The sequence below is a fragment of the Cricetulus griseus genome, chromosome 4, assembly GCF_003668045.3.
Source record: "Cricetulus griseus strain 17A/GY chromosome 4, alternate assembly CriGri-PICRH-1.0, whole genome shotgun sequence".
Lineage (NCBI taxonomy): Eukaryota > Metazoa > Chordata > Mammalia > Rodentia > Cricetidae > Cricetulus > Cricetulus griseus.
Window position 1 is genome coordinate 87,217,198 of NC_048597.1, and position 123,762 is coordinate 87,340,959.

Below are 123,762 nucleotides of genomic sequence, written 5' to 3' on the forward strand. Positions count from 1 at the left end.
ATGTCATACCTTAGCCATGGAACATTACAGGGCAATAAAAAAGAAAACAATAGATAAATATGAATGCCCCCCCTCTACACACAAACACACACACACACACACACACACACACACACACACACACACGTTCTGCAATTCTTGGAACCTGTGAGCATTTTGCATTATACAGCTAAAGGTTAAAGATTTTTTTTTCAAATATCAGTAAAAGAAATGGATTGTAAAATGGGGGAGATAATCGTGTATGATCTAGAGGAAACCAGTCTAATCACAATGAGGGCTTAAGAGAGATTGTTTTCTCTTGCTGGAGCTGGGGACAGTTGGGACATGAAAAACCAAAGGTTCCCAAGCATGAAGGGGCTGTCCCTAAGGTTCCTGGAGGTAGGTTACCTTGAGCCTAAGGAGGATGCATGCTGTCTCCCAGTGTGAAGACTGGCTTCCTGCTGACAACTACCAGGAACAGAGGGACTCTGGTCCCACTGCTGCAAGGCACTGAACCTCGCCAAGGGCCTCTGTGAACTTGGAAGCAGTTTCATCAGCAAAGCCCCTGAAAGGTTGGCTTAGGCTCTGAGACAGTCTAGGCAGATAACCCGGTTGAGCCACTCTGTACCCAGGATGCATCTGTTTATTTCATTTGGCAGGAAAATAATGCATGCCACATCTGGGATGGATCCCAAGAGAAGTACGCCAAGGAGGAAGAAAAAGTCTCAAAAGGTTATATACTGAATGAATCCATTTATATAATGTTCTTCAAATGGCAGAAGTATACGGATGGAACACAGATTAATGGTTGCTGGAGGCTGGGGGGAGGGATGGCAACATAATGAATCCTTGTGTTGAGGGAATTATTCTTTTCACTTGACTGCAGTGTGACTAAATAAATTCACATACTCGACAAGTTGCATGCAGGTAAATGTGCACACACACCTTTGTACATACATATGTACACAAGTGCTCACCAGTGACTGGGGGATTCCAGTTTTTTCCCCAATAGTTTCTCAATCTCAAGATCTTTCATTCAAGCACACCTGCTCCATTCCTCTTGTCAGTAAAGGTAACATATTTATGGTTTCTTAAGATGGGGGTGGGAAGCTTGGGTGAGCTATCATTTAGATAAAATGCAGTGGACTGTAGTTTGTAGAATGTGTATAGGTGTGTGAGGATGCCGTTGTCACTCTCTGTTGTGACACCTGCAGGCTATCTTCCTGACACTTCAAGCATCAACTCTAGGTCCATTTCCTAGGCAGACTTCCAAAAAGCCAACAGCTTTAATGCATGTATTAAATATCATCACGGAGTAAGCCTAGTTCTGGGTTTTGTTTGCTGGGCTGTCTAAATTTTGTCTACTTGACACACAGTAAAGTCACTTGGAAAAGAGAATCTCAACTGAAGAATTACCCAAAGCAGATTGGCCTGAGGGCACGTGTGAGGCATTTTTAAAAATTGATAAATGATGTTTGATGGCCCAGCTCATGGAAGTCAATACCAGCCCTATGTGGATGTGACCAACTTTCATAAGAAAGATAGTTGAGTGAGCCAGGGAAGCAAACAGGTCAGCAGTGCTCCTCCGTGGTCTCTGCTTCAGATCCTGCCTCCAGGTTCTTGCCCTGAGTTCCTGCCTTGGCTTCCCTCCATGGCAGACTGCTACCTGTAACATGAAATAACCCCTTTCCTCCCCAGGTTGCTTTTAGGCCAATGTTTTATCACAACAACAGAATGTAAACTAGGACTTTGGCCTACACATAGTTATATGGAAATTCTAATTGTCTTTTTTTTTTTTTCATGTTTCAGTTGCTTGCTTTCCCAAACCCTTGAGGTGGGTCCCAGTTGGAAGAGACTGTGTTAGACAACCAGCATGTCATGATTTCTTCCATCTAGACAGCAGTGCACAGTTTCCAGATTGCTTTTCAGAGTGTCCGTTTTGACTGCTACAGGAAAAAAAATGCCTTGGATTAAATCACTTGAACATACTGTCTAACAGTTTGGGGGGATTTTGTTTCTTTTTCCCTTTGGTTTTTCAAGACAAGACAGGTTTTCTCTGTGAAACCATCCTGGCTATCCTGAAACACACTCTGTAGATCAGGCTGGCCTTGAATTCACAGCAATCTGCCGGCCTCTGCCTCCCTAGTGCTGGGATTAAAGGCGTGCGCCACCACTGCCTGGCTACTTTCTAACAGTTTTAGATCAGGGAAGTTCAAAGTCAAGATGCCACTCACTGATTCAGAGATGCCATCTTCTTGCTTTAGATAGAAAAAGGGCTAGAGATCCCTCTCATATGGGCACTAGCTGAGCATAGTGATGCATACCTTTATTCTGGGTACTCGGGAGGCAGACATAGGATTTCTGTGAGTTCAAGGCCAGCCTGGTCTTCATAGCAAGTTCTAAACCAGACCGGTTCAAAACACTAGTTTCACACTGGCCACAGAGACATCAAGATGCCCTCATACTGAGAGCTTACAAGACCAAGATAAAGCCCAATATCCAAAATTAGCCAGAAGTCAAGATATATAATGAAGAGCAACTTGTATTAGGGGCTGGAGAGATGGCTCAGTAGAGTGTTGTACCCTCTTCAATACCCAACCGTCACTGGCATAACTGGGAAGAGGGAAAGTCAACTGAAGAATTGCCTCCATAACATGGCTCTGTAGGTAGTCTGTGAGGCATTTTCTTGGTTGTTTGTTGATATAAGAGGGCCCACACTGCCACTGCAGGACAGGTGGCCCTGGGATGTATAAGAAAGCAGGCTGAACAAGCCTTGGATGGAGAACAAGCCAGTGAGCAGCATTCCTCTGTTACCTCTACTTCAATTCCTGCCTCTGGGGTCCTGCTTGAGCTCCTGCCCTGGCTTCCCTGGGTGATGGACTCTAAGTCAGAAGATGAAATAAACCCATTCCTCTCCAAGTTGTGTTTGGTCAGAGTGGATTCTCACAGCAACAGAGAGCAAACTAAAGCATGGGCTTGTTTTAATATTTACCTAAATACTAACTTTGGTTACTGCATTATTTCATGTGTCCAATCCATTATTTGAAAGCATTAAGCATTGCTCTTTACCTTACTGAAGAATAAATCAATTAGGCCTTCAAATAATGACATTGGCTTGCAATGCGTGTATACATTTCAGGTTGTATTTGCAAGAACTATATATGTGAACCAAGTCTCCCAATCAATTTACTTAGACTATAGCATTGAGGTCACATTACATTAGCAAGGGGAAATGGAAAGCAGATTTAATTAACTTGATAATGTAAACTAGAGTAAACAAACGCTGCTTCAATTATCTGATTCCTTGAGATGAGACTTTGGGGGCATGAATGACCTGAATTACATTACATACTGTTACCGAATTCTCCATTGCTAATGTAGACAAACTCTGATTAGGAAGCCAAATTGCCACATTAAGTGATTTTCTCTATCTATCATCTGTCTTTCTATCTACCTACCTATCATCTTTCAATCTATTTGTCTATCTTGAGGTCTGTTTGAGCACAATATTGCTGTAGAGTCCACACTGAACTGAATATTTTTACTATTCTTGGAAAGGTTTTGTTGTTGTTTGCTTGTTTATGACAGTAATGGCCTCCAGACTTCCCAATTTGATGGTTTGGGAAATTCCAGAAAGTGTTTGGCTGTAAATACACAGAACCAACTGTTTGTTTAGAGGATTGACCATATAATCGTCCTCCAGTATCCTGAGGGATTGCTTCCAGGGCTGTGCAGCTGTGAAATTATATAGACATTCAAGTCACTTGTATAAGTGTATTTGCATAGATTCTTTTTTTTGTAATAGTGTTTCCCACTTTTTAAATTTTATTTTTCTTATTAGATTTTTATACTATATCCAACCCCCCCATTACCTTGTCCTCCCATCCACCCATGTTCCCCCCAACCCCCTCAACCCATCGCCCACCTCCTCCTCAGGGATAGTGAGGTCCTCTACCAGGGACCTTCAAAGTCTGTTATATCACTTGGAAGAGTGCCTAGGCTCTCCTTGTATTTGCATAGATTCTATACACACCTTGCTGAACACTTTAAATCACCTCTGGACTGCTTGTGTGTATGTGCAAGCACATGTATGTTGCATGCCCGTGTGTGCACATGTGTGTGAGTGTGTAGAGGTGGGTGTGATTGCCTGTCATGTGTGTGGAGATCAGGGGACAGCATTGGATGCCTTCCTGTATCACTCCTACATTATTTTTGTTTTGAGACAGGGTCTCTCAGCAAATCTGCTCTTTGTCATTTTGGCTAGTCTAATAGGTAAGCTGGTTAGTACATATCTGGAAGCCCATCTCTGCTCTCCCAGCACGGCAGTTACAGACTGTACCACTACGTGGGTGTTGGGGATCTGAACTCAGGTCTTCTTGCTTGCACAGCCAGCATGCTTGCCCTCAGCATGCCCTAGTTCCCACAGAATAAAATATAAATGCAATATATTGTTTTGTTGAGTAAGGATGAGGGGCTAGTCTGGACCTGCTCAGTACAGATGTACAGTTTGTCTTTCAAGTCTTTTCAACATGCTGTTGGCTGCATCTCCAGATATGGAACCCTTGGGTGCAGAAAGACGACTCACAACCCAGAAGAAATTCTTTTGCATCTGGGATAACGCCTTTTTATTTCCCAAGGGCTTTTGTGTTGGACATTCTACAGCTGCTGGATTTTAATGGTATAATATTAGGCCTGGGTGGGGCTGCCTGCTTATGAATGTATAACTCATTTCCATAACTGAATTTTTTGAGCACACTTATGAGTGAGGTGCTGGAATGTGTATTTTGTTGTTGTTTGTTTGTTTTTCAAGACAGGATTTCTCTGTGTAGCTTTGGAGTCTGCCGTGGAACTTGCTTGTAGATCAGGCTGGCTTCAAACTCACAGAGATCCACTTGCCTCTGCCTCCCCAGTGCTGGGATTAAAGATGTGCTTCACCACCAGCGGGCTGAGATGTGTATTTTTTTCTAGACAGGGTTTCTCTGTGGCTTTGGAGGCTGTCCTGGAACTAGCTCTTATAGACCAGGCTGGTCTCGAACTCCCAGAGATCAGCCTGCCTCTGCCACCCGAGTGCTGAGACTAAAGGCGTGCGCCACCACTGCCCGGCTTGGGATGTGTATTTTTAAGGCAGCCTGGCTTCTTGCCTTCCGGTTGTGGAATCCAGGCTTTGTACCCAGCAGGGAGATGCAAAGGAGACTCCAGCTCCTGGCTTTGACTTCTGTGCTTGGCCTTGGCACTAGACCGGCTGTTGCAATTCTCTCCTGTTCTCTGCACTCTGAGCAACTGGAGGAGCACCTGTGTCCCCAGCGACCCCCCAGACACTTCAGTTCACTCTCCTCCCTGCAGAAGGTTCAAACTCAGAGAAAAGATTCGCTGACAACTTGAAGACCGAATCCCGTTTGCAGACAGGGAAATGGTCTCACTAGCGCTTACTTCTAGCACATTCTTATGTCCCTATTCTTTAAAACGGTTTTCCCAGAAGAGGCAAGCTTTTCCTCCTTCCTTCCGCTAAGCGTTTCCTCTCTGGCAGAATAAACACAGACATATTCAAACCCTTTGGCCTAGGCTTAATACTTTCATATGAAACCTACAGATGACCTAGGCGGCCAGTTTGGAGGTTAGTTTAGCTCAATGCAACAGCGCCACCTTGTGGTATATGTCGGAGACAATGTACCACCAAGAACATCATTAATTAAACAAGCTAGGTTTCAGTGATAATTTAGAATGTCAAGATTAAGATAACAAATTAGTGATTCTCTGTCTTAGCAATCATCTGGTAAATTGAATCTGAGTTACTGGTAAATTGAATCTAGGTTACTGATAAGCTTATAGCGATAAAAAGTAGCAAACTATTTGACTTTTAGTTGGGAGTGGTCCTGTGGAGTATTAAGCCTAGAAAGCCCTAGTTTAGCAGTGTGATATGAAGTATCTTAACTTCGGGTTGTACTAAGAGGGTTTTATTCCATTTTTCAGTATTCATGCGGACAGACCTTATAGCACATGCCCACAGTGCTAGGATAATAACTTTGAATTAAGACTATAAAAATGAAGAGAAGTCATCCTGAATTGCTCATAGGCTTTCCGGAGAAATGACCACTTCAGCAGTATGCTTTGGCTGGGCTCATTTTTAGAAGACATTTTTGCAATCCAGTTAAATTGTTACATGACTCATAAAAACACCGAATTGACGTTATGAAGTACACTACACCGAATTGACATTATGAAGTACACTACACCTTCAGAGGCTTAAGAAACGTTCAAGTGCCCATCATGAACTTGCTGGGGCATCCGGAAACGTCCGATGACAAATGTGCCATTTCATATCAGTGTGAAGAAAATGCTATTCTTTCCTCCAAAGAAAGGCAATATCAAAGGCTCCCAGGGGCTCTTCAGCTGTCTGAGAATCTCTCAAGTTCATTTCCTGATCATTGTTAGTTGCCTGGCCCTGAGTCATCTGCACAAGGATGGACAGCCCCTCTAGACCCCCAACCCTGCACCTAGAATGACCCTCATCAGACAACACCAGCAGGTGACACGGTGACTTGTAACCCTCTTCTGCTTTCTGTTAGACACTCCCCTGGATTGTTACCTCACTAAATATGTCTTCTTCTCTTAGCAGAGAACCCTTTTATACCACTCATCAAAACCAATCAGCCCTAGCCCTCAGGCTTCAGAAGGAACTTCTCCTTTGTCTTGCCAAGTGCCTGCGGAAGCCAGGCTCTGAGCTGATGGGAGATGTGGAATAGTTCAAGTAAAGCATATGAGAAAGGGAACTCTGATTTTAAAGTTTCTACACTACACCCCACAGCTAAAGGAAGTCTTCTCTCACTGCTTCTTACTTGAGTTGCATGTCAATTTTGTCTCTACATGACCATTAACTATTGATTTTTATCCAAACATAATTTGGGCATGGATTTAGTCTGAGTCTTGGCTAGATTGCAAACTGAATATTTAGTTCTCTTAATTCTACAATGGCAGTCTATATGGATTCCACCCACAGAACTTTTTTATTAAGGGGCAAGAGATGACCATTTGTTGACAATGGAATATTTATAAATGTTAATTAATGTGTTAGTGGAATAAGTTTAGAAACTACTAGTTTACTAATTGGGTACATCAATCTTCTTGGGTTTCCATGATGAAATATCACAGACCACATAGGTTAAACAACATTTAGTTTTTTAAAAATAATTTTTATTTATGTGTGTCTGTGTGAGTATATGGCATGTTGGGTGCATACCTGGGAAGAACAGATCCCCTGGGCTGGAGTTGTGAGCCACCTGATGTGGGTGCTGGGAGCTGGACTCTGGTTCAAGTGTGTGCTGTGCTAAATAATTTAACATTAGCTATAAGACATCTGATTCTGATGGAGAACATATCTACTCTCCACCAACATTGTGACTTTACTAGCTGCTCTATGGATATCAAATTCACTCCGGGGTTGGAATTCTGAGAATACATCTATGCAAATCAAAGACATGGTGCTGGTGGTGGTTTTACTAATAGACTAATGAAGACAACATTTTCAACATTTTATGGGATGCCTTGTTTTAAGTCAATGAAGATCACTAGATACATATGAAGCCATAGAGATTTCTGTAGTATGCACAAGACCTGCCTAGGTTCAAATTAGACAAAGCCCCAGCACTGAGAGGGGGAAGTGAATACTATGAGGTCCCACCCTCACCAAGAAGCTGTTTGCAGTTGATACCTGCCAGGAAAGGGAAAATCCATTTTCTTTTATGGAGTGTCACTGGGGATACCATCCACACTCCAGGACAGGCCCTTTGCCTTGGAGTAGTTGGTCAACACAAAATGGACTCTGTGTGTGTGTGTGTGTGTGTGTGTGTGTGTGTTTTATTTTGTCTTGTATTGGTACTTTTTGTCTTAGTTTTTTTTTTTTTGGTTTGTCTATTTTGATTTTAACTTTTTTGCTTCTTTTCCCATTTTTAATTGTTTATATATTTATTTTGCTTGTTTGTGTTTAGAAAGTGAGAAAGAGCATGGAGTTTGGTGGTTAGGAAGGTGGGGGACTCTGGGAGAAATTGGAGGAGAGGAAAGAATATGATCAAAATATAAAAATTAGTAAAACTTAAGAGAAAAAGATAAGTCTAGTGAGTGTTCTAGAAAAAAACTCAAAGTCTCTTGCTAAGATATTTAAAAGCCAACTTTAAAAAAAAAGAATGCTCGTGAAAGATCAAAAAATAGTTTAGGGTTATGTGTTTGTGTTTTTTTTTTTTCTTCGTAACCTTTACTAGGTTGTGAAGTTTTGAGCTTCAGCTGGAGGTGGATATGAGTGGGGTTCACACACACACACACACACACACACACACACACACACACACACACACACACACCTCTACAATACACACTCAGACTGTTGGGTTAATGCAGTGAAACCTATGAATCCAGTCCCTGCCCACAGGGATTTTGGAACTATGCAGAGAAACCACACTGAAAATTTGCAAGTGTCTAAGTATGATAAGAGCAATGAAACAGAAACAGTCATAGGCATTTCCACAGAGACCTCACCTTTGTCAAGCACAGCACAAGTCTTTCTTCTTCTCATGGGTTGTAATTAATAGTCCGCTCCTTGGGGACGCTTAGGCATCGGTACCACAAGATCCACCAAAAGGACAGTTGGGAGAAAATAGTGACAGACCATCCTTACTCTCAATGTAAATTTTAGTGAAAAATGAACTCCTCATATAGAGTTCTACAACATAAAGTGCATATTTCAAATCAGCCATGGACCGTGGCAAGTCTCCACGGACCACACACTGAAAGTCTTTATGTGGAAGAACAGGCTTCTTGTTCTCACAAGGAAGGTGGGGGAAAGTGCTGGACACACCCATCCATGGTATCAATAATTTCCAAAAGGCTTTCCCAGAAAAATGGTGCCGCCTTGGTGGGACACAGACAGTGTGCGTGAGACAGACTCCACCCTTGATGTCAGCCCTTGGCCCCAAGCATGCATCATGTAACCAGTTTTCTCCCTGGTTTCCCTTCCTCTAGCCCACACTCTAATGCGAGCCTTGTCCTTTCAACCTGGGCTGGGCGGGTCCAGCTCACCACTACCCCAAGAGAAAGCTGGATCTAATATAGAAACAACTTGCTTGTCTGATTCAGATGAAGGCACGGTGCCAGGCTGAGGTGATCTCGTAATCAACCAGCCTTGATTGGAAGGGGATGACTCTGTTGCCAGGCATGTTTGAAGTGCCCTTCTGGATGGAAGTCAAGCACCATCAGTTGGCCTGTAAGGAGACACTTCCAATCATGCTGAAGACTGTGCTGCCATACTGTGAGAAGCAGGAAATGAAAACAAATAACGAGCCATCTGTAAATGGCGGTGCTCTCCATCGCTATGAATCCAGGCACCTGCTCCTGCTTACAAATGGACTTGGCGTTGGGGACCTTGGCGCCATTTGAGATGTTGGAGCCCATGTTGCTGATGAGGTACAATTTGACTTCAAGGGCATTTGAGTGGAAATGTGCTTTTGAAAGTCAGGGCTGTGGAGAGCAGGGCCTCTGGGCATCAGTGCATCAGTCTCATGCCCAGGAAGACATTTCTAACATGGAAAGTTGTAGGATGCGTAGCCTGTCCTAGACAGTCATCTGCCCAACACACTGGCCAGTCCTTCTGGCCATCCCAGTCTTCTCTCTAGTGTCCTCCCCAGGGCCCTTAGGATTTGGTGGGTCCTTCTGGCTTTGCTGAACACACTAGTATTATTGCCTGCCTGGTAATTATGCACTCACAGTGTAACATTATTTTGATGCATTATTTTGCCTTTTTGGAAATCCCTTTTTTAAAAAATCCCCAAATTAATTTTAGGTGTATTATTTTGACTGCAGTGCTCACAGAGGCCAGAAGAGGGCGTCGGATCCCCGAAACTGTACTTTCAAACAGTTGTGACTATGAGGGTGCTGGGCATGAAACCGGGTCCTCTGGAAGGGCAGCCAGTACTTAGCCATCTCTCCAGCACCCTCATTCTGCTTTTTCAATTAAATCTTTAAAGCAGTCTCCACAATAGCACATTAGTTTTAAACTGTGAATATTACACTGTTTACTCATTGGGTTTTGTTTCAGTGAGAATGGAACTTCGGCTCCCCTTTTTTGCATTTAGGGACTGTGAGATGCTGAACAACTCCAGAACTCCCCCAGGCTTCAATTGTCCTTGTTTGTAAAGTCAAATCACCACAGGGGCACCCTGTACAAGCTAACGACTCAAAGCAATAAACGTGTATCCAAGATGTTCAGTATTAGACAGGAGAGCATGCCATTATCAATGGTGGGCAGCAGGAGCACAGCATTTTACACACTGTTCTGTCTTTCTGCAAAAGGCAGATCTGAGGGCATTTGCCTAATGGACATTAATCCCCCCCACACACACACACATACACATACACAGAAGAGTGAGTCTGTCAATGTAACATGCCTGGGAGCAGGGAACCTCTAATTGAAGAAATGACTGCATCCCATTAGCCTGTAGGCACATCTGTGAGGGCATTTGCTTGGTTGTTAATTGATGTGGGAGGCTCCAGTCCACTATGGGTGGTGTCACTCTTGGGCAGGTGGTCCCGGGAGACATAAGATATAAGAACATGAGTCTGGAAGGAAGCCAGTAGGTAGTGTTTCTGTGGCCTCAGCTTCAGTTTCTGCCTTAGCTTCCCTCAACTACAGACTGTATATGGAAGTAAGTAGAAGTTGAAATAAACCCTCTTTTCTCCCAAGTTGGTTTTGGTCAGTGCAGGAACAGAGAAGCAAACTAATTATATCTATATCTATCTAGATATGTAAACATCTCTATATTATATATATTATATATAGAGGGAGATCAATCTTTTTTTTTAAAGAAAGATCACATCACACACATCTGTTATTGCTGAAATGTAGTGCCACAAATGAGTTAGATTTCAATAAAATTTTTCTATTTAGAATAGTAGAAGCCAAGGCAAGGCTATCAAATATTCTGAAGAGCAAAACATATGATACAAACAGAGTATTCTCACAAAAATCAAAACTTCCTTTTCTATAAAGTGTCAGAGCTAGTGTAAGGCACAAGGAAGAGAATGCATGGCAAAACAGACTGATGTGGAGCCGTGAGAACGTGGGGACTCGAAAAGCCATAGGGTGCAGGTTTATTGGGAGAGGCTTGCCTAATGCATGCACGTGAAGCTGAGTCCAGTGCCCAGCACCGTCAAGAGAAAGAATTAGAAGGAACAAAATAAAAGGAAGTCATGTTTGCTAGACACTCTGTTATCATTTTACACAGACCCTTCACCCTGTATTGAAACCGAGGTCTGACTAGCCCCAGAAATCCAAAGTAAATTAAATAAATGCACCTTAAGTTCAGTAGCCAACAAACAATGAAACTGAAAATAATGTCAGGTGTGTAAACTACAACCCGAAACCTGAGCCCAGATCAATCCTACCTTTAAGTTATTTCTCATTCATATTGTCACAGAGATGAAAAGGAACTAATACAGTAGCCATTTGGCCAGAGAACCCTAGAGTGTGACTGGGAAAAAAATCACAGGAGTTCCACATGTTTCAGGAGGCTGTGCTCTGTTATGGAAAGAGGAGGGTAAAGACAGGCCTCATTTGAAATCTTATGTACTGCAACCCTCTGTTTCCCTTGGATAGAGACAAGTGTCCACCCTTCCTGATGATCTAGATTTGGTTTGTTAGGGAATCAGTGAATATTTGCTGATAAACGAATTTGGATGGAAGGCAACCGTCTTCTGGAAGCTTTCTTATTCTTAATCACGTGTCTAATTAAATAAATAGCCCTGACATCACCCCCCACTAACCATCCATGCAGCATGACAGCTCACATTGTAGAAATAGTCTTAGGAAACCATTTAAATTTGTCAGCAAGCTGAACTCAGTAATTAAACACACACACACACACACACACACACACACACACACACACACACACACACAAATATAGGCATTTCAAAAGAAAATCTGTGAGAATTAACTCATTGTTAATTTTCTGTCAGTGTTGTGAAGTGGCCCTTACCAGGTCACCTCAAAGAGATATGGGCTGTGGCCATATTCTGTTGGCAGCTAGATTGCACCCAAAGACAGCTTTCGATGGGTCTACAAAGATGTGTGAGTCTGGCTATCACTTCTAGTTTTTAATTAACACGTCTTTCAGTTTAAGTGAAAACACAATAGCAGGAAATTCTGAAAAATGGAAGATATTAACTGAAAATGCTGAGAAGTCCAGAGGACAGAACTTGGGGAAAGGAGCGGGGTGAAAAAAGCCATGGCATTCTGATTCATCTTTCACTGTATCATTCAGTGGCTATAATTTGACCACCCATATCGTGAAGCATCCACAAGGGGCTGTTACAGAAGATGGTTGTGGAAACAGTGATGTCATCGGCCCACTCGCCTTTATAATTTAAGATTGTTCCCAAAAGTGTATTATTCAAAGTCCGGTCCAGGAAAATTTCTTGTGACTCAGTCTGAGGAATTATTATGACATTCCCTGGGAAGCTCTTTGAACAATAATAGCCTTTGCTACCAAGAATGTTGCTTTGAAGGTCAGCCAGATTTTCTCATTGTTCATCCTGAATACATGAGTTTGGCTCTATTTTTCTTGACCACCACCAAACAAGTGCTGTCATTCAATTGATGTGGAAAACATTTTGAAGTTAACAAGAGTCTGATGTCTGAATCCCAAAGAAATATTGGTGGGAAAAAAGATCTACATGTGTGGATAGATGAATAGATGATGTTCGTCCTTTACCCTGTCTCTGACCTCTCAATTTGCTTGATAAAGATCTTTGATAGAGACGGGGGAAGGGTATAGGAAGAAAGGACACCTCCGTGTTGACTCACCATTCTTTAGCATTGACTGTAGTGAGATTGTTTTGAGTCACCAGGAAAGTAGTAGCTTGCTGGGGTTGTTGTCAGCAAGTACCATGAACTAGTTGGCTCTAGCAACAGCAGTTGTTATTTCATAGTCATGGATGGCAGAAACCTAAGCATCTAGACCAGTGTGTCAGGCAGGTGGCTGCTTTCTGAAGGCTGGGAGAGTCCTTTGCCATACTCTTCATTGGCTTCCAGTGGTTAGCTGGCCGTCTTGGGGAATTCTTGGGCTGACAGATATATCACTTCTATCTTAGGGTTACTGTCACTGTAAAGAAACATCATGACCAAAAGAACTTGGAGAGAAAAGGGTTTGTTTGGCTTACACTTCCACATTATCTATTATTGAAGGAAGTCAGGGAAGGAACCTGGAGTCAGGAGCTGATGCAGAGGCCATGGAGGGATGCTGCTTACTGGAGTGCACCTCATGGATTGTTCAGCCTGCTTTCTTATAGAACCCAGGACCACCAGCCCAGGGATGGCACCACCCACAATGGATTGTACCCTTCCTATTAATCACTAATTTTAAAAATGCCTTTCTATTTAGACCTAAGCCTCAAGTGTATAACTTGAAGATGACTTGAGGGGAGGAGGCATTACTAACTTCTTGCTCCTCTTCCCAGTTGTGGCCATATAAACCTCTCTCTGCTTTTACTATTATTTTTCCCTATAATTGGCCTATTGAGAACAGGTTGCCAAGCCTTATCTTAGGGCTTCCAAGGCCCAAGTTCTGACCCCAACAACACTGGTGACAACCTTGGCTACTTCATGTTCTAGAAGCAAAATCAAAGTCAAAGTTAGTGATAGCAACATATCTATGCTCTTTCTGTTTCTCCAGTATACTATACTAAACTCTAGTTGCACTCAGTGATACAGTTGCAACAAAATGTTCAAACGTAGGTACAAAGGCACAGCCACACCTGGGGCAGTCCAGGGATGGGATTTAGTGAGTAGGACATGTCTATCAGCTATCATGGTTGTTTCATTTCTTCTTTCTGTCTGGAAGAGTTACTCTATTATTTTTGGCTTATGTGCAGTCAGAGATGTGCTAACTATTTAAGAAAGACAAGTGTATGTTATTATTATAGTAGGTCATTGTGGAAAACACCTTGAGAAACCACAGATTCTTCCAGATTAATATTACAGTTGAGAGAAGGTCCCATTGGTCCTACATGAAATAAGAGAAGGAAACCATGATTGGATGTTCTCACCACCAACAAGAGAAGAAATTAGGAGGAAAACAAACAAAAAATTCTTGTAAATTAAGAAATAATTTAAAAATAGTGTCTGAAGCCCAAGTGTGTGTGTGTGTGTGTGTGTGTGTGTGTGTGTGTGTGTGTGTGTGTGTTCTCTGTGAAGCCCTGACTGTCCTGGAACTCACTCTGTACACCAGGCTGGCCTTGAACTCAGAGATCCACCTGCCTCTGCCTCCCTAGTGCTGGGGTTAAGGGCATGAGCCACCATCACCTGCCCAAGTGCTAATTTTAAGGCATTGTTTTGACTACACAGTAAGTGTGGAATAATGTTATCACTCCTCCCATAATTGGTCTCTTGGACTCTTAAGATCTTGCTATTTCTGCTTCATTAAAAAAAATAGGGTTGGAGAGATGACTCAGATATTAGGAGCATTGACTGCTCTTCCAGAGGTCTTGAGTTCATTTTCCAGTAACCACATGGTGGCTCATACCCTCTAATGAGATCTGGCGCCCTCTTCTGGCATGCAAGTGTATATTCACGTAGAATACTGTATACTAAATAAATAAACAAATCTAATACACACACAGCTCTCAAAAGGGTCTTACTTTAAAATTCTGTTCAAACTCAACTCCTATTCAATCTCCACCCTGGAAACTGTGGTGGCATCAACTGCCTGGGCTTGGGAGGAGATTCAAGTTCACTGTAGGACTTTTGTTGGGGCATACATATAAGATGGCAGCTTGTCAATTTTGTTTAAGTGATTTCAGTGAAGATTCAAGTGTGGTGTCCTTTAGACATCCCTTTGTTCATGTCCCCTCATCCTTGTTCTTCCACATGTTATAATCTCAGCTTGCTTTGTGCGCTCTATGCTCAGTGTTCACATTGCTTTATTCCATCCTCCAATAAATTCTGAAAAGCTACCTTGGTTAACCCCATCATTAAGTTGAGGAAACTGTAGTATCAGAGTGAGTGATTGGAGCTGTGTTTCATCAGCCACTTCTTTATATTTATAACTTACTATAGGCACTTTCTTCACGAACTCACTTTCTTGTGAAGGATAGCAAGACAGGGAAATGAAGGGGATGTGGTAAAATAAAGAAGTCTGCCTCTCTGGAGTTTGGCTGAAGGATCTTGCTAGTTGAGTGTCAAGAATTCCAGCACAATTAACATTTTCTGTGAAGATTGCCTAAATAGAGACGATACTATTTAAAGATGCCTATTTGTTTGGGATATGCTTATGTGCCTGTATGTATGTATGTACCACCTGCCTGTAGGAGCCAGTGAAGGTCAGGAGCAGGTGCTGGATCCTCTGGAACTGGAGTCACAAATGGTTATGAGCTGCAATATGGCTGCTGGGAACTGAACCTTGGTTCTTTGGAAGAGCCACTAGTGCTCTCAACCACTGAGGAAGTCAGGGCACGAACTCAAGTAGGACCCTGGAGGCAAGAACGAAAGCAGTGGCCATAGAGGAACATGAATGACTGGCTTGCTCTACATGGCTTGCTTAGCCTACTTTCTAAAACAACCCAGAACCACCTGCCAAGTATCTTCCACATCCACCATTAACCAAGAAAACCCTCCACAGTCTTCCTTACAAGCCAATATGATGGAGACATTTTCTTAACTAAGATTCCGCTTTCCCAGATATGTCCAGGTTTGTGTCAAGTTGACAAAAACCAATCAGCACATTGGATCTGGTGACAGGAAAATGAGGTAACAACCACAGTCAGAGAGCAATGAATGCCTGTTCTGAGCATGTTTTCTCCTTTTATGCAGTCCTGGACTCTACCTCATTGAATGGTGCAGACACAGGGCATTTGGTGGTGTATTCATCAGGGTTCTCAAAAGTAACAGAACTTACAGAATAAATCTCTCTCTCCCCTCCTCTCTCTCTATACATTACATGTATACATATATGAAGGAAATTTATTAGAATGACTTATAGGCTGTGATCCAGATAATCCAACAATGACTGGCTATGAATAGAAAGTTCAAGAATACAGAATTTGTTCAGTCCATGAGGCTGGATGTCTCATCTGGTCTTTAGTAGACTCTGGAATCCTGAAGAAGTAGGCTCTAATGCCAGTTAAGGGATGAATGTTCTAGCAAGGAAAGGGCAAGCAGGCAAAGAGCAGGCTTCTTTTTCCATGTCCTTATATAGGCTTCCAGCAGAAGATGTGGCCCAGATTAAAGGTGTATCTGCTCACCTCAAGATCTCATTAAAGGCATGTGTCTTCCTGCCTCAAAGTCTGGGTCAAAGGTGTGTGTCTTCTGATCTTAAAGGTCTGGACTAGAAGTGAATTCACCTACTTCAAACCAAGCAAAATATCATAGGCATGTCCTCCATTTCTGGATTGTAGTTCATTCTAGATGTAACCAAGTTGACATCGAAGAATAGCCATCTCAGAAACCTTTCACAGACCAGTTATGCAGACACAAGTATCAGATGCCAGACACTCACAGACATAAAAGATGGATGACTCAGGACCAGTGGCTCTGATTTTGTTCTTATACCCATGAAGGTTCAAGATGTGGGTATGGGAGTATGCAAAGCAGAGATACACTTCATTAAGACTTGTTACAGAAAAGCAAGAACTTGATAATTTTTACAGAAAAATGAGAAAAAGAAAAAAGGCAAGAAAAGTAATAGAGAAATTCTTAAAAGAGGGAGGGGTTTCCAAGAAAGGAATAAGTGTCTCAAATCCATTGTCTAGAGATGTGATAGGGAGTGGTTCTCAACCTTCTTAATGCTGTGACTCTTTAATACAGTTCCTCATGTTGTGGTGATCCCCAACCATAAGTGTAATTTTTCTACTGTTATCAATCATAATTCAAATATCTGACATGCAGGATATTTGATATTCTACCCCAAAGGGGTTGTGACTCACAAGTTGAGAACCACTGTTCTAGGGCATGACAGGAACTGGTCTAAAGCTAGGGTAACCTTGACAAATATTAATTCTTTAGGTGACCCGGTGTTGAGTCAATGGAGGGCTCACATGCTTTGCAAACATTCTCCTAGTCCAGCCAGGGAGATGCCTGTGTAATGCTCCTGTAGTTAGGGGTATTTGAAGCCCTCTTTCCCCATCTCCAACTTGTGTTTTATTGGCTGCTGATCTTTGCTATTTGTTAGTCACTTGGTGGAGTTGCTTCAACCTTGTAGGCATCTCAAGTGCTGTAGTTGTATTAAACTTTCTTTGTTCTTACATTTGCATGACTAGCTTGTCGGTTTACCATGCAGACAGTGAACTCTATCCCAGACACCAAGACATGGACCTTTGCTTCTGATTTCCTTTACATTCTCACTTCAGACCTTGGTTCTTCATTCCAGCTCAACAACAGAGAATGTGGATAGTTTCCTTTTGTAATTTTAGAGTAGCTAAAGAGGTATCCCTAAGTATAGGATAGGGTGATGGGCCCAGTTCTGTGGACACTGAACAAAAGCTATCTAGAAGGCGCATTTGCTCCTCACCATTGTGAATGCAAATATCCCGAGGCAGAAGTTCCAGATTTGTTTCAAAAACTTTCTTGAAATCAGAGTTGAGGGTGTTACTTATTTATTTTTCATTAGTAATATCTTGTCTACCTCTCTTAACATGAGGATTCACAGGAAAGCACAATCAATTCTTATTTAGCACATTGATAGAAATCGATTCCAGTCCTGAAAGAATTTCTAATCATAAGACAGGATTCTGAGTAAGGGCACAAAATAAAAGCACACATTAAATAAGGAATCAAGGGGCAGGAGAGATGGCTCAGTGGTTAAGAGCCCTTGCTGCTATTGCAGACAGTCTACGTTCAGTTCCCAGCACCCATGTCAGGCAACTCAGAACCAGCTATAATTCCAACTCATGGAAGCCCTCTTCTAGTCACCATGGACACACACACACACACACACACACACACACGTATCTCAATTTATAAAAGTAAATATTCAATCAACATGACTAGAAAAGCACATTTTGAAGTGTATCTAAGTGGCACTATGATTGTGTGGGCTTGATATGCAGAATATTTTCCCAAGTGTTTCACACTTTGCCTTTAACTAGATTTTCAAATGCTCTCTGTACAAAATGACGGGTTAACCCCATGACTTCTCTTCTACAGGTCTTCTGTAGTCTTTTCATGCTACTTTGATTTCTTTTTTTTTTTTAACCCATTAAGAATTTTGTGTAATGGAGATAAAAAAAAATAAAAGGAGGTTATAGTCTTTCTTCCCTCCTCTGTTTATTCAATGAACTCTGCTGGGCACCTATCTGTGAGAGGAAGCCAGAGATGCCTTAACTTAAGTGGCAAGAACACAGCTGTAGAGCTGGAGAGATGGCTCAGTCGTGAAGAGCACCCGCTGCTCTTCTGGAGGACCTGGGTTCGGTCCCCAGAATTCACGTGGCAGCTCACATCCATCTGTAACCCTAGTGGCAGGGGATCTGATGTCCCTTATGGCCTCTAAAGGCACCAAGCCACATATAGTTCACAGATGCATGTGGGCAAATGCTCATTAACATTAAAAAACAAGAGAAAAACAACTACAAATGAAGATAACAAATTTCTGTGGCACAAATTTGAATGGATTTATGAATGAATGAAACGGAGGAACCTTCCTTCTCCTAAGCTCTCAGATGGCATGTCCGGATCATCATTGACGTGTCTTTAATTTCATGGGATGTTCTCTAAAATGTCACAGAGGGTGAGAACAAAGAGACAAAGATTGCACCGCCAATCCAGTGACTGGAGCTGGACGGGGGCGGGGGCGGGGGGGTGGTGAAGGGTGAAAGGTAGGGAGGGAAGGTGGAGGAAGTGCTGCGCCCTCCCCAGGTGACATTTCAGGCCCCAGTCAGATACCGTAGTCTCCGGACCGGAAGTCGTCCGGTGCCGGAAGTGGCGCGCGGTTTGGCGCCCGCGGGAAAACTTGTTTTCTGTCTAAGTGCACAGCGGGCGCTCGGGTGGGACTGTAGCAGCCATGAGCCTCTGGGTGGACAAATACCGGCCGTGCTCCCTCGCCCGGCTGGACTATCACAAGGAACAGGCGGCGCAGCTGCGCAACCTGGTGAGCAGACCGGGGAGGGGGGAGGCCGGCAGGGAAGGACGTGAGGTGGCGGGTGCTCCAGTGCCAGCAAGGGAGCCAAAGTGACAAGTTCCCCGGAGTGCGGTTCTGCTGCGGGGTTCCCGTGAGCTTGGGGTGGGGACCTGACGGAGGCCGCAAACCGCTGCTGTAGCCGGGGTTGGGGCAGAGAGGCTGGCCTGCTGCACCTAGCTGGATGGGAAGCTGATGGAGGTGACGGTTCTGGACCCTCTTCTTAGTTACTAACCGCTTCAGAATCATCGGAAAATGAGAAATTATCTTAGCAAGTGCCTCTGTCCTCCGTATGAGAGTTGTTTTTGGAAGAATCTTGAAGGAAGTGGGAGATACGTTTTAGTTGTCTTTTTGTTGTTGTTGATAATGCGTACAGCAATTTAAAAATCGAGCATTACACTTCATGTTGTATGCACACACCCCTTTCTTTACAGTAGCGTTAACGTTAAGTTTCACAGCGGTAGGATGGATACATTTTATTGGATTTCTATGGCTACTTGTACTGACTTGGGACTATACTTTTAGAGCAGGGGTTTAATACATGATTCCTACGCGTTAATAAGTTTGCTTTTCAACAGTCTGCATCTTCTCTTCAGATAAAGCCCCCACGCCCATATAATGCTCGTTAGTTTGACAGCACTCTCTTATTGCTTTTCTGTAGCATCCCTTATGTGAGTTTCCCTGGACCTCCCAAATGAACTTGCAAGGAAATCAGCGTACCCACTTCTCAACAAGAGAACCGTTTTGGGGAACCCAGGCAAAACAAGCATCCGTCTCAGTTACAGAGATCTGTTCTTCATTCCCATCAGCCCTTATTTTCAAAAGTGCCCTTCAGAGAGCTTGCTTAGGGAGCTCCTGCTTTTTTAAGCATTTAGTGTTGTGTCTTGCATGTTCTGTGCTCTGCATGCAAGTTCAGTGATTGCCCAGAGAAAGTAAACATTCCAGAGTTTGGTAAATTTTCTGTTGGAGTTGGGTAGCAAACAAAATAACTTAGTACTTTGAAAGTAGTTTGTTTAATCTGGAGCACCTGGGTTTGACAGGAGCAAAATGCCTTGTTCTTTGTTTCCTAGGTGCAGTGTGGTGACTTTCCTCACCTCCTAGTATATGGACCATCAGGTGCTGGAAAAAAGACAAGAATTATGTGTATCCTACGAGAACTTTATGGTGTCGGGGTGGAAAAGTTGAGGATTGAACATCAGACTATTACAGTAAGCATCTCATGTCAAGGTTCTGCAGATGTTTCTGGCACTCAGTCTTGGTCACGTAGACCCCTCCCCACCAAGGGCTGCCTGGTGTGTGACTTAAGAAATTGTGTGTGTGTGTGAGTGTGTGTGTGTGTGTGTGTGTGTGTGTGTGTGTGTGTGTGTGTGTAGAATGTACACATCAGCTGACATAGCATGCACAGTGTCATCAAAGTGAAAATCCATGCTATGAGTTGATACATGGCCATCACCTGACACCAGTTGTCTGAGAGGGATTGCAAAGACACATTATTAAGAGGGAAAAGCAAAACAGGTATGTATGAGATTTCCTCTTTTTATATTATTTTCCACGAACATGGATCCTATGAATGCATTTTTCTTTTATTTCTGTGTTAACATGGTAGTTGACAGTAGTGATTGGTGGTGCATGAAAAAAAGAAGACAGCCAGTAAGTGAATGTTGAGCAGATTCTTGTTTTGTTCACAGACTCCATCTAAAAAAAAAATTGAAATCAGCACCATTGCCAGTAACTACCACCTTGAAGTTAATCCCAGGTAAACTGCTACTAAATGTTTTTAGAAAAAAGTTAGAAATTAGAATTTTTTAGCAAAAAAAAATAGTTTTCAGTCATTTCAGCTTTGAGTTATTTTTTTGAAATACTGTCGTAGACACATTTGGAAGCTCGGTAGCAGATTAAAGCTGCACACTTGTCACACAGCCTGGTGATGTTCTCCCGTGCTCTCACTGAAGCCCGCTCCCTCTGCACAGTTTACTGTTTTCCAGTTCCTTGCATGAGTTCTATTGACCTATCCTGACTCATTCAGTGCTGCTGAGCATGAACAGAGCTGTCTTAAAAAAAGTTGATCCTGTTTGGAATGAGTATTTCAGACACTGGATGTGGGCCACCATTCTTCTTTGGTGTATTTCCTGTTTCATTGTCTGGATTCGAGGATTATGACAGTCACTGGCTATTGCCTGGATGCCTACTAAGATAGAAGATCCAAGTCCTTCTACAGGGGTTGGGGAACACTGGGGACCCATGATGCAGTATCGGAGTTGGGAACAGTGTTAAGATTCTGTGAGACATTCTTGGAGGTCCTTGGGGCAGTGGCCACCATGGACCATGTCACCAAGTGTCTCTGAAAAGGAAGAGGTAGAATGGAGGGAGTGGAAGGAGGAGCCTTAAGCTCACTTGTGTGGATTTGGTGGCAGGCACTATGTGTGCTCTACAGGAACTGCCTTCTTCAGTCCTCAGAGTAAGTGAGATGGTTGGTTCATCAAGGGAAAGATCAGGAATGGGCCAAGTTCCAAAACTAAGTGTGTTTGCTCCATAGGCTACTTGGGAATAGACTAGCTTCTTGGCTAGGAAAATGATCGGCAGAGTCCAGGTGTTCTGGTCCAGCTGTAGCAAGTAGAGGAAAACTTAATGACTGTGCGGGTAATTGACAAATGAGATGTAATTAGGTCTTTCTGTAGTTAGTAGCAAGTTAGTTGTTAAACTGTTTTCTCCTTGAGTAATAATGTTACTGTGAGAACACACTGAATGTTTTCAGTGGTAATACAGTTGAAATTTGTTAAAGGTTTATGATAGTAATTAGATATTACTAGTTTCAACAAACATTTTAACCACAAAATTTTCAATTGTAGCCAAATTTAAAACCAACACGGGCCACATATCAAAAAACAAAAACAAAACCCTGTCTTAAAAACCAAACAAAGGAAGGCAAACTTCCTGACATTTACATGTACTAACAGATTGAGAGTAAGGGTGTAATGCTTGGTAGTGTTTACATTCCAAGCAACCATCATTCCCCTGTTGTATAGTGATGCCGGAAACAGTGACCGGGTCATAATTCAGGAGATGCTGAAGACAGTGGCACAGTCACAGCAGCTGGAAACCAGTTCACAAAGAGACTTCAAAGGTGAGTGGTGAGGAGGACAGCCAGGAGGTGGGCACAGTGGCATTGGGAGGCAGTGGCTAGTGTGGTCTCCACAGTGAGCTCCAGGACAGCCAGGGCTACATAAAGAGACTGGTCTCAAAAGAAAGGAAGGAAGGAAGGAAAAAAGGAAGGAAAGAAAGAGAAGACAAATGAATGTGATCCCTAGTCTCTGCTCATGGTGTTCACAAGTCCTCTGTCTGGGGTACCTGTGTGACATTTCAGACAAAAGTACTGGGAGCACATGCTATTTAAAATAAGAAATAACTGATTTCAAAGAGACTGGTTTATGACCAAAACTTCCCATTGTCAACTGTGAACAAAGAAAATGAAAACGAGCTGTAATCCCGTCTCCTGGACAACCATTATTGACTGTAACTTTCGTCTGCCAGTGCTTTTTATATGCACTTTGATGTCTTTCATGTATTCTCTCAAATTCTTCATGTAAGGGACAATGTAAATTTGTATTTCTCCAAAACAGTTATCTAATCTGCATGTTGTTACTTTTTATCTTTGTCATTTTGGAGAAAAACATTTTATTTGTTTTTTTTTTCCTTTTGTATATATATTTATTGTTTGAGTTATTTGTAGTTATTTTTAGTTTGTTTCTTTTGGATGTATGTCTGTGGTGTGTGTGGGGCATGATGTAATGTACAGTGTACATGTGTGCAAGTTCACACGGAGGCCACAAGTTGATGACCCCTGTCTTTCTAGCTCACTCTTCATCTTATCTTTAAGGTGGGGTCTCTCCCTGAACTTGGAACTCACTGATGTTGGCTCAGCTGACAGGCCAGTTAGCTCCAGGGCCGCACCTGCCTCTGCTTCTCCAGCTCTGAGTTTTATGGCCAGCTTTTTACATGGTTACTGGAGCTGAGCTCAGGTCCTCATGCTTCGAAAGTTAGATTAACATGTTTTTCCATTAAATTTATGCTTCTGTGAAAAGTAACATTTTCTTCTTAGAACTTTGAATTCAATGTGATTATTTTCTGTTGATCATCTTTCACAAACTATGGAAAAAATAGTAGTTTTTTTTATAGTCTTTGTAAGTAGGACACCAGAGAGGGTTTTTTTCTGGGTTTTGGGCTTAGGTGCTTCCGTGTTTTATTTTCAGAAATGAGTGAAGTGTGTGACCTATCTTTCTTGCCACTCCACATCCTTGTCCTTGTCTCTCTCTCCTACTCTGCTTACCTGCTTCCACTGCTGGGCCACGTGTGCAGCATCATCTTAGCAGGATGCTGCCGTGGTTACTTTTAGAAACAACTCCTTGCTCAGATCTCACTGGTTCAGGGTCCTATGTTCTCAGCCACAGGTTGGGCCCTGTGGGCCTGCTTCTCCTTATAGCTTCTGCTTTCATATTGGCTGGGATTCCCAGTGTGTCTCTGCTTTCACACTCTTAACAGCTCGACAGGTGTCTTGGATTCCTCTTTTCACTCCCACTCAAGCTTGATGGTGTGTCTTTGCCATTGTTCTCTTTTCTGCAAATGTGAATGTAGTTTAATTACATGTTGAGGTTATTTTGTCTATGTACACATTTAAATGGGACCCTGCTGCTACTGCTCCTTTGAAAACTGCTGGTTAATATAATAAAAAAAAATACAAAACTTGCATTTATCCCCTGCCTGTTCACAGTTCATGAACCACTTAGGACTGACCGGTCCTCGATTGCAGCCAGATGCACTCTTCCTATACATCCTTCCAGATTTTGTTTCAACTGTACCCATTGGCTATGACTCTTACATCAGAGATCTCCAGAATATTAACAAATTCCTTAGAATTTACAGCGTAGCTCAGCATATCTGTGTCTTGCAACTTTGTTATGATGAAGGCAGGAATGAAGTGAGAAGTCCTAATTTAGTTCACTTTGACCAGGGTTTCGAAGGCTTGTTTGATTATAACATTTTAAAAATTAAAAATATTCTTACCTTCTCTAAATCTAATTTGTCCTCTTCAAAGTTAAAAGTAGAATATATATAGGATTTTATGCCTATTAATGAGGACAGGGTAAAGGCAGAAGGTAACTTAAGGCTTACGTGGCCCCCAGTTGAAGCTGGCTTTGTTTCTTTTTGACCCAGTGGTATTATTGACAGAGGTGGACAAACTCACAAAGGATGCTCAGCATGCCTTGCGCAGAACCATGGAGAAGTACATGTCCACCTGCAGGCTGATCTTGTGCTGTAATTCCACTTCTAAGGTGATACCCCCGATCCGCAGCCGGTGCCTGGCAGTTCGAGTGCCTGCTCCCAGCATTGAAGATGTAAGTCAGGTTAAATTTTGTTTTCTAAAACATGGTGAAGCATATCAATCATTTAAGGGCACCTGCAGACAGAGCCATAGGCCAGCCATTGGTAGGTTAGAGCGATGTGTTTCCTGTAAATATATTCATCTTTTACTTTTAACAAATGAGTGTTATGAATTCATTACATGAAGTATTTAATGTCTTCTCCCTTAGGCTGATTTCCTTTGTTATAGGGGGAAATGGGAGTATAGAGGAAGTAGATAATGTGAGAATCCCTGGTTCCTTTGTGGGAGTCAGTGCACTATTTTCCCTTTCATCTTAACAGCTGTCAGTAAAGTGTACTGGTTTCTCACAGTAGACAGCTTTCTCACTCACAATAGATCGTGGAAGATTGTATATAGTAGCGTCACATGGCATCCTGTGGGACGCAGAGCAACGTGGTGGAAGAGCTCTACAGCGATGTTAACAGAAGTTAGAAATTGCCTCATGTGCTTTTCCTCTTTGTTCGTTTGTCCTACAGATTTGCAATGTATTATCCACTGTCTGCAAGAAGGAGGGTCTGGCTCTTCCTTCGAAGCTGGCTCACAGGCTGGCAGAGAAGTCCTGCAGAAACCTCAGGAAAGCCTTACTCATGTGTGAAGCTTGCAGAGTGCAGCAGTGAGTGGGGCCAGTACACGGGGAGCATTCTGGGACATAGAGTAGAGTGTGTTGTTAACGTACTCTCTTTTTGTCTCATAGATACCCTTTTACTGAAGACCAAGAAATCCCCGAAACAGACTGGGAGGTGTATCTGAGGGAGACTGCAAATGCTATTGTCAGTCAGCAGACGCCACAGAGGTAAGAGTGTGAAGGGAGGCACAGATGCCATGGCATTTATAGTATAATTCAGTCTTGAGCCTCATCTGAAAGGGAAAAAATTGCATGTAAGGTCTGGAATGTGGTGATCAAAAGTAGTCAGTGTGTATAGTTTTCTTCTAATCTGTTAACATGTAAAATTGAACTTTATTCATCACCCCACCCCCAATATCAGGTGCAGCCATGAGAGCCTGAGTGTCCCTAGTTTAAATGAAAATAATAGTGAGATGTCTGTGTTCCTCATCTCCATAGGTATCTGATGAGTTAGGGGTTTGTAAGAGTCTTCTATCAGTGCAGGTGGTTAGTGTGACCTTGTGGCTTCTGCTGTATTATACTCTTATTTGTGACAAAGAAAGGAGTTTGAATGTTTGCTTATAAAAAATTCTAAGTCACTGTCTTGATTTACCTGGAGTGGAACATCTGCAGTAGCTTATTCAGAGCCCTGGGTAGTTTTTTTTTTTCTTGGTAATGTATTATAGAAAGACAAAGACAGTTGTTTTCCGAGTTTAGGGAATATCGATTGCTATTTATCCTTGTTCTGATATGCAGTGTGTGCATTTCCTTCATACCCTCCTGAAAAAGTCATGAGGGAAGCCTGAGTTTAGGGCTCAGGCTTGAACTTGTATTAGCTTATCCTGGTTGTACTGAACAGGGAGCTCTGCCTGTTGCTTCTGTGAAGGTCAGCTTTGTGTCCTTGCTGTATTGTGTATAGACTATGTGTCATACTTTATGCTGGCATTACCTCATCACTTGTGTGATTGACTGGTGACAGCCCAATCTTTTCACAGCCATTCTGTAGATACTTTAAGCATAAAATTCTGTCTAGAGACGATGCATAAACATAGCATTCAGTATACACAGTAAAGTGAGTGTATTTAGTTCCTGGTGTGAATGGGCTCAAGCCTTACATTTCTAGGTCTTAATTTCTTCTTTTTTCCCCTTAATTTCTATTGCTGTGTGTGTGCATGTGTGTTTGCATGTGTGTGTGTACTTGAGTGTGTGTGCAGGTGCGTGCACAAGTATGTAACCACAAGTATGTCAGTATGTAGAGATCAGAGGATGGCTTTTGGGAGTCAGTTTGTCCCTTCACTCTGGGTTCTTGGGGATGAAACTCAGGTTATTAGGTAGTACAACAAGCAGATTACCACCAAACCATCTCTCAGGTCCCTGAAGTCTTGATTTCTCCCTGGTACTATTGTGAGTGATACAATGAGGAACCCTTATTATATATACCTACTCTTAAAAAGTAAGGAAAAAAAAAACTTTTCAAAAAATGGACTGGTGCATGGTCATAGTGAATTAGCTGAGGCAGGAAGATTGCTACCAATTTATAGCTGTTGTGACCTACATAGTGAGGCTCAGGCCCCTTGGGCTACAGAATGAGACTCTGAAAAAATAATAAAGTGGGGTGTACTGGGGCTCTCTCACATTGGTATAGCACAAGTCAATCAGGCAGCTCCTGTCTGCATCTAGGTGATAAATCAAGTAAGACAGTGGACCTGTGCTGGCCTGTTCATTAAAATTGTTCTTCCTATTTATCACAAAATAGCAATTCTTTTGTTTTCTATAGGCTTCTTGAAGTTCGAGGGAGGCTCTATGAGCTCCTAACTCACTGTATTCCTCCTGAGATAATAATGAAGGTAAGTAGCCCTGTTTCACATCTTGAACATTCAGAACTAAGCTGGACACAAGTCATGTGATCACAGCACAGACAGCATTAAGAGACCACAGAAGGTGGGAGGGAGGACTTCAGTTGTGATGTTATGTTCTTGGGAGTGACACGGGAGACAAGTGGAGAATATTTCATAACATCGTGAGTCTTTAAAGGAAGGACAGTGAAATAATAATAATGGAGCCGAGTTATGCACAGTCATGGATGGCTGCTTGGGGAAAGGTCTTTGCAGCTGATACTCAGCACTAAGAGGATGGAACTATATAAATGGTTGGGGAACAGATGTTCTAGGAAAGACATGGTGACGTAGAGAAATGAGGTTGAAGATGTAGGTACAGTCTAGGCTTTATAGGATTGGTCTGCTGGCTGCTTAGCTAAATTTGCTGACTTTAGATATTAGGGAATTCACAGAGTTCTATTCTATTACAGTTGCGCAGTAATGTGAACAAACACAAATGATACCAAATACACAAAGAACAATGTGGTCTTTATATGCAGGAGTGCAGGAGTTAATGTTTTGAATAGACTTCTTTTCACCCAGTAGCAAGTGCCGTGTGTGTGTGTGTGTGTGTGTGTGTGTGTGTGTGTGTGTGTGTGTGTTAGTGTGTAGTCTGTTCACTGTACTGAGTTTTCATTCAACAGTATAGGATGGATGACCATGTCAGTTTTTTGAAGATGACCTTTATTGGTGCAGCCTTGGATTGCCTGTATTATTGATGTAATGAATGTGGCAGTAACTATCTTGGTGCCTAGATCTTGCACTCTTGTGCAACTATATACAGCTGCTCTCAACTTACGAGTTTTTGTTTTTCCTTTCTTTCTTTCTTTTTTTTTCTGGTAAACCTGTAATAAATTGAACATGTCATACAAATGGCCTAGCCAGATATAGTGGCCTCATGTGTAGCTCCAGCTACTTGAATGAGGTAGAAGGTTCTCTTGAGCATATCAGCCTGGGCAACAGTGAGACCTAGTCTCAAAGAGTAGCAGAGCATTTAGTGCAGCTTACTTACCCATCAAACAGCACAGGTTATAGTGATGATATGCCCGCTGTAGATTATTGACTGTTGCAGTCAGGGTCATGTGGCTGACTGGCATGATTCCCCGCTTGGTCCCACAGTCGCAGGAGAATATTACAGTGCATATCGCTAGCCTGGAAAAAGATCAAAATTCAAAATATAATTTATTTTTAACTATTTCTTTTATTTTTTGAGATTATAATACAATTACCACATTTCTCTTTTCCCTTTTTTCACTCCAAAACTCTCATTATACACTTCTTTTTGTTCTCTTTCAAATTCATTAATTGTTTTTACATACATATATGTATTTGTGTGTGTGTGTGCAGGTAAGCACACATGTGTGCATGTATATTCCTAAATATATAATGTACAGCCTGCTCAGTTTGTATCATGTCACTTGAATCAAGAGACAGTTTCTGCTGCATCTGCCTTTCTTCTATGTCATCAATAAAGCAAAAACACGATCCTTTAGCTCAGGCTGTTGGAAGGGGCTTTCTGTGTTTGGAATTTTTAAGACCATGGGTAAGCACCAGGTTTAATTGCATATATAATGTTTTAAATTTTTGGCTATGTTGAAGACATGGACTCCTATAAAAAAGTAACAGATATATACATATACATACATACACATATGTAAGTATGTATTTTCCCTGCATACACACGTAAGAACTATATTAAAGCTTTACCTTTTGTGAGTGAGAGGTGTAAGCATGTTTGGCTATTTTTCCCCAAGACTGCTTTGTAACTCACCCTTCCTTCCTACAGGGCCTGCTCTCCGAGCTCCTACATAACTGTGATGGGCAGCTGAAAGGGGAGGTGGCACAGATGGCAGCCTATTATGAACATCGACTGCAGCTGGGCAGCAAAGCCATTTATCACTTGGAGGCATTTGTGGCTAAGTTTATGGCACTTTATAAGAAATTCATGGAGGATGGACTGGAAGGCATGATTTTCTGACTCAGTTAGCGGCTCCTCCAAGTACCTCAGAAGTTGTGTTCATGCAGATTTACACTGGGGCTGTGGGTATAATAAACTAGCTTTATTTACTAAATTATTATTGTGGGGTTTTGGTGGTTTTAAATTAATCCTCTCTGAATCATTGTTATTTATTTTTATATGTGTGGGTGTTTTGCCTGTTTGAGTATGTATGCTTGTGTACCATGTGCATAGTTGAGGCCAAAAGAGGGTGTTGGAGTCGCTAGGACTGGAGTTACAGGTGTCTCTGACCTGCTGTGTGGGTGCTGGCCATTGAACATGGCCCTCTGGGAGAACAAGTGCTTTTCACCACGAAGCCATTTCTCCAGCCTCCAAGGCCTCTAGGATCTTGCCCTTTGTGTTGATCCTATGTTTTTTTTTTTGGGGGGGCAGGGAATATAGAGGGTGGTCACTGAAATTTCTACATTCCTGTGACACTTTACAAATAATTACCCAGAGATTATTGTGCAGAGTTCATATAACTCACAGGACCTCTATAGAGAATGTACCCATGGCTTCACAAAGCTCAGGAGGTTATCAGCTGCCAGTCTTTCCTCCTGGAAGCCTTCCTTCTGTTAATCTATGGAATGTCTAGCTTCAAAATAGACTGCAGAAATCACTCATTTCTCCTGGACTGTCTTCTGTTCCTTAAGACTTTCAGAGTTTTAATCATGAGAATAATGTAATACTTTGGAACAAAGATCCATCCTAGGAGTCCTGCACTGGAGAACAGAGAAACTCCACAACCACCATGACTTGGTGCTGTGGTGGACCACTTGCCCTTGGTGCTGTGGTAGACCCGGAGGTAGGTGATCCAGACACGGCAGAACACCAGCATGCTGAATGTCAGGAATTTGATTTCACTGAATCTGTCTGGCAAATATCTAGCCAGGACCATCACAGTGGGAGCTCCCCAGGGCCAAGGCTGCCAGGCATCCTAGCACACAGTAATTGGGCCCTTGTTGAATATGATGGTTGTCAACTCATTTCTAACCTCAAAAAGAATAAGACACAACTTATTCTGGAGCCAAATATGAGAAACGACAGGCATGAAACATAGATTTAAGTTACCCTAAATCCCACATTCTACTGTGGAAGCAGTTCCCTTTAGTATTTATAGTATGAGAAAAGGTGTAAGTCAAGATGCTATTCAGCTAGACATTAGAAAGTGGGTTATGGCAAAGCACGAAAGCTCAGCTGTGGGCCTCAGATGCTATCTGATGAAATTCTTAGCTTTGAGACTGATAAAAGCTTGTGTTCTAATTAGCACTAAAGGTTTTCATCAGTCATAGGACATTAGGGCCAATGAAGACTTGGGCAAGGAATGGCTGCCTATTCAGGGCTAAAGATAGTGTGGTGGTTTGGATAGGAATGGCCCCTGTAGACACTTGGGTTTGAGTGCTTGCCCCATAGAGAGTGGCACTATTAGGAGGTGTGGCCTTGGAGTAGGCCTGAGCTCATTGGAAGAAGTGTGTCACTGTGGAGATGGGCTTTGAGGTCTCCTATGCTCAAGCTATGTCCTGTGTAGCACACAGCCTCCTGCTGCCCATGGAACAAGATGTAGAACTCTCAGCTCCTTCTCTAGTACAAGGTCTAGAGAGCATGCATGGTGTCATGCTTCCTGCCATTATGATAATGTACTAAACCTCTGACCTGTTGGCCAGCCCAAGTGAAAATAAGTTGCTGTAGTTATTGTGTCTCTTCACATCAATAAAACCCCTAACTGCCAGGCATATCTCTGTGAGTTTGAGGCCAGTCTGGTCTACAGAGTAGTAGTTCTAGGACAGCTAATGCTACACAGAGAAACGCTGTCTCAAAAAGCAAAAACACTAAAAACCAAACAAACCTAAAAACAAACAAAAACCTAAGAAGTTGGTACCAGGGACTGGGGTATTGCTGTGATAGGCCTGATCATGCTTTTGTTTGGAGGAATTTGAACTTTGGGAGTTTGGGTTAGGAAAGCAGTAGATTGACTTAAGTGCTGCTTAATGGGCCATACCAGTAGGAGCATGGAAGACAGTGGTGCTAAGAGTGGTTTGAACTGTAGGGGGCTGACTCAAGAGGTTTCTGAGAGGAGAAGAATTTTAGTATGTTGCCCAGAAATTGTTCTTATGATATTTTGGTGAAGACTGGCTGTTTTTGGCTTTGTCCAAAAAATTTGCCTGAATATAAAGTGAAGTGTTTTGGATTAATTCCCTTGGCAGAGGAAATCTCAAAACAGCCTAGTGTAGACTCCATTGTGTGGTTACTAGTGTTAATTCTATTGAAGATATATTGTGAAAAGGAGCAAACTGTGAAGGCGGGGTTGTAATGAGTTCACTAGACCCAAGATAAATGATAAATGGGTGTTTCGTTGGGGAACAACTTACACAGATAATAAAGAACCGCTGCAGCCTTTCTCTGCCCTTCTGATCTGATCCATGACCCAAGAGAGGGAGAGTGAGATAGAGACTGCCCCAAGCTTCCTTCATTCCAATTCCATCCACAGCTGAATCCACGCCCAAAGGTGTGTGGCTACTAACACAAATACACTGGCAAGGCTAGATGCTGCTACAAAACTGAGCAAGGAGATATATTTGAGGAGAAAAGGAACACCAGAAAGTGGAATGGAGTATTGTTTTGTGTTCAAGGAGATAAAGGGAGTGGTAACCTCAGGGCAAGATGCCACCCAACTAAGTTTCCAACTTTTGAAAAGGAATTAAAAGAAAAACTTTCAGCCAGGTGTGTGCATGCCTTTAATCCCAGTACTCTGGAGGCAGAGACATGTGCATCTCTGAATTTGAGGCCAGCCTGGTCTACAGAGCAAATTACAGAACAGCCAAGCTTAGGCAGTGAAGGAAACCATAGAAAACAAAGCTGGTGAAGATGTAATTAGATGAGGGGCCCATGTTCCAGCCCCAGCAGGCAGCAGTTTTGACCACGTGGTTCTGGAGTTAAGGGTAGAAGAAAGGGGCTATGGAATTTAGGGAAAGCCGCTGAGGCCAGGCATATATCAGGGTGTCCCTGAATGGAGGCCTAGTGAGGCCATTGCATGAAGCTCTAAAGGTGAAGACTAGATTTCCTTGGAGCCCCTAAGATGTTAGAGATGCCAGAGCTGTGGGATACCTGCTGAGGAGAGATGCTAACAGGAAGTAGAATGAGTCCAAGAGAATGAAGTGTGCTAGAGTCAACAAAGCTGAATGGAAAAGGAGATCTGAAGAGGGTTTTGACATCAGACATGGAGATGCAGAGTTAGGACTTTGCCCAGCTGGTTTTTGGTCTTGCCTTTGTCCAGAATTTCCTCACTATGTTCCTTTCCCTACGTGTTTGAATGGTAATGTATATCCTGTGCCTATTATATGATGGAAGTGTGTGATCTGCTTTTTGATTTTGATTTTACAGGGGATTGCAGTTAAGAGGTTGCATGAGTCTCAGAAGAGACTTTGAACTATAGACTTGTAAATAGGCCTGGGACTCTGGTAGACTATGGGGACTTTTGAAGTTGGAATGAATGCATTTTTGCACTATGATATGGCTACAAGCCTTAGGGAGCCAGGGAGTGGAATGTGGTGGTTTGAAAGAAAACAGCCCCCAAAGGAAGTGGCGCTTTTAGGAGTTGTAGCCTTGATGGAGTAGATGTGGCCTTGTGGGAGGAAGTGTGTCACTGTGTCATGGACTTTGAGGTTTCATGTATGCTCACACCATACCCAGAATTTCAGTTCACTTCCTGTTGCCTGCAAGATGGAGAATTCTCGGCTATCTCTCTAGCACCATGTCTGCCTTCACATCATCATGATGGTGATAGACTGATAATAGACTGAACCTCTGAAAATGTAAACTGCCACCTCGATTAAATGTTTTCCTTTAGAAGAGTGGCTGTGTGTCTCTTCACAGCGTTAGAAATCCTAAGACACCACTCACACCTAAAAGGCACCTGAATCCTTGTATAACCGAATCCAGTAAAAGAGGATAAACAAGTCTTAGAGGTAAGTTTTTGAGCCCTGGATATAGATAGAGGATCATAATCTCTTTCTCTGCTCTTCTTTGTTTGTGTTTTGTTTTGGATTGTTTTTGAAACAGGGTTTCTCCATGTATCTGGCTTTCTGGGAACTCACTATGTAGTTGGGCCAGGCTGGCCTTTAAACTCATGGACATCCACCTGACTCTCCATACTGAAGCCGGAAAAAAGAAGAGTACCACCATGCCCAGTCTTTCCCTGCTCTTCACTGCTGTCTACCAGGCCTATGGAGGATGGGTGGCCAACGTCTAGGATGTTAGAGGTGCCAGGGACCAGGCTCTGACCCTAACAACCCCCTGGAGTATCCCTATCCCTTCCTGTAAGCCAACCTATGAACAGCTCTGGTTGATGTCTGGGAGATAGGAACAGAATTTTGAGGAGCTGGGGAGTCAGGAGACAAGTTGTGGGTGTGGGTGGTGGAGTACTTGGTCGGGAAGTCACCAACAATACCTCAGAAATGCACATCAGGCTCCTCTGTGTTACCTGAGACCAGGATGGGAGCTAAAGTCTCACACAGATCAGGGAGAGCCTCCTTGTGTTTTCACGGAGAACCACTGTCCTCTATTTGCCAAATGAGGAAGGACAATATCCTTGGGGAAAGGCTCACGTGCATTGAAATGCACACACTCACACACACACACACACACACACACACGCACGCACGCACGCACGCACGCACGCACGCACGTACGTACGTACGTATGTATGTATGTATGTATTTCCTCTACATGGTGCAGGGAGAGAATTCGTGCAGTTTCTCAGGAGCACAGTTTATCAAATCTCAATAAAGCAATAAAAATTAAAATCGTGGGCTCCAGTCAAAGAAATTCAGGTTCTAGAAGTAAGGCTAGAGTATTCCAAATCTGGTGGCAAGAGTATTTCTTCTAGAATCTTCTACTCCCTAAGAACAGGTGGACTGTGTTTCCCGCTAAAGAAGTTATTGGGCTTTCAGCCCTGCCCTGCTGCATGACTGACATCTAAGGCCAGGCTCTGAGAGGCCTTCTGCTGGGTCACCATCACCATGTTGTGGGGAAGCCAGGCCCCAGCCAGCATAGCATGCCTTGGCAGACCTAGTCAGCAAGGCTTCAGACCCTTGAGACCCCAGCTGGTGGGAAGCCTGCCTGCATTCTGGGATACAGCCCCACCTATCCCTGGATCAACTTGTCACCAAAATTACACAGCTGTAGCCAAAATAAGTGTGGACATCAACCAAAGTTGCAATATTGGATGTTCTTTATACAGTAACTTAATTAATAGGATAGAAATGAATGTCACCATCAAGTTGTGTAAAATCACCCAAGCTGGAATCTATTACTGAGTAGCACTTGATGCTGATCATAGTTTCTACAATGAGCTAGTCTGAGACCACAAAAGAACAAAAATGGCTGGAGAGATGTATCCATCGTTAAGAGCGCTGGCTGCTCTTGTAGAGGATCAGGTTCAATTTTGAGCACCCACATGGCAGCTCACAACCATCCATAAGTCCAGATTCAAGGGATTCAGCACCCTTTTCTGGCTTCCATGGGCACTGTACACTGCATAGAAACCCATGTACTAATACATGTCAAATAATAAGATAGCTTTTTAAAGAGGTGAAAGGGTTTTAATTATGTATATGTTCATTGTGCATGCTAAAGTGTAACATGAGGATATTCTCATATGCATACATCTTTACACTGAGCATGGCCCCTCCAATATATCTTTTTCTTCCCATAAGTCCCTTCAAACAAGATTGGTCCTGTTAAAATACCTACCTAGATATTTCATTGTAGGGAGCCGTCCCTGCATTCTCCATTACAATGATGGCGCCTGCAGGCACTGAATGTAAATTATTGCGCAGGTGCTGGGTAATTTTCCATTTCCTTGATCTCTGCCTATTCCGTGGCTCATATGGCCTGAGGAGCTGAAGCCAATCATAGGGTGACACGTCCCAGGCAGCGGCTGCCAGCCTTTATTAGGGGACGGGATTCTTGGCTCGGGGTCTCCGCTCTGGTAAGCTTATGCTCTCCTCTCAAGACGCATTAAAGCTTTCCTACAGAAGGATCCGAATGTCCTGTGTGGTTCTTGCTGGCGAGACTATTGCGCGGGACATTTCATGCCATCTCTACCAATATAAATTTTTATATTTCTATAAAATCTAGGAATCACAAACTTACTTTTTTTTTGCCTTGTGGATTTGCATTGAATTTTACGGTTCTAATTTTTCCTTCAACAAGCCTGAAACTTAAATAAGAATGAATTTTGAACTGGTCATTGTAGAATGAAGATTTGGAAACTTTTACCAATGTCTCTGATTTTTTTTCTTGGTTTTTGCAGACAAGGTTCCTCTGTAGCATTGGAGGCTGCCCTAAAGTTAGTTTGTATTTTCCCTGGGGTAAGGAATGTTGGGAGAAGTGTTGACACCTACAAATCAGAAGGCAGACACTAGTGCCTGGGGATGCAGAAGAAGCACACTGTTGCCTGTGGAAGCCCAAAGGAAATAAACACTAGAATGCATAGAAAAGGAGAGAAGCCCAGCCTTATCCTCTGAGTGAAAGCACGATTAAACATGAGAGCATACAGTTTGCTTCTGTCTCTTACCCCAACACAAACCTCATCCTAAATATCCCTAAGGCCACCTAAGCATGACCCTTTCTTTACTGACATGCTCCTGGGAATCTGTAAGTGGATCCTCTGTGTGCCTTTGTGAGTATGTGGGCACCTATCTCTATTTGTGCCTTCACCTCTGGTGACAGTGGTATGAGGTTTTCCCAGGTATAGGGTATCTGTAATCATCTCCATATGATGACATACTAGGAAATCAATACTAGAATAATCTACAAGGAGCAGGTTGGGGCAGTGGGAAGACCCCCAAGAGAAATTCCTTTTTCCTGGGATGCTTGTTGCATAGAGGGAATAGTTTGGAAAGCACTTCTAGCTGCTCAAAGCTGAGGATCTGGCTGAAGACAGGCTCCCCAGGTCAGTGTGTGGCATGAGCATATAGATGCCATTGTGTCCCATTGTACACATGGAAAGGCAGAGGGAGAGCAGTTGCCAGTCCTGATCAGCCCTAGAAAAGCATATGTAGAAGAGTCTCAGGCTGAGGGTGCCAGGAAGTGACCTCACTTCCTTAATTCTCCAGATGGAACTTGGAATCCTGGTTACTAGGTAACTGGAGGCTGGCAGCAGCCTCAACTGACTCACTTCTCTGGAGGTGCTTGAACATTCAGGATGTTCTGCTGTTTCCAGACTTCTGATGATGGTTCAGGGCACCAAAGAGCCAAGAGTCGTGGTCTTAGCCACCTTTGGAGACGTTGGGTGCGCCCAATTACCCAACATCTATGGCCATTTTTCCACAGGCAAACCAAGGTAACCCAGGCCAGCCTGTAGCAGGAATACTTTTGGGGCCCCTGGATCCACAACAGTCCCTAATGGGGTGTGTGTTCCTGTGAGAATCTGGAGGAACATTCTTTATGTCTGCTTTTCACTTCAGTGTGTAGTAATGTGTTGGTGATATCTCTGAGTTTTTATTTTAAACCCTTCTTCTATTGTTGGTCTTTCCTCAGAATAAAAGGAAGCTTCACAAGCTCCCCAGGTTCAATCCTCATAGCCCAGACTACCTGGAAAAATTCTTATCTTATATACCAACTGCAATTAAGAAGCAGGACTTCATTGACATGTATATATTTTTGGCTGTCTACCCAAAGTTTGCCACCACCTGGGAGGTGCTGGACCTGATAATGGAAATGTGAGTGCTTACATGCAAATTCAGGCTCTCAAACCTCCTGCTCTGGTTTTAGGGAGGCTCTACTCTTCTCTGGGACTGTATGCTCTCATAGGACAAGGATGATTGTACCCTGGCGTCATTGTTATTGGACCTGGCCCTTCAAAGTGGCATGGCCAGAGACGGGTTGGGGGAGGCAACTCTATATTGTGTCATTTCACTCTCCCCAAGAATTGTCAGACACTCTCCTTTCTTATGCCTCATGTAGGGTCTTTCCCCATTTGTATTAAGGTTCTAGACACTATCTAGGTTTGATGGCATGACCGGATCCAGATAGGAGTCCCTGGGGGTACCCCAGAAGCCCTGTGTCAACTGAGAAACCTAGCAGGGAGGATCTTAGGTTCTGCCCATTATATGAAGATTCTTGAAGATCTGTGAGCTCATTCCCAGACCTTCAGCATGGAAGTCAGAACAGTGCATAGAGCCCTCAGCACCCTCATGCTCTTCCAAGCTCCTAGCCTACACCAGATTCCAATAGCTCCCTGTAGATCTCTTGGTGGGTTGGGACACTTGGCCTTAGCAGTGACACCCTCATGGATTGTCACAGGTATGGATCTTTCCGGCCTGACTGTGTGGAGGATCAGGAATCAAAGAGGTGAGTGGGCTTGGGTGAGGAGGGAGGTAAGAACCTGTCTGCACAGTGGGATGTTTGGGGTGGTTAGGGTTCAGGACTAAGCTGTTACCAGTCACCCTGCTCTTGGGATTTCCACTAGAGGGATGTTGCCAGAGACTTCACTTGCATGTGGAGAAAAACAGATTCCCCAATGGTCTTCTTGGTTCTGAGGAACACAGGATGGGGAAGCTAAAGGGCCCTAGGGGAATCCATCGTCAACACAGGCCAGTCCAGTTTGCCCAGTCTGTTCTCCAAGGGACAGAACGTGTCTGGAGCCCCTGTCTATAACCCCACACTCCTGACCTCTATGCCCAGCAACGAGGGGGCTGAACAGCTTATTCCTCATGTGAGGGACCTCTGCTGTGCTGGTGAAGCAAGGCCAGGCTTCTGACTCTACTTCCTGCCAACCTGCTCCTCCCATGCAGAGCCATATTCAGCTTTCTGTCCATGTGGCTCCAAAAACACCCCCAGGATTTCTGTGATTATCCCGATATGGCCACAGTGAAGCGGCTGGTGGACTACATAAGACTCAATGTGCCTTCCTCAGATGTCACTATCCAAACTGAGGAGCTCCTATCAGTGCTGGAGGAGCAGGAATCCATAAAGGATGAGGCAGTCTCTGGTATGTGCCTGTGAAGCTCAGAGGTGATTTTGGTGATGGGTTATACTAGGGAATTCTCTAGATAGATGCCCTGGCTTTGAAGCAGAACTGGATGCCAGTCAGGTGAGATTCTCTGTCATAAACAGACAGAGTTTGTGACCAGCAAGACCACCTCTGTGAAGCTTATCCTATCCTGGAAACTTCTAGGACACCTCCACTAACTCTCCATCTCTTTCTGTCCTAGATTGTGGGCTCTTCATGGAATCAGTTCCAGAAGTTCCAATGCTGGATGTCTCAGGGATGGGAGAGACTCTGTCTCTGAGAGCAGCTTTGGTGGCAGTGCCACAGGGAGATCTGAAAGCAGCTTCTGTGGCAGGGCCACAGGGAGATCTGAAACCACAAGAGGAAACTGAACTCATGGACCTGGAAGATGAGAAACTAGCTGTGCCAGAAGTTGAACCAGTGCAGGTTCTGCCTTCAGACAAGCTTCTGTCTTCAGTGCAGCCTCTGCCCACATCAGCTGATACACAGCCACCTCTAGATGTGGCTGCCTATGTTCCAGCTGTTGAGCAGATGGTTGTACTTGGTGTTGTGCAGTTAGGTGACCAAGAACCCTTTTTCCCTCTGCCTGAAGTTGACATATAGTTGGGTAGTAGAGTTCCCTGCTGAGTTCTGTCTCAAATCAGCTCCACTTCCCCTCTTTAGAGAAAACATCCCCTTTAAGTTCGTTTAATTCTTTTTATTGTTGTTTACACTGTTCATATCACTTTTAATTTTGTTTAATTCTTTTTATTATTGTTTCATTGTTGGGTTGTTATTTATACTTTAATATTAAAAATATTTGTTTACTCATTTTAAATTATATGGTTCAGTGACTCCATGTCTATTCCCCATGTGGTACATTCTACTCATGTCTACCAGTTGATTGCAGGTCTGAGCTGCTAAAAGTTTGCTGGAGAGTTTTAGTGGCCCTGGCTCCTTGACATCTGACACTTTCTTCCCCATCACAGGTTCAGACCAGATGAAATGATCTCCTCAGTGGTGACAGGTGGACAAGATGGAACAAGATGGTAGATCAGTGATGTCTACTGGGAATATTGCTAAAAGATGAGGGAAGAGTTGACTGAATAAAAAGGAATCTCTCTGGGCAGAGTGACCTTTGCCTGTTATCTTCATTAGGTTTCTATTGCTGTGATAAAACACTGACCACAAACATCTTTGGGGAGAAAAGGATTTTTATGACTTCCCTTTCCCCATCACAATCACAATCCATCCTGTGGGATGAGAGGGCATGAACTCAAGGCAAGAAACAAAAGCAACAGCCATGATAGAACACTGCTTACGGCTTTCTCTACATGCTCAGATGTTTTCTTTTCTTTTAAATTTCTATGTTTGTAATTTTAAAAATTTTAATTTCATTTTATTTAGTTTTTATCATTTTACATATCAACCCCAGTTCCCCATCCCTTTCCTTCTTCCCCCTCCCACCTTCACCCTATCTCACCCCTCAACTTGATGCCAAACCAAGCCCCTTCCCCCGAATCAATGTTGGGAAAGTTATCCAGACATAGGTAATGTGCTCCAAAAAGCAAGTTCATGCTCCCAGGATAAGTACTGGTCCCACAGTCAGCAACCCCCACAAACATAAGAAACCACATCCTGCGTAAACCAAGATCACATTCCCCGAGCTGGCACCTCCTACAGTGAGCTGAGCCCTACAATATCAACCATTAATCAAGAAAATAAAATGCAGACTTGCCTAAAGGACAACCTGAGGGAGATGTTTTCTCAGTTGAGGGCCCCTCTTCCCAGATGATCTTGGCTGTATCAAGTTGACAAAACTAACTGGCACAGATGTCATTCAGTGCTGGGGAAGCTGGGGCAGAGAATACCAAGGTTGTTGATGCCAGCCTGTGCTTCATGGCTAGATCTTGTCACCACACCACCAACAAAAATGGAGTCACTAGTGCCAGTCCTTTCATGAACAGCTAAAACAAGGCAGTATAGAGAAATGATCATTGTGCCCGGCATGGCCTCCAATGTTCCTGCTTGCGTTACCTTTATGTTATTTGATTTAGATATCAGACCTTTCACCTCAAAAATCAGTAGTGTAAAGGAAGACAGGGGCAATATAACTGTCCTGGAAACAGTGAAGGTCCTACAAAGAAACACAGTGCTGCCTGATTGGACACAAGGAGATTGGGTCAATGTACCACCACAGAAATAATTGGAATCCCTGTAGGAATTTCATGCAGGCAAAGGGAAAAGACTGGTGCCTGGTGCTGGACTGTGGATAAATTTGGCTGCCTATAGGATTCATAGACTTTTGGTCACTTGTCAGATCACCTTGCAGAAGACAATGGAGCACAGGGACTGAGGTTTGGTGGAAGATATGACCAAACCTTTGTCAGCACTGATGGGGCATGTCCTTCTATATGCTGTGAATATGTTTCTCTTCTTGGTTGATGAATAAATGCTGATGGGCCAGTATCCTGGCAGGGATTATAGGCAGGTCTACTAGACTAGGAATGCTGGGCAGAGAAACACGGAAATAGAGTTGGTAGGGGTAGTTGCCATGTAGCCATCAAATGAATAAAATGCTGGAGCATTACCAATTAGCCACAGCCTCCTGGGAATACATACTTTAATAGAAATGGGTTAATAATTAAGAGAGAGGGGCTGGAGTGATGGTTCAGAATTTAAGCACACCAACTGCTCTTCTAGAGGTCCTGAGTTCAATTCACAGCAACCACATGGTGGCTCATAACCATCCATTATGAGATCTGGTGCCCTCTTCTGGTGTGTAGATATACATGGAAGCAGAATGTGGTATACATAATAAATAAAATCTTTAAAAAATAATTAAGAGAGAGTTAGTCAATAAGACGCCTTATCAATTGGTTAAAGAGTTTACAATTAATAGAAGCCTCTGTGTGTTTATTTGGGACTAAAGAGCTGTGGGACGTGGCAAAACAGAAACTTCTGTTATCAGAACACTGCTTAATTTTGCATATTTCTTGCTTCATATTAAACTACCTCTCAGGTCAGGACCATAAATACAGAGTGGGGAGTCCCTGGACCCCATTATTTGTTACTCTTCCCAGTGTGGCTACTTGAACTAAATCTCTTTCTCTGTTTTTTTTTTTCTTTTTGTTTTTGAAACAGGGTCTCTCCATGTATCTGGCTTTCTGGGAACTCACTATGTAGATAGGCCAGGCTGGTCTTTAAACTCATGGACATCCACCTGACTCCCTCTACGTAATTCTGGAAAAAAAAGGCATGTACCACCATGCCCTATATTTCCATGCTGTTTCCAGTTGTCTACCAGGCCCATGGAAGATGGGTGGCCAAAGTCTAAGTTGTTAGAAGTGTCAGGGCCTAGGCTCTGACCCTAAAAAGCCCCAAGAGCATGCCTGCCTGTAAGCCATACTGTGAGGGCTAAGGAGACAGAAGTAGAAGTTTGAGTAGCTGGGGTGTCAGGAGACAAGTTGTGGATCTGGCTGGTGGAGTCCTGGGCTGAGAAGGACTGAACACTCCCTCTGAGGTACACATCACGCTACCTTTGGTTACATCATACCCACCCCCTTTTGAGTGAACATGGTCTCCATGTGAGTGAGCACAGACCGGGATGGGGATGTCACTCAGGTCCACCCAGAACATATAAGGGGCTTGCTTCTTCTTGAAAATGGGACAGGCCTCAGCACTCCTAGGTAAAGCTAAAGCTATCTAGAAATCTGCCTTTGAAGAACTTCCTTCATTTACTCCACCACCCTCAAGCCCCAGAAATCCAACTGCTAGTCCTGATATGGCTCATGATTCTGCAGGAGGAGGAGACCTTTCACAGAGACATGGGCACCTGCTCGGCAGAGAGTCAAATAAATGGAAAGCTACATCTGATTTCACCTTAACAGCCTATCAAAGACATCCAAGTTAGGAGTGAAGCCCTGTCCAATCCTGTTGTATTAAGTACACCTCAGCAGCTACCCCCACTCCCATCCTATATGAAATGTCACTGAGATGCCAGCAAACAGGTCAGCAAAGCTCTCCTAGTGTTTCCATGGAGAACCACTGTCCTCTTGTCTCCAGATGAGGAAGAACAATATCCTTAAGAAGCACTCAAATGTATGTATGTATGTATGTATGTATGTATGTATGTATGTATGTATATGTATGTACGTAATATACAATATATTTCCTCCTCATGGTGTTTGGAGAGAATTTGTGCAGTTTCTCAGGATCACAGTTTATCAAATCTCAATAAAACAATGAAACCTAAAAACAAGTGTGCTCCAGTCAAAGAAACTCAGGTTCTAGATGTATAGCAAGGCTGGAGTTTTCCAGATCTTGTGTCAAGAGTGTTTCTTGTGGAATCCTCTACTCCCTAAAAACAGGTTGACTGTGTTTCCTTCTAATGAAGCTATTGGGCTTTCAACCATGCTCTGCTGCATGACTGACATCTAAGGCCAGGCTCTGAGAGGCCTTCTGCTGGGTCACCACCAGTGTGCTCTGGGGAAGCCAGGCCCAAGGTGTCCCAGTTGGCAGCCAGTATAGCATCCCTTGGCATACCTGAGTCAGCAAGGCTTCAGACCCTTGAAACTCCAGCCAGTGGTGCATGATGCCTGAGAAACAGTCCCAAATATTCAGACCCAGACATGTCACCCAAATTGCACAGTTGTATCCAAAATAAGTGTTGTCATCAACTAAGTTTGCTGATATTGCATGTTCTTGGTAAATAGTTTAATTAATACTATCGAAACAAATGACACCACTAAGTTGTATAAAATAACCCGGCACTGCAACCTAGTACTGGGTAGCACTGGACACTGATCATAGTTTCTACAATGGACTATTTACTCTGTGACCACAAGGAAAACAAAAATGGCTGGAGAGATGTGTCCATGGTTAAGAGTGCTGGCTGCCCTTTAGGAGGACCTGGTTTGATTCCCTGCACCCAGATGGCACCTCACTACCTTCTATATCCCCAGATCCAAGAGACTCAGCACCTTTTTTCTGTCTCCCATGTGCATTACACACCCGCACTGCATAGGAACAAAGCACTCCTACATGTAAAACCGTAAGATAACTTTTAAAAGAAGTAGAAAAATAGTTATGTAAATGTCCTTTGTAGAGACTGATGTGTAACATGAGGATATTGTAATATAAATACATCTTAACATTTAGCATGTCCCTGCTCATATATCCTTCTTTTCCTTAAATTCCTTTGAACACCATTGTCCCTTTATAACTCTCTATATATTTCATACCATTTATACTGAAATAAATTGTTATGTCTTCATAAAATCTATGAATCACAAACTTGCTATTCTCTGCTTGTGGTTTTGCATTGAATTTTAAGTTTCTCATTTTTCCTTCAACAAACCTGAAACTTAAATATGAATGAATTTTGAACTGGTCATTGTAGAATGAAGATCAGGAAACTTTTATCAAAGTCTCCTATTCTTTTCTTGGTTTGTGAGACAAGGTTCCTCTGTTGCATTGGAGACTGCCCTAAAGTGAGTCATATTTTCCCTGGGTAAGGAATGTTGGGAGAGGTGTGGACAAACCAGAAGGCAGACACTAGTGCTTGGGGATGCAGAAGAGGCTCACTGTTGCCTGTGGAAGCCCTAAGGGAATAAACACTAGATTGCATAGAAAAGGAGAGGATCCCAGCCTGGTCCTCTGAGTGAAAGACACCATTAAACACGAATACATACAGTTTGATTCTGTCTGTTTCCCCAACCCTAACCTCATCCTAAATATCCCTAAGGTCACCTAAGCATGTTCCTTTCTGTATTGACATGATCCAAACGGCATTTGTAAGTGGGTCTCTGTGTGCCCTTTTGAGAGTGTGGGTGTGAGTACATGGGCACCTGTTTCTACTTGAGCCTTTACCTCTGGTGACAGTGGTATGGGGCTTCCCAAGTATAGGGTATCTGTGATCCTATCCACATGATGACATACTAGGAAATCAACACTATAATGATCTGCAAGGAGCAGGTCAGGACAATGGAAGACCCTAAGAGAAATTCCTTTTCCTGGGATGCTTGTGGTATAGTTTGAAAAGCTCTTCTCAAAGCTGAGGGTCTGGATGAAGCCAGGTTCCACAGGTCAGTGTCTGTCATGAGCATATGGATACTGTTGTGTCCCATTGTACACATGGAAAGGCAGAGGGAGAGCAGTTGCCAGCCCTGATCAGCCCTAGAGAAATCATATATAGAAGAGCCCTAGGATATGACCTCACTTCCTTAAAATTCTCCAGATGGAATATGGAATCCTGGTTACTAGGTAACTGGAGGCTGGCAGCAGCCTCAACTGACTCACTTCTCTGGAGGTGCTTGAACATTCAGGATGTTCTGCTGTTTCCAGACTTCTGATGATGGCTCGGGCCACCAAAGGGCCAAGAGTCATGATCTTAGCTACCTTTGGAGACGTTGGGTGTGCCCTATTACCCAACACCTATGGCCATTTTTCCACAGGCAAACCAAGGTAGCACATGCCAGACTGTAGCAGGAAACCTTTCTGGGCCCCCTGATCCACAACAGTCCTGATAGCATTTGTGTTTCTCACAACCTGTGAGAATCCTGAGGAACATTCTTTATACCTGCTTTTCACTTCAGTGTGTGGTAATGAGTTGGTGATGTCCCTGAGTTTTTACTTTAAACTTTCCTTGCTTTCTTGTTTCTTACTCATAATAAAAGGAAGCTGCACAAGCCTCCCCTTCAATCCTAAAAGTACAGACTACCTGGACAAATTCATATCTTGTATTCCAACTGCAATTAAGAACCAGGACATCCTTGAGATATATGTATTTTTGGCTGTCTACCCAAATTTTTTACTACCTGGGAGGTGCTGGACCTGATAATGGAAATGTGAGTGCTTACATGCAAATTCAGGCTCTCAAGCCTCCTGCTCTGGTTTTAGGGAGGCTCTACTCTTCTCTGGGACTGTATGCTCTCATAGGACAAGGATGATTGTACCCTGGCGTCATTGTTATTGGACCTGGCCCTTCAAAGTGGCATGGCCAGAGACGGGTTGGGGGAGGCAACTCTATATTGTGTCATTTCACTCTCCCCAAGAATTGTCAGACACTCTCCTTTCTTATGCCTCATGTAGGGTCTTTCCCCATTTGTATTAAGGTTCTAGACACTATCTAGGTTTGATGGCATGACCGGATCCAGATAGGAGTCCCTGGGGGTACCCCAGAAGCCCTGTGTCAAGATCCTTGAAGATCTGTGAGCTCTTTCCTAGATCTTCAGCATGGAATAAAGAACAGTGCATAGAGCCCTCAGCACCCTCATGCTCTTCCAGGCTCCTAGCCTACACCAGATTCAAGAAGATCTCTTGGTGGGTTGGGGACACTTGGCCTTAGCAGTGACACCCTCATGGATTGTCACAGGTATGGATCTTTCCGGCCTGACTGTGTGGAGGATCAGGAATCAAAGAGGTGAGTGGGCTTGGGTGAGGAGGGAGGTAAGAACCTGTCTGCACAGTGGGATGTTTGGGGTGGTTAGGGTTCAGGACTAAGCTGTTACCAGTCACCCTGCTCTTGGATGTTGCCAGAGACTTCACTTGCATGTGGAGAAAACCAGAGATCTCCAACGGTCTTCTTGGTTCTGAGGAACACAGGGATGGATGAAGCTAAAGGGCCCTAGGGGAATCCATCGTCAACACAGGCCAGTCCAGTTTGCCCAGTCTGTTCTCCAAGGGACAGAACGTGTCTGGAGCCCCTCTCTATAACCCCACACTCCTGACCTCTATGCCCAGCAACGAGGGGGCTGAACAGCTTATTCCTCATGTGAGGGACCTCTGCTGTGCTGGTGAAGCAAGGCCAGGCTTCTGACTCTACTTCCTGCCAACCTGCTCCTCCCATGCAGAGCCATATTCAGCTTTCTGTCCATGTGGCTCCAAAAACACCCCCAGGATTTCTGTGATTATCCCGATATGGCCACAGTGAAGCGGCTGGTGGACTACATAAGACTCAATGTGCCTTCCTCAGATGTCACTATCCAAACTGAGGAGCTCCCATCAGTGCTGGAGGAGCAGGAATCCAAAAAGGATGAGGAGGCCTGGGGTAGGTTTCTGTGAAGCTCGGAGGTGGTTTTGGTGATGGGTTTTACCAGGGAATTCTCCAGACAGATGACCTGGCTTGGAACTAGAGCTGGATGCCAGAGAGGTGAGATGTCCTGTGGTGGGGACAGGGGACTGTATATTCTCTGACATGAACAGACATTGTGTTACCAGCAAGGCCACCTCCATGAAGCTTATCCTACCCTGGAAACTATAGTGGAGAATTACCAATATGGAGCCAAGTAGAAATAAAATGGTATTTAATAGGAAAAAAAACCTTACTTACAGAGCGACCTAGTCAGCTGGCGTGGCAGCAGTCTTTATAGCAAGCTGAAAAGCGAAACTGAAAGCGAAACCCAGCCACCTGAAACTCTCACTCTACATCACCCTGACCACACCCTCGCAGGCATGGTCAGGCACACCCCTAAGCGGGCAGCTTCCCCTACAGGAAACTTCTAGAGTACCTCCACTAACTCTCCATCTTTTTCTGTCTTAGATTGTGGGCTCTTCATGGAAACAGCTCCAGAAGTTCCAATGCTGGATGTCTCAGGGATGGGAGAGACTGTCTCTGAGAGCAGCTTCAGTGGCAGGGCCACAGGGAGATCTGAAACACTGAGCTCATGGACCTGGAAGATGGGGAACCAGATGTGCCAGAAGTTGAACCAGTGCAGCTTCTGCCTGCAGACCAGCCTCTGCCCACATCAGCTGATACACAGCCACCTCTAGATGTGGCTATGTTCCAGCTGTCGCGCGGATAGTTGTACTTGGTGTTGTGCAGTTAGGTGATCCAGAACCCGTTTCTCTTCTGCCTGAATTTGACATATAGTTGGGTAGTAGATTTACCTGTTGAGTTCCGTCTCAAACCAGCTCCACTTCCCCTCTTTAGAGAAAGCATCCCCTTTAAGTTTGTTTAATTCTTTTTATTGTTCTTTATGTTGTTCATATTGCTTTTAATTTTAATTCTTTTTATTATTGTTTTCATTGTTGGGTTGTTATTTATGCTTTAATATTAAAAATATTTATTGTTTACTCATGTTGAATTACATGGTTCAGTGACTTCATATTCATTCCCTATATGGTACAATCTACCTGTGCATGGCAGCTCTGAACCAAACATGTGGATCATGGATGGGGGCCCTTGGAGGCCATCTATGAAGTAGGGAAACACCAGTATCTTGTGTGGCAGGAAATGTGCAAATAGCAACAGTGACAAGGAATATATATGCCTAAGAACTAGCTGTCGTGTGCTCAGTGGTGTCCCTAACACTTGGGAACATAGATTCTGAGCTCAGATATAGCATGGCTCAAGCACACAGGTCCACATCTCCCTAGGCTCTGTTCTGTCCAACTGGACAGCAGGGCCATGCAGAGAAGGACAAATCATCTTAATTGTAATGGTGTCTACTATTCTCACCAACACAGCTGTGCACCTACTCTCACTATATCCTGTGATACTTTGTTGTACCCCAGATGGTTGTCATAAAAATTTGTCAGGGTTTCCCAGAATTCTGGGGGTGGTCAACAAATGACACAGTGAGTGAGTCCATGGAAATTTTTCACATTAGTCTGTGTGGAATGGATTGGATGCAGTCCTCCACAGGACAAAGCCAAGGTTCACCATTAAAAACGGGTCACTGCAGTCCACATCCTGGGCATGTGAGGTGCCATTTACCTTCTAGAGGACACTGAGTAGTGTCAGTGTCTCTTCAGGGTATAAGGCACTCATTTTGGCTCTGTTATGGGAGGACCATCACAGACACATTACGACACTGGACACCTAGGCATTTAGCTTGGAAAAAGGTTGTAAACATGAGACTAATCCATGTCTCATCAAGAAGTGAGCTATGCATGCCATCTAGTCCCAGAGCTGGGGTGTCCAATGGCTTTGGGGACTGGATACCCAGGGCTTCACTAGCCCGGTTGAGGGAAACTCCTTCTAGCCTGCAGGTTGGAGAAAGGCTTTTTGATTGAACAGCACAGAGAACAGAGAGGGACAGTAGCTGAAGTGATGGCAGCAGTGGTCCAGCTGTCATTCCTACAGAAGGGGACAAGAGAGCTAATCCACTATCAATATGTATAGGAAATTGAAATCTTGAAGATCCCACAGAACATTATTAGAGCTCGGAAGTAAATTCACCAGCATCACAAAGGAAGCACCAACACACATCACATGAAATGAACTGGCCATACAGCCACACACCAGCCATGCATAGGGAGGGCTCCAGAGAAGAGCATGGACCTGAAGCCACATCATCGTGGAAATAAGCAGATGTGGCCATTCAAACATCCATTGATTCTGTTACTGCCTTGTTCCCTGATCTCCACAGTGTACCTAATGTTTTCTCCAGAAATATTGAAGGAAATGTAAGCAATGGGTAAGACATACAGCAGAAATTATAAAGTAGTTAAAAAAACAAGTCAACAGAAGCTGAGGCATCAGGTTCATGGGTTAAAGGATTAGACCTTTTAAAACTGGTGGCATGGGAATCAATCTGCATATTCCATGCAATTACTATGGACAGAAGTGGGACCGCTTATGTTCATGCTCCTATACGGGTTTGATGTACGCTGAAATCAAAGTTCAGGGTTATGGGATTTCTGTCAGTATGGTGCATGCTGAGAAGGAGCAGGGACCTGAGCTTGGATCCCCAGCATTTATATTAAAATGGGCATGGTCATGTGCTTCTGAAGCCCTACATGATTGTGTTTGGTCTTTTGTTTTCAACTTGATACAAGGCAGGGTCAGTTGGGAAGAGGGAACCTAAGCTGAGAAAATGCCTCCATCAGATTGGCCTGTAGGCAAGTCTGTAGAACATGTTCATGATTAATCTCTATTTGAGAAGGTCAAGGCCATCTGTTTGGGTAATGCCACCCCTAGACTGGTGGTTTGACGTGGTATAAGAGATCAGGCTAAGCAAGGCATGGAGAGCAAGCAAATAAGCCGTGTCCTCCATGGCATCTGCTTCAGCTCCTGCCTCTAGGTCCCTGTTTGCCTTCCCTTCATGATGGGCACTAGCCTGTAAGATGAGATAAAAAGTCTGTTTTCTGCAGTGGTTTTTCATTAATATTCTAACACATTAATTGAAAATAAAACAAAACTACTACACTGTAGGAGATATCTGGGGCCCCAGAGCTCACTGGTCAGCCAGAGTTGTCAATTTGTGAGCACTGGATTTAGTGAGGGAATGGCAGAAAAAATATGCAGAGCCAATCAAAGCAACAGACAACAGAGTAGGGATTAAGAAAGTCACTTGATGTCAAACTCCTGCTTCTAACCACATGAAAACCAACACACAAGCACACATACTCAAGCACACAGCAACATGTACACATATACTCATGCATACATACACACACACACACACACACACACACACACACACACACACACACCCTCCCACAGACAGCAACTAAAACATTTCCATTGCCAATTTCAAACTACACCTCAAGCAGTTATTACCAGCTATGTGAGACCAATGGTCAAGAAAGAAGTCAGAAGGTCGATGGAGCTGATGCAGGAGCACAGAAACACACAGAGAAAGTGATGCTGGGGTGCGGTGTTCACACAGGGTCTCACTGTTAGCACTGGCTGTTATGGAGTTCATCTTGTATCACAGGGTGGCCTTGGTCTCTATATCTTTCTGTTTCTATCCCCCTAAATCAGCAATTCTCAACCTGTGGGTTGTGACCCAGTGTGGATTGAATGACCCTTCCACAGGGATCAACTAACACCATCAGAGAATACATATATTTAAATTCTGAAACGTAAGGGTAACAAAATTACAGATAGGAAGTAGCAACAAAAATACTGTGAGTTAACCACAACATGAGGAAAGGTATTAAAGGGTCAAGGCATTTACAAGGTTGAAACACCACTGCTCTAAATGGTGAGATTACAGCTGTTCACCACCATACTTAGCAAAAACTGTTTATTCTCTTGGTGGAATGATTTCCAGCATGATGGCTTCTTGGATCACTGGATAACTTACTCCTTGATAAGAGTATGGGCACCAGGGTTAGGAGATTAGACAGAGGCCAGGGGCTCCACACAGCCATCGAGAGCAAAAAGGTTGAGTGTAAGAAAGGGTTCATAAAGGGCTCAAGACCAGGCTCCAAAGAGCAATATGCAGTGAAAATTAAAAAGTCAATTGGGTGGCTGAGACATTTATGAGATTTTTCTCATCTGTCTTCTGAGACATCTTATTAAAACTGAAACAGCTCAAACTAAAGCAAAACATAAGATTCATTCCCTGCACCAAACCCAAAGTTATACAAGTAGTGAACAACTGGTTGGGGAGGTGACCCCAAACTCGACACCTACAAGCAATATTTAGTCTGGGGGCCCAATAAATGCAGGACTGGAAGCCCAGGAAAGTTTTAACACATTTCTGAATGCTTTCTTTGACATTCATCAGCTCTGGTTAAGAGTCCAATGGTAGTATTCACTATTTAAATAGAAAGAAACACAACTGGTGAATGCAAGTAGTCCCTTAAAACCACTGTCTCACAACACAATACGGTGTGTTAACCCCACTAGTTTTACCTGCAAACTTGTCACAGTACAGTCATCTGAGGGGAGAGCCTCAACTGAGGAATTGATCTAGATCAGATGTGCCTGTGGGTATGTTTGTGAGGAACTCTCTTGGTTTTGGTTATCAGTTGATGCAGGAGGGCTCAGCCCACTGTGGGAGGTTCCTTCCCTAGGCAGGTGGAAATGAACTGTGTAAGAATGCTACCTGTGGCTGGGTGGTGGGGGTGCACGCCTTTAATCCCAGCACCCAGGAGGCAGAGGCAGGCAGATCTCTGTGAGTTTGAGCCCAGCATCGTTTACAAACTGAGTTCCAGGACAGCCTCCAAAGTCACAGAGAAACCCTGTCTCAAAACCCCGGCCCCCACCTAAAAATAATACTAATTGTGTGTAAGCCAGCTGGTAAGCCAACTGCAGTGTGTATCTGTAGGAGCCCTGCTGTAATTCTTTGGCTGTGAAATGAGATCCTTTGATGGAAGTAACATTGTTTGGGACAGCAAGTAGATGCACTTTCAGATTCCTGCCTTGACCTCATTTAGTGATGGACTGGAACCTAAGTTACATTTATTTATTTTTGCTATTATTTATTTATCCATTCATCTGAAGATGAATAAACCCTTTCCTCCCTTAAGAAGCTCTTGGCAGAAGTTCTCAGAGTTTTCTTTCTGTTTTTAACCACAGCAAGAGAAGTGCAAGTGAAATATGTTCAAAGCTGATACGAAAGCAGATGAAATTCCCTCTGACACTCTAGTAGACCAGGATTCAGCATCTGCCATTGCAAAGCAAAGGCCACAAAGAGAAGCATCCAGACCCAAGGCAGCTCTGTTTTAGACTCTGGTTCTTGTCACCATAATTACTCTCTCAGTAGATACCCAACAAGTCTTATAGAAGCAAGTGCTCCTCTCCTGTTAGGAGAGACTTAAACAGATAGAAGCCATAGAGATACCAAGATACCAGTGAGTGTTCTCACCAGAGCCACACACAGAATGAACTCAAACAAGGAGACACTGAGGGTCTTCTCCAAATATGATTATTTTATGTGTATCAGCATTTTGTCTACATGTGTGTAAGTGCACAAAAAGGTCAGAAGAAGGTACTGGATCCCCCTAAGACTGGAGCTATGGATAGCTGTGAGCCACGATGTGGATGCTGAGAATGGAATCCAGGTCCTCTGGAAGAGCAGCCAGTGCTCTGAACTGCTGAGCTGTCTCTTAACCTCTCTCCAACATTTTGTTTGTATGTTTTGCTTTGTTTTGTTTTTTAGATAAGGTTTCTTTGTAGACCAGGTTGACATCACACTCAGAGATTTGACTGCCTCTGCCTCTGCCTCCTGAGTGCTAGTATAAAACTCACGAGTCACTAGGCCTGGCTTCATCTCTTCTAAAATTTGACAACTAGCTTCCTTTATCTGATATTTGAAGTCTTCCTGATTCTATTTGGAAATCAAACTCTATGCATTTCTTAGAAAACAAGAAGGGCCCCATCAACAATCTCCTTTAAAATATAAAATATAATTAAGGAGAATCAGTTTTTCTACATTGAAACTATTTAAGATGTTAGAAAATGGGAAAATATCTCATGCTTACATATTGACAGGAAAATAATCTATATTACCAAACTCTATCCGTAGATTCTAGGAAATTCTTTTGAAAATTCCAATGATATCCTCACAGAACAAGAAAAAAAATCTATACTTCATATGGAAACTGAAAAATAACCAAAATAGTCCAGAGAAGGAAAAAGAAATGCAGGAGTGATCAGCATATTTTATCCCAATACTCGGGCAAAGTGACAAATGGCAGCACTAATGATGCTGCCATTAAACAGAAAGGCAAATCCGTATAATAGACAGAGGCCCCAGAAATGAAGCCACACAGACACAGACACCTTGCTCTGCAAAATGATTTTTGCTGTTATTTATGTCTGTGTGGGGTATATGAATGCACGTGTGACTGCCCTTGGAGGCCATGAGAGGACTTTGGATGCCCTGGAGATGGAGCTACAGGTGGTTGTGAGTTGACAGATTAGCTACTGCAGATCAAGCCTGGGTCCTTGCCCAGAGCATCAAGTTCTCTTAAACTACTGAGCCACCTCTCCAGATTCCAACATACCTTTGACAAGGATACCAGAAACATACATCAGAGAAAAATGAACTTTTAAAGTAAATAGATCTGGATATTCACATGTCAAGAATGAAATTAGATTCTCATCTTTCTTCTGGCACAAAGCACATTTTAAACAGGACCAAAGACCATAAAGTGTACTTGACACCACCAGAGAAGAAGCTATGCCAAACACTTCAAGATATGGGCACATTCAAGAACATTCTGAGAAGAAATCCAATAAACAGATTATAACCCAAAGAATCAACAAATAGTACTACATGAAATGAAAACCATGCTCCATCAGCAAGCTATATTATGAGACAGACTGGCAAAGGAGAGAAAATCTCTTCCAACTACACATCAGTTACACAGATTCCATATCTAGGATCTATAATGAGTTCCTAAAGTTAAACATCAAAAAAATCTTCCAATTAATAAATGGATATTGAATTGAACTGAGACTTCTATAAATTATAAAAACCTAATACACATTTGAAAAAAGGTTCAATACCACAGACCACTGGGAAATGTAAATTAAAATCGTGTGTTGATTCCATATCAGACATAGTCAGAATTGTCATATTAAATAACAAGATCCCCCAGGGAGGATGGGGGAGAGAGCTCTGATACAGTGCCGGTTAGAATGTCAACTGCCACAGCTGCCATGGAATCAATATGGATGGCCTCTAGTGACTTTTCTCAATGCTATGACAAAATACTTGACAAGCCAACTCGAGGGAAGATGGTGTCTTTGGGATCCTGTTTCAGGGTTTAGTCCTTCCTTGTGGGGAAGGCATGAGGACAATGGGGACATGTGTCTGAAGTGGTTGGTCGCATTGTCTCTTCAGTCAGAAAGCCAATGAATCCTAATGGTTGGCCTCCACTTCACGTCACTTTTTTGTGTTTTTGAGACAGGGTTTCTCTGTGTAGCTTTGTAGACCAGGATGGCATCAAACTCACAGAGATCTGCCTGCCACTGCCTACTGGGTGCTGGGATTAAAGGCGTGTGCCACCACCTCCTGGCTTCTACTTCACTTTTTAAGCAGTCAGGACCCCCAGTCATGAGATGGTGCTGCCCAGACTCAGGGTGGTCTTCCCTCCCCAGTTAAACCTCTCTGGAAACAGCCTCACAGACACACCCAGAGCTGTGATTCCTAGGTGATTCCAGTGCAGCCAGTCTGAGGGGGAGATCGCTCATCATAGGAAGTGAACAATGACAAAACACTACAGCTGTCATACTGTCAAGCTGAGCCACTCTTGGGGATAAACAAAATGAATCTAAGTCACATAGTTACAATAAATACTTCCACATCCATGTGTGACTGCAGTCACCATAGTACCTCTCATTGTTACTTAAATAACTGATAAAATTATAGAGAACCATACTCTTAATCAGAGCAAAATGTAATAATGGAGTTAAGTGTCAGAGAAGATAAATCTCCATATTCCAGTCACAGAGGTATGATTTCCTTTACATTACACTGCCTAATATACTATGCACAGACATTGAGCCTGTTCAGTGAATGTAGGAAATTCTTAACCATTCATCAAAGACAGTGGATTAGTCTGTCGTCATCTGGGTAATTTACTCAGAAGGTAATTTGCCTTCATTCAAAGGTAAATTTGAGTCTAGGTGTTCTGGAAGACAAACTCCTTAGTAAAAATATTTATTGAGCATCTGATATTTATAGGACACAATGAAAAAAATCACACTGTCCCTATTCATTTTTGCTCTTTATGTATTTAAAATCCAGGCAAAAGGTGAGGCTTAGTGGATATGATGGACCCAAGTGCATACTGTTTTGAAAACTTCATGCAGACAAGACAAAAGGCCCCTCAGCTCATATCTGGCTCCAGATAGTTCATTTGCCTGGAGAGTCAATTATTAAGCACTGAATGGGCATATTCTTTCCATTTTATTAGAGAATACTTAGTCAAGAAAAATGACCTTCCACAGAATGTTATGTGTACAGAGAGCTTTCTCCCTCACCTGTGTTTCCTCACAAAGTTGGAAGGAGAAGTTCTATAGGACCCAGAGGGAAAAGAGTTTCACGAGAGCAAACCTCATGCCAAGCAGTCCTTGGGCCCATTCCCAAAGGGCAGGAATGCATAAGGATCAATGATGCCTGGGTTCTTTTTGTTGAATCTAGAGACACAAGAGAAAAATAAGATCCAGAAGGGTTACAATAGGTAGTTTTGAACATCTTTAGGTGGTTTTATGGGGAGATGTTGGTCTCCTGCTGTGGGTATTTGGCTCTGAGGATTACACACTAAATATCCTGTCCACTCCCCTAATCCCACATGAGTGACCCTGATGTTGGGATCAGAGGAGGTGAATGATGTTGCAGAATGAAGGGGTGTGCTTCCTGGTTTGTGGTCACTTATATTTGGCCCTGTAAAAAACCATCACTCATCCCTGTGGATATAATGGCCAAGTAAAAACATCCTGACTGTGACTTGAAATCCCACCAATCCCCAGAATCAGGCCACCAAGACCTTCAATCCCAAGTCACCCTCAAAATCTTTGCCCCTCCCCATCCCAAGAAAGCCTATATAAGCCATGTTCCTGTTCAGTTTGCTACTGCTTCTCATCCTAGAGGCAGCCACCCTTCTGGAATTTTTCCTCCCAATAAATCTCTTGAGAAAGATTTGCTGTGTAGTGTGACACTTTCACAGGAAGCGAGCAGACACTTTTCTGACCTGAGCAGAGCTGTAATACTTTCTCTGGGGAAACCCTCCCTGGCAGAACCTGAGCAGAACTGTTTGCTTACATTGGGAAAACCTTTCCCTGGAGCAGAGCTGTAAGACATCTGCTGGACCAGAGCTGCAGAGCTGCAGTGCTTACAGTGACTTTGTTGTATTGGCTCTCAGCAGCCTGGATACCTTCTCATCTGAGATGCAAGGCTTACAATTCCCTCCTTTAAAAAGTAAATGGATGTGTTTTTTGGCTTCTTAATTATTGCGATTGTTCTTCATTATGATTTGTTTTGAGGCAGTCTCATGATGCTCAAGGTGGCCTCAAAGTCACTGTATAGTTGGTGATGACCCAGAACTTCTGCTCCTTCCCTTACCTCCTAACTGCTGGGATTACAGGTGTGCTATCTCCTAACTGCTGAGATTGCAAATGTGTGCTACTTTCTAAATGCTGGGATTGCAGGTGTGTGATACTCCTAAGTGCTGGGATTGCAGGATTGTTCTACCTTCTAAAGTCTGGGATTACAGGTGTGTGCTGCCTCCAAAATGTTGGGATTATGGTTGTGTGCTACCACACTGGTTTTCCACAGTAATAGATTAAACTAGGGCTTCATGCCTGCTAATCCACGAACCCAAAATGTTCATTTACTAGCTTATCCAAAGAGTAGAAAAGTATCAACTCTCTTCAGTGTAATAACTGTCAAAAAGCCTGACATTCATGTCAACAAATGGTGGGGATTTTTTTTTTGACAATTATCACACTGAAGAATATTGTTGCTTTGTTGACATCCTTGGGAGGCCTACCACTTTCTGAACTGAGACAGAGGAGACATGGTTGGGAGAGGATGTATAGGGGAGGCAGGGAGAGGAAAAGAGGAGAGGAGGGAAGAAAAACTGCAGGATATAAAATAAATGAAAATTTTAATTACTACTACTACTACTAATAGTAATGGTACTAAAAAGCCTGGCATTGGTTCCAAATTACCAAAAGAGCCTGGTCAAGGACAAGCCCTGGAAGAATTTCTCAGATACTCAGAGCCAGTGACTTAGCTTTGGAGGAGTCCCAGGTCTGATCTTTGATTGTAATCAGTTTAGTATGGAGATGTGGTTGGGAGGGAGATGGCAAGAGGTTGGTGAGTCCACTTGGTCTGGACAAGGTAGACAATCTGCTCCCTTCATCTATCAACTAGCCTAGAGCTGACATTGGCAGTTGGATACACAAGGGCATTTGAGAGCCAATATGGACAGAGCAGTGATGGAGGACCAATAAATGGCCAAATTGGTGAAGGGATAACTGCACCGGTGCCTGTATTTGGCCAGGCCAGAGTGAGAAGAACAGACAATCCTTCCTGCCTCTGGGACAATCAAGAGTTCTGGCGGGATCTTTGAGTACACACCAGGATAGTGAGGAGCCCAGTGAAAAACAGACTATGGCTATGATGCTGAAATAGATTAATAAGGATTTAGTGTTTTGGCCTGTGACTCTCCAGTGCGATATTCTGCAGGTCCAGTTGAAGATTATATGTTTCATTAGCAAAGCACAGTTATGGGACCCAATGACAGCCCATATCAAGGTTGTGTATTCTTTTTGGCAATTCATTTTCCTTCAAACCACCTAAGGTTGCATTTCCAACAAGAATTTATCATGCAAATATTAACAGAAATGTCTTGATATTCTAAGATGGCAGCGATCTCCTGCTTTCAGTATTTCTAAGGTTCTTCTATCCATTTGTTCACTGCTATACCATCCAAACCCAGATGACCCCTACTGCCTGAGGGCATACAGATCTATCAGACAGATAGAGATAAGAACAACAGAATATCTCTGGAATGGACTCATTAAGTATGCCACATGATGCTACCTAAAGTCAGAAGAGTCTGGAGTAAACTTTAAATTACTATTCCTTTTCTGATTTTTCTTATCCAGATGCTCCCCTATCAAATCTCACCTTTTTAAATTTTATTTTATTTTTTACCTCCCTCCATTAATTCACGTGTTCATCTGAAAAGGCTTAAGATCTTCCAACTTTGGATGAAAACTTCGTTTAGAAACCATAAAGTAGTTACAAGAGAACAGTTGCCCAAAGCTCAGAACTAAAAACAAAACTGGAGCATGTGTAAGATGTGGCCAGTGTCTTTACTGTAACTTGGTTATGAGACTAAACCAACCATCACTGCTCTAACATGCCAAGGAAACCATCTGAGGGGGGGTTGTGGATGCTCAGCTGTCACATCAAAGGGAGCAGCATTGTTCTAGCAGCAGCCATTCCTGTTTCAGCTTCCATGGCTGGAGATTTGAGGCTACAGATGTGATAAGTGATGCTCATAAGTGATGTGGCTAGAGAATTGACACTGAGTTATAACATCAGATCAGAAAATGTGATGTATTTTATGCGTGTCAATAAAGGAATGACCTGTTCTTATTCTATAGAGAATGGAAATTAGCAGTCAAATGTCCTTTGTATTCCGAAGTAGGGCCTCAAAACATTTTGTCATTTTCATTTGGATTGTTAGGAGGCTTGAAGCTATTACTTAATTGGTATTCCAATACTGTTTAATATATCACTGAATAAATGATGCCAGTTGCCAATGGATGAGTGACTGGTTAATAGCTCTCCTAGTAATTGATTTATTTTTCTTCAATAAAGTTGCATAAACAAATCAAAAAAGAAAATTCACCAACTACACAGAGTATGATGAAACTTCGAGGATGATAGCCAGAGACAGGACTGAAAGGACCTGTCGTGGCTTCTGTCCTCAGTGAGGATGCTTCAGTCATCAGAGAGGAAGACTTCTGGGCCATGTGCCTGCGTTGCTACTGCCCACTGTTGGAACCAAGAGGCAAAGTCTAATCAAAAGGAAGAATTATTTGGCTTCATTTCCATCTCCCAGTCTATTACTGAGGGAATTCGGGGCAGGCACCTGGAGGCAGGAGCCATGAAGAAAGCTGCTTGCTTACATATGCTCCAGCTCTGGGTTGCTCAGGCTCATGCTCACCTTCCTTCCTCATGTAACTAGGGCCCACTTGCCTAAGGATGGAAGCACCCACAGTGGGAAGGGACTTTTTGCATCAATTATCAATCATGACAGTGACCCACAAACGCATCCACAGTCCTATCTGAGTAGTCAGCTCCTCAGTTGGGGTTCACTCTCTCCAGGTGACTCTGAGTTCCTTATCAAGTTCACAATAAAAACTAGCCAGCACTGGCTATGCCTATAGAACCAAGAAACATAACAGGAGAAGGTACTGAAACCCTGAGCCCGTGTCCACATCAAGGTTTCTTTTCTTTCAAGAGACAAAGTATTGATATGCAGTCCGGAAAATGTGGATGTGATTTTTAATCCTGTACTCTGCCTCCCATGTAACTGAGATTACGAGCATGGCTTACATGAAACTGTATAATTAATAATTCCTAGTTACTAGTGCCAGAAGATCTGTCTATTGTTTGTATGTCTATGTAATATTTGTCTATCTTCTGTCTATTATTTTATCTATCTGTATTATTTGTTGTCCATCCATTGACCCCCCATGAGAACAACACTATATTAAATTGACACTGAACAATTTTATCCAAATGCAGTCCCTTTCCATAGCATTATAAAGAGAGAAGGTTCTTATTGGTGTCACCTGAGCATACAGTTTCAATAGTAATGAATGTCCTGATGGGTACAGGAACACTCACACCAGTCTCTGTTGCTTGATAACCTGCTGATGCTTTCTTCAGGGCTAAAGTTTCTCTATGTCTACCCCACTCACAAACATCATTAAACAATATGGAGATATACTGGTATTTGACTTGAGATGAAAAGAAGAAAAAGGCAAGCCAATCAAAGTGAAAGAGTAAATAGAAATGAGGTTTCTGAGGCTCTGGGATGTCAGGAGTCTTTTTTGGCTGTGTGCCAGGGAGCTGAACTTGAAAATCTTGAGTCAGAAGCAGGGCCATGTTTTTTTTTTTTAAATTTTAATTCTTTAATTACTACTCATATTTACATTTCCCTCCCCCATTCCCTTGCCCTCCCAGCCTCTCATGTTCCTCACCAACCTCCTCCCAACCCATCTCCCACCTCCTCCCCAGGGATAGTGAGGTCCTCCATAGAGGACCTTCAAAGTCTGTCATATCATTTCAGGGAGGGCCTAGGCCCTCCTTGTTGTATCTGGGCTACAATAGTATCCCTCCATAGGGAATTGACTTCCAAAGTCCATTTGTGCTCTACAGATAAACACTGGCTCCACTGTCAGAGGTCCTATAGACTGCCTTGGCATCCTGGCTGGCACCCACATTCAGAGGGCCTCGTTCCGGCCAATGCTGTTTCCCCAGCTTTATGACTATGGTCTCCATGCTATCAGTAGGTCAGTTCAACTGTTTATGCATGTTTTTCTAGCACTGTCTTGGCTCCTTTGCTCATCCTTCCTTCCTCTCCACAACTGGAATCCAGGAGTATGGTTCAATGCTTAGCGGTGGGTGCTCATTTCTGCTTTGAACAACTACTGGATGAAGGCTCTAGGAATAGTAACCAAGGTAGACATCAATTTCATTATAGGGGAAGGGCATCAATGGCATCCTCTCCGCCTCTGCCTGGATTCTTAGATGGGTCATCCCTGTGGATCCCATAACATTTCCCCTGTGTCAGACCTCTCTCCAAACCTATACTGTCTCCCTCTATCAAGGCATCTCCTTTCTTGCCCTCCTCTATTCCCCATCTCAGTCCTCTTGTTCTCCTCCCCCTCCCCTTCTTCTGTTTCCACCTCCATCCTCTCCACCCATTGTGGGGAAGCTGTAGCCATGCCTGCTTAGGGGCTGGCTACAGGTGTGTCTGACCATGCCTGTGAGAGCATGGTCAGGGTGAGGTAGAGTGAGAGTTTCAGGTGGCTGGGCACTTTTGGTTTTGCTTTCGACTTGCTGTACAGACTGCTGCTGCGCTGGCTGGCTAGTTCGCTCTGTAAGTAAGGCTTTTCTCTATTAAATACCCTTGTATGTCTACCTGGCTACCTATTGGTATTTTCCCACATTATCTGGTTGTCAGGAGTGGGATATTGGAAACCTAGCCTCCATTTGGGACAGCATGTGGGTCCCACTGGGACTGCGGGCCTAGGCTGGGAAAGCTCCCTCTCTCCACAGGTGCTCCCGGCTCACAGCTGAGCTGCTGTGCCACACAAGCAAATTCCCGCTGCTGTTGAGCCTCTCAGAACCATCTGCCCAGCTGGGAGACAGTTTCTAGCTTCGTGCACGGGACTGGCTCGGACTGCGGCCTACCCTTGCCTGGAGGCCTCCTGCCTAGAGCTGAGTAGGCCTCGGCTTTCAGCAGCAGCTTTCCCTGGCTGCTGCATTGGTAAAGCCACATCTCTTTTAGTGGTTGCAGCCACAAGGCCGTATACTCTCTAAATAAGCGCAGACGCTTTTGTGACCTCTCTCCACTGCTGTCACCATCTTGCCTGACTGACCACAGCCAAAGCGGGCTGTGCCGAGTAGCTGAACGCCTGTGCCACCTGCTGGTCAAAGATAGTTACTGCATCTGGAGTAGAAATCAGGTAAAATTATGGCAGAATATTTATCATTTGCTAAAATTGATAATATTTTTGCTTATTATGTGAATTCAATGTTTAAGCATTCGCTAATCTGCCAATTACCGGCCTATATCCTGTAATAGCAGTTAGCATGCTGGTACAAATAATATTACTAGCCAGAGGACCCAGGAACAGGGATAAGTATAACCTCACCACCTACTTAGAGGAAATCACAGCTTTACACAATGAGGTTTTGGAGAACAGATTAGGTCAGGCCACAATTTTGCAGCAAGTTGAACAGAAATTAGATGATAAGCTTGGCTCTGTGTCCAATACACTAAAGACAGAGCTGTCTGTTACCCAAGATGAGATACAGTGTACTTATGATAAGATAAACACAGAGAGATCCTCCATGTCTGAGGCATTAGAGGTTAGGCTGTCAGAGAACTGTGACGAACTAAAGAATATCTGTAGCCACCTAGAAACTCAGATAGGTGCTGTTACCCAGAAACTAAATGCAAAGGTGCAAAATACCCAGGATAGGGTTGAAGAATTGGACAATTCCATTCAATCAATTATTGAAGCATCTAAAGTAGCAGATCACAAATTTGAGTCTATATTTGAATGTTTGGAAGATAATTTACAGTACAGGGCTGACAGATTACATAGGTCCATACGGTCAATCGCTGAGGACTCAAAATCAGCAAATCATGACCTTGAATCTAGACTCCAATACCTAGAAGGCAGTTTCCATGCCATCCAGATCCTGCCTAAGGATGATCAAATTAAAGACCTAGAAAAACGTGTACCGGAGCAATTAGAGCAATTTACAGATTCACTAACATGCTTGGAATCTTTTATGTTAAAGGAGATTGAAACTTTTCATAAGTATATCATTACTAGGCTTAAAGATCGTTGGGATGCCTCAGAGGCAGAATAACTTCAATCTGAGGCACCTACTCCACCCAGGTATCATGACTATTCTTCTGAGGTTGTTACTCGTATACCATTAGTGTAGCCAGCTACCATGGTAGAAAAGCCAACTTCTAAGAAACACCCTCAGGGACAGCTGGCTTATGTATGGCAACCTATACAGCTGAACTGAAGGATCTTAAGAATATTAAAGAATCAGTTGTTTCATATGGTCTCCATAGCCCATATGTAAAACAGCAATTACATTCATGGGCAACCTTTAACAGGGTGACACCCACAGATTGGGAATGATTGGTAGCAGCTGTACTTGAGAATTCATGCCAAATCCAGTGGAGGGCATTGTTCAGGGAAGAAGTGAAGATCCTTGAGCATCAAGGCGTAAAGGAAGATTTTGAAGCCCACCTAGATAAGATTCTTGGTCAGGGTATTTATGCTAACCCACAGGTTCAGGCTGAATATGATGACCATATATTGTCTCTATGCAGGGAAGCAGCATTAAATGCCTGGGATAAGGTTCATGAGCCAGGACAATGCCTAGAATTTTATACCAGAATAGAACAGGGACCTACAGAACAGTTCCAGGACTTTTTACAAAGGTTAACTAGGGCAGTAGAATTCCAGGTTAACAGATCCAGAAACAAGACAATCAATTATATATAAAATAGCTTATGAAAATGCAAACTCAATATGCAAAAGAATACTTTTTCCTTTAAAGATCAGATCAGCTCCACTAGAAGAATGGGTTTTGCATGCAGCCAACATTGACTATAATGTGCAAGATACTGGAGCTTGGGCAGTAGAAGCCATCTCAAAAGGTTTAAAATGGCAACAGCAGATTAAAAGTTCTAGAGGTGAGGATGCAAGGGCTTGGGAAGGAGAAGCACCTTACAGAGGTCAACATAGGTACCAAGAGGCTAGAGGTTACTACTACTATGAACCAGAACCTTAGGTAGGAAGGTCTCCTTCCCCAGGAGACCATGAAGGCGCCAGGAACCTAGATATTTCAACTGTGGTAGAATGGGACATACTAAGAGTAATTGTAGACAAACGAATTCTAACAATGCCTCATATGGAAGGCCACTGCCTTCTGGATTGTATAGAAGATGTGGTAAGGGCAGACACTGGACCAATGAATGTAGATCAACCAGGGACATGCAAGGAAACCTGTTAAGGCCGGGAAACCCCGAGGGACCCTCAAGAAGGTCCCCACATCGAGAAAGGTCCAGTCATGCCCAGTAGCAGTGGGAGACAATCTCTCACAGGACAGATAGTTCTTTGCCTATTGTGAAAAATGATACTGCTCTAGATGGTAGTTTGAATAGTGATGAAGAATCAAATGTGATTGGACAAGATAAGAAACGCATATTTTAGCAAACTTCTATTAATGATAAAAGGCCTCAGTTGAAAGTGAAAATTAATAATAAAGTTATTTCTGGCTTAGTAGACACTGGGGTGGATGTAACTATTATTACCCAAAAGTCTTGGCCTCAGAAATGGCCTCTTAAAGAGGCAAATGTACAATTTTTAGGAATTGGAACTCTATCTAGAGTTTGACAGAGTGTTAACTCAGTGGTCTGCATTGGACTGGAAGGACAGACAGGGAGACTGAAACCATATGTGGTAGATATAACTATAAATCTCTGGGGTCGTGAACCAGCAATGGAATACTCAGATTAATATTCCTCCAATGTTGGATACAAATTATGTACAATCTTTAGATAGTAGAAAACATCTGGTAAGATGCTATGGAAAACAGTTACCAACCATCCATGCTGTACAGAATCTAGGTACAATTGGTGGACCTTCAGAGGAGCCAAAGGCCCTGCCATTGAAGAGGCTTACAGATGAACCAGTTTGGGTAGGACAATGGCCTATGACCTCTGAGAAACTAGAGGCTTTAGAAAAGTTAGTACAGGAACAGCTAGATGCTGGACATGTAGAGGAATCTAACAGTCCTTGGAATTTTCCTGTATTTGTTACCAAAAAGAAGTCAGGTGAGTGGAGAATGCTGCCAGACCTGAGAGCCATAAATAAGGTAATTCAACCAATGGGCTCTCTTCAACCTGGAATGCCATTGCCTTCCTTGATACCTAAAGGATGGCCTATCATAGTCATTGAGCTAAAAGACTGTTTTTTTTCTCACAATACCATTACAGGAAAATGATAGAGAAATTTTGCCTTTACTGTACCAACTCTTAATAATTCACAGCCAGTTAGGAGATATTAATGGAGGGTTTTGCCACAAGGAATGCTAAATGGTCCTACTTTGTGTCAACACTTTGTACAGCAACCTTTGGAAATAATTCATAAGAAATGTTCACAATCTCTTGTTTATCATTATATGGTGACATTCTTATATCAGATCCTAATAAGGAAAATTTGTAATGTATGTTTGAAATGGTGAAGGAAGTTCTGCCTTGTTGGGGGTTATAGATTGCCCCAGAAAAGACACAAAGAGGAGACTCTATTAACTATTTAGGTTACAAGATAGACTTAACAAAGGATCAGTGTAGGGAGTAACCCTAGCCCCGCCCAATGGACCTGGGGCAGGTACCAGGTGGACCTGGGGACTCGCCCATAAGGGCGGGGTGAAGGAAAGCCGGGATGACGTAAAAGGGACTTCTTAAAAGGCTGCACGTGGGGACCGCGCGCTCTTTTTGTTCTGGCTGCGCTGGCTGGGTTCTTAACCTAGCTCTGGCCTGTGTTTCATCCGGCTGTGCTTGGAAATAAAGAGACTTTAAACCAATATCTGGCGCCCAACGATAAACGAACCTGAAGAGCCAACGAGCACCCGGAAAATCCAGTGAGTTTCCCCCGTGCGTGAGGGGCTTACCACCCCCCACCACCCACCCCCGCCTTTCCCCGGCTCCTGACTCCTGCCGCGGGGTCCTTGGATTCGCCCCCTTCCAGCGGGTGCTGCAGGCCGCGGCTCAGACGCGAACAGCGGCGCCCGCGCATAACCGCTGCCGCTGGGACTTCTGACTCCCGCAGCGGTGATTCCAGCGCCCCATCCACCTGCCGACTCCTCTTCTTCCGGCGGAGCGCCGGTGCATGCCGTGGCTCAATCACGCTACTGGGACTTCTGACCCGCCACGTGAGAGCTGCCCGCCCGCAGGAGACCCGGCCTGGCTTTGTCTGGCCATCCGGCTACCTGGGAGAATTCTCCGGGGCACTCATCTTAGTTAGCTTCCTGTGTGCGCTTAGGGCCTGAACGCAGAGCTCCTGCGCGCAAAGAGGAGGGTTTTCAGCTTTCATTTACAGGGAAAGCACCCCTGTTCCCACTTGCCTGTCTACACCTGCTGCCTCCGTCTGCGACCAGACCCTGGCAGGGTAAGTCTTTCAACTCTAGCCGTGGGCACAGCCACCCGCCTGACGCAAATACCCACAGGTAAGTTCTAAAAAGTTTCTTAGCAGCAAAAGCAGAATTCTGTGAGTCAGATCCTACTCTAGATAGACGCGCTGCGCCACCTGCTGGCCAGCACGTGGTTACTACAACGGGAAATGGATTTACCAATAACTATGGCTACATTTCCCCTAAAGCTAGACAAGTATAATATCTCTTATGCTTACATGCATTCACTGCTGGAGGAGCAGGCTGACTTACAAAATATGGGCTTACATGTTTTGTTAGCTGTGACTTTCTTGATTCACGTGTCGTTGTTCCTCAAGAATAGAAGGAAGGTTGATATCTCTACCCACTTGCAGGACATACAAGCCTTACGTAGCCAAGCTCTAAATGAATCAAAACTTACCTATTCATCGATTCTTGAGCTGTTAGAACAAAAACTGGACGATGGGCTCCATTCAATGTTCTATAAGATACAGACAGATCTATCTACTACTCAAGCTGAAATGCAGCATATTTATAACAACATAAAAATGGACAGATGCTCCATCGAGTCTTTAAAGGCCGATCGGGCAAAGGACCGTGATGAGATTCAGGATGTTATTCAGCACATTTATAACAACATAAAAATAGACAGATGCTCCATCTTAGAGTCTTTACAAGCCGATCGGGCAAAGGATCGTGATGAGACTCAGGAACTTATTCAGACCTTACAAGCTAAACAGACTAAAGACCATGAGGAACTGAAATCTAGTTTAAGTATTCTGCAAACAAAACAAACTACAGACCATGATGCCTTAATGGCTAAGCAGGCAGCAGACTATGAATCGCTAGAGATGGCATGCAGCCGCTTAGAAACTCAGCTAGGCTCTCTCTCCTATTCCTTTGTCACTAAGGTACAAGAGACCCAGAATAGGCTTCAACAATCAGATAATGCCACTAAGTCAATAGCTGGGAAATATGAGAGGGACTATAATGAACTTAGAACTGAGCTTCAAAGATTACAGGAGGAGTTACAGACCAGGGTGGTCAAACTGGAAATGTCTACCGAGTTAATGGCAGAGATTAATCGCAACCTTGATTCTAAATTTCAATCTTTGGATGGCTATTTCCAGGCCACCCAAATGCTAGCTAGGGATGAACGTATTACTCGTCTAGAAAATCTTACAGGAGAATTGTCGAAGCAAATCGAGGATTCCGCATCACGCCTTGAATCCTTAATGGTGGATGAGATTAAAGCCTCGCGTGACGAAATTCTGACCCGGCTGACATACCTTGAACAAGAAGACACTGACTCACTTCGATCCGAGATGCACAATTCGAGAAGGTATTTCAATCACCCTAAAGCGGTTACACACACACCTTTAGTATACCCGGCCATGGTGGTGGACAAGCAATCATCTAAAAAACACTCCCAGGGGCAGACAGCATATACGTGGCAACCAACCCAATTAAAGGATCTTAGGCATATTAAGGAATCGGTTGTCTCGTATGGTCTTCATAGCCCATACGTAAAACAGCTGTTGCATTCTTGGGCCACTTTTAACAGGGTGACGCCCGCAGATTGGGTGGGCTTGGCATCGGCTGTCCTCGATAATTCCTGCTTAATTGAATGGAGAGCATTATTCAGGGAAGAAGCTGGAATCTTAGAACGACAAGCCGCCAGGGACGGAGTTGATGCACCTCTCCAAAAAATCCTAGGAGAAGGCATTTATTCTGACCCACAGATTCAGGCTGAATATGACGACCATACACTGTCCCTATGCAGAACAGCAGCATTAAATGCATGGGACAAGGTTCGTGAATCAGGAGAACAGCTAGAAGCTTTTACAAAAATAGAACAGGGACAAACAGAACCATTTAAAGACTTCTTAGACAGATTGACCAGAGCAGTAGACAAACAGGTAACAGATCTAACAATAAGACATCCAATTGTGTATAGTTTAGCTTATCACAATGCAAACCCAATGTGCAAAAGAATACTTTTGCCTCTAAAGATCAGATCAGCTCCACTAGAAGAATGGGTTTTGCATACTGCCCATATTGACTGTAACATACAAGATACTGGAATCTGGGCAGGAGAAGCTGTCCCAAGAGGCTTCAACAAACAACAGGAGATTAGAAGAGATAGTAACAGAAGGACTTGGGAAGGAAGAGCACCTTACAGGGGCTCACACAGGTACCGTGAGGCCAGTGCTCATCGCCACCTTGACCCAGAGCCTCGCATAGGAAGAGCACGCTCTGGAAGTCCATGGAGGCGTCAGGAGAATAGATGTTTCAGCTGTGGTAAGATAGGACATACAAGGAAAAATTGTAGACAGAGAAATTCACGCGACAGGTCGTTGCCCTCTGGATTATGTAGGAGATGTGGTAAGGGCAAACACTGGACTAATGAATGCAGATCAACTAGGGATTTTCAGGGAAAATTATTGGCGCCGGGAAACTCGGAAAGGGGCCTCGAGCAGGCCCCTGCCCCGAGAACAGTTCGATCATTCCCAGTAACAGTGGAAGACAATCTCTCACAGGACAAATAGATAATTCCTTGCCTATGGTGGAAAATGATATTGCTCTAGAGGGTAGTTTAAATAGTGATGAAGAATCACATGTGACTAATGAAAATGACAAACGCGTATTTTGGCAAGCTTCTATTAATGATAAAAGGCCTCAGTTACAAATTAAAATTCACAATAAAGTTATGTCTGGTTTGGTGGACACTGGAGCTGATGTGACTATTATCACTCAGAAATGTTGGCCTAAGAATTGGCCACTTAAAGAGGCCAATGTACAATTTTTAGGAATTGGAACTCTATCTAGGGTCCGACGGAGTGTTAACTCGATGGTTTGTATTGGACCGGAAGGACAAAAAGGAATATTGAAACCTTACGTAGCAGATATTGCTATAAATTTATGGGGTCGTGATTTATTACAACAGTGGAATACTCAAATTAACATCCCTCCAGTGTCGGATACGAATTCTAGACAACCGCGGGATAGTAGAAAAGATCGGGTAAGATGCCATGGAAAATGGTTACCAACTATCCGGGCTGTACAGACATTAAATACAAATGACAGGCCTTTAGAGGAACCAAAGGCCCTGCCATTAAAATGGCTTACAGACGAACCGGTCTGGATAGGGCAATGGCCTTTGACCTCTGAAAAGCTAGAGGCTCTAGAAAAGTTAGTACAGGAACAGCTAGAGGCTGGTCACATAGAACAATCTACCAGCCCTTGGAATTCTCCTGTATTTGTCATCAAGAAGAAGTCAGGTAACTGGAGAATGCTGACAGACCTGAGAGCCATAAATAAGGTAATTCAGCCTATGGGCGCTCTACAGCCTGGAATGCCATTGCCTTCCTTAATACCTAAAGGATGGCCGATCATAGTAATTGACCTTAAAGACTGCTTTTTCACTATACCATTACAAGAAAGTGATAGAGAAAAGTTTGCATTTACGGTGCCAACTCTTAATAACTCACAACCAGTTCGGAGATACCAATGGAAAGTTTTACCTCAGGGGATGCTAAACAGCCCTACCTTGTGTCAACAATTTGTACAACAACCTTTGGAAATAATTCGTAAACAATTTCCACAATCTCTTGTTTATCATTATATGGATGATATTCTTTTAGCAGATTCTAATGAGGAAACTTTAGAACGTATGTTTACTATGGTGAAGGAGGTTCTGCCTAGATGGGGTTTACAAATTGCCCCAGAAAAGATACAAAGAGGAGATTCTATTAACTATTTAGGATATAAGATAGACTTACAAAGAATCAGACCTCAAAAGGTACAAATTAGAAGGGACCGTTATCAAACTCTTAACAGTCTTCAGAAGCTACTAGGAGAAATATCTCAATTACAGACAATCATTGGTGTGGAGGGACATGACTTAAAGCATTTAAAAATGGCACTAAAAGGTGATAAGGACTTAAACAGTCCACGAATATTATCGGCTGAAGCAGAAAAAGAGCTACAATGGGTAGAAAACAGAATATTGGATGCGCATGTAGATCGGATAAACCTTGATCTAGATTGCATTCTGGTCATCTTGCCATCCAGAGAATACCCTTCTGGGATTCTGATGCAGAGGGAAGACACTATATTGGAATGGATATTCTTGCCACATAAGCAGAACAAAAAGTTAAAGACGTATATAGAAAAGATTTCTGATTTGATTTTAAAGGGCAAATTAAGACTTCGTCAGTTGACTGGGAAAGACCCAGCAGAGATTATAGTACCCTTAACTAATGATGAGATTTCCTCCCTATGGAAGGATAATGAATATTGGCAAATAGCTCTCACTGACTTTTTGGGAACAATTAGTAACAACTATCCCAAAACCGACAGAATTAAATTCATAAAAAAGACGGTTTGGATTCTTCCACGCATTGTAAGACAAACTCCCATTTCTGGAGTTCTTACCTTCTACACTGATGCTAACAAAACAGGTAAGGCTGGTTATAAAGCAGGTGAGGTAAGTAAAGTAGTTCAAAGTCCATATACATCTGTACAGAAAGCAGAATTATATGCAATTCTTATGGTGCTCATGGATTTTACAGAACCTCTTAATATAGTTACTGATTCCCAATATGCAGAAAGAGTCGTCTTGCACATAGAGACTGCAGAATTTGTCCCTGATAACACTGAACTAACCTCGTTGTTCTTGCAGTTACAGGAAACAATCAGAAACAGGAGTAACCCACTGTACATTACGCATATCAGATCCCATACGGGTCTGCCAGGCCCACTGGCACAAGGCAATGATGAGATCGATCGTTTATTGATTGGCACTGTGCTAGAAGCCTCGGAATTTCATAAAAAGCATCATGTAAATAGCAGGGGTTTAAAGAAGGACTTCTCCATCACTTGGCAACAAGCCAAGGAGATAGTGAGAAACTGTCCTACTTGTTCCTTTTATAACCAAACTCCACTGCCAGCGGGATGTAATCCTAAAGGCCTTCGGAGGAATGAGATCTGGCAAATGGATGTTTTTCACTTTACAGAATTTGGAAATTTGAAATATGTGCATCATACCATTGACACATTCTCAGGTTTCCAATGGGCTACTGCTCTCAACTCTGAAAAGGCTGATTCCGTTATTACACACCTACTGGAGGTGATGGCAGTTATGGGCATACCGGCGCAGATAAAAACTGACAATGCTCCGGCATATGTCTCCACAAAAATGGAACAGTTTTTCAAATATTATAACATTAAGCATGTCACAGGTATACCACACAACCCTACAGGACAAGCAGTCGTCGAAAGGTCTAACAGGACACTTAAGGAGATGCTCCATAGGCAAGCTGGTAAGTCAAAACCCCCCAAACATAGGTTACATAATGCCTTATTAACGCTAAACTTTCTTAATGCCAATGACAGTGGGCAGACAGCTGCGGAAAGACACTGGACTACGGAAAAAACAGCTGAACTGAACCAACCAGTGTATTACAAAGATGTGCTGACCTCGGTATGGAAACCTGGACATGTATTACGTTGGGGTAGGGGTTTTGCATTTGTCTCCACAGGAGAAGAAAATCTTTGGATACCATCAAAATTGATCAAGATTCGAGTTGAGGAGACAACCCCCTCGACAAGGATGACTGACAGGTATTTTCTGAGGAACTGCCCTCTATAAGTCAAAGGACATTACATGTATGGATACTCAAGGAAAGAACGTAGCTATAACCATCGAACAAAAGGAACGTGATATACGGTAAAAATTTACAGCTGTCTCTCGAATAACTCTATGTCTATTCATTTCCTGGTCCCTATTCAACTAAATCGAGACTGGATTTAGAGTTGGGTTTGGCTTTCCTACTCTAAAATCCAAGTATGTTATTTAACAACATTTAAAAGTTTCTGTGTTATATCAAGAAGCCAATTGCTATAATACAGAATAAATAAAGAATAAGAGGACTATCTTTGTTTTTCTTGGCTTTTCTTTTACACCCTCTCAGAATCGTTGTTAGTCAAGGTTCATCAAGGTACCTTTTCCAGTACACATACATAAACAAGCGAACATTTCTCTGATGACACTTATGTTTGAGTCCCATACAGCCATCAAGACCCATCCTGACAGCAATCCCTACATGCTCCGGAAAAGGAATTGGACTACACCTTCCTGACTACACTGGATTCAACTCACTCCGTTTCGACTGACACTCCAACCAGAACCTCGAGTGACGACTTCAATCAAGTTGAGGATTTCAACGTAGATCTTCAATCAAACAAATCATCTAACATGGACTAGATATAACTCACTAGAGACTTTCCCTGTACTGGCATTTTTTTTTCCACAGGGCCCCCACATGACCATCTTCGTCCCGTTTCAGCAGGAAGTAACCTAGAAGATGCTACGCCCCCGTTCCCCATTATTGTGTATTAGGGTAGTGTAAGCCTAGTTAAGAATGACCTTCTTATTGTTTAGAGTTGGGATTGGAAGAAGGTGTTCAAGTTAGACACTTTTTCCACATGACTTTAAGACTTAGCTAGAATAGACATAGGATGTATCATAGCAGATTATTGTATATTCTTGTATTCCACCCTTATGATTGTTAGTTTTGGATATTTTACACTATTAAGTTTTAATCCTCTCTTAGACTAAAAGGGGAATTGTAGGGAGTAACCCTAGCCCCGCCCAATGGACCTGGGGCAGGTACCAGGTGGACCTGGGGACTCGCCCATAAGGGCGGGGTGAAGGAAAGCCGGGATGACGTAAAAGGGACTTCTTAAAAGGCTGCACATGGGGACCGCGCGCTCTTTTTGTTCTGGCTGCGCTGGCTGGGTTCTTAACCTAGCTCTGGCCTGTGTTTCATCCGGCTGTGCTTGGAAATAAAGAGACTTTAAACCAATAGATCAGACCTCAAAAGGTACAAATTAGAAGGGATTGTTATCAAACTCTTAATTCTCTTCAGAAATTATTAGGGGAAATTTCTCAATTACAGATGATTATTGGTATAGAAGGACATGACTTAAAGCATTTAAAAATGGCCCTTGAAGTTGATAAACTGTCCAAGAATATTATCTGCTAAGGCAGAAAAAGAGTTAAAATGGGTAGAAAACAGAATATTGGATGCACATGTAGATCAGATAAACCTTAATTTAGACTGTATTCTGGTTATCTTACCATCCAGAGAATACCCTGCTGGGATTCTGATGCAGAGGGAAGATACCATATTGGAGTGGATATTTCTGCCACATAAACAGAATAAAAAGTTAAAGACATATATAGAAAAGATTTCTGATTTGATTTTAAAGGGCAAATTAAGACTTTGTCAACTGACTGGAAAAGATCCAGCAGAAATTATAGTACCTTTAACTAATGAAGAAATTTTCTCCTTGTGGAAGGTTAATGAATATTGGCAAATAGATCTTACTGATTTTTGGGAACGATTAGCAACAATTATCCCAAAACTGACAGAATTAAATTAATAAAAAAGACAGTCTGGATTCTTCCACGTATTGTAAGACAAACTCCCATATCTGGAGTTCTTACCTTCTACACTGATGCCAACAAATCAGGTCAGGCTGTTTATAAAGCATGTGAGGTAAGTAAAGTAGTTCAAAGTCCATATGCATTTGTACAGAAGGCAGAATTATATGCAATTCTCATGGTACTTATGGATTTTACAGAACTTCTTAATATAGTTACTGATTCTCAATATGCAGAGGGAGTCATGTTACACATTGAGACTGCAGAGTTCATTCCTGATAATACAGAATTAACCTCATTGTTTTTACAATTACAGGAAACAATCATAAACAGAAGTAATCCTATATACATTACACATAGCAGATCCCATATGGGTCTGCCAGGCCCACTAGCACAAGGCAATGATGAGATTGATCGTTTATTAATTGGAAGTGTGCTAGAAGACTCAGAATTTCATAAGAAACATCATGTAAATAGCAAAGGTTTGAAAAAGGACTTCTCCATCACTTGGCAACAAGCCAAGGAGATAGTGAGAAACTGTCCTACTTGTTCCTTTTATAACCAAACTCCATTGCCAGCAGGTTGTAATCCTAAGGGCATTCGGAGAAAGGAGGTTTGGCAGATGGATGTCTTTCACTTTGCAGAGTTTGGAAATTTGAAATATGTGCATCATATTATAGAAACATTCTCAGGGTTCCAATGGGCTACTGCTCTTAACTCTGAAAAAGCTGATTCTGTTATTACACACCTACTTGAGGTGATGGCAGTTATGGGTATACCTGAACAAATAAAAACTGATAATGCTCCAGCATATGTCTCCACTAAATTGGAACAGTTTTTCAAATATTATAACATAAAGCATGTTACAGGTATACCACACAATCCTACAGGACAAGCAGTGGTTGAGAGATCTAATAGAACACTTATGGAGATGCTCAACAAACAAGCTTGGAAGACTAAACCCCCAAACACAGGTTGCATAATGCTTTATTAACACTAAACTTTCTTAATGCCAATGAAAAAGGACAAACAGCTGCAGAAAGGCACTGGACTATGGAAAAAACTGCTGAACTCAATCAGCCAGTATACTTCAAAGATGTACTAACCTCTGTATGGAAACCAGGACATGTGTTACGTTGGGGTAGGGCCTTTGCATTGGTTTCCACAGGAGAAGAAAAACTTTGGATACCATTAAAGTTGATCAAGATTCGAAAGGAAATACCTCTCAACGAGGAGAAATGACAGGTATTCTACTAAGGTATATCTTATAAACTAAATAGAAACCTCCCAAAGGAAAGGGAAGTGTTTTGCTTTTATCTTCACAGGAAAACTCATCTCTAGAAGGCAAAGGACACTGCATGGGTAGATGCTTAAGAAGAAAAGGTAGCTATAACCTTCAGACAAAAGGAACGTGCCATATGGTAAACTTTACAGCCGTCTCTATTTCCCTTTATTTCCTAGTCCCTATTCAATTAAACCAATGCTGGCTTTAGAGGTGGATTTGGCTTTCCCCCTCTAAAATTCAAGAACATTGTTTAACCAAACTTTAGAGTTTCTGTATTGTATCAAGAAGCTAATTAATATAATACAGAATAAGAGAAGAATTTGGGTACTGTCTTTGTCTTTTTTGGCTCTTTCCATCAAGGTATACACCCTCTCGTAATCGTTATTCTCCATGGTTGCCTTCCCCAGTATGTGTACATACACAAGCGAACATTTCTCTTCTAACTGTTTATGTTTGAGTCCCACACAACCAATGAAGACCTGCCTGACAGCAATCCCTGGACACCTCGGAAAGGAAATGGGCCACACCTCCTTGACTGCACTTGATCCAACTTGCTCCATTTCAACTGACACTCTAGCCAAAGCTTCACAGATAATGACTTCAATCAAGTTGAGGATTTCAAGTGAGATCTTCAATCAAGTGAATCCCATCTAACATGGACTGGATACAATTCATTCAAGACTTTCATTATACTAACATTTTCTTCCTACAGGAACCCACAAGGCTATTGTGGTCCCATTTCAGCAGGCAGTAACTTGGAGGATGCTTTGCTCCCTTTCCCCATTGTTGTCAGTTAGGATAGTGTATATACCTAGTTAGGGATAGCTTCCTATTGTTTATGGTTGGGATTGGAAGGAGGTGTTCAGGCTTGGACACCTCTTTCAGATGACTTTAGGGTTTAGTTAAAATAGATAGTTAGGATGTGACATAAGCAGATTATTGTGTCTTCTTATATTTCACCTTTATGATTGTTAATTTTGGATACTTTACACTGTTAAGGCTTTTTTTTTAAAAAAAATTATTTATTAGTTCCAGTTAGGGAACAAGCTTGTTTCACATGTAAGTCCCTTCTCCCTCTCCCTCTACTCACCCCATCCCTCCTCCCCCACACCAGCCCACCCCACACTCCATTCACCCACCACTCCCCAGGCAGTGTAGGGCCCTCAACGGGGGCTCTGCTAAGTCCACCAAGTCTTCCTATGCTGTCCTGGGACCTTCCCCATGAGTCCAGGGCCAGAGTGTAACCCTTCACGTGGGATGGGCTCTCAAAGTCCCTTCTTGCACCAGGGAAAAATACTAATCCACCACCAGAGGCTCCCTGGAGTTCAGAGGCCTCCTTATTGACATCCATGTTCAGGGATATGGATCAGTCTTGTACTGGCCTCCCTGACAGCATCTGGGGTCGATGTGCTCTCCCTTGTTCAGGTCAACTGTTCCTGTGGGTTTCTCAAACCTGGTACAGACACCTTTGCTCTTCATTCCTCCCTCTCTTCAACTAAATTCCCGACTGCGGCTCAGTGTATGCCTGTGGATGTCTGTCTCTGCTTCCATCAGCCACTGGGTGAGGGCTCCAGGATGGCATAAAGAGAAGTCATCAATCTCATTTTAGGCGAAGGGCTTTTAGGTTATCCTCTCCACCATTGCCTGGATTGTCAGCTCGTGTCACCCTTGTAGGTCTCTGGAGATCTCCCTGGTTCCAGATCTCTTCTTGGACCTATAGTGGCTCCCTCTGATATGGTATCTCTCATCCTGCTCTCTCTACTCTATTCTTCCCCCAACTCAATATTTCTGCCCCTCCATTTCCTCTCTTCTACTCCTCTTTTCTTGCTCTTATTGTAGCAGCTCCCTCCCCCCTACCCTCATGCTCCCAATTAGTTTAGGCGTTCATGCCACTTCCATTCCTGGGGACCATTTATCCCTCAGAGTCCTTCATGTTTCCTAGTTTCTTTGGTGAAGAAGATTATAAGCTGGTAATCCTTTGCTCTATGTCTAAAATTCATATATCAGTGAGTACATACTATGTTTGTCTTTTTGTGACTGGGTTATCTCACTCAGGATGGTTTCTTCTAGTTCCATCCATTTGCCTGCGAATTTCAAGATTCCATTGCTTTTTCAGCTGAGTAGTACTCCATTGTATAGATGTACCACATTTTCTCAATCCATTCTTCAGTTGAGGGGCATCTAGGTTGCTTCCAGGTTCTGGCTATTACAAACAATGCTGCTATGAACATGGTTGAACATATGTCCTTGTTGTATGAACATGCACTATTTGGGTGTATACCCAAGAGAGGAATGGCTGGATCTTGAGGTAGACTGATTCCCATTTTTCTGAGCAAACACCATACTGATTTCCAGAGTGGTCTTACAAGTTTGCACTCCCACCAGCAATGGAGGAGTGTTCCTTTTCCTCCACATCCTCTCCAGCATAGATTGTCATTGGTATTCTTGATTTTAGCCATTCTGAGAGGTGTGAGGTGGTATCTCAGAGTTGTTTTGAGTTGTATTTCTCTGATGGCCAATGATTTTGAGCACTTTCTAAAGTGCTTTTCAGCCATTTCAGATTCCTCGGTTGAGATTTCTCTATTTAGTTCTGCACCCCACTTTTTAATTTCATTGTTTGGTGTTTTGGTGGCTAGCTTCTTGAGCTCCTTATATATTTTGGAAATCAGTCCTCTGTCAGATGTGGGATCAGTGAAGATCTTTTCCCATTCTGTGGGTGGTCGTCTTCTCCTACTGACTGTTTCCTTTGCCTTGCAGAAGCTTCTCAGTTTCAGGAGGTTCCATTTATTAATTGCAGACCTCAATGTCTGTGCTACTGGCGTAATGTTCAGGAAGTAGTCTCCTGTGCCAATTTGTTCAAGGGTAATTCCCACTTTCTCTTCTAGAAGATTCTGGCTGGATTTATGGTGACATCTTTGATCCATTGCACTTAAGTTTTGTGCATGGTGACAGGTTTGGATCTATCTGAAATTTTCTGCATGTCTGAATCCAATTGTACCAGCACCATTTGTTGAAGATGCTATCTTTTTTCCATTGTATGATTTAGCACCTTTGTCAAAAATAAGGTATCCATAGGTGCGTGGGTCAATATCAGGGTTTTCAATTTGATTCCATTGGTCTAGCAGTCTATTTTTGTGCCAATACCAAGCTGTTTTCAGAACTATGGCTCTATAGTAGAGCTTGAAGTCGGGGATGGTGGTGCCTCCAGAAGATCCTTTATTGTAAAGAGTTGTTATGGCTATCCTGGGTTTTTTATTTTTCCATATAATGTTGAGTATTGTTCTTTCAATGTCTGTGAAATACTGTGTTGGGATTTTGATGGGGATTGCACTGAGTGTGTAGATTGCTTTTGGCAGGATTGCCATTTTTACTATGTTAATTCTACCTATCCAAGAGCATGGGAGACCTTTCCATTTTCTGGTATCTTCTTTAATCTCTTTCTTTAACGTCTTAAAGTTCTTATTGTACAGATCTTTCACTTTTTTGGTTACAGTTACCCCAAGATATTTTATATTGCTTGTGGATATTGTGAAAGGCGATGTTTCCCTGATTTCTTTCTCATTGTATTTATCATTTGTATATAGTAGGGCTACTGATTTTTTTTGAGTTAATTTTCTATCCTGCTACCTTGCTGAAGATGTTTATCAGTCATAGGAGTTCCCTGGTAGAGTTTTTCGGGTCACTAATGTAGACTATCATGTCGTCTGCAAATAGTGAAAGTTTGACTTCATCCTTTCCAATGTGCATCAATTTGATCCCGTTTTCTTGTCTTATTACTCTAGCCAGAACTTCAAGTACAATATTGAAGAGATATGGAGAGAGTGGACAGCCTTGTCTTGTTCCTGATTTTAGAGGAAACACTTTGAGTTTCTCTCCATTTAGTTTGATTTTGGCTGTTGGTTTGGTGTATATTGCATTCATCATGTTTAGATACATTCCTGTTATTCCTGTTCTCTCCAAGATCTTTATCATGAAGGGATGTAGGATTTTGTCAAAGGCTTTTTCAGTGTCTAGTGAGATGATCAAGTGGTTTTTCTTTTTCAGTTTGTTTATATAGTGGATTACTTTGATGGATTTTCATATGTTGAACCATCCTTGCATCCCTGGGATGAAGCCTACTTGATCATGGTGGATGATTTTTCTGATATGTTCTTGGATTCGGTTGGCCAATATTTTATTGAGTATTTTAGCATCGATGTTCATGAGGGATATCGGTCTGTAGTTCTCTTTCTTAGTCATATCTTTGTGTGGCTTGGGTATCAAAGTGATTGTAGCCTCATAGAAAGAGTTTGGCAATATCCCATCTGCTTCTATTGTGGGGAACAGTTTGAGGAGTACTGGAATTAGCTCTTGTTTGAATTTCTGGTAGAATTCTGCAGTGAAGCCATCTGGCCCTGGGCTTTTTTTGGTTGGGAGGCTTTTGATTACTGCTTCTATCTCATTAGGGGTTATAGGTCGATTTAAACTGTTTATCTGATCTTGATTTAATTTTGGTAAGTGATATTTATCCAGAAAGCTGTCCATTTCCTTTAGATTTTCCAATTTTATGGAATACAGGTTTTCAAAGTATGACCTAAAATTTCTTGGATTTCCTCAGTGTCCGTTGTTATATCCCCCTTTTCATTTCTGATTTTGTTAATTAGCATGCTCTCTCTCTGCCTTTTGGTTAGTTTGGCTAGAGGTTTGTCTATCTTATTGATCTTCTCAAAGAACCAACTCTTTGTTTCATTGATTCTTTGTACTGTTTTCCTAGTTTCTACTTTGTTGATTTCGGCTCTCAGGTTGATTATTTCCTGGTGTCTACTCCTCCTTGGTGTGTTTGCTTCTTTTTGCTCTAAAGCTTTCAGTTGTTCTGTCAATTCTCTAATGTGACTTTCCTCCAGTTTCTTCATGTGAGCACTTAGTGCTATGAACTTCCCTCTTAGCACTACTTTTATGTGTCCCATAAGTTCGGGTATGTTGGGTCTACATTCTCATTAAATTCTAGGAAGTCTTTAATTTCTTTTTTTTTATTTCTTCCTCAACCCAGGAATGGTGCAATTGGGAGTTATTCATTTTCCACGCAAATGTAGGTTTTCTGCAATTTGCATTGCTGTTGAATTGTAGCTTTAATTCATGGTGGTCTGATAAGATACAGGGGATTATTTCAATTCTTTTGTAACTGTGGAGGTTTGCTTTGCTGCCAACTATGTGGTCAATTTTAGAGAAGGTTCCATGTGGCATTGAGAAGAAGGTATATTCTTTTGTGTTTGGATGGAATGTTCTATAGATATCTGTTAAACCCACTTGGGTCATAACTTCTGTCAGATCCTTTGTTTCTTTGTTAAGTTTCTGACTGGTGGTCCTGTCTAGTGGTGTAAGGGGGATGTTGAAGTCTCCTACTATAAGTGTGTGTGGTTTTATGTGTAGTTTGAGCTTTAGTAATGTTTCTTTTACAAATGTGGGAGCGTTCGTATTAGGGGCATAGATGTTCAGGATTGAGACTTCATCTTGATGGACTTTTCCTTTGATGAGTATGAAATGCCCTTCTTCATCTCTTTTGATTGCTTTCAGTTTAAAGTCTAATTTGTTAGATATTAGGATTGCTACACCAGCTTGTTTCTTGAGCCCATTTGATTGGAAAAATTTTTCCCATCCTTTTACTCTGAGGTATTGCCAGTCTTTCAAATTGAGGTGTGTTTCTTGTAAACAGCAGAAGGATGGATTCTGTCTTGGTATCCACTCTGTTAGCCTATATCTTCTTATGGGTAAGTTAAGACCATTGACATTTAGGGATATTAATGCCCATTGTTCATTGGTTCTTCTTTGTTTTGGATTTATTGTTGATGGTGTCATTGTGTGTGGATTTCTTCCTCCTGTTTCTTTTTGTGTTTGGTAAAATTAGATTATCTATTGCCAGTGTTTTTGTGAGTGTAGTTATGTTTGTTGGGTTGGAGTTTTCCTTCCAGAACCTTCTGTAGTGCTGGATTTGTGGATATGTATTGTTTAAATCTGTTTTTGTCATGGAATATCTTGTTTTCTCCATCTATAGTGATTGAAAGTTTTGCTGGGTACAGTAGTCTGGGTTGACATCTATGCTCCCTTAGTGTTTGTAGGGTATCTATCCAAGATCTTCTGGCTTTCAGAGTTTCCATTGAGAAGTCGGGTGTGATTCTGATTGGTTTGCCTTTATATGTTACTTGGCCTTTTTCCTTTGCTGCTCTTAATATTTTCTCTTTATTCTGTAGATTTGGTGTTTTGATTATTATGTGTCGGGGGGACTTCTTTTTGTGGTCCAGTCTGTTTGGTGTCCTGTAAGCTTCTTGTACTTTCATAGGCATATCCTTCTGTAGGTTGGGGAAGTTTTCTTCTATGATTTTGTTGAATATGTTTTCTGTACCTTTGAGCAGTGTTTCTTCACCTTCTTCTACACCTATTATTCTTAGGTTTGGTCTTTTTATGGTGTCCCATATTTCCTGGATATTTTGTTTTAGGGATTTGTTGAACTTGAGGTTTTCTTTGGTTGATGAATATATATCCTCTAATGAGTCTATAACCCCTAATGAGATAGAAGCAGTAATCAAAAGCCTCCCAACCAAAAAAAAAGCCCAGGGCCAGATGGCTTCACTGCAGAATTCTACCAGAAATACAAACAAGAGCTAATTCCAATACTCCTCAAACTGTTCCGCACAATTGGAAAGGATGAAATCAAACTTTCACTATTTGCCGATGACATGATAGTCTACATTAGTGACCCGAAAAACTCTACCAGGGAACTCGTAGGGCTGATAAACACCTTCAGCAAGATAGCAGGATACAAAATTAACTAAAAAAAATCAGTAGCCCTACTATATACAGATTATAAATCCAATGAGAAAGAAATCAGGGAAACATCACCTTTCACAATATCAAACAAGCAACATAAAATATCTTGGGGTAACACTAACCAAAAAAGTGAAAGATCTGTACAATAAGAACTTTAAGACGTTAAAGAAAGAGATTAAAGAAGATACCAGAAAATGGAAAGGTCTCCCATGCTCTTGGATAGGTAGAATTAACATAGTAAAAATGGCAATCCTGCCAAAAGCAATCTACAGACTCAATGCAATCCCCATCAAAATCCCAACACAGTTTTCCACAGACATTGAAAGAACAATACTCAACTTTATATGGAAAAATAAAAAGCCCAGAATAGCCATAACAACTCTTTACAATAAAGGATCTTCTGGAGGCATCCCCATCCCCGACTTCAAGCTCTACTATAGAGCCATAGTTCTGAAAACAGCTTGGTATTGGCACAAAAATAGACTGCTAGACCAATGGAATCAAATTGAAAACCCTGATATTGACCCACACACCTATGGATATCTTATTTTTGAAAAAGGTGCTAAATCTATACAATGGAAAAAAGATAGCATCTTCAACAAATGGTGCTGGTACAATTGGATTCAGACATGCAGAAAATTTCAGATAGATCCATACCTGTCACCATGCACAAAACTTAAGTGTAAATGGATCAAAGATGTCACCATAAATCCAGCCACACTGAATCTTCTAGAAGAGAAAGTGGGAATTACCCTTGAACAAATTGGCACAGGAGACTACTTCCTGAACATTACGCCAGTAGCACAGACACTGAGGACTGCAATTAATAAATAGGACCTCCTGAAACTGAGAAGCTTCTGCAAGGCAAAGGAAACAGTCAGTAGGAGAAGACGACCACCCACAGAATGGGAAAAGATCTTCACTGATCCCACATCTGACAGAGGACTGATTTCCAAAATATATAAGGAGCTCAAGAAGCTAGCCACCAAAACACCAAACAATGAAATTAAAAAGTGGGTGCAGAACTAAATAGGGAATTCTCAACAGAGGAATCTGAAATGACTGAAAGACACTTAAGAAAGTGCTCAAAATCATTGGCCATCAGAGAAATGCAACTCAAAACAACTCTGAGATACCACCTCACGCCTGTCAGAATGGCTAAAATAAAAAATACCAATGACAATCTATGCTGGAGAGGATGTGGAGAAAAAGGAACACTCCTCCATTGCTGGTGGGAGTGCAAACTTGTAAGACCACTCTGGAAATCAGTATGGCGGTTGTTCAGAAAAATGGGAATCAGTCTACCTCAAGATCCAGCCATTCTTCTCTTTGGTATATATCCTAATAGGGCATGTACACACAACAAGTACATATGTTCAACCCTGTTCATAGCATCATTGTTTGTAATAGCCAGAACCTGGAAGCAACCTAGATGCCCCTCAACTGAAGAATGGATTGAGAAAATGTGGTACATCTATACAATGGAGTACTACTCAGCTGAAAAAGCAATGGAATCTTGAAATTCGCAGGCCAATGGATGGAACTAGAAGAAACCATCCTGAGTGAGATAACCCAGTCACAAAAAGACAAACATAGTATGTACTCACTGATATATGAATTTTAGACATAGAGCAAAGGATTACCAGTCTATAATGCTCTTCACCAAAGAAACTAGGAAACACGAAGGACTCTAAGGGATAAATGGTCCCCAGGAATGGAAGTGGCATGAACTCCTGAACTAATTGGGGGCATGAATGTAGGGGGGGTGGAAGGAGCTGCTACAATAAGAGCAAGAAAAGAGGAGTAGAGGAGAGGAAATGGAGGGGCAGAAACATTGAGTTGGGTGATGCATAGAGGAAAGAGAGCAGGATGAGAGATACCATATCAGAGGGAGCCACTATAGGTCCAAGAAGAGATCTGGAACCAGGGAGATCTCCAGAGACCTACAAGGGTGACACGAGCTGACAATCCAGGCAATGGTGGAGAGGATAACCTAAAAGCCCTTCGCCTAAAACGAGATTGATGACTTCTCTTTATGCCATCCTGGAGCCCTCACCCAGTGGCTTGAGGAAGCAGAGACAGACATCCACAGATATACACTGAGCCGCAGTCGGGAATTTAGTTGAAGAGAGGGAGGAATGAAGAGCAAAGGGGTCTGTACCAGGTTGGAGAAACTCACAGGAACAGTTGACCTGAACAAGGGAGAGCACATCGACCCCAGATGCTGTCAGGGAGGCTAGTACAAGACTGATCCACACCCCTGAACATGGATGTCAATAAGGAGGCCTCTGAACTCCAGGGAACCTCTGGTGGTGGATTAGCATTCTTCCCTGGTGCAAGAAGGGACTTTGAGAGCCCATCCCACATGAAGGGTTACACTCTGGCCCTGGACACATGGGGAAGGTCCCAGGACCAGCATAGGAAGACTTGGTGGACTTAGCAGAGCCCCTGTTGAGGGCCCTACCCTACCTGGGTAGTGGTGGGTGGATGGGATTGGGGTATGTGGGGATGGGGGAGGAGGGTTGGGGGTGAGGGGAGGGAGAGGGAGAAGGGACTTGAAATAAGCTTGTTCCCTAGCTAGAACTAATAAAATAAAATAAATTAAAAATAAAAAATGAAAGGCAAATGTTGTGACCTAACCAAATCAAGGAGAGATGGAGGCAGGCAGTGCGTTTCTTTTCAGCTTCCTGAAGTATAAACGTCACACAAATTTTCTGCAATTTTTATATACATTTTCACGAATGTATTACTTTGCATGAATTCATGTTAATTTTATCATGTAAAGGTACTCTCTAAATCAACATGTATACCTATCCACCTAACTGTTCACATGTTCATTATGTGCCGTAAGAGTGGTAAATATCGAATAAATATAAAACCATAGAGATTTTTGTTGCTTCCATTTATACTTCAGCTTCACTCTGAAAATATCTAAATTTTCTAGTTGTAGACATTTATCTAGCGCTGGGAAGGAAACAGGGCCTTGTTCCCACTAAGAACATGCTCTAATCTGTACTATGTTCTACCTCTTATACTACTTCTTTAAGACAGTTTTCTGTCCTGTTGCCCTAAAGTCCTAAATAAATACACGGAGTCTTATATTAATTATGAACTCTTTGGTCAATGCTTAGGCTTTTTGCTGCCTAGCTGTCTCTTAATTATTAACTCATAACTATTAACCTTCGTATTTCCACGTGGCCTTAATTTACCAAAGAATGCCAGACATCTTATCCTTCCAGTAGCTACATGGTATCTCCCTAGTGGCTCCTCTCTTGCTCTTCTGCCCAGCATTCCTAGTCTGGCAGCCACACCAATGCTTCCTGTCTGGCTACTGACCAATCAGCATTTAGTCACCAACCAATAAGAGAAATCTATCTTCACAGCGTACAGAAGGACACCCCCCATCATTTCCTCTTTCCTGTCCAAATAAAAAGGAAGGTTTAACTTTAAACGGTAAAATTAACAGAAAACAAAACAGTATCAAGCAAGAACTATAATTAACAATATTTAGTCCATTAACATTTGGCAAAATTTAATAACATCATATCATCTATAATACCTTTGTGAGTCTAGAGTTTTCTGTGTAACTTATCTTTCATAGTATGTAAGGAAAACCATAGCTGTAACTATCTGTCTTCAACTCCATCAAAGATGCCAGAAGGGTATAATATTACCTAAGTGCAACATCTTAGACCAATCATGGATGTTTGAGCTGTGTTCAAGGAAGGTTAGTGACCATTTCCCCAGCCTCCTAGAATCCCAGAGACAATCAGACTCTGCAGGGAGTCTATTCAAGCAGGAGCACATTTATTATGACCCAACAAACATGGTTTAAGGCAAAAGACCACAGAGTGGGAAAACATCCAACAAAATGGATTTAAAGGTTAGCCAATCACATGCATAGCACCCTATTCCTTACCTAGTGAACAGGAGCTGTCCATGCAGTGACCTCCTCTGGTTAGATCTAGGCAACCAATCATCTTTTTTTTTGTTAACAACTCAGGACTCACCCTCTTGACTTCCCCTCAACACCATCTTTGACTGGCTTGTGTACCATACAGATTCCACTTTTTTTTTTAATACTATGTCCCACTTTATTTCAAAGTATGGGTGTCTTGGCACCTCCACAGAGGATGACATCTAATAGACCTTTGTCAATGTTCACTCTAAATGGAGATACCCTCAGGGTTGAGCCTATCATAGTGTACGAAAGGGGTCATCAGTTGGTTCTCTTCGGTCTTTCTTCTGATTAGTCTGACCAGCCTATTTTAAGGCAAGGCAAACACACACACACACACACACACACACACACACACACACACACACACACACACACACACACAAATTAAGGTTATTACTAAAAAGGAACCTAACAGGGTGGAGATTGCCTTATCCAGGAGTCTGGCATCATTTTCTCATACCTTAATTGTGCACAGGAGAAGGTGTTTACCACACCACATTTGGATGTGCCAGTTGCTCTTTGATTGCTCCCTGGGAATATGTAAAAGTCAGTTTCCCTTAAAGCTGCCCTATTGGGAACATGTGAGCTGCCTGGGGATTGGGGATCTGATACACATGGAACAGGCATCACTACAACCCTCCACATTCAGAACATCCTTGATGAAGAGAGGTCCAGTCTACCACATCCCAAGATTCTCTGTCCAGATCACAGTGGCCAAAGAAGAACATGGGCCATCAGGCTTAGGGACTTCCTCATTAGTGGTGCTGTTGAAGACATCTCCATTGGCAGCATTGATCACCATCCAAATCACCTTTTAGAGATGATGAGAGTTCTGCTGGTTGGTCACTGAAGCAGTCAGCAGCAGCAGTAGCAGCAGGAGTGTCAGAGTGGTCAGGAAGAGGGACACCATCTATAATTTTTAAAGAACACTAGAACTTCTGAATGTTCTGGCACCCTTGGAAATGGTTAGGTATCATTATATTGGCACTCTTATTTTGGGGGATGTGCCTTGATCACCATTGTTGCTTCCTCTCCTTGTTGGTCAACCTGTTCTTGTTCATCCTCCTGCATTGTGGGAGCAGGCAGGAATTTTAGATTTCTGCAGAAAGCTAGATGGTGCTTCCTCTCCTATGGGGAAGACTCATAAAATCCCCTTCCCATTGTAATTAATGGGTCTGGGCCCCTCCATTGGGCTGTTAGAGTGTCTTTCCATTTGACCTTAACTTGCAGATTGCAGTTTATGTTGCCCCATTATTTTTGGAACTTAGATTCAGTTGATCCCTTAGAAAAATTCAAAATATTAATAGTAAATAAATATATTCCTAGTGATTAATGGACGCTGATTCCCCATTTTGTTTTAAAAGTTGTTCTTTAAGACACTAATGGTTTCTTTCTCCAATTGATTCTCCCTGAGGATTCTAAGGGATTCCTGTAGTATGCTTGATGTGCCATCTATCGAAAAATTCTGTCAAGGAATTCTTGGCAAATCAATGGCCATTTTCAATCTTCACGTGTGTGTGGTTTACTAACATTTCGAATGATTAGAGGAAGTGTGGTTGAGCATGTTTGTTTTTTTCTCCTGTATGTACTGTGGCCCAACAAATCCCTGAGTAAGTGTCTATGGAGACAAAAAACATACTTCTGTTTGCTCAAAATTGGAAAATGAGTAACATCAGTTTGTCACAGGGTATTGGGCTTTAGGCCTCTATGGTTAACACCTGTCAGCTGTAGAGGGGGGACTCTTAGATACTGTAGACATGATTTGCAGGTGTGAGCTACCTTTTTTAGTTCTTTTATAGGATTATTTAGAATCTATTATGTAGTCCCCTCCAAAGGACATGGGTCAAGCCATGCCACTGGGTGGCTCTCTGTAGGGTTAGTACCTCTGGGGCTGTCGCCAGTGTATCTGCCCTTTTATTGCCCTTAGTCAGGAAACCTGGGAGGCTGGAATGCCCCAAAGTTGTTGAAGGTAAATTACTGCCTCTTGATCTTCTAGCAGGGCCCTAAAAGCCCCCATTAGAGAACATATAGGGTTACTACCTAAATGAATGTGTGCATGTAGGATATGGGGAAGTAAGATAGCCACATAGGGTTTGTCTGAAAAGTGATTGTAGGGCTCATGATGTCTTGTAATGCCAGTCTCACAGTTTTTCCTCATCTTGGGCAGAACCTTGGCAGTGTTGAAATCTTTGGTGGCTTTGTGTTGCTTGGTATCCCCTAAAGGCAACTAATTCAGTGCCTGCTTGCCCCCCATCAGTGAAGATGCAAATGGCTTCTGGGATGGGCTCTGAAGGAAACAAGGAAAGCATCTTAAGAGGGTGTCTCTGTAAAAGAGGAGGAGCCCATTTGGACAGCCTATAGTGGCAATCAATACTCCCCATAAATCCTTTGAAGACAAGACGAAGCAGGCATTAGCCCATGCAAGCCATTCAACACTCACCATATTGAAGGGGGAGAAAATGGTTTTGGAGTCTAGCCCATAGTGTCACTGGGCTATGGTCTTGCTCTTTATGATAGCATCAGCCATCTGATCTGCCTGTTAGAAAACCTGGGATATTCTTCCCAAAGTCATATGGATCCATTCCAATGGCTCCCCCAACTGGGTTAGAACCACTGTAATCATGAAGGCTCCAGCAAGCACCAGAGGGACAAGGCCTACACAACGAATGCCTTCTTAGAGTTCATGTCCAAGGCTTTCTGAAAGACATCAAGAATCTCAAGGTGTTCCTTTGTTATTGCTATTCTATCATGAGGTGCCTTTCTGCTTTAGCAGGATATACAGGGATGTGAAAAGAGTTGAGATAATTCATTGTGTGATGTCCCTTTTAATTTTAAAGTAATTTATAGACTCTAAATTCTTAGCTGTGCTGTGAGCTTCTGCGTGCGTGTGAGTGCATGTGCATGTTGAGGCCACAGTCAGCACTGGTTACCTTCCTCAGTTACTCTCCACTTTACTTTAAACATGATCTCTCTCTCTCTCTCTCTGTCTCTCTCTCTGTCTCTCTCTCTGAACTGCTTACTTTATGATTTAGCTGTACTCTCTGTACAGCATGTCCCAGGGTTCTCCCAGTCTCCATGACCACCATTTTGGGATTACAGAGTTACAATTCTGCAACTGTCTTCACTAAACTTCCCTTATGGATTTTTTAAGTGCAGGACCTCATGATTAGGCCGCAAGCACATTAAACACTGAGACATCTCTTATTTTACTTTGGTATCTTTAATTCACAAATAAATCAATCCGTTGAATTTTGCTTTGAGATATATACCTATACATGTCCATGGCATGTTTGTTATCACAAAAGGGAACACATGTTGTTAGCTAATTCCTGTAGATAGAATTAGTTTGTATTGTATTTGACTTTGTGTGTGTGTGTGTGTGTGTGTGTGTGTGTGTGTGTATTTCTCTGTTTATATACTGCCAATCTTTGCCAAGATAAGGTAGAACACCCCTTCAGAATATCCTGCTTCACAGAAATATCTGTTACATATGCTAGGCCTGTAGGCCAAAGACAGATACCCCAATGTTGCAGAGGAAACTTGGATGAGTGTCTAGCCGCAAGCTCTTTCTCTTATTTCTCAAAATTTTGGATAATCACTCGCTTGTTCTTCCTACTTATGCAGGTAATATTATTGCCTTCGTGGATCTTTGCTACAGTTGAAAATTTTAAAATTATACCTACACTTTTCCTTGTTATCAGGTCCAGGAAAGAGAATTCAACAAAATGTAAAGTAGGCAAGGTTGAGTAAAAACAGTTTTGGAATAGTTAGTTAAAAATAAAGTGATTTAGGCACCACCTTTTGAAATTCACAAGAAATGGAGTATTTTCTCTGACTTTGTGAATCGTTAATGGACTAGACATTGCTGAAGTGTTTATTACCAGTATACATTGTATTTAGTTATTGTACTTATTATATATAGTTTTCTTGTATTACTTTAAACTTATTTTTAGACATACAAGTGTATATGTGGTAATATATTTTTATATATCACAAGTAAAACTTTTCTGAATATCTGAGGGCGGGGCCAGGCACTAGCTAACCATAGAAGTCTGGAAGTCCCTATATTTGGCAGATAGGAAGTGAGATGGCTGTGTAGAGAGGAATAGAGATGGGAGGATAAAGGAGCTCAGTCTCATTTCAGACTGAGGATTTCATAGAATTAAGATCTCTAATGGCTTGCTGCTCTGATTCTCTAATCTTTTTGCTTTCACCCCTAATATCAGACTCCAGACTTGTATTTTTAAGACCTATTAGAACACCTTATGATACACTTGAAATATTTTAACAGGAAGGATATTTTGAAAAAAAAGACCAATTAGAAAAATACAGCCTTAATTCAGCTGTTTCTCGGTAGTACACTTTTATTCTGAAATGTAACTGCAATACACTTTGTGCAGCTTCCAATGTTTACGTTATTTCTTCATTGCGGATTTGGCTATGTTTGAGGATGAGATGGCTTAGAATGTAAAGTCATGCCATGCATTTTATCAAAATATCAGGAACTTATTTTCCATCAGCAGAATCCTTATGCAAATATGCATGGCTATCAACAGCTGTGATCCCAGGACTCCAATGATGATATGCGCCAACACCAGCAGAATCTCCAGAGGATTCAGTGTTCTGTAGTTTGTCATCCACATCAGCAACAGCAAACAGACAATGTATGGAATAATGATAAAAGGAAAGGTGATACACAAATTTGCCCTTACAGTTGAAGACAAATGCACTGATATATATTCACACATCCATCCATACACAAAGATATTCCACACACACACAAGTTATATGCATATACAACAATCCTACACAGATATATAAATTATAATGTTAAAATATTCAGTTTTTATCACAATTGGTTGATATAACTGAGATCCACTTTTTAAATTAACACTTTCTGCTATTGAATGCAGAGGGATTAGGCAAGAAACATATGTCTTTCATCGTATAATATCAAAAAGTTACTATTAAGGCCAAGTACTAGGACATAGTCATTTTCTAGTCCATTTCTTGATTCACGGTCAGAAGATTTTGGTCTACACACACATGGCATAGACAGATCCAGAAAGCTCTCTGGGGCTACAATGAATGAGGGATCTAATAATAGTCTAAGATGTGATGAGCAGTACTCTGTGGGCTGCTCATCATAAGACTTCCCAAAGAGCCAAATTTAAGTCCCCCTTTCCAGAAATACCATGCAATTTGGAAATACTGCACAGAGTGCCATAAGTTTGAGCTGTTCAGATAACCTACTCAATGAGGAATAGATTTCAGGATAATAAAATTTGTCACATAATATTATAAGGGATCAATGGATATTAAATAATGCTGAGAGTGGGAGAAAGAGTCTCCCTTAGTGAAATGTGCACCACACTGAAGAAACAACTAGAAATAGGGCACATAGAAGGTGGTAGAAAGTTGATAAAATGGGTCAGAGTATCCTCTGTGGATGTGTGGATACCCAGAGAATCCATAAATCTAAGTTAATGAGAAATGTTCTGAGAAAACCAATAAATTTATAAGGTAAGTTTCAAGGCTAATATGAAGTCAGACCCTGACTAACTTGATATCACTGTTCTGCATCACAATTTTAAGACTGCTCTCAACTCCATGATCATTTTTAAAATTTCCACAATTCTCTCTGGAGTATATCGAAATATAAGGTGCTACAATTTGTATTCTAACCCAGATATATGAACTGTAATTTACACATAAGTATGATAGAACACAGGATCAGATCTACAGTCTTTAGTGCTAAAATAAACTTTAAATATTAAACACAAAAATGCATAATGAGAATAACACATATTCTAGTCACATGGTAGGAATTGTATGTTACCTTTGTTATACAGTAACAAAGTATTTGTGGAGAACTGCTTCAACAAACCTACATATGTATAGAAATAATGCCTTTTGGGTAATGTTATAACACAGAGAGGAAGTGAATGCCTTTAAAGCATGGCAATTCTTTTCATCCCAAACTCTGGCTCACAGATATTCAAATACAAAATCATGCTGGGACTGCTGGTTCTCAGAGCCTATGAAAAAAGTAACATTTCTTTCTGAGAGTCAGGTGGTAGAAGAGAAGTCTCAGCAGCCGTGGATTCCATGTTCACCATCTTGGCGATGCCATAGGAGGTTATTTACTACCATAACAAGAACAACCATAATGACCTTATCCACTTCGATGTCCTCAGAAAATAAGCCAGTTTCAAATTGTATTCACAAGATACAAGGACTTAGAAGCTTATTAGAGCTTTGGGGAATACCCAAGTCTACAGTCACAAATACAGTACTTATGTATTACTTATCCAGTTGCTCGATGATCAAAACAAAGCAAACTTTAAAATGTGAGTGTGATTTAGTGTGCAAGCGGAGTTCAGATTGCAAGCCTCTTTCCACTCTACGCAGGTATTTTTATGGCATATAGAGAAAAAATGTTAGATTACCTGAAGTTATCTCTGCCCTACACATAGACACATGTTAATGTCAAAGAATAACACAGAAATTGAAAAAAGTGTGCGATGTTATTACCTCCCTTTCATAGACATGTTTCTCATGCAGAGCCACTATGATGTCATATGAACAAGGAACAACAGAATGGTAGGATTAGACGTATAAAAATTTTTATAAAGATATAAATGTGAACATTGTATTATGTCCTAGTTGGAATAGTAACTGCAGCAACTTTAACCTGATGATTTTTCTTGAGAACTCTGATCATTAACAGTTAAAGATATACTGACTGGGACATGGCAATATGCCGAGGCTGGCTTCAAGATTTAATTTTGGTCTAGTGTCTGTGCTGCCACAAAACATACTAGACCAAGAACAGGCTGTCATATGCTTCTAGATTCTTAAAGTAATGGGTTATGGGTTGATGAATTAAAAAGGTTACAAATGATAACTGTAACTGTGACGTCAAATCTTATGGAAAATGTATGTTAAAAATTACTCTGTGATGTTATGGTTCACCAATGATGACTAAACTCATGAACCTAGATGAGTAAGAGAAAATGTGAAACATGTCCCCAAATAAAAAGGTTTTTATGTTTGTTTTGAAACAACACAAATCTAGCAGAACTTACTGAATTCTGTATATCTAAATAAACACTCTGGAAGCTAGTCAGTCATGCTTCAAGATTCTCCAGACCTTCATGGTCTGGTTCAATCTATCCCTCGCCTATTCTGAAGCTGTCTTCTGGTACATGTCCACTTTTGGTGCATGCTCTGTGAGAGGTACAGGTTGTCAGAGTAGGAAAAGTCATACCAAGATATACTTCCTCTCTGTCGATCACTTGCAAAACAAAATCAGAAGTGTCACATGTCTGATTCCTCTGTCACTGCTCTTGCATCCACACATCCACAGACCCGGCCCTTTTCTGGAACTGTACTTTGTCAGGAAATGCCCAGGTTTTTTTTGAATGAATGATTCACTATTGAAAAGAAAACACAATAGCACAGTAGGTCAGAGTTCAGAATGTAAATGGGAAACCTAATCTAAGTATTGATATTAAGTCATTTTTTCGATTTGATTAATTCAGGCAAATATTTTCCCAGGAATGAAATAGGAAAGTATTTTATATTGAAGAGAGAAATTGGAATATGGGTTTGCATACATGAATGATTCATACATAAAGGATTAAAAGACTCCCCCATGCCATTGGCAAGGTTTATTGGTATTTAGAGAGCAGGGTGTCCTACTGATATTCAATGTGCTATATTTGGCTCAGCATTTTCTGGATATTTTCTTTCTCACCTCCTATGGCCTGTGGTGGAAGACTTTTGCATCATTGCAAGTCATATTTGCATGTAGCTATTACATGGGCAAGTGTTCTCAAGAAGAGTTATTCCTGTGGTCCTGATGACTGTCCTGGGAGAAGTAATCATGGGGCCTGAAGAAAAAGAAGAGCTACCAATATGTTTTGAAGGTTGTTTTCTTCTTTAATGCAGGGTCTCATATGGGAGTTTTGAGGGACAGAAGTTCCCAAGGTCTCAGTACATTAGAAGATGCCTTCCAAAAACATATGTGATTACTGTCATGATTTCACTCACCGACAGCATTACATAAGCTTATACTCAAAAACAAAGGAGCTCTATATACAGCACATGGCCACCTTCAGATCCATGTCTCCATGCTCTCACTTATATTGAGATAGACACTTCTATTTTATAATGTTTTCTTGGATTTTTATCCTCTGGATCCTGCAGACTCTTGTTTTTGTGTGCTCCTTGGATGCTTCTGATTGCTCTTTGAAAACACAATGGAATCGATACAGTGATGGAAATGTGGTGATTGCTGCATTTGTTCCTCTTCTTTATTTTTATAAGGGATTCAATATAGTTGATCTTAATGCTAAACCATTTTTTTATAAGATGTAAGTGTTTTTAAAAACTCATTTGTTTTCAGAACTTATTTTCATTGTCTTCAAAGAAGTTGGGATGCACTTCAATGTAACTTTTATTTCTATTGCAGACTTCCTCACCTGTTGTCACCTAACTCTTTTGCAGGTAGTTTTTCTGTTCATTCATTTTCTTCTACCAAGAATAGGGAGGACTTTGTTTTTATTAATGTTATTTAAGGTTTGATATCCTGATTCTTTCTCACTTTGTTTGCCTGCCTTTAGCTTGTGAGGGTTGCAATATTTAATAGTTTTCTCTGCAAAAGGAATGTTGAATTCAAAGTTGGCAAATCACTTTGGGTAATTTCCACAGTGTAGTTTTTGTCTTGGATCCAGAGTTCCTTAGGCAATTTACAGAGCCTGGAATTGTGTGTGCTGTCTGCTTCAGATTAGGGAGGAGTAATACAATATTTTGGAATCTGGACTCCTTATAATTCTTTCAGATGACTCACAATATTACTCTTCAGTTTTTATTTGAAATCTTATAAATTCTGTCAATATGGCTCTGTTTGTGACATTTTATTCCCATTTCTAAATATTTGCAAACAAATAGCGATGTATTAAGGAAGACACATTGATTCCATGGTGGCCAGAGAGGGCAGTTTTTAATTTGTTTGATCCCTATAGCATTAGTAGGCATTGTCAGACATTTGGTACAATTGAGTGGAGTCTGCTGGAAAGAAATGCCCATAGCAGGGTTTTTATTGAAGAATGTAAGACTTAATTTATTCCATGCAGAGATTCTCTATCTGTAGGATCCACACATTAAGATTTGAAATGAAGAAAGATGGCTTGCATTCAATGTAGAACACAACCCTGTAAAATAGAAATGCAGAAGCAAGTTCCATGTGGTAAAAATTGTCTTTCCAGGTGAAAGACATCTAGGAGTGAACATAAATTTAGGTGACTGTGATATCATTTGTTAATTGGTGAAACATGATTGAAGTACTAAGTCACCATCTGAAGGACAATGGGGCAGGAAAAATGATCAAGTAGAATATTTGACAGATACTTAGCATGTTTTTGACAACTTATCCTGAAATCAACATAGTCAATGTGTCCACACAAATCCAACTATAGGTGCATGTCCATATGATTACCTGCAAGAGGTGAGTGTATTTTTTCTCTTCAGTTTGTATTCCTCACATTTTGATTGGATGTACATAGATGAGTTCATTCTGTACTAATGGGGAAGTTCTTCTGTATATATGTTTCTGTTATTGGTTGATGAATAAAATATTGATTGTCCAGTAGAGGCAGGAAGATAGGTGGGGCTAGGAAATGAGGAGAATTCTGGGGAGAAGAGGCAGAGAGAGGCTGAAAGAGTTGCCCTGTAGAGACCATGAAGATAGGATTGCAATGAGTTTTCTGGTAAGAAAGAGGATGAAAGAAAAGAACTAGATTAATAGATATGGGTTAATAAGTAAGAGAGAGAGCTATCCAGTAAGAAGCCCTAGCAATTGGCCACCAGTTTTATTATTCATATAGCTTCTGTTTGTTTATTTGTGGCTAATGATGTGTAGAAACAGACTCTTTCATTGGTCAATATCCTCAATGTGTCTTCATATGAACATGTACCTTATAGAGAACATCAGTTCCCATCATTACAGCAGGCTTTCTCCCAGGTTTTCATATGAAATTCAGGTCCTCTGGTTGGCAGGGCCACACAAATACCTTCACTATCTTCCTACAGCATTTTAAAATTTTAAATGCTCAATTTTAAGAATCGTTTGCATGGCTCTGGGTCTTATCTTCCTGTGATTAGCCTCTCCAGGAATTTATACTTCTTACCTTTTTCTCTCTCCATGAATCCAACATTGGCCATACTATGGAAAGAGGAATAATGAGTGCGATGTCCCATTAGTCCCCCTATGAAAGGTCACCTGAACATATTTTAAGTGTTTATAGATACCTTTCTTAACTTATTGAGCTGAAGAAATGGATGTTGTGGAAAGGGCAGAATTCAGGGTTCCTCAGAGAAGGGTCCTTCCAAGTAGCCAAAATAAAACCAAACAGATGAAAAGATTCTGATCATAATACACATGTTGATGACAGCAGTCATGCTAGGAGTGTGTCATGTGAGTGGTCATATCTGCAACACAAAAATTCAGACTGTCAGGAATAGTATAATTCCTATTGAGAGTTTAGTTAAGAACACATTTGGTGTAATTTCCCCTTGTCATATGACTAGAATAGGAAAGAAAACCATCAAAACTCTCACTGCAGTGTTTGCCATGAGTATGAAGAGACTGAGAATTGTTATTGTTTTCACTGTTGTGAAACTGTTAGGAGTTTGGTGGAAACACTTGAGGTGTTTTGAGTTTAGCAGTATAAGCTCAGAATCAGCTTCTCTCTCTCTCTCTCTCTCTCTCTCTCTCTCTCTCTCTCTCTATCTCATCTATTACAATGTTGTTGGGAACAAGAAGAGGTAAAAATTGAGCAAACATTTTTTTAACATCATTATTAACACCAGTTTTGTTTAGTAAGATGAAATGTGAGTATATCCTGGTCTGGACCTTGTTCCAGTCTTTCAAAAAGAGGGTAAGTTGTATCAGCTCTTTGTTAGTTCAGACTCCTGCATGAAGTACAGTTACCTGGGGCATTGTAAGAGAATCCAGTTGAGCCTAAGGACCTTATGTGGGAATCTTGAGTAATTCCCCAAATCAATGACTTGGGTGACAGAATTCCCTGTAGTCCCTTCAAATCAGGGAGAATCAATGGTTAGTCTACTGAAGGACACATTCTATCTGTGGGAAAACATCTTTGCGAAAGAGATGATGTTCCATAGTTGGTAAAAAAAATCCTTTAGGGTTTGACCTGAGTATTTAGGAAGATTATGTTGTCTTTCTCAGCCATTGATAGACACTGCAGTGCTGAAGAAAGCTAAAGCCTTTTCTTCTATGTGGATATTGAGCTCTATCCATTTTTAAAAACAAGAATTAAGGATTGAGAAATAAATAACATTTCATATGATGAAGCGTAATTTTTGAGGACTGCCATCTCTTACATAACTAGAACAGCATACTTAATATTTTAAAGAACATTCTTTATTGGTTCATGCTTAAGACTATACATTTAGTACATTTTAATTCTGTTTCTGTTCTTAGGAGAGCTATTGGAAACTCTAGGCTAAGCATTCTCTTGGGCCTCTGAAGAATCTCTGATTCTTCAAGCCTTTCTTATGTCATTGTCCTTCTTATGAGTATAAGTCAAGAGCTTGTCTTGTGCTGGCTGTGACTTCCTTGTATGCCCAGAGGTTACTAATCAGTGTTTTGGCTTTCTTAATTGTTGACTAAGCAGAGAGAAGAATTGAATATAAATTACAGCCAGTTTTCCATAATTGTTAATCTTATTCCACAGAGATTTTCATACCCTATATACAACCTTTAAATCTCAAACTCTGTGTACCTTATCCCATTTATAAGTTCACTATTTAAAAATGCTTTATAGTATTTTCCCCATTTTGAAAACATCCATATATCAAAATCTTTATATATAATTCTTCTTTTAAAAAACAATGTCAATCAGTTACTGGATGAATGCTCAATATTGGCAATTAAGGTTGTCATCAATCTCATTATAGGTACTGGGCATTTAAGGTAGCCTCTCAACTATTGCTTAGATTAGCAGAGATGCACAGGTAAGCACTCATCCAATGTCCTTTAATTCAGTTGTATATTAGGGAGGAAAGGGGTCAAGACTATGTTGGGTAACCCACAGAAACAGATGATCTGAGCAAATAGAGGCTCGCTGTTTCCAGACTGACAGCTGGAGAACATGGGACTAACTAGGTCCCCTGAACATGGGTGTCATTGGGGGGCCTTAGCAGTCTATGGGCCACTGGAAGTGGAACTAGTATATATCACTAATGCATGCACTGGCTTTTTGGAGCACATTTCCTATGGAGGGATAAATTGCTCAGCTTAGATACAAGGGGGAGGGCCTTGGTCATGTGCTACATGATGTGACAGACTTTGATGATTTCCCATGAGAGGCCTCCCCCTCTCTGAGGAGTGAATGGGGAGTGGGTTGTGGTGATTGTGGGAGGAGAGGGAATGCAGGAGGGAGGGGTTACTGGGATTGGTATGTAAAATCATATTGTTTTCAAAATAAAAATAAGTAAACAAGTTCAATATTTACAACATTTTAACTTTTAATCTTTGTAAATACCATGAGACATATTTTGTTTAACAAATACCATGAGACTTAATAGGCTAAAAAAATGCATTTGCAATATATTTGGGGAATATTAAGTTCTCAATGATACCATGTTCTAATTCATACCTGTTCACAGTAGAGGACCAATGAACTTATTCAGCTTTCATTCAGAGAATGGTAAGATGTTTCTGATGAGAGAGTTGATGAGTGAGAATCAGTCACATTGAAAATTCTTTACTCTGTATGTAAGAAGTCAATTTTGCATCACATGATAGATATCTTTTTCCACCTTTTAAAATATACTAACTAATCCGTTCTTCTCCTTTTAAAGACGTGTTAATATTTAAATAGCCATTTTGTAGTTTCTTAGTATACCATAGCTGAAAGTATGAAGATGGCTGTTGCTTTTCTCAAAAGAAAGGTCAGAAACCACTTTTTCTATCATTCAATACTCATTCACATACCTTTGTTTATTAACGAGTCTATAGTGGTTAGAAATATCCTTAAAATCATGATTTGTGTCTATAAATACATTTATATACATATATTAGATTGAAAATCAGAGATATATACTATCTTTTCTGAAAAAAATTATTTTTCTGTCAATGCATTGAGACCACAGCTTCCTCTCCCTTTAATTTTCCCAGTCAACCCTACCTCCTCAATCCCTGTATCCACTGCTGCTCTGTTCTTTTTAGAAAAGAACAGGTCTCCCAGTTGATACCACCACATTATATGACCAAATAAGTTTAGGGTTAAAGCCTCAAATCAAGACTGGACAAGGCAACCCAGTAGGAGAACAAATACCATAGTAGCTGGCAAGTGAGTCAGAGATACCCTACTCCACTGTTAGGTGTCAAAAAAACCCCAAGATAACCATAGCATATATGTGGAGGGTCTAGCACACACCCATGATTTATCCTTCAGTTTCTTCCAGCCCTATGAGCCCTGATTATTATGATTCTGTGGGACATGTTCTCTTGGTGCCCTCAGCTATCCTCCTGCTCCCATAATCTTTCCTCTTCTTCTGCTGTCAGGTTCCTGAGATTAACCTAAGGTTTGGCTGTGGTTCTTAATATTGGCTACCATCCTTTTCAACAGAAAGAAATGACAATGCACAATTTGAGAAAAATCTCCTGGTTTAGAAGTAATCATCTCTTTTTTACATTTTTTTTAATTTAAATTCTTTAATTACTACTCATATTTACCTATCCATCCCCCATTCCCTCACCCTCCCATCCTCCCATGTTCCCCACCAATCCCCTGCTGACCCCCCAAATTGTCCCCAGGGATAGTGACGCTTCCCACCAGGGACCTTCAAAGTCTGTCATATCATTTGGGGGAGTGCCTAGAGGCTCCTTGCTGTATCTGGGCTGCAATAGTAACACTCCATAGGGAATGGGCTCCCAAAGTCCATTGTGCTCTAGGGATAAGTAGTGGCTCCACTGTTATAGAGTCCCATAGACTGTCTTGGCCTCCTAGCTGGCACCCACATTCAGAGAGGTTGGTTTGGTCCAATGCTGTTTCCCCAGCTTTATGACAATAGTCTCCATGCAACAGTAGGTCAGATACATTGTCTCTGCAGGTCTCTAGCCCTGTCTTGGCTCCTTTCCTCATCCCTCCTCCCTCTCCACAACTGAATTCCAGTAGTATGATTGAGTGCTTAGCTGTGGGTGTCTGTCTGTGCTTCAAACAACAACTGGATGAAGGCTCTCCTTCCTCTGCCTGCCTCTGTGCTCACACTTTGGTCAGGGGTTCTTGTCCCCAAACCCTTCTTTAGGGAATATGAAATCTCATGGGGACCTCCATGTTTCCTAGCTCCTCTGCCAGTGTGGATTGTAGACTATTGATCCTTTGCTCTATGTCTAAAAATCAAAAATGAGTGAGTAAATACCATGTTTATCTTTTTGTGAATGGGTTATCTCACTCAGGATGGTTTCTTCTAGTCTCATCCATTTGCCTGCCAATTTCAAGATTCCATTTTTTTTCTGCTGAGTAGTACCCCACTGTGTAAATGTACCACATATTCTCTATCCATTCTTCAGTTGAGGGCCATCTAGGTTGCTTCCAGGTTCTGGCTATTAGAAATAATGCTGTTATGATCATAGTTGAACATATGTCCTTATTGTATGAGTATTCTTTGGGTATATTCCCAAGAGAGGAATTACTGGATCTTGAGTTAGACTGATTCCAATTTTCCTGAGAAACTGCCATACTGATTTCCAAAGTGGTTGTACAAGTTTGCACTACCACCAGCAATGGAGGAGAGTTTCTCTTTCTCCACATCCTCTCCAGCATAGATTGTCATTGGTGTTGTTGATTTTAGCCATTCTGACAGGAGTGAAATGGTATCTCAGAGTTGTTTTGAGTTGCATTTCTCTGATGCCTAAGGATGTGGAGCACTTTCTCAAGAGTCTTTCAGCCATTTTGGATTCCTCTGTTTAGAATTCTCTATTTAGTTCTGCACTCCAGCTTTTAATTTCATTGTTTGGTATTTAGGTGGCTAGCTTCTTGAGTTCATTGTACATTTTGGAGATCAACCCTCTGTCAGATGTGGGGTTGGTGAAGATCTTTGCCCATTAGGTGGGCTGTCATTTTGTCTTAGTGACTGTGCCCGTTGCTTTACAGAAGCTTCTCAGTTTAGGAGGTCCCGTTTATCAGTGTTTGTGCTACTGGTGTAATATTCAGGAAGCAGTCTCCTGTACCAATTAATTCAAGGGTATTTCCCACTATATCTTCTAAAAGTTTCAGTATAGCTGGATTTATATTGAGGTGTTTGATCCATTTTGACTTAAGGTTTGTGCAAAGCAATAGGCTTGGGTTGATCTGCAGTCTTCTACATGTCTGCAACCAATTATGCCAGCACCATTTGTTGAAGGTGTTCTCTTTGTTCATTCATGTAAATTTTATTGTTTGTCAAAAATTAGGTTTTCTTAGGTGCGTGGGTTAATAACAGGATTTTCAATTCGAATCCATTGGTCTACCAGTCTATTTTTGTCCCAATACCAAGCTGTTTTCAGGACTATAGCTCTGTAACAGAGCTTCAAGTCATGGATGGTCATGCCTCTGGAAGTTCTGTCATTGCACATGGTTGTTTTGGCTATCCTGGGTCTTTTGTTTTTCCATATAAGGTTGAGAATTGTTTTTTTTTCAAGTTCTGTGAAGAATTGTGCTGGGATTTTGAAGGGGATCACACAGAATCTGTAGATTGCTTTTGGCAAGACTGCCATTTTTACTATGTTGCTTCTACCTATCCAAGAGCATGCGAGAACTTTCCATTTTCTAGTTTCTTTTTTAATTTATTACTTTAGAGGCTCAAAATTCATTTTTTATTAGTTCAAATTAGCTACAAGCTTGTTTCACATATCAATCACTTCTCCCACCCATCCCCCAAACCCTCCTCCCTCACCCCGGACATACCCCCCACCCCATTCATCCTGCACTCCCCAGGCAGGGTAGGGCCTTCAATGGAGGCTCCCTAAAGTCCACCACATCATCCTGGGCTGGCCCTAAGCCCTTCCCCATGTGTCCAGGCCAAGAATGCATCCCTTCACGTGGGATGGGCTCTCAAAATCCCATCTTACACCAGGGAAAAATACTAATCCGCTACCAGGGGTCCCCTAGAGTGCAGAGGCCTCCTCACTGACATTCATGTTAAGGGGTCTGGAAAAGTCCTGTATAGGCCTCCCAGATAGCAGTCTGGGGTTGATGTGCTCCCCCTTGTTCTGGCCAGCTGTTTCTGTGTGTTTCAGCAGCCTGGTGCTAACCCCTTTTATCTTCATTCCTCCCTCTCTGCAACTAAGTTCCAGAGTTCAGATCAGTGTATATCTGTGGATGTTTGCCTCTGCTTCCTTCAGCCACTGGATGAGGGCTCTAGGATGTCATAAAAAAGTAGTCATCAATCTTATTTTAGGGGAAGGGCGTTTAGGTTATCCTCTTCACCATTTCCTGGATGTTTGTGTCATCCTTGTAGGTCTCTGAAAATCTCCCTAGTGCCAGATATCTACTTGGACCTATAATGGCTCCCTCTAATATGGTATCTCTCATTCTGCTCTCCTCTATTCTTCCCAAACTAAATATTTCTGCTCCTCTATTTCCTCCATTCCTCTCCTCTTCTCCTCCTTTCATTCTGGCAGCTCCCTCTCCTCTACCCTCATGCTCCCAATTAGCCCAGGAGTTCCTGCCCCTTCCCATTCCTGGGACCATGCATTTTTCCCTTAGAGTCCTTCATGTTTCCTAGTTTTTTGTTGAAGAGGATTGTAGGCTGGTAAAACTTGGCTCTATGTCTACAAATCATATATGTGTGACTACATACCATATTTGTCTTTTTGTGACTGGGTTACCTCACTCAAGATGGTTCATTCTAGTTCCATCCATTTGCCTGCATATTTCAAGATTCCATTGTTTTTTTTCTGCTGAGTAGTACTCCATTGTATAAGTGTACCACTTTTTCTCAATCCATTCTTCAGTTGCGGGGCATCTAGGTTGCTTCCAGGTTCTGGCTATTACAAACAATGCTGCTAGGATCATGGTGGAACATGTGTCCTTGTTGTATGAACGTGCATTATTTGGGTGTATGTCCAAGAGAGGAATTTTTGGATCTTGAGGTAGACTGACTCCCATTTTTCTGAGAAACCACCATACTGATTTCCAGAGTGGTCTTACCAGTTCACACTCCCACCAGCAATGAAGGAGTGTTCCTTTTTCTCCACATCCTCTCCAGCATAGATTGTCATTGAGTTTTTGATTTTAGCCATTCTGACAGGTGTGAGGTGGTATCTCAGAGTTGTTTGAGTTGCATTTCTCTGAAGGCCATGGAATTGAGCACTTTCTTAAGTGTCTTTCAGACATTTCAGATTCCTCTGTTGACAATTCCCTATTTAGTTCTGCACCCTACTTTTTAATTTCATTGTTTGGTGTTTTGGTGGCTAGCTTCTTGAGTTCATTGTATATTTTGGAAATCAGCCCTTTGTAAGCTGTGGAGTTTGTGAAGTTCTTTTCCCATTCAGTGGGTTGTTATTTTGTCTTACTGACTGTGTCCTTTGCCTTACAGAATCTTCTCAGTTTCAGGAGGTTCCATTTATTAATCGAAGATCTCAATGTCTGTTCTACTGGTGTAATGTTCAGGAAGCAGTCTCCTGTGCCAACTCATTCAAGGGTATCTCCCACTTTCTCTTCTAGAAGATTCAGAGTGGTGGATTAATGTTCAGATCTTTGATCCATTTGCACTTAAGTTTTGTGCATGGTGACAGATATGGGTCTATCTACAATCTTCTTCGTTTGGGAATCCAGTTGTACCAGCACCATTTGTTGAAGATGCTATCTTTCTTTCATTGTATTGATTTAGCATCTTTGTTAAAAATAAGGTGCTCATAGGTGTGTGGGTTAATATCAGGGTTTAAAGACTCCAAAATCTTACTGTACAGGTCTTTCACTTTTTTGGGTAGCATTACTCCAAGATATTTTATGTTGCTTGTGGATATTGTGAAGGGTGATTTTTCTATGATTTCTTCCTCATTGGATTTATCATCTGTATATATTAGGGCTACTGATTTCTTTGAGTTAATTTTATATCCTGCTACTTTGCTGAAAGTGTTTATCAGCTGTAGGCAATGCCTGGTAGAATTTTTTGAACACATATGTAGACCATCAAATCATCTGCAAATAGCTAAAGTTTGACTTCTTTTTTCCAATTTGTATCCCTTTGATTTCCTTTTCTTGTCTTATTGCTCTAGCTAGAACTTCAAGTACAATATTGAAGAAATATGGAGAGAGTGGACAGCCTAGTCTTGTTCCTGATTTTAGAGGAATTGCTTTGAGTTTCTCTCCATTTAGTTTGATGTTGGCTGTTGGTTTTATCATGTTTAGATATGTTCCTGTTATTCCTGTTCTCTCCAAGATTTTTATCATGAAGGGATGTTGGATTTTGTCAAAGGCTTTTTCAGCGTCTATTGAGATGATCATGTGGTTTTTCTTTTTCAGTTTGTTTAAATTGTGGATTACATGGATGGATTTTTGTATGTTGAACCATCCTTGCATCCCTGGGATGAAGCCTACTTGATCATGGTGGATGATTTTTCTGATGTGTTCTTGCATTCAATTTGCCAGTATTTTTTGAGTATTTTTGCAGCAATGTTCATGAGAGATATTGGTCTGTAGTTCTCTTTTTTTTAGTTGTATCTTTGTGTTGCTCAGGTATCATAGTGATTGTAGCCCTGTAAAAAGTGTTTGGCAACGTCCCTTCTGCTTCTATTGTGTGGAACACTTTGAGGAGTACTGATATTAGCTCTTGTTTGAATTTCTGGTAGAAATCTTCAGTGAAGCCATCTGGTCCTGGGCTTTTTTTGGTTGGAAGGCTGTTGATGACTGCTTCTATTTCATTAGGGGTATAGGTCAATTTAAACTGCTTAACTGTTCTTGGTTTAATTTTGATAAGTGATATCTATCCACACTAACCTGTGGAATACAGGTTTTCAAAGTCTGACCTGATGATTATCTGGACTTCCTCAGTGTCCTTTGTTATATCCCCATTTTCATTTCTGATTTTGTTAATTAGCCTGCTCTCTCTCTGCCTTTTGGTTAGTTTGGACAGAGGTTTGTCTATGATCTTCTCAAAGAACCATCTCTTTTTTCATTGATTCTTTGTAATGTTTTCTTAGTTTCTACTTTATTGATTTCAGCCCTCAGTTTGATTATATCCTGGCATCTACTCCTATGTGGTGAGTTTGCTTCTTTTTGCTCTAAAGCTTTCAGTTGTTCTGTCAATATTCTAGTGTGACTATTATCCAGTTTCTTCATGTGGGTACTAAGTGCTATGAACTTTCTTCTTAGCACTGCTTTCAAAGTGTCCCATAAGTTTGGGTATGTTATGTCTTCTTTCTCATTAAATTCTACGAAGTCTTGAATTTCTTTTTTTTCTTCCTTGACCCAGGAATGGTGCAATTGTGCTTTATTCCATTTCCATGATTTTGTAGGGTTTCTGCAGTTTGTGTTGTTATTGAATTCCAACTTTAAATCATGGTGGTCTGATACAGGGGGTTATTCCATTTTTTTGTATCTGCGTAGGTTTGATGTTACAATAAATCTTTCTGCCAAAAGCTGCTGAGCTCCATTGCCATGTGGGTACCTTAGCCAGCTGCCTGCCCGAGTTAGGGCCCAAATGAATACACAAAAACTTGTATTAGGTTCAAAGCTGCTTGCTCAATGACTAGTATTCTTCATATGTTAGCTCAGTCTTAATTATCATAAATTTATATATTATATAAGACTTATCTTAATGGAGACCTTATAGGCATCTCTCCTTGCCGGTGGATCACATTGTGCAGCTGGACCCTTGTATTTCTACCTGACTCTGTATTGGTAATTTCTCACTATTGTTTGATACATTGCCGAGTATGTTTTCAAATTTAGAGAAGGTTCCATGTGGAACTGAGAAGAAGGTATATTCTTTTGTGTTCAGATGGATATCTATAGATCTCTGTTAAACACTATTGGGTCATAACATCTGTTATTTCTTTTGTTTATTTGTTATGCTCTGTCTGGTGGTCCTATCTATTGGTGAGAGCAGTGTGTTGAAATCTCCCACTATAAGTGTGTGAGATTTTGTGTGATTTGAGTTTTAGTAATGTTTCTTTTACAATTGTGGGTGCCTTTGTATTTGGGGCTTAGATGTTCAGAACTGAGACCTCATCTTGATGGACTTTTCCTGTGATAAGTATGAAATGCCCTTCTTCATCTCTTTTGATTGATTTTAGTTTGAAGTCTAATTTGTTAGATATTAGGATTGCTACACCAGTTGTTTCTTGGGTCCATTTGATTGGCAATCTCTGAGTTACCGTCTGTCTTTGAAGTTGAAATGTGTTTCTTGTATGCAGCAGACAGATGGATTCTCTCTTCGTATCCTTTCTGTTAGCCTGTATATATTATAAGCAAGTTAAGACCATTGATATTGAGCGATATTAATGACCATTGATTGTTTCAGATTTGTTGTTGGTGGTGTTATTGTGTGTAGATTTCCCCACTTTTTTGGTGTTTGGTAAAGTGGGATTATCTATTGCCTGTGTTGTTTTAGCATAGTTATCTTTATCGCGTTGGAGTTGTCCTTCCAGTAATGTCTATATGGTGGCATTTATGAATATGTATTGCTTAAATTTGATTTTGTCATGGAATATCTTGTTTTATCCATCTAGAGTGATTGAAAGCTTTTCTGGATACAGTAGTCTGGGCTGGCATCCATGTTCCCTTAATGTTTGTAGGACATCTATCCGGGATCTTCTGGCTTTCAAAGTTTCCATTGAGAAGTTGGGTGTAATTCGGATAGTTCTGCCCTTATATGTTACTTGGCCTGTTTCTTTTGATGCTCTTAATATTTTTTCTTTTTTCTGTAAATTTGGTGTTTTGATTATTATGTGCTTAGGGGAGTTCTTTTTGTGGTCCCATCTACTTGCTGTTTTGTAAGCTTCTTTTACTTCCATAGGCATATCCTTCTTTAGGTCAGGGAAATTTTCTTCTATGATTTTGTTGAATATATTTCCTGTCCCTTTGAGCTGAATTTATTCACCTTCTTCTATACCTATTATTCTTAGGTTTGGTGTTTTCACAGTGTCCTATATTTCCTGGATATTTTGTGTTAAGGATCTGTTGGGCTTGAGATTTAATTTGGTGGATGACTTCATATCCTCTAATGAGTCTTCAACACCTGAGATTCTCTTTTCCATCTCTTGTATTCTATTGTTTATACTTACATCAGAGGTTCCTGATGGTTTATCTAGCTTTTCTATTTCCAGCATCCCCTCATTAGGTCTTTTCTTTATTGTTTCTAATTCTGCTTTCAAACTGTGAACTGTTTGAATCGTTTCCTTCATTTGTTTGGTTGTCTTCTCTTGGTTTTCTTTAGATTCTTTAAGATATTTGTTTATTTCTTGAATTTTTTGCTTTGTCTTTTCCTTCATTTCATGTAATTTTTGCTTGTTTTTTCTTCTATTTCTTTAAGGGATTTTCTTGTTTCCTCTTTAATGGTCTCTATCATCTTCATAAGATAATTTATAAGGTCATCTCTTCTTCATCCTCTGCATTGATCTTTGAAATATTTTGCAGGAATTTAATAGAGATTGCATTAAATTTGTATTTAGCTTCTGCAATACTGCCATTTGTACTTTGTTCATCCTACCTATGCAAAACATGGAAGATCCTTCCATTTTGTGTTATTTTCTTTAATGTTGGCGGTTGCCTTGCTGTATATTGGTTTTATTATGTTTAGGTATGTTCCTGTTATCCGCGATCTCTCCAAGACCTTTATCATGAAAGGATGTTGGATTTTGTCAAAGGCTTTTTCAGCATCTAGTGAGATGATCATGTGGTATTTCTTTCTCAGTTTCTTTATCTGGTGGATTATATTGATTGATTTTCATATGTTGAACCATCCTTGCGTTCCTGGGATCAAGACTACTGGGTTTTGGTTGATCATTTGTCTGATGTCTTCTTGCATTTGATTTGCCAGTATTTTATTGAGGACTTTTGCATCAATGTTCTTGAGGGATATTGTTCTGTAGGTCTCTTTCTTTGTTGCACCTTTTGGCTTGGGTACCAAGGTTATTGGAGACCTATAAAAAGTCTGACAATGACCTTTCTCCTTCTATTGTGTAGAATACTTTCAGGAAAATTGGTATTAGCTCTTCTTTGCATTTCTGGTAGAATTCTGCACAGATGCCATCTAGCCCTTGGCTTCTTTTAGTTGGGAGACTTATGATGATTGCTTCTAATTTATTAGTGTGTATAGGTCTATTTATATTGTTTTTCTGTACTTGATTTAATTTTGGTAAATGAAATCGTTCCAGAAATTGTCCATTTCCTTTAGATTTTCAAATTTTGAGAAGTACAGGTTTTCAAAGTATAACATGATGATTCTCTGGTTTTCCTCAGTGTCTGTTGTTATGTCCCACTTGTATTTCTTTTTTTTTAACTTATTTTATTTCAATTAGAAACAAGATTCAATTACATGGCCATCCCAGTTCCCTTCTCCCTCCTTTCCTCCCCTACCATCCCCCAACTGAAACACTACCTATCACAATCCTTCCTTCTAATCTACACCTGACTCAACCTTTTTGCTTCCTCATGACCCACTTGTACTTCTTATTTTATTAATATGCATGTTCACTCTGCCATTTGTTAAGTTTGGATAAAGGTTTGCTTATCTTGTTGATATCCTGGAAGAACCAACTCTTTGTAACATTGATACTTTGTATTGGTTTCCTAGTTTCTACTTTATTGATTTCAGCCCTCAATTTGGTTATTACCTGGTGTCTACTCCTCCAGCATGTGTTGGCTTCTTTGTGTTCTTGATCTTTCGGTTGTGCTGTTAATATTCTGGTGTGACTATTCTTGAGTTTCTTCATGTGTGCACTTAGTGCTATGACCTTTTCTCTTAGTGCTGCTTTCAAAGTGACCAAAAAGTTTGGGTATGTTGTATCCTCATTCTCATGAATTCTAGGAAATCCTTAGTTTGTTTTTGTACTTCATCTTTGACCCAGGGACAGTACAATTAGGAATTATTCAATTTCCCTGATTTTGTAGGGTTTCTGCAAATTGTGTGCTGAATTCTAACTTTAAAGCATGGTGGTCTGATAAGATACCTGGGTTTATTTTAACTTTTTGTATCTGTTGATGTTTGCTAAGTTGCCAAGTATGTGGTCGATTTTAGAGAAGGTTCCATTTGGTGCTGAGAAGAATCTATATTCTTTTGTGTTTGGATGGAATGTTCTATAGATGTCTGTTAAAACCAATTGGGAGATAACTTCTTTTAGTCCCTTTGTTTCTTTGTTAAGTTTCTGTCTGGTGTTCCTGTTTAGTGGTGCAAGTTAGGTGTTGAAGTCTCCCACCACAATTGTGTGGTTTTATGTGTGATTTGAGTTATTAATTTTTTTACACACATTGATTCCTTTGTATTTGGGGCATGGATGTTCAGAATTGAGACTTCATCTTGACAGATTTCTCCTGTGATGATTAGGAAGTGACCTCCTAAATCTCTTTTTCTTGATTTTAGTTTAAAGTCTAATTTGTTAGGTATTTGGATTGCTATTCCTGCTTGTTTCTTGGGTCCATTTGATTGGAAAATCTTTCCAAACCCTTAACTGTGAGGTACAGTCTGTCTTTGAATTTGAGGTGTATGCAGCAGAAGGCTGGATTCTGTCTTCATATCAGTTCTGGTAGGCCGTGTCTTTTTATAAGTGAAGGAAGTCCATTACTATTGAGGGATACTAATGACCATTGATTGTTCATTCTTGTTTGTTTTGGATTTGTTGTTGTTGGAATTGTGTGTGGATTTCCACCCCATTTTTCTTTTGGCTGTTGGTGAAGTGGAATAATCTATTGTTGATATTTTTCTGGTTGTAGTTAACTTCCTTGGATTGGGGTTTTCCTTCCAGAACTGTATGTAGGCCTGGATTGGTGTATACGTATTATATATATATATAGTTTTGTAATAAATATCTTGTTTTCTCCATGTATTTTGATTTAAAGCGTTGCTGGTTAAAGCAGTCTGGGCTGGCATCCGTGTTCTCTTAGTGTAGCTAGAATATCTATCCAGGACCTTCTGGGGTCCAGAGTTTCCATGGAAAAGTCATGTGTAATTCTGATAGGTTTGCCTTTATATGTTACTTGACATTTTCCTTTGCTGCTCCTAATATTCTTTCTTTCTTCTTTATGTTTGGGGATTTGATTATTTTGTCATTAGGAGACTTGTTTTAGTGGTCCACTCTATTTGGTGTTCTATAGGCTTCTTGTACATTCATTGGCATGTGTTTCTTTAGGTTGGGAAAGTTTTCTTCTATGATTTTGTTGAATATGTTTTCTGCACCTTTGAGTTGGGTTTCTTCAATGTCTTCTACACCTATTATTCTCATGTTTGGTATTTTCATGGTGTCCCATATTTACTGGATATTTGTGTTAAGTCTTTGTTGAATTTAAGATTTTCTTTGGTCAATAAGTCTATTTCTCCTAGTGTATCTTCAATGTCTGAGATTCTCTCTTCCATATCTTGCATTCTGTGGTTATGCTTACATCTGTAGTTCCTGATCATTTACCCATATTTTCTACTTCCAGCAGTCCCTCAGTTTGTGCTTTCTTTTTTGAATCTATTTCAGTTTTTAGGTCTTGAACTATTTCTTAAGAGATTTGTTGATTTCTCATATTTTTTTTTGTTTTTTCCTTCCATTTTTGTAAGGGATTTTTCTTTTCCTCTTTGAGTCACTCTATCATTTTCATGAAGATGTTTTAAAGTTCATTCTCTTCTGCATCATCTGTATTGTGCAGTTCAGGTCCTGCTGGTGTAGAGTCCTAGGTCTGGTGGTGACCTATTGATTTTTCTATTGTTGAAAGAGTTTTTATACTGTCCTCTTCCCATCCCTTCTTCTGGTGGGTATAGCAGGACCAAGGTTCCCTTCCAGTGGATGCAAACATGTCCAATATTGTGATGTCTCTCCTATTCCCATGGATGGAGGTAGGACTGGTACTGGGCCTTGGCAGGCCTAGGTGGGCTGGTTACCACCAGGATGGGATCTGCCATGAACTGTCCCCAGGCCTCAGGGGAGAGGGAGGCTCCAGAAACAGGCCTTAGTTTTCCTAGTCCTTGGTATGATTCTTCTTAACAATAATTTTCAATATCTTTCCACAGGTTCAAAATGAAGAACTACCAGTGTTACTTGGCCTTCATTTTTGCCATTGAGGAGATCAACAGGAACCCTCATCTTTTACCCAACACATCACTCGGATTTGATCTCTATCATGTCCAAAGAGGTGAATGGGATTTTCTCAGCTATGTTTTTCATATGCTCACAGAAATGGGAAGAAGCATTCCTAATTACACATGTAGAATGGAAAATAAGACTGTTGCTTTACTGACAGGACCATCATGGAAAACATCTGCACATATTGGCAGATTGCTGAATCTCTACAAATATCCACAGGTGATGGATGTGGCTGTGAGTAATCAAGCAAATTGTGTTAACCTGCAGAAATTTCAGGTTTTTTCTCTTGTAAAGGAGAGAGGCCCATCATTTTTTCTATCAAAGACAAGGCAGGCATTTGGTTGAGATATACTTTGCTAGAGATAGAGAAGACAGTGGGATGGGAGTATACAGCTGGTGTTTAGGAGCCTGTGTCTTGTCAGGAATTCTCAATAAGTGTCTTCAGGAATGAGATAGGATTTTAAAAATTGGTGAAGAGTAGTTAGATACTTTCAATCTCAAGTGCATTTCTGAGTCTAAGATTGTGTGCTACATCAATGTTTTAATTCTTGTTTCTAATTTCAAATTCCCTTCAGTTTAGTTTTGGGACATTTGCCGCTATCCTGAGTGACCGAAGCCAGTTTTCTTCTGTCTACCAGACAGCTCTAATGGACACATCTCTGGCACTTGGTATTGCCTCTTTGATGATTCATTACAGCTGGACCTGGGTGGGCTTGTTCCTCGTAGACAACCAAAAAGGAGCTCATATTCTATCATATTTGACAGAGGAGTTTTCCAGGAATCGTGTTTGTGTGGCTTTTGTGAAAATGATGCCTGAAAACCTACTTTCCTTTCACAGTGAACACAAAGGAAATATTGAGCTGATGAGGTCAACATCTGTAAATGTAGTTTTCATCTATGATGACGCGGAATCTTTACATTGTTTAATGTTATATTCTACATATATATTTTATACATGGAAAGTCTGGGTCATGAATTCACAATGTGATGTATCTAACAACGATGATGCTTTCATTTTTGATTTACTTCATGGGTCTCTATTTTATGCACACCACCATGATGAGATTTCTGATTTTAAAAAGTTCGTCCAGACATATAGCCCTTCCAAATACCCAGAAGACCATCATCTTTTGTGTTTTTGGCATAAATTCTTCAATTGCTCTTTATCTCTCCCTGATGGTAAAATATCAGGTAACTGTTTACCCAATGCTTCTTTGGAATTGTTGCCTTCAAATCTCTGGGAAATGGACATGACTGAAGAGACTTATAATATATATAATTCTGTGTATGCTGTGGCTCACAGTCTTCATGAGATGATTGTCAAACAAGTACAAATGCCAGCTCATGGAAATGGGATGTTGAATGTCCACCCCCGGGAGGTAATTTCACTTCCTGTGTATGTTAACTACAGCACTGTGACATACTAAAGTTGATTAAAAAAGCCCTCAATATACTACTGTACTTTTTGGCAGATTTTACCCAAAGGTAGCCTCTATTTATTATCTTGTCTAAATATTATTACAGTAACATGTGTCATTTTCCATGATGAATGGCTGGCATAAGAAGAATAAAATGTGGGTTTGTCAATACCTACTGCTGTGTTATGATCTTCTGTATGCTGAGAATATATGTTGCTTTTATTCTTGATGAATACAGTTGCTTTGTCCAATGGTATGGCAGAATATAGCCATTCAGGTAATGCAAGCAGAGATACAGGGAAGAAAATTGTGGAGTCAGGGAGACAGCAACCGCAGCCATAGAAGCAAGTTTTTAGCCACAAGCTCATGGTAAAGTAGAAAATACTAGAAATGGGTTAATTTTAATATACTAACCAGAAATAAGCCTGAATCATTGGTCAAAAATTATAATTAATATTAAGCCTCTGAGTGATTATTTTCAATGCATTTATAAGAATTATAACGCATTATAAGAACATAAAAGCCATCAGCTACAATCCACTTTCTATTACAAATAAGCTCAGAATCATCTTGTGGAAAATGTGCTAAATTTCATACCCCATTATCTCTAAGTACATTTCAGAATAGAAATAGAAGATGTAGATCCTATATAAAAATGCTAATAGACCTGCAATGTTTAAATGCTGAAGCAATGGCTATGTTGACAAACTGAAAATTTGTTACAGTTTAGAAGTTAACATCAAAATTTACAAGTTGAAAATTGAGCATTTTTCCTAATTAATTTGAGGTGTCTGGCATTTTCAAATTTTGAATATTTTCCTCAATCAGTAATCTTGGTCATTCCAGTTTTTTTTGTTTTTTTTTTTGTTTGGTTTGATTTCTGTATGTGTTGGGTTGTGTTTCAGCACTCTCTTTTGACACTCACTGACTGTCTAGAAACATGATTATGCCACTTTCATATAAGTTTTTGAAACTTCTATTTCATGTCAATTATTAAAGCTAATATGAGAATGTGTTTACTTGTTTCTGTTGAACATTTCCTGGGACTAAATTCATAGTATGATTATATAACTCTTTTAGCTTCACCGTTTTCTCAATAAAATCCATTTTAAAAATGGTGCTGGACACCATCTGGTTTTGGATTCACCAATGAATTTAAATGAAGAGTATGATATTATCAACTTTTGGAATTTTCCAAAAGGTCTCCAACAAAAGATTAAAGTTGGAACATTTTCTCCACAAGCTCCCCAGGGCCAACAACTCCTTTTGTCTGATCATATGATACAGTGGGCCATAGGATTTACAGAGGTGAGCTGAATCATATATCATAGCACTCAACACTGTATGAATAACCTTTGTTTCCTTATGGAATGATTTCTGGTTCCTTGCATGGGACTCATGAACATACAAAAAACAATTGACAACATGAGGAATTTTTTTGTTGCATTATTGTGGGCAATGGGATCCATAAGTTTCTGCAATGACAAATATTTCCAGTGATAAACTGATTTTCTATATGAGTACCTTTCATCATTGTGCTTTGTCAACACTGATTTTAGGCTTAATTTGATTGGAGAATAGTAAATATTGGAGCATGGTATTTTCCTCTTTTGTTCCAGCCCTATCAAAAAACATAGCATTAAGAAGAGCACATTTCCCTGGGTTAATTGCATGTCTTGCTGCAGAAAATATCAACACTCAGAAATATACCCTAAAGAAAACAACCCAAGATTACAGACTTACTAGGCTCTAATGTGGTAGGTGCTCTGCCTCAAGATTCAGGCATTAATGGCTTTAGTAGCCTGAGAAAGTTATTCCTATTGCTTCTTCTGTAAAGATGTAGATAGGGGTGAGTAAAGCTCTTGAAATTCATTTCTTGTTTTCATTATTTCCAGAAAATACCTCATTGAAATATCATAAGCTACTTTTAGAGTATTTCTTCCCTCTTCAATTCCCTTAATATTGAACATCTCCTAACATAAGGACTCAAAGACTTGTTTGCATTGTAATTCTGGATTACAATTTTATATCCAAAATATATTAAATATCATGTTTATAAATGTTTGTTTCCTCCAGCCATTAGAATGCACAGAGTAGGAACATTATAACCTTCTAGTTGTCCTTACAGACATGTACTCATCGATGAGCTTTCCTATTATTTTGTCTTGCTCTTACATTCTCTCATCTCCTCTGAGATTGTTATCATTGGATCATTGTTTTAACACATTGAACATTTTAGGGCATACCGTCTTGAACTAGACTCATTTGTTGGTTTATCTGGAGTTATTGACATAAAAACATGCCATCTCATTATCCAATGTTTGTTTAAATATAATTGATTATTTTAACATTGTACCCTCCTAAGTATTTTCTCTTCTGTATTTAATTCTCAGCTTCCTCGTTCTGTGTGCAGTGAGAACTGTGTTCCTGGATTCAGAAAATCGCCTCAGGAAGGCAAAGCTATCTGTTGCTATGATTGTACTCAATGTCCAGACAATGAAATTTCCAATGATACAGGTAATTGTTAGTATAACTGGGATATTTCCCAGGTCTCCACAGTGTTCTGCAATGTCCAAGGAGATAGAAACCTGTGATGGAGGAGAAGAGGCAGAACTTTTCTTTCATTTAAAAGTAAAAAGGGTTCACTTCACTGTGTCATCATTTTGAATTACAATTTGGTCATTGAAATTCATAATTGATCAATGTTGTTTGGTCTCTTTAGTCATTGGTTTTTGTAGAAATCCACTTTGTGCATTCCAGAGTTGTCTGTTTCATTTTGTCATAGCATGTAACAGACACAGTATAAATATCAAGTTTCCACGATTTTGCAAGCTTGCACACATGTAATGGTTTATCCTTATCATACTTACTTTCATAATTTGAGTCATGGCTCTGGACTTGTCATTGTATAAGAAGTGTTTTTGTTTTAGCCATGTTTATATTTATAACTGTTTTAAATATGATTTATTCACGTTTTATCTCTGAATATTTTGCCTGCATGCATGTGAACCACAGGCATGTCACCTTGCTAAATAACTTTTTCCATTACCTTAATGAATGTCTTTCCTTCCTTGTTATCCTCTATCTCAATATGTGTACAGGAAGCATCATGCTGCAAGACATCTAAGGAAAATGAGATAACTCTACAACATAGGGATTAAATGCGTAAAATAGTTATGGATGGCAAATTACAATTCAGTGTAGTATGTCACAACCTATCATGAGAATACTCTGTTGAGCAGAATTTTTAACCAAAAATTGTCTATGTATTATTAGTGAATCTAGATTTGTATCATTTCTTTTACCTGATAAAAAAACCTAAAATGCTAACATTACCATTTATACAATTGACTGTATTTTGTATAATGTGTTAATGGAAGCAGTATTGAACATAGACTAGGAAAATGATAGAATGCTTGTGAATACTAGTTGAAAATGCATCATCACTTCCGTTATTGCTAGTGTTGAGATTAATCTGGGAAGTGTTGAACTCTCCTATTTTCAGAGAATCTCAGAACTGAAGTGCAAGGATCGCTTTTTCATGGCAATTTAGGCACAATAGAGGAATCCTGTGTAAAAATACATCCAAGGACCAGAAAATATGCAAGGCATAATTGAAAATAGTGAATCTGAGGGGAACACACAGACACACTGTTGAATAAGGAGAGAAACCCAGGGAAGAATTCCCATCATTAAGATTTATGTTTAATGACATTCTTCATTTATTAATTTGAGTATTTTAAATCAATGCACTTCCCCCAAATACTCAGAGATGTAAAACTTACTTAATAAAATATTTTTTCTTTTTAAAAAATATTTATTAAAGTTTTGTTTTAATTTTTTATTAATTATATATACAGTGTTCTGGCATGTAGATGGTTGTGAGCCACCAAGTGGGAACTGGGAATTGAGCCCAGGCCCTCTAGAAGAGCAACCAGTGAGCTTAATCCCTGAGCTATCTATCCAGTCCCCTAATGCAACATTTTCTAATTTGGAGATTCCTATTATGTACCTACTTTCAAAATTCATATGTCAATAAAGGGTAAACACAACATCAAAGCTTATTTTGCATATAGATGCTTTGTGTACATTAGTGTCACGATAAGTTCAGGCACAAGTTACATGTAAACATTGGAGAAAACCTGAGATGTCAATGTCAAACCATGAATGGTTACAATTATAGAATATACTTCAAAATAGTTGCAGAAAGAAGCTAAAACATATAAGATAAATGGTTAAAAATAGAGAATCTTAAACTTCAAATCATATATAACATCTTTAAAAATTACATACTTAAATATCCATGAAGTATTTTGCAATCTCATAAACAAGTTCTCTTTACTACATTAGACATTGTGTTATGGCTATGATGAATCCATGCTCCATTAGAATCCTGTAGCAAGTAAATAGATGGGAAACTGAAAATTGAGGGTTGTGTGAAGGTGCACAATAAAACTTAAAAATGAGGGTTTTGAGAAGGCACACAATAAAAACACCTTTGAGATCTTGTTTGGAGGTTCCATCATGGGAATTGAGCTACATTTACACCCTTGACCAAAGACTGGTCCTCCTCCAATTGGGGAAGATCCTCCTCTTTGACCAAGGGTACACCTTTGGGAAGGATGCACATGAGGTTGGGAGAGTGGAAGGAGCCACTCTCCTAGCCAGCCAAAAAAGATGAATTAATCCTGGCTTTGATGCAGTGACAGATGTTGAATCCAGGGCACCATCAAACCCTCATTGTAAGGAGCCTATTAGAGACCACAGATGTGGTGAGTGGTCACAGGTAGACACAGCACCTCCTGAATGTATGGTTGACATCTTGAGATGTTTACCGATTAGTGAGTGTTGAAGCAGGCCTGTCAGTACAGTCCAACAGAACTTCACTAAAATTACAATCAAGTGCAGTGCTATCATCAGACGATATAAACTTAAATAGATATAAAACTTTATGCCACGTTTGTCCTCTTTTAATTTCAATACCTAAACTTTTTCAAATTTTTAAGAAATCAATTTGAAAATGGCCAAATAGTATGTAGATTTTACGGCATATGGCTGAATCATTTTAGGACATAAAAGTATTATTTCAGTTTAGTATCTGTTTTTAGGTAGCTTATGAAGATTTTGATGGATAACCATGGCAATAATACTTTCTCAATGAACTCATACTCTGTCTGTACAGGGTTATCAACTACTTTTACAGAAAGTGCTAACTAAACATATATAATTCGTCTATGCATCAGTGTATGCTTATGTCCAGTTATTTGTAATACAAAAAGTATGTGTCAATCTTTATGTTGAAACAGGCCTCACATGTCTGATCCAACAATAGCAGTATATGTAGCTAGTGAAAATTAAACAGCTGTTTTGATTTTGATTTGTAGGAGAACAATATATATATATATATATATATATATATATATATATATATATGTATATATGTATATATGTGCATACATTTTCATCAGGTAGTTATTTTCTTGTTTCTCTGACTAAAAACTCGACAAATTGTCTCTCACTATGAGAGTACAGATCTCACAGCTGCAGGAGCATGAGCTGCTAGTCATAATGCTACTGTAGTCAGGAAGCACAAAGAGAGATGCATGACTTTTGCACCACTTGCTTGGTTTCTTTTCTTTAGCCTGGGACACTAGAACCTGGAGTGGTGCACCAACTCAGGGTGGGTTTTTACACCTTCCACCGTAGTGAGAGCCCCTCAGTTATAAACTTTCAGAGACTCACTCACATAATGGTCTCCTGGGAAATTTTAAATTCCATCAAAAATTCTAATGATCTGAACTATTCGGGTATAAGTTCACTGAGCAAGAAAGGCCTTGTTTTCATTTTGGGAAAACAAGCATATGAATTGTGTGTGTGTGTGTGTGTGTGTGTGTGTGTGTGTGTGTGTGTGTGTGTGTGTGTGTGTCTCTGTGTGTGAGTGTAAAATCACCATTTGGTACTTGTAATAAATGTATGACTTAAAAAGGTACTGTGGCACCAGCAACATTATGAATTCAATAACTTTTGATAACATTGCAACAAATATCAAATTGAAAATGTCAGCTTGATAAATACCAAATATTTTAAACTAATGAAGACATGTCATAAATGATGGATATTTATGTTAATTTTAGATGAAACCCCAAAATTATCACTGAGAAACTATTTAAAAATTAGTCCATCAGAGACTAAGACAAAAATAATTGTTTAATTTTATCAGGCAATGGGAGCACTTGCCTTAATCCCAGCATTCTTGAGGCAGATGCAGAAAATCTGGAAAACAGTTTGAGGTCATCCTGGTATACAGACTCAGTTCCAGAACAGCCAGCATTACATAGTGATAACTTGTGTCAAAAAAGCTGTGTTACATTAAAAATAAAAGACTCTGGTACTGGTATGAGGGTTCAAGTTACAAGATGAAATCAGAAAAGGAAGTAGCCAAGCCAATAGATCTACCTCTACCCAGCTGTTATAGCAATCTTGTCTCCAGAAATCCTCAGAGACAAAAGCTCTGTATCCCAACTTCCTCCTCATTTTACTCCTTTCTCCACACTACCATATCAATCCACTCTCCACCTTCCTAATACTGGAATTATAGGTATGTGATCCCAGATGCTGAGATCACCCTTGTGTAATCTGTTTGTTCTGGGAGTTGATCAATTTCGTGTAGTCAGTATGGCCTTGAACTAACAAAGATACATCTACCTCTTAAACCTGAGTCCTGGAATTAAGTGTGTATACCCACTGTATATCTTCTATAGCCAACTAATATGGTTCTTTGGCTATTTTGTTCTCTAGTGGCTTTAATAAATCATAAATTGTGTATCACCAGCTTGTATACCTATCTGTTAAATATCTTTTCTCCATGCAAATGACTAAACATTTAGTTTCATAGAGGTGAGTTTTCAAACATTGGGGAATCTAGTAATTCTCATTTCTGCATGAGCCTTCAGAGCATCAACAAACTGAAGTATCCAATAAACTCCATGAAAATAGGTAAACTTTGGACCAATGGCCGAGAACAACATTACCAGAAAGTTCAGTACATTACTTGTACTGAACTCACATGACCAGTTCACACTTGAGGTGTTTCTCCAAGAGAAAAATCTTATAAATAAGTTAGGTTTATGCAATATAGGTTTATAATTTATGGCTGCATAAGTAAGTGGAGATTGCCACTTATGTACAAACACATTTAATTACAATGATGAAGAGGATAGAAATTTTCACATTATGTCCCAATATAGACAATGATCAGTATCAATTTGGGATTATTGATTTGAGATCATTTGTGAATTTTCACTATTGAGAACTAATTCACTTGAGTCTGAAGCAATAGAGGGAAGAGGTGTAGGTGATATGCCAGACAGCTTCTGCTGGGAAGGGGCTTGGGATAAAAGTGAATCCTGTGCACAGAGTTAAGATAACTATTATTCTTGTCCAGATATGGATAATTGTGTGAAATGTCCAGAAACTCACTATGCTAATACACAGCAGAACCACTGCCTCCAGAAAGATGTGACATTCCTGTCCTATGAAGACCCTTTGGGGATGGCGCTCTCCTGCATAGCCCTTGGCTGCTCTGTACTCACAGCTGGTGTTCTTGGTGTCTTTGTGAAGCACCACCACACTCCCATTGTCAAGGCCAACAATCGGGGTCTCACTTATACTCTACTCATTACTCTGACCTTCTGTTTTCTCTGTTCCTTGCTCTTCATTGGCCGACAAAACAAAGTCACCTGTATCCTGCAGCAGAGCACATTTGCAATTCTGTTCACAGTGGCTCTCTCCACAGTCTTGGCGAAAACAGTTACTGTAGTTCTGGCCTTCAAGGTCACTGTTCCAGGGAGAATGGTGAGGTGGCTAATGATATCAAGGGCCCCTAACTTCATCATTCCCATCTGCACCCTCATTCAGCTTGGGCTCTGTGGAGTTTGGCTGAGCATCTCTCCTCCCTTTGTTGACTCCGATGCTCACTCTGAACATGGACACATCATCATTGTGTGCAACAAGGGCTCAACTGTCGCCTTCTACTGTGTCCTAGGATACCTCTGCTTCTTGGCACTTGGAAGCTACAGTATGGCCTACCTCTCCATGAACCTCCCTGACACATTCAATGAAGCAAAGTTGTTGGCATTTAGCATGTTGATGTTCTTCAGTGTGTGGGTCACATTTCTTCCTGTCTACCACAGCACCAAGGGCAAGGTCATGGTAGCCATGGAAATCTTCTCTATCTTGGCTTCTAGTGCAGGCCTCCTGGGATGCATCTTTGCTCCCAAGTGCTACGTTATTTTGTTAAGACCAGATAAGAACTCCCTGCATTTCATCAAGAAAGAAGCACATTCTAAGACAAAATTCCAAGCTACAGCTTAATCCATGTATTTCTTAATTAAAGATGTCTTTAAGACAGTTTAGCTCCATCCCAACAATCATATGTAATGTTTCAGTTGCAGATTCTTTATGGGTTTTATATAGTGATGAAATCAATATGTATGCTCTCATTTTCCAAATATGATTTACATATCTCTCTATATTAGAAGCTTGATATCCATGAAATTAATTGTATTTCTTTTTAGTATTAACCAGAAAAGTAGCAAGTTGCATATTATTTTTGCCTCTTCAACATTTCTTAACTTTACTAGTGAAGTAACCAATATTTCCACATGTATCCAAATTTCTATGCTGCCCTTGTTATGTTCCATGAATACATCCTGCTTTCATTTCATGTATGGTTTTATTGTGAAGAAAAACTCATTTTTGTTGATGATGCATGAGTAGTAAGTGATGAGAGAGCAGAGAAGATGGAATATGAGAAGAAAATGGCTAAGTCTGAGACCTTTGAGCAAACCTAATGGTAATGAATTACACAAGAAACTTCCTAAATATATATAATTCTAAATCATTTAAGTGGTGTTATTTTATAGCTGGGCGATAGTGCATCTCCCAGATACCATGGGCCATCAAGCAAGAAGCCCAGCGTTAAATATGGGTTACCTGTTTAAGCTTTTTGCAAATGCTATCCACATACACTCAAACATTACAAGATCTGTCCTTTTTACCCTTCAGAATTGGACATTAGGGACCTGTTTGATGGGAACATCACATAGGTGTGTCATAGAAAATGGAGAAATGAAGCTTGGCCTGACATGGAATCTTTATTTATGCCCTCTAGTATCCATAGGAATGAACATTTTTATGGACATTAATAAAAGAATACATAATCTAACACATTGGTGATTCCTGGAGCCTACACTCTGACTGGCAGGGAAGATATGCCCACTGGTGGCATATCCCTATAATGGCATGAATATTACGGGGGTAACACACAACATTCTCATCAGATTTAAGTCTGGTTCCGCTAAGCAGATCTCATGCCTTACTCCACAAACTGACCTAGGAATCTGTGGCAACTGTTACTTGATCCTAAATGAATCCTATGGTTATTATTATTGGTAAATACATTACATATCTTTCCTTTATATTGGCAGTTCAATGCATATTTCCTTCATTTTTGCCTTTTCAGGGAAGCTTCTTTTTCAATAGATGGTGATTTATAAAAAGATTCAGAGTGCTCAGCTCTATTGGGATGTAGTTATCACACACTCTTCCCCCAAAGCTCAGAGACCAGCTCCAAACAGGAGGTACATATGTGTAAGAGCCACAGGTAGAACATGATTAAGGTGAGAATGTTTGTTCCTTAACATTCATAATCATGGCATACATGATCTATCTGCACAAGACCTCCTGGAAATGAAGACAAATAAACTCCCTGCATTAGTGGGATCGAGAATCATGAGTACCTCCCCTGTCAAAGGGGCCATTGGCAGTTGAGAGCTCCTAGGGATGGGAAAATCATTTTTTCTTCAAAATGTGAGCAGTGAGAGGTTTCACATACTGCAGCAGAGTGCCTTACTCACATGCATACGCTGATAATGCTGAGGGGACTCCATGGATTTACAGAGGATGCACTCAGTTGTGGGTGGAGAAAGTGTCAGAAAGGAAAAGGGAGAAGAAATGGTAAAGGGTCTGGTACAGATTTGTTGAAAACATAATCTATGCATAGGAGACATTCACAAGTAATGAAAACATGCATACTCTTCTAAACATGTGGAGAAATTTTATTCAAGTTTTAAAATACAGAAAAGAAAATGAGGTAAAGCAGAAAGGACTCACCCTGACTTCAGTAATTGCTGAATTCCAGCTGTACCTATGGAGGGAGGTCAGCTGACAATGTGAACTTTTTTCTTTTTTTTGGCTTATATTGTTCCTGAGTCTTTAATAGTTGAGTGTCTGATGTCCACCAGCTTATATTAATAGGAACCACTTTCCCATTTTGAACATCAAAGCCCTGAAGCCACATTTAGCTCTGAGTTAGGGGCTGGCTACATTTTCTCCCTCTTGTGGGGGCCGGCCCTGAATATATTACTGTGGTTGCTGTATACCTGGAGAGGGTCTCCATGGAGACATGAGACTAGGAAACCATGTTAACATGGGAACAGTACACACATTGACAGTTAAAATCATTTTCAGTATTAATTACCAGGCAAGGGGGCTTCTGTGTGGCTCTCAGGCAAAACACAGGAACCTCACAGTCTTGAGTTTCCCTGCAATGGTCACCAGATTGGTAATTCTAATTTTTGTACAAACCCGGTGGACTAAGGCTCACAGGTTTCATTGAACTTTCAGGATAACTTTCTGTGGAGAAGCTTGGTTTGTGGATGCCTAGGCCTGGGCTCTCTTTCTTATGTCCTTCCTGGACCAGCTTTTCTGCTGCCTGATCCCTTTGGTGCATAATATTCTTGATGGGGGAAGTCTTCTGTACATATGTTTGTCTTATTGTTTGAAGAATTAAACACTGTTGGCCAATAGGGAAGCAAGATAGGTAGGTTAGGAGACAAGGAGAAGGGTAGATTGGAGTTGCCCTGTGATTCCAGGAGAGGAGGACACATGAGTTTGGTGTTCTCGGTAAGATAAGACCTTGCAGAGAAACATATATTGGTAGTTATGGGTTTGATGAGATCAATCTGTAGTCTGTAAGGCTAAGATTTCTTTATTTAGATAAACAGCAGCCAAGAACAAGCCAAAGTGTGCCCAGAACTGGAAAGCTAGCATTGCCAGAGAGAAGGGAGGGCTCCCATGTGTCTGCTCCCTTAAGAACTCCCCAGGTGTCATCCCTCACACCTCGACCACGCCCTGAGAGGCATGGCCAAGCCACCTGTAGCCAGCCTTTAGGAGTCGTGGCTATGGTGTCTCCCTACAATTCCCCTTTTAGTCTAAAAGAGGATAAAAACTTAATAGTGTAAATTATCCAGAATTAACAATCATAAATGTGAAATACAAGAAGATAGAATAATCTGCTATTGTACATCTTAACTATGTCTATTCCAGCTAATCCCTAAAGTCATGTGGAAAGGGTGTCTAACTTGAACACCTCCTTCCATTCCCAACTCTAATCAATAAGAAAGTTATTCATAACTAGGCTTACTCTACCCTAGTAAACAATAATGGGGAGCAGGAGCATAGCGTATTCTAAGTTATTTCCTGCTGGAATTGGACGATGGTAGCCTTATGGGGTCCTGTGGGAAAAAAAAGTGTTAGCACAGGGAAGGTCTCTATTGGGTTATCTCCAGTCCATGTTAGATGGGGTTTGCTTGATTGAAGGTCTAGGTTGAACTTAGATTGACTTGATTGAAGTCAGTACTCAAGGCTCTGGTCGGAGTGTCAGTTGAAACGCAGTTAGTTGAATCCAGTGCAGTCGTAGAGGTAAGGCCCAATTGTTTTCCAGAGCATTCAGGGATTGTCTTCAGGTGGGTCTTCATTGGCTGTATGGGACTCAAACATAAGTGTCAGCTGAGAAATGCTTGCTTGCACAGGTATGTATACTGGGAAAGGCAACCGTTGAAAAATAACAATTATGAGAGGGTGTAGGCCTTGAAAGAAAGAGCCAAGAAAAGGCAAAAGATAGTCCTCAAATTCTTCATTTATTCTGTATTACATCAAGTGGCTTCTTGATATAACACAAAACTTTAAAATTTAGTTAAATAACATGCTTGAATTTTAGGGGGGGAAGCCAAATCCAACTCTAAATCCAGCGTTGATTTAATTGAATAGGGACTAGGAAATGAAGAGAAATAGAGTTATTTGAGACAGCTGTGAAGTGTACTGTATGGCATGTTCCTTTTGTTTGATGGTTATAGCTACCTTCTTTCCTTTAAGTATCTACTCATATAGTGTCCTTTGACTTCTGGAGGTGGGTTTTCCTGTGAAGATAAAAACAAAGCACTTCCCATTCCTTTGGGAGGCTTTCATTTAGTTCATGAGATATACCTCAGTAAATACCTGTCAGTCGTCCTTGTTGAGAGGGTTGTCTTTTTCAA

At 41.2% G+C, this 123,762-nt stretch overlaps 3 protein-coding genes and 1 pseudogene across 3 annotated transcripts; all 4 read left to right on the forward strand.

The window, feature by feature from the left end:
• The first annotated feature begins 18,920 nt into the window (after nucleotides 1-18,920).
• On the forward strand, nucleotides 18,921-29,105 carry Rfc3 (replication factor C subunit 3). Its single transcript, XM_027413763.1, has 9 exons — nucleotides 18,921-19,103; nucleotides 20,201-20,338; nucleotides 20,819-20,886; nucleotides 22,157-22,254; nucleotides 24,342-24,523; nucleotides 25,026-25,162; nucleotides 25,244-25,342; nucleotides 26,931-27,000; nucleotides 28,817-29,105. The coding sequence occupies exons 1-9, from the start codon at nucleotides 19,017-19,019 to the stop codon at nucleotides 29,006-29,008; spliced, it is 1,071 nt and encodes a 356-aa protein (XP_027269564.1). The 5' UTR covers nucleotides 18,921-19,016; the 3' UTR covers nucleotides 29,009-29,105.
• A 7,156-nt stretch (nucleotides 29,106-36,261) lies between these two features.
• LOC100769614 (ral guanine nucleotide dissociation stimulator) lies at nucleotides 36,262-38,749 on the forward strand. Its single transcript, XM_035444154.1, has 5 exons — nucleotides 36,262-36,371; nucleotides 36,553-36,750; nucleotides 37,334-37,381; nucleotides 37,825-38,021; nucleotides 38,245-38,749. Exons 1-5 carry the CDS (start codon nucleotides 36,262-36,264, stop codon nucleotides 38,643-38,645), a joined length of 954 nt encoding a protein of 317 aa, XP_035300045.1. The 3' UTR covers nucleotides 38,646-38,749.
• An 18,081-nt stretch (nucleotides 38,750-56,830) lies between these two features.
• LOC100769326 lies at nucleotides 56,831-57,237 on the forward strand (annotated as a pseudogene).
• Nucleotides 57,238-65,334: 8,097 nt separating this feature from the next.
• On the forward strand, nucleotides 65,335-121,437 carry LOC113835458 (vomeronasal type-2 receptor 116-like). The gene is made up of 10 exons (XM_035444155.1): nucleotides 65,335-66,506; nucleotides 66,729-66,886; nucleotides 67,975-68,186; nucleotides 92,876-93,042; nucleotides 109,895-110,201; nucleotides 110,543-111,346; nucleotides 112,466-112,693; nucleotides 113,779-113,902; nucleotides 118,830-119,739; nucleotides 121,419-121,437. The coding sequence occupies exons 1-10, from the start codon at nucleotides 65,335-65,337 to the stop codon at nucleotides 121,435-121,437; spliced, it is 4,101 nt and encodes a 1,366-aa protein (XP_035300046.1).
• Nucleotides 121,438-123,762: the final 2,325 nt, after the last annotated feature.

Excerpts from the sequence above, each read along its gene's own strand:
- Rfc3 (XM_027413763.1), top strand. The coding sequence starts at position 19,017 with ATGAGCCTCTGGGTGGACAAATACCGGCCGTGCTCCCTCGCCCGGCTG. Across the intron at positions 20,887-22,156 it reads CACCTTGAAGTTAATCCCAG|TGATGCCGGAAACAGTGACC; the intron begins GTAAACTGCTAC and ends CCTGTTGTATAG. Across the intron at positions 22,255-24,341 it reads TTCACAAAGAGACTTCAAAG|TGGTATTATTGACAGAGGTG; the intron begins GTGAGTGGTGAG and ends TTTTTGACCCAG.
- LOC100769614 (XM_035444154.1), top strand. The coding sequence starts at position 36,262 with ATGGTTCAGGGCACCAAAGAGCCAAGAGTCGTGGTCTTAGCCACCTTT. Across the intron at positions 36,751-37,333 it reads CTGGACCTGATAATGGAAAT|GTATGGATCTTTCCGGCCTG; the intron begins GTGAGTGCTTAC and ends GGATTGTCACAG. Across the intron at positions 38,022-38,244 it reads AAAGGATGAGGCAGTCTCTG|ATTGTGGGCTCTTCATGGAA; the intron begins GTATGTGCCTGT and ends TTTCTGTCCTAG.
- LOC113835458 (XM_035444155.1), top strand. The coding sequence starts at position 65,335 with ATGGATTTACCAATAACTATGGCTACATTTCCCCTAAAGCTAGACAAG. Across the intron at positions 66,507-66,728 it reads GAGATGCACAATTCGAGAAG|GGTGACGCCCGCAGATTGGG; the intron begins GTATTTCAATCA and ends CACTTTTAACAG. Across the intron at positions 112,694-113,778 it reads GGGCCATAGGATTTACAGAG|CTTCCTCGTTCTGTGTGCAG; the intron begins GTGAGCTGAATC and ends TTTAATTCTCAG.